The following is a 144,179-nucleotide window of genomic DNA, read 5'->3' on the forward strand; positions in this document are numbered from 1 at the left end:
GATTTTGGCCCCTCAAATGGTTTCAAATGCCATAGACATAACAAGAATCCCTCATGAACGACAACTAAACTCATGTCACTGGTTATCACAGACATCTAGAAGCTTTTTTGAAAGTGTAATTGATGATGCCCTTGTATCTAAAGACATCTGCTTGAAAAATGGTATTCAGTAAGTTTCCCTTAAAATTTTTTTTCTTTCTCATGCCGGTGACACATGAAAGACACCCATGCCGGTGACATGCTAAAGGCACCCGTGCTGTGGACATGTTGAAGGCATCCATGCAGGTGATACATAAAAGGCATCCCGTACACTCTGTGAAGTGGTTGGCATTAGGAAGGGCATCCAGCCATAAAAAACAAACAAACCAAAACAAACTATTGCCTAGTGCAGTTCTCTGGCTTACCATCTCTAGTTAATCCAGCACAGACAACAGGTGTTAGATGATGATGATGGATTTTTATAATCCCTTTTTGCTTATCTCAATGGATTATCTGTTTAACCCCTTTTTTTATCATATTTCTGTTGAAATACAATAACCGTTTTTATAAATATTGAAAATACTGAAAAAATTTGAAGATAATTATATCATACACATCCCTGCTCACTGCTATATCAGGGCAGAGATGGCTATTTGCAAGTGTGAACCCTGTGAGTCAGAGTAGCATTCCAAGCACCTCTCTGGGGCAATGCCGTTACCTTTTGGTCGACTGGGATCATGAGGAGAGTTAACAAGCCTTTTTAAATATTACTTGTCTCGGGAAGAGTCATTTTATTTATTCTTTTACACTCTTACTTGCTTCAGTCATTTGACTGTGGCCATGCTGGAGCCCTTCCTAATGCCAACCACTGCAAGTGTGTAACGATGCCTTTTACATATCACCAGCATTGGTGACTTTTACGTGTATGTGTGTCTTTGTGTTTGTCTCCCACCACTGCTTGACAACTGGTGTTGGTGTGTTTACATCCCCATAACTTATTGGTTTGGCAAAAGAGACCAATAGAATAAGTACCAGGTTTAAAAAAAAAAAAACAAATGGTGGGGCCAATTAGTTTGACCAAAATTCCTCAAGGCAGTGCCCCAGCATGGCTGCAGCCTAATGACTGAAGCAAATAAAAGATAAAACTTGATCCATTTAGGGATGGTAGGGTTCATATTGGGTTCATATGGTAGGGTTCATATTGGGCCTGTAACCAATCAGAAATCATTATCGTTAACTTCACATGTTAAGCAGACTCATTATTGGTTTCAAATGTTTATTAGCACAAGGCCAGCAATTTCAGAGAGGGAGGTAAGTTGATTACATCAACCCCAGTGCTCAGCTAGTACTTATTTTATTGTCCCCGGATGGTATGAAAGGCAAAGTTGACCTCAGCAGAATTTGAACTTATAACATTAATACCAAAAGAAATTTCACTAAGCATTTTGTCCAGTGTGCTAATGAATCTGCCATCTTGTTGCCTTACAAATCATCATCATCATCGTCATCGTTTAACGTCCGTTTTCCATGCTAGCATGGGTTGGACGGTTCGACCTGGGTCTGGGAAGCCAGGAGGCTGCACCAGGCACCAGTCTGATCTGGCAGTGTTTCTACAGCTGGATGCCCTTCCTAACGCCAACCACTCCATGAGTGTAGTGGGTGCTTTTTACATGCCACCGGCACAGGGGCCAGAGGAGGCTGGCAACCGGCCACAATCGGTTGGTGCTTTTATGTGTCACCGACACAGACGCCAGTCAGGCGGCTCTGGCATCTGCCACATTCGACAGTGCTTTTCTTTTAACGTTTTTTAATGTTTTTAATAGTAGTTCAAATTTTGATGCAAGACTGGCAAGTTCAGGGGACCAGGTAAGTCAGTTACATTGATCCCAGGGTCAACTAACCAACACTTATTTTATAGAACCTGAAGTGATGAAAGGTGAAGTCAACTTAGTGTTATTTGGGAGAAAAAGGAAAAAAATAGCATCCAGTCCACAGTTGTAAAGTGGTTGGCATTTGGAAGGGCATCCAGTTGTAAAGGACATGCCAAAAAACTGACCATACCTGTGCAGGTGCCACATAATAAAAAGCACTCAGTCCACTCTGCCGAGTGGCTGGTGTTAAAAAGAGCATCCAGCCATAAAAAGCCCTGCCAAAACAGACACTGAAGTCTAGTGCGGTCTTCTGCCTGGCCAGCTCCTGTCAAACCAACCAGCCCATGCCAGCACGGAAGGGGATGTTAAATGATGATGATGATGATGAGGAGAATGGTGATGATGATATGACGATGTGGATGATGATGATGACGATGATGATGATGATGACGATGACTATGATGATGATGGTAATGATGATGATGATGGTGATGATGATGACGACGACGATGATGACGACGATCATGATGATGATGACGACGATGATCATGACTATGATGATGATGATGAGGAGGAGGAGCGTAAAGATGGACAAAAGGCCGCTAAGTATTTTACCCATCATACTGACAATTCTGCCAGTTCACTGCCCTAATGTAAATTCATTATCATTAAAAGAAAACACCGGCTGAAATGTCGGAGTGCACATTGGGCTCACACAGCCAGTCAATTTTATGGGCAGACACCCATAAAATTATCAACCATCGCACAAACAATAACTCTGAGCACCTCTTCAAACTCCACCCATCTAACACCCGTGGACATATTTACAAAGTAAGAAAACAGCACAGCTCCCATGACTTCAGGAAACATTTTTTCACGCTGAGAGTTGCTGAAGCATGGAACAAACTGCCGGCGTCGGTTGTTAGTTGTCGGAGCACTGCATCCTTCAAGGCTTCCATGCTTCCTGAGATTCGCCAACACTACACTTGATTTTCTCCCCTCCATGCACACACGGGCATGTATCTGACTCATACATTGTTCGCTTTCCGGACATTTCTACATTACTGCATGTACTTTATATGCACTTTCTGACAAGTTGTGGTGCACCTGAGCACTGTATACAATAATTTCATTATTATTATTATTATTTTATTTTAATCCATTGATCAAACAAACGAGACAGATTCGACATATTTCTTTTTCTGGTAGGGAGTGTTTATAGTTTAGTCTATTATAGAGAAGTGTAGGAAGGAAATGGTAATATGTTACGAGAGATAAAAGCTGACATCCAGCATTTCTTGTCAATAATGGTCCATTGTTATTAGTTGACAAAGGACAGGAAAGACATGGGATCAAATCTAGATACTGGCATAAGTGCTGATATTAAAAGAAGATGCTTTAGTGTAGATTAAGTGGATGATAGGATGATGGGAGCTCATGCAAACACACACACACACGCACATATGTCTGTGGATGTGTCCATACACAGACATATGCTTATAGAATGGAAGTTAAAAATAGTTTGAAACAGACTTTAGGCGCAGGAGTGGCTGTGTGGTAAGTAGCTTGTTTACCAACCACATGGTCCCAGGTTCAGTCCCACTGCGTAACACCTTGGGCAAGTGTCTTCTACTATAGCCTCGGGCTGACCAAAGCCTTGTGAGTGGATTTGGTAGATGAAAACTGAAAGAAGCCCGTCGTATATATGTATATATATATATATATACGTGTGTGTGTTTGTCCCCCTAGCATTGCTTGACAACCGATGCTGGTGTGTTTATGTCTCCGTTACTTAGCGGTTCGGTAAAAGAGACCAATAGAATAAGTACTGGGCTTACAAAGAATAAGTCCCGGGGTCGAGTTGCTCGATTAAAGGCGGTGCTCCAGCATGGCTGCAGTCAGATGACTGAAACAAGTAAAAGAGTAAAAGAGTATGTTGTATAGAAAAACTAGGCGTGGCTGTGTGGTAAGTACTAGGCTTGCAAAAAATAAGTTCTTGGGTCAATTTGTTCGACTAAAGGTGGTGCTCCAGCGTGGCCACAGTCAAAATGACTGAAACAAATAAAAGAAGAAAAGGAAGAAAAAAAAGAATAAAGATGAGATTTAACCCTTTAGTGTTCAGATTACTCTGTTAAAATGTAATATTTTTTCACTCAAATTGTTTTGAAAAATCAGGCATTATTTTATAGCTTTGAGGTTTCAATGATGTGATTGTTTATTTTTAGAATGTCAATGTAGGTTAGGTGTGAGAGGCTAGAAATGGCCAGTTTGAATATAAAACATGTAGAATATCTGGGCCAGATATGGCCGGTTTAAACACTAAAGGGTTAAGGTATCAGAGAAGAGGATTGTTGCAGAGGAGCTACATGATAACTTACAAAACAAACTGATGAAAAATATTGTCCTTTCAATTGGAAAAAGATGACCTGTGCCACCTCAACCTTTATAACTAAGATATTTTGCTAAATATTTTGTTATATAGGTGTAGGAGTGGCTGTGTGGTAAGTAGCTTGCTTACGAATCACATGATTCCAGGTTCAGTCCCACTGCATGGCACCTTGAAACCAGCTCTGGCTCTGAGTACAAATGTCTTGTTTTCAAAAGTTTTGAATTAAAATCTTCCACCAAACCTTTGTCACAATTTATGTTCCTAACACTAGCTTAATGATAACTAAGATATTTTACTAAATACTTTGTTATATAGGTGTAGGAGTGGCTGTGTGGTAAGTAGCTTGCTTACGAACCACATGATTCCAGGTTCAGTCCCACTGCATGGCACCTTGGGCAAGTGTCTCCTACTGTAGCTTTGGGCCGACCAAAGCCTTGTGAGTGGATTTGGTAGACAGAAACTGAAAGAAGCCTATCACATATACATATATATATATATATATGTGTGTATGTGTTTGTGTGTCTATGTTTGTCCCCCCAACATTGCTTGACAACCGATGCTGGTGTGTTTACGTCCCCGTAACTTAGCTGTTCGGCAAAAGAGAACGATAGAATAAGTACTGGGCTTGCAAAGAATATGTCCTGGGGTCGATTTGCTCGACTAAAGGCGGTGCTCCAGCATGGCCACAGTCAAATGACTGAAACAAGCAAAAGAGTAAAGAGTATATTTAAAGTAACTGAAAGAAACACAGAGCATCTCGAAATGAATAAAGTAGCAAAAGGGTTAATCCAGCCCATTGTGATGACAGTCATTTCGTTTTGACATTGTAGTCATATTCCCGTGTGTTGTTAGCTGTTATGACACTTTACAGACTGGTGTCATTATCGCATGAACTATTAAACAATGCCTGAATCAACGGTTGTCACTCAGTATTCTGTTTGAACAACAGTCAGCAAATTTTGTGGCAGTATCATCATCATCATCATCATCATCATTTAGCGTCCGCTTTCCATGCCTAGCATGGGTTGGACGGTTCAACTGGGGTCTGGGAAGCCAGAAGGCTGCACCAGGCCCAGTCTGATCTGGCAATGTTTCTACGGCTGGATGCCCTTCCTAACGCCAACCACTCCGTGAGTGTAGTGAGTGCTTTTTACGTGCCACTGGCACAGGTGCCAGGGCCACGATCACAAATGGTCAGGAGGCAATTTTCAAAGATCTCAATAAGCACTTTTACAATGTGATTTTAATCCATCATTTTGGAACATCATCCAGATTTGGAATTGTTTTCAGTGGATATTCTGATAAACCTGCTAAAATATCAAAATCTGCTGAAATATAGAATAGAGACTGTCAGAATGATGTGGTCGCTTCTGATAAGAACCCAATAAAATTCGAAAATCGATTAAGGTTGTTCATCATTTTAGGTGTAGGAGTGGCTGTGTGGTAAGTAGCTTGCTTATGAACTACATGGTTCCGGGTTCAGTCCTACTGTGTGGTACTTTGGGCAAGTGTGTTCTACTATAGCCTTGGGCCAACCAAAGCCTTGTGAGTGAATTTGGTAGACAGAAACTGAAAGAAGCCCATCGTATGTATATATATATATATGTATGTGTGTGTGCATATGTTTGTGTGTCTGTGTTTGTTCCCCTAACAGTGCTTAACAACTGATGCTGGTTTGTTTAGTTCTCGTAACTTAGCGGTTCGGCAAAATGACACCAATAGAATAAGTACGAGGCTTACAAAGAATAAGTCCTGGAGTTGATGTGCTCGACTAAAGGTGGTGCTCCAGCATGGCCACAGTCAAATGACTGAAACAAGTAAAAGAGTATATAAGGCGCATGACTCAGTGGTTAAGGTGTTGCACTCACGATTGCGAGATTGTGGGTTCGATTCCTAGACCGGGTGTAGCGTTGTGTTCTTGAGCAAAGCACTTCATTTCACATTGCTCTGCAGTCATTTCGTCATCTGACATGTGGCACCCATTGCACCTGGTGGCACATAAAGACACAAAGATGCCACTAAGCATTTTCAGGAAAACTTATTTTTTCAACGAATTTCAGTTATCAGATGATTTATATTCTTAATAATTAAATATCAGTCGGGGTGGATGAGAAATATAGCCGGTGGTCAGAAGTAAGGTCCGAGAAAATAACATTCTTCCACTGCTCTAGGGACCAATTCTGTAGGCTTTTATTCCACACGAAATACTTTGTAATGTTTGTTTTTGAAAGTAGTGGTTTTCTGATTGCAGCCCTCCTGTGAAATGTGGCTTTGTGCAGCTCCCGGCGAACAGTTTTTGTGGAAGCTGGTTCTTGAGGTGGTTATTAAGCTCTGCAGTAATTTTGGGAGCTGTACTTTTGTGATCCTTTCTAACGATTCAAGTAAGAGTTTGAGAGTCCCTATCTGAAAGTTTTGGTTTTCTTCTGGAGTTTTGTTCCGACAAGGAAGTTTTTCTCTGTTTCTCAAAGGCTGTCATTACTTTTGAGACAGTACTTCTTGATACACCAAACATTTCGGCTGTTTTCGTTACGCTAGCACCTGCCATAGGAGCACCAACAATTTGACCTCTTTGAAAGTCCGATAGATCTGTCATCTTACTGAATTTTAATTACCTTTTACATGTGATATCTGAAAAGAAACAGCAATTTTAGCAAAACATATTAAGCAACACTATTAATAAATCAAAAAACATAAAAATAAACAAGCTCTTGAAGGTTTTATAGATATTTCAAAATTATGATGCTATGATTATTTTGTCCAACCCCTGTAGATCAGTTATTAATTGACATAGCATGCACGTACACACACACATATGTTGACTTTAGTGTATGTAGATCAATAATTAACTGACATTGCTTGGTGTGGCTTGTATTAGACTAATGATAAAGGTCATCAATATACAACTGTGCAGTTGCAAGCATGCTATAGCAGATGGTTAATATGCTGTTTTGAAATGTCTGCTTCCTTTGCAACAGACTTCGAACAGTATGGTCAGTCCATCACCAAAACAATAAACTTTGTTGTGTTCTCCTCCTGAGTGCCTTAAACACACATCTCTATTACTCTTTTACTCATTTCAGTCATTTGACTGTGGCCATGCTGGAGCACCGCCTTTTTAGTCGAACAAATCGACACCAGATCTTATTTTTTGTAAGCCTAGTACTTATTCTATCGGACTCTTTTTTGCCGAATTGCTAATTGATGGGGGATGTAAACACACCAACATCGGTTGTCAAGCGATAGTGGCGGGGGGGGGACAAACGCAAACACAAAATACATACATACATATATATATATATATATATATACACGACAGGCTTCTTTCAGTTTCCGTCTACCAAATCTACTCACAAGGCTTTGGTCAGCCCGAGGCTATAGTAGAAGACACTTGCCCAAGGTGCCACACAGTGGGACTGAACCTGGAACCATGTGGTTGGTAAGCAAGCTTCTTACCACACAGCCACATTATTTTATTAAATTATTCTGTCAAAATTTATACTTATTTTTTTCTCATTGTTTTGAATTAATCATGCATTATCTAGTAACATTGCGATTTTGATGATGGGATTCTCTTTTGCTCTTTTATTTGTTTCAGTCATTTAGTCAAGCAAATCGACCCCAGGACTTATTCTTTGTAAGCCTAGTACATATTCTATCAGGCTCTTTTGCCAAACCACTAAGTTACAGGGACGTAAACACACCAGCATTGGTTGTCAAGTGATGTGGGGGGATCAAAAACACAGACACACACACACAAATATATATATATATATATATATATACACATATATACGATGGGCTTCTTTCAGTTTCCATCTACCAAATCCACTCACAAGGCTTTGGTCGGCTTGAGGCTATAGTAGAAGACACTCACCCAAAGTGCCACGCAGTGGGACTGAACCCGGAACCATGTGGTTCATAAGCAAGCTACTTACCACACAGCCACACCTACACCTTATCTTGTAACTTTGAGACTGTTTATTTTTAGAATGACATTGTAAGGTAGGTGTGAGTGGCCAAATTAGGCCAGTTAAACCCTTTAGCATTCAGATTACTCTGGTCAAAAGTAATGCTTATTTATTCACATTGCTTTGAATTAATCATGCATTATCTCGTAACTTTGAGATTTTGATGAGGTAACTTAATTTTTAGAATGATATTGTCAGGTTGGTGTGAGAGGCCAGATCTGGCCAGTTTGAACATAAGACAGGAAGAATATTTTGGCTGGATATGGCTGGTTCAAATGCTAAAGGTTCAATGGGTAATCTAGCTAAATCTTGGCAGTGTTAGTAAAGTATATTCTAGTCATATCCTGGAGCCAATTCATTTGACTACATCCTTCCCCTAATAATTTTATGATGCTGTGGTTATTTAGACATTTGGTATTTATTTTCATAAAACAGTAGCTGCAACACATCATGATGTATATTTTTTTTATAGTTGTTCATCATTATTATTATTATTACTATTCTGTTTTGTCTGGGGAGAGTCATTTTCTTTTTGTGCCTTATAATTTAACGCACTCACTCGTAGAATTTCCACTTATTTCATATTTTTATTTTCCTAAAATTTTCGTAGCGTCTTGCAACCTTTTCAATAATCTTGATTCTCTTAGTGTTTGTACTGAGAGTCAAGACTATTGAAAAGGTTGCAAGACACAACGAAAATTTTAGGAAAATAAAAATGAGGAATAAGTGGAAATTTTACTGGTGTGTTTAATGAAATCTTTTTCCCACTTAAAATTTTTTTTTTTTATTTTACAGTTTTTCAGATGCATTTCTTGGTCTGAGTACCATGGGAACCAATATGAGTATCAGAAACCTCCAGGAAAGAATTTGCACGGTGTTGGCTATGTGGAAGGAAAAACAGCCAAAGAATGCTGGAAGCACCACCGTGATGCCATGGTTATGTGAGTTGATGGTACATCCTGGTTATGTCACTGGCAACATTGGAGGCTGTGGGATAGGTCCTGACGAATTTTCTCAGTCAAATGAACGACAACATGAAATGGAAATTCTAAAAGAGATGGCATTAATGAATTTTTACCAAAAACATAGCATAGAACTGACATCTTTTAAAACCCTTTTTTAATAATAATAATGATAATGATTCATTTTATTTTTTATTGCCAACAGGGTTCGTTCATCTGTACAAAAAAAATGTAGAATGTACAAAGTTTTATAAAACCAAGGGATGGGGCAAAGACATAAAATATACAAAAAGGAATTAAATTTTTATTTTTTTAACATACACGAACAGAATGGCTGTGTGGTAAAAAGTTTGCTTCCCAGTTACGTGGTTCTGGGTTCAGTCCCACTGCATGGCAGCTTAGACAGTTGGGCAAGTGTCTCCTACTATAGGACGTTGTATATATGTGTGTGTGTGTGTGTGTCTGCATGTGTGTGTGTGTCTTTGCATCCATGTTTGCCCTCCACCACTGCTTGACAAACTGGTATTGCTGTGTTTACGTTCCTGTAACTTAACAGTTTGGCAAAAGAGACCGATAGAATAAGTATCAAGCTTGGAAACACAAAATAAGTCCTGAGGTCGATTTGTTTGGCTAAAATCCATCAAAGCAGTGCCCCAGCCTGGCCACAGTCTAATGACTGAAACAAATAAAAGATAAAGATAGTATGATACATTCATCAAAACAGAATTCACTTCATGGTTTCTGTATTAATTTCAAATTTTGGCACAAGGCCAGCAATTTGGGGGAGAGTGTGAGACGATTACATCAACCCCAGTACTCTACTGGTACTTATTTTATTGACCCCAAAAGGGTGAAAGGCAAAGTTAACCTTGAAACAGTTTGAGCTCAGAACGTAATGACTGTTGAAGTGCCGCTAAGCATTTTGCCTGGCCTGCTAAAGGTTCAGCCAGCTCACCACAATAATAATAATAATAAATTTTTCTACTAAATGCACAAGGCCTGAAATTTTGGGGGATGGGACTAATCGATTACGTTGACCACAGTGTTTCACTGGTATTTAATTTATTGACCATGAAAGGATGAAAGGCAAAGTCGACCTCAGTGGAATTTGAACTCAGAACCCACAAAAGGATGAAATGCTGCTAAGCATTTTGCTTGGCATGCTAATGATTCTGCCAGATTGCTGCCTTAATAATAATAATAATAATAATAATAATAATAATAATAATATAATAATAATAATAATAATAATAATAATAATGGTAATAATTCGTTTTGGGATTTGGTTTGCAAGATTTTTTTTGTGAGTTTGTGTGTGGAAGCATATTCTGTTGTGTCTGGGGAGAGTCATTCTCTTTTTGTGCCTTATAATTTAACACACACACCAGTGAAATTTCCACTTATTCCTCATTTTTATTTTCCTAAAATTTTTGTTGTGTCTTGCAACCTTTTCAATAGTCTTGACTCTCAGTACAAACACTAAGAGAATCAAGACTCTTGAAAAGGTTGCAAGACGCAATGAAAATTTTAGGAAAATAAAAATATGAAATAAGTGGAAATTTTACGGGTGAGTGTGTTAAATTATAAGGCACAAAAAGAAAATTACTGTCCCCAGACACAACAGAATAGTAATAATAATAATAATGATAATAATAATAATGATAATAACTATAAAAAAATATACATCACGATGTGTTGCAGCTACTGTTTATAACTCACTCTAAGATTTATTATTGCTTGATTACACCTTTTCAATATCAGTGTCTTTACGATACTGGAAAAAGTATATGTGTTTGTGAAGGGAACCTACTTGTCATCGACAACTGTGATTGTCACATGCCAATGACGGGTCAATACTCAGAAACTTGAGTCCATGTGTATCATAAGTTGGAGATGGGAAGGATGGCTTCCCTTTGCAAATACTGATAGGGCACAGAAAGTGTGTCTATAGCCAGCTGGAGGAGGTGTCCTCCTGGGACTACAAACTACAGTAGCATCCACCCTTAGGGGTTAGCCATATTTAAATGGCAAATATATGTCACAATGGAAACAGGCCCTAACAGCAAATGCAGAATATGCAACCAGCAGAAAATTGGCCACATCATCTCTGGCTGTCCAGTCCTTGAGGTTTTGCTAGCAGAATTTCCTTTCGGAATTTCTTCATTTAAAACATTAACTGACCGTGACTCTTTCATCCCTCCAGTTGTAGACTGGTTACGTGCTTCTGGCCATTTGAGTCTGACAAGTCACCAATATTGCTAAGTGCTTTACAGACACGAAACCAATGGTCATACTCTGACTGGCCATAACAAACCACCTTCTAAATACATATGTGTATGTGTGTATGCATGTGTCCCCACTGCTTGACAATTTGTGTTGGTTTGTTTACGTCCCCTTAACTTAGTGGTTCGACAAGAGAACTGATCAGTTTGTTGTACAATTTTGCAGCAATTGACATTAGAGATATACCCCTGTAGTTGGTGACGGAGGGATAAATCGCCTTTTTTGGGGTATTGGGATGATTTGAGATTGGTGCCAAATCTTTGGAGTTACAAAAGTGGAAAGTGTGTGGTTGCAAAGGTTGAGCAAAAGTGTGTGAAATCTATTATCCTTCCAAATTGTGAAAGGTAGGAGAGTCCAGTTTGCTGGACATTGTTGTAGAGCTGAAAACGAGGCAATTTCTACTCTTCTCCTCTGGGAGCCATCTACTTGCAATACCAGAGGGCGCACACTCTCCTACCCTGATGTAATCTCCAGGGATACAGGCATCGAGCAACAGGACCTCTGTAATGCTATGATGGACCGTGAAGTCTGGCGTAGCATGGTAAATTCCATTGTCTCGACCGTGGTCGAACAATGATGGTGATGAGAGAACTGATAGAATAAGTGTCAGGATTAAAAATAAAAGTACTGGGGTCGATTTGTTAGACTAAACCCTTCAAAGCAGTGTCTAGGCATGGCCACGGTCCAATGACTGAAACAAGTAGCAGATAAAAAGGTTCATATAATGAAGTTCTGTATTCATATCCCATCGAAATCCTCTTTGCTTTTCATCCTCATAAAGAGGATAAAAAAATAAAGAAGCAGTAAGGTGCAGACATCGATTTAATAGCCTGTATCCCTATCCCCGGATCTTTTCGATTTGAACGGCAGTTTTTTCTAGCAGTGTCCTATGAAATTGTCACCCATAATTATGACCCTAGTATCGATCTATTGCATTTCAATCTGTTTTAGGGTTAGGGTTAAGGGTATCTTTTTTTTTCTTCACAAATGTAAATAAACCCAATCTGTTTCTTAAACGAGGGACATATTCATACGGCACAGAATGTTTTTTTTTCACCTCAATAAACGTCAGTGATTGGTTGAAATTGCAGAAATTCAAGAAATAAAGCCAAGAGAAAAAGATGTTTTATAAACACATTCTACCAGTATACGAAGTTTAAAATTTTTTAGTTACCTAGAAATTATGTTAAAAACTAACCGAAAAGATCCCTATCCCCAAATAAAAGGTTTTGTGCCTATGTTATAAAGCAGTTATGAGCAACCTGCGAGTCTTTCTGAATGGCAGGCCTAACAAAAAACTACTTTCGGATTGTCTTTTTTTTTTTAATAGTGTAGCCGCTTCTCGAAAAAGATTGCCCATACTTTAAAAGCAATATATCTAAATATATTTTAATATATTTCCTCTTAATTTAATTCTCTCGTTCGCGCGCAGACTTTGCTGTCCTCAGACGAGGTCTCCTTTCACTACTTCTCTCGCTGACCTAAATAAACCGTTAAACGAGGTGCCGAAATTGATAACACCGCTGCCTTTTGAAGAGAATAATAATAATAATAATAAAATATATAAATAAATAAAAATTATCGACTGCTTGTGAAGTGTCTCCGGATCGCGTCTAGACGTAAGAATTAAAACACGAGTACTCTCATTTAGCCGTGCGAATTGTGCAATCAATTAGGGAACCTACTTTCGCTATTCACCGCTTGCAGCATTTACTTTACTCAACGTTGTTGCAGTTGTTGTTTGTGTTGAAGAAAAATGTCTGAAGAACCGACCGGTAAGTGGTATCTACTTTTGTTATTGTTTGGTGTTTCTTCGTTGATTTTCATAAACGAGACAGAACTACTTTCGGTTCTCTCCCACCCCTATGTCTTGCATCGACAAATTCCTATAAAATTTCAAGGTGCTCAATATTAACCGACGTCTGCTTCGGGTGGATCCCTCGGTATATCTTAAATAAAACCACTGCATACGTGCATATATATATATGTATATATATATATATAATACTTGCATGTGCGTGTGTATAGTTAAGGTTATTTTATTAATTTATCAACGCACTGATATTCATAATTAATTCACAGACCGTCGAGGTGTGTTGGTGCTGGGCGTGTTACCTTATTTAATTATTTTCGTAAGCACGAAAAGAAAGAAATCCATACACGTTAATATAGAACAGTTCTTAACCTTGGCACAAGGCCAAATGTCTGCGGTAAGCGTGTGTACACGATTGAATTGACTTCAAGGCTTTAATTATTTTTATTTTATTTTATCGACCCCCAAAATGATAAAAGGCGAAGTAGATACCGGTCGAATTGGAACTCAGAATTGCTACTGAATGATAATAATAATACTTTCTCTTTTTGGCATAAGGCCTGGAATTTGATGGGAAGGGGTTAGTCGATTATATTGACTTTATAGTGCAACTGATACTTATTTTATCGACCCCGAAAGGAAGAAATGCAAAGTCAACCACGGCGGAATTTAACCTTAGAACGTGAAGACGGACGAAATGCCGCTAAGCATTTATATCGGCGTGCTTAGCAATTTTGCCAGCTCGCCGCCTTAATAATTAATGATTTCAAATTGTAGTACTGGGCCAGCAATTTCGGTGGAGGGTGCAAGTCGATTACATCGACTCAAGTACTCAACTGATACTTATTTTATCGGCTTCGAAAGGATGAGAGGCAAAGTCGACCACGGCGGAATTTAAACTCAGAATGTGAAGACGGACCAAATACCTATTTCTTTACTACCCACAAGGGGCTAAACACAGAGAGGACAAACGGATTAAGTCGATTATATCGACACCAGTACGTAACTGGTACTTACTTAATCGGCCCCGAAAGGATGAAAGGCAAAGTCGACCTCGGCAGAATTTGAACTCAGAACGTAACGGCAGACGAAGTACCGCTAAGCATTCACCCGTTTCTGCCAGCTCGCCACCTTAATAATGATGATAATAACAATAATAATAATAATAATCCCCACTGCTACAGGCACAAGACCTGAAATATTGGGAGAGGGGAGTCGACCCCGAAATTATGAAAGGTTAAGTTGACATTGCTAGGATTCTAATTCAGAGTAAAGCAGTTTTTTTTTCTGATGCCCTGTCGATACCATTGATCTCAGCACTTGGCTGGTGTTTTATGCTATTGACCCTGTAAGGATTAACGACAAAGTTAACCTCGGTTGGGATTACCGCTAAGCACTTTGTCCGCAGAACGATCGCACCAAAGTACCAACCCTTTTCTAAACGAAGACAAAATACTTTAAAGTTGGTTGCTTAATCGATCGCAGGTATTTCACTGGGGTTTGTTAAATCAACACCAGTATTTGACTGGTACTTTATTTTATCGATTTTGGAAGGGTGAATGACAAAATTGACCACGGCGCGATTTGAACTTTGAATATAAAGAACCTAGAAATACTCCTAAGCGGTTTTCCGACTCTAAACGATTTTGCGAATGCATTACCCTAAGTAATAGTCGTTTCTAATTTATAAACACTGCTAGTAATTTTTAAGGGGCTGGCGCTAATCAATTAATTAATTCGATCTCAGTTCATGGCTGGTACTGTATTTAGCGGAGTTTTGCAATAGCTTTCGGAGAACGAAAAACGTAAGGAATTGTGTGGATTTTCGTTCTTTCCATAATATTTTTTTTAGTATTTCTGTATTTCATACAACGGGAGTCACGATTCTGAAAGAATCTTTTTCTCTAAATATTTCGATTTTTTTTCTCTCTTTTCTCTCTTCTCTCTTTGCTCCTCAATACCTATTTCTTTATTACCCACAAGGGGCTAAACACAGAGGGGACAAACAAGGACAGACATAGGTATTAAGTCGATTACATCGACCCCAGTGCGTAACTGGTACTTAATTTATCGACCCCGAAAGGATGAAAGGCGGAATTTGAACTCACAACGTAACGCAGACGAAATACCTATTTCTTTATTACCCATGAGGGGCTAAACATAGAGGGGACAAACAAGGACAGACATAGGTATTAAGTCGATTACATCGACCCCAGTGCGGAACTGGTACTTAATTTATCGACCCCGAAAGGATGAAAGGCAAAGTCAACCTCGGCGGAATTTGAACTCACAACGTAACGACAGACGAAATACCGCTAAGCATTTCGCCCGGCGTGCTAACGTTTCTGTCAGCTCGCCGCCTTTTAAGGGGCTGGCGCTAATCAATTAATTAATTCGATCAGTTCATGGCTGGTACTGTATTTAGCGGAGTTTTGCAATAGCTTTCGGAGAACGAAAAGCGTAAGAATTGTGTGGATTTTCGTTGCTCCTCAATACCGCACTGTTTTCCTTCCACATGAGGTAGTGATAGCTATTCCAAAAACTCCGTAGAATTTGAATTCAAAACGTAATTGTCTGAATAAATATTGCATGAGATTTTCGTCTGATGATCCAACTTCAACCAGGGCCCAAGTCGTTGGGGGGATAATTCAAAGACGAAATATAAAGGAAAGCTGGCAATTTTTCGTCTCTAGTAGACCTTTCCGTCGATTTCCGTAAAAATTTTTTTTTTTTTTACATATGGGCTTGCGGGAACTTTTGAAGTAATGAGAGCGAAAGAGACTAAGAGAAAGCGATTGTATGACGAGGGAAGTTCTTTTGAAGTTACCGTGCATGGGAGCATTGATGGACATGTGTGTGTGTGTGTGTTTGATGGGGTGTGGGAGACAGACAGTATGTTGTGTAAGTGAAGTGCTTCTGTTAGTGTGTGTGAAGAGACAGAATAATGTGTGAAAGAAAGAGATAACTGAAATTTTTTACTCGGTGTGTGTATATGTATGTATATTACTTCAAAAGTTCCCGCAAGCCCATATGTAAAAAAAAAAAATTTTTTTACGGAAATCGACGGAAAGGTCTACTAGAGACGAAAGATCGCCGGAAAGCTAGAAACAGGGGGGCGGGGGTTAAAAGGAATAAAATCAAATATCTAAAACACGTGCATACATACATACATGCAAACAAAATGTGTCACTGAAGAGGTCACAGATGTGTGCCTACATACATACAAACGAAAAGTGTCGCTGAAGAGGTCACAGATGTGTGACGAAAGATTTCCGGACAATGGACATGAATTAAAATAATGAAATGAGAACAGTAATAAACGAGTGAAGAAAAAATATATAGTGCGTGTGTTTATTTGGCAAAAAAAAAAACAAAACAAAAACAAACCGACCGTTAATTAAAAAAAGTCGGTTGTGCGTGCGTAACAATACTTAATAAATGAAAAAAAGAATATATATATATATAGATAAGCGCGAGCGTACGCACTCTCTCTCTCTCTCTCTCTTTCTGTCTGTCTGTCTCTCACATACATACATACACATAATGTACAGTCCCGTTATTGTTAAGATGAACGAAACTGTAGCCTATCCTACTGGAGATAAATATCATTTTATAAACACAGGGTTTAAATCTGAACTACTATAAGTTTCATATACGTTCGCGCGCACGAACAGACACATGCAATTTTATTTTTCTCTGTATATTTCCTTTATATGCCTTTCTTGTCAATTCCTGTCTTGCACTTTTAGTTTTGTCTGCTGCTTACATTTGGGGCTCCCCTCACTTAGCTTTTCTCTCTCTCTCTCTTTTATTGTCTGACACTGCACTTTTGTGTGCTGCGCTGCAGACAAATATAATATTTCAGACGTTGAACTAATTATATATATAAAATAAAAAATAAAATAATCTCCCCACCCCGTAGAAAAAAAAAACTGAAGGTTTTTAAACGTTTTTAATATTGGCAGTGGTTTTTAACCAGGGTTCCTCCAGTACAGTCCAGGGGTTCCGCAAGAAGTTACGAAACTGCTAAAATCGGCAGTAATTTTTAATTCTCCTGTGCAGATATGTGTGCATAAGACTATTAAATCATTGCACAGGGGTTCCACGAGCCAGTGGAATGTTTCCTTGGGGTTCCGCTCCAGCAAAAAGTTTGAAAAGCACTGAATTATGGTATAAGACCAACAAATTTAAGGGGAAGATGAAGTCAATTTCATCGACTCCGGTACATGACTAGTATTTTATTTTTATCGACTCTAGAAAGGATGAAAGGCTAAGTTGACCTTGGCGGGATTTGAACTCGGGACGTTGAGCTGGAAAAAAATGCCGCCGATAACGATTCTATCAGTTCCGAAGCATTTGTGGTTATTGTACCTGTGTTTAGTACAACTTTTGGGGATTCTTAGGTGAACATTTATATAATTAAGTTGGTGGGTGCTTGTTAGAATTTTAAATGACCGTTTTAGGTATTCTATTTCGCTCTGTTTACTGTTATTATTATCGTGGAGGGATTTAGAAATGAAAATAGTTTATATCTCTAGGCGCAGGACTGGCTGTGTGGTAAGTAGTTTGCTTAACAACCACATGGTTCCATGTTCAGTCCCACGGCGTGGCATCTTGGGCAAGCGTCTTCTAGTATAGCCTCGGGACCCCACCAAAGCCCTGTGAGTGGATTTGGTAGACGGAAACTAAAAGAAGCCTGTCATATATATATATATATATATATATATTATATATATATATATATGTGTGTGTGTGTACGTTTGTGTGTCTTGACAACCGATGCTGGTGTGTTAACGTCCCCGTAATTAACGGTTCGGCAAAAGAGAACGATAGAATAAGTACAAGGCTTACAGAGAATAAGTCCTGGGGTCGATTTACTCGACTAAAGTCGGTGCTCCAGCATGGCCACAGTCAAATGACTGAAACAAGTAAAAGAATCATAGCATGAGACATATTTTCCGATTTTTGTTAAATTTCTTCTGACCACTGAAGTTTTTCAAATTTTCTCCAGATTATTTTTTTAAATGTACTTCTGATGTGCTTTTGCATTGTCCTACAAATTAATAATTAAGAAGTTACAAGTATTTAAAGTTATGTAATTTTAGCCAATCGTAAACGTCCGTTGTCAGGACAACCAGAAGACGAAACCTTTACGTGGTCTCTCGACCTGCTAGAAATAGTAGCTAAATCTTCCTGAAACTACACCAGAACGTCTAAAAAGAAAAAAAAAGGGTGACACCTTATATAACGTAGTTAGTGGTACTGGTGTTTCTCACTCATAATTAGGGCCCCAATGCAAATTAATGACACTCCTTGTCATTTGTAATCCTACACAGTGCTGAGTACGTATTTGTTATTAATACATACATGTTTATAATTACGTGTAAGGAAGATTTGGCTGCTATTTCTAGCAGGTCGAGAGTCCACGTAGAGGTTTTGTCTTAGCTGATTGCCATGACAACAGACAGTTGCAACTCTGATATGCTGGCAATGGACGTTTACGATTGGCTAAAATTACATAACTTTAAATGCTTGTAACTTCTTAATTACTAATTTCTAGAAAAAGAAAAAAAAAGAGTTCAATTTGCGTCTTCGGCATACAAAACTACATTTGTAAAAAAAAAATAATAATCTGGGGAAAATTAGAAAAACTGGTAGATGAAAGAAATTTAGCCAGATTCTGTTTTTTCTCTCTACTCTCTCTTTTAAAGACAAGAAATTTTAGACATTACCGTAAATCCTCGAGTATAGTCCGCCCTTGAGTATAATACGCAGGGGATTTTTAGGGGGCTGTACTTCTGAAAAACCTAAACCTTGTGTATAATACGCATCCATTCTCTAACTTGAGTCAAGGAGGTCTATATAACGTCCTTGGTTTGTATATATAACATAATGCAAACGTGTAGCTTTTTTGTGCATTTTGTTTGCAGAAAATAAAGAAATAACAGTAATAACGTTTAATAAATGTTGCTTACTGCAATTTATGGATGATTCTTTTATAACTTCATTGCTTTCAGGCTTAGCTTAAAGTATTTTCGCACCCGACATCACAAAATGCGTCTGAATAAACATTGCCGGACAGCAAATATAGACTCGGACATTGCTTAGAAAATATTTTTCATTTTTAACCTCGTATATAGTACGCACTAGGGATTTTGACCTTTAAATTTTTTTGGGAAAATGCGGATTATACTCTATGATTTACGGTTGTATATACAGTGATTTTATAGTGCTAAATGTATATACACATATATGAAGGAGAGTCACCCCACCCTGAGGTTTCTTCTATCTTGTTTAAACTTTTAGCATTTAAGCTGGTTGTATCCCGCCCAAATATTCTATCGTTTTATGTTCAAACTGTCAAGATCTGGCCTCTCACACTTACCCTACAATGTCATTCTAAAAATATACCATCACATCATCAGAATGTCACTGCTGTAAGATAATGCATTATTAATTCAGAACATTTTGAATAAGAAACCATTATATTTGACAAAATAATTTGAACGCTGATGTGTTAACCTTTTAGCATTTAAACTGACCATATCTGACCTAAATATTCTTCTTGCTTTACGTATAAACTAACCACATTCAGCCTTTTACAACAACCCTGTGCAATGTTATTCTGACCGTAACAATTACATCATTCAATTCTCAAAGCTACAAGATAATGCATGATTAATTCAAAACAATGTGAGTCAATAAGCGTGACATTTGCCGGAGTAATCTTAATGCGAAAGGGTTGAAAAAATTATCAGGCTGCAGCCCTCTTGGGATACTGCCCTCAAAGGTTTAGTTGAGTAAATTGATCCTAGTTCTTTTTTTTTTTCCTAGCCCTGGTACTTGTTCTCTCAGGTTCTTTTTGCCAATGTAAACAAGCCAATAGTCACCCAGACAACCGATGGTGGTGTGTTTACGTCCCCGTAACTTAGCGGTTCGGCAAAAGAGACCGGTAGAATAAGTACTAGGGTCGATTTCTTTGACTAGTGGTGGTGCTCCAGCATGGCCACAGTCAAATGACTGAAACAAGTAAAAGAGTAATATATATATATATATATATATGTATCAAATGAAATAAAATGAAAAGCAGGACACAAAGGATGTCGTGGTACATATGTTTCGAGCTTTATAGAACAACTTATTCTTACATCAATGCATAATCGACATAACAGATAGTTCAAAAGCCCTCTTCAGACGCATGCAATTGCTACACCAAAGACTTGTATCACATTATGAAAGGTTTGAGAAAAAACATTTGGTAGTGTTTATAATGGTAGGTAAACCGAGTATCACTGGGAAAGTATGTTTGTAAATCCTCACATTTATCAAGTATTCACCCTGAATTTATATATATATATATGGGATGGAAGCACTCCGTCGATTACGACGACGAGGGTTCCGGTTGATCTGATCAACGGAACAGCCTGCTCATGAAATTAACGTGTAAGTGGCTGAGCATTCCACAGACACGTGTACCCTTAACATAGTTCTTGGGGATATTCAGCGTGACACAGAGAGTGACAAGGCCGGCCCTTTGAAATACAGGTACAACAGAAACAGGAAGTAAGAGTGAGAGAAAGTTGTGGTGAAAGAGTACAGCAGGGATCACCACCATCCCCTGCCGGAGCCTTGTGGAGCTTTAGGTGTTTTCGCTCAATAAACACTCACAACGCCCGGTCTGGGAATTGAAACCGCGATCCTACGACCGCGAGTCCGCTGCCCTAACCACTGGGCCATTGCGCCTCCTATATATATATATATATATAATGTAGGTAGGTAGGGTAAGATAGCAGATGTTTCCTGTTGAAGCTCATCAGCTTATTCTATTATTACAGTCTAGTGTATAGTTCCTGTTGTAGTATCGATGCAAAGTACTTATTAATGTTGAAAATTGTGGAAATATTGCTTGTGTTTCATCTTTAAGACCAAAGCCTCATCAGCAGGGTCAGCACAACTCAGCAGTTTCCAGACAAGATTGCCACTGGTATACATGTCAACTCCTTGAAAATCTATGGATGATTTAGCGAATTGCAAATGTGTCTACAAATAATTCAATCTGGCAGCTGTTTAGCAGTGTATCATCAAAAAGCTCTTATTTCTAGCATTGTAAGGTGTTCTAACACCCTCTGTCATCATCATCGTTTAACGTCCGCTTTCCATGCTAGCATGGATTGGACGATTTGACTGAGGACTGGCGAAGCGGATGGCTGCACCAGGCACCAATCTTGATCTGGCAGAGTTTCTAGAGTTGGATGGCCTTCCTAATGCCAACCACTCTGAGAGTGTAGTGGGTGCTTTTACGTGCCACTGGCATGAGGGCCAGTCAGTCGGTACTGGCAATGGCTATGCTCAAATGGTGTTTTTTATGTGCCACCTGCACAGGAGCCAGTCCAGCGGCACTGGCAATGACCTTGCTCGAATGTTTTTTCACGAGCCACCGGCATAAATGCCAGTAAGGCCATGCTGGTATCAATCACGCTCGAATGGTGCTTTTTACATGCCACCGGCATGGAAGCCAGTTGGCTGCTCTGGCAATGATCATGCTCAGATGGTGCTCTTAGCGCTCCTCTAGCACGGATGCCAGTCATTGAATTTGATTTTTATATATGTGTGTATGTATATATGTATATATCTAATATATATATATATATATATATATATATATGGCGCAGGAGTGGCTGTGTGGCAAGTAGCTTGCTAACCAACCACATGGTTCCAGGTTCAGTCCCACTGCGTGGCATCTTGGGCAAGTGTCTTATGCTATAGCCCCGGGCCGACCAATGCCTTGTGAGTGGATTTGGTAGATGGAAACTGAAAGAAGCCTGTCGTATATATGTATGTGTGTGTGTCTGTGTTTGTCCCCCTAGCATTGCTTGACAACTGATGCTGGTGTGTTTACGTCCTCGTCACTTAGCAGTTTGGCAAAAAGAGACTGATAGAATAAGTACTGGGCTTACAAAGAATAAGTCCTGGGGTCGATTTGCTCGACTAAAGGCGGTGCTCCAGCATGGCCGCAGTCAAATGACTGAAACAAGTAAAAGAGTAAATATATATATGTGTGTGTGTGTGTATATATAATGTGTGTGTTTGTGTATAGACACATATAATTATATGTATGCATATTTAGACAAAAACTTATATATGCATGCACAATTGATATATAAGCTGCACTACTTCTCATAGTAAGGCTGTAAGGAGTGAAAAGCAGTTTTGGAGGGAAGACAAACTGCTGTGTTTAATAAAAATTAAGATAGCTTCCCATTGCATTAAACTTGTTAACTGCACAGCAGGGAAAGAAAGAATTATATGAACAAAATTATATTTTGTTTCTTTATAAATAAAGCAAGAGGGAAGGGGTACCAAACTATTTTGCTTGTATTTTTGGGTGGGGCCTGATATTTGTCTGTTTGGGAAGTGCTGGATTGCTACTTTTTTTTAAATTATTTATTTCAGTCATTAGACTGTAACCACACTGGAAAATTATTTTGGCAGGTTTTAATCAATCATATTGTGAGCGCGCGCGTGGGTGTGTGTGTATATAATGTCCATATATATTACATTAGCACCCTTTTGAATATGTTTCAGCAGTGTATGTGATGTGATTTTACATTCGGAAGGAGGACACACAATTTCCTGCAATTCTGACCACCTCGTAGTTCTGGCAGACAAAATGGAAAAGGCATTGCCCCAGACGATATTGAGGGCAATGTGCTCGAGCAGCCATTCTGATTCTCAGGGCCTGCATTGCAGATAACCAGTTATTAGTAGGTGTAGTACAATATTACTAGAGAATTCATTGGCGTTACCAAAAAAGTAACAAGTACTGGGATTGATTCATGTTCAAATAAAATTCTTCAAGGCAGTGCCCCAGCATGGCCCTAGGTCTCATGACTTAAACAGGTAAAAAAGAACATTTTTTTTTAAATGAACATACATAGGTGTGGCTGTGTGGTAAGAAGCTTGCTTCCCAACCACATGGTTCCGGGTTCAGTCTTCTGCTATGGCCTTGGGCCCACCAATGCCTTGTCAGTGGATTTGGTAGGCGGAAACTGAAAGAAACCCATCGTGTATGTGTGTATGCGTGTGTGTATGTATATATATATATATATATTTGTGTGTGTGTCTGTGTTTGTATCCCTCCACCCCCATCATCACTTGACAAGTGGTGTTGGTGTGTTTGTGTCCCTGTAACTTGCTTTTTTGGCTTGGAAATGGGAGTACTGGGGTCGAATTGTTTGACAAAAACACTTGGAGGTGGTGCTCCAGCATGGCCGTAGTCAGATGACTGAAACATGTAAAAGAATAAAAGAGTATGACAGGCTTCTGAACAGTTTCTATTTCCACCCGTACATTTCACCTTCAAGGCATTTGTCGGCTTGAGGCTGTAACAGAAGACACTTACCTGAGAAGCCATGCAATGGAACCAGACAAACCCTGAGACCACCTGGTTGTGAAGTGACCCCGACTGCATAGCAATGCCTGCATCATCATCATCCTTTAATGTCCATTTTCCATGCCAGCATGGGTTGGACAGTTTGACCAGAGCTGCACCATGTTCCAGTCTGATTTGGCTTGGTGTCTATGGCTGGATGCCCTTCCTAAGACCAACCACTTTATACTGTCTTCTTCTTTATGCCTCCAACGCAGAGTATAGGCCACTTATAGTTGAATTCCATCTTGCATAATTTTTCGCTTCTGTACTAATACTCTGTCACGAATGTCTCCCTTTCTCTAGTTCCTTTTGTGTTGATCTACACCACAAATTCTAAGGCCTACCTCTCATTCTATATCCATCTGGTTTCCACTGTAAAGCACTTTTCACTACATTTGGTGTGTCTTTTCTAATTGTGCTACCAATCCACTTTCACATTTTCTTAAATATTTGCTCCCTAATCGAATCTTGATTTGTTCTTTGCCATAGCTCCACATTGCTTATGTGTTCGGGCCATCTAATTTTAAGTATACTACGCAAGCATCTGTTGATGAATGATTGTATTTGCTTATTTGACTTAACTGTTGTTTGCCATGTCTCAGCCCCATACAATAACCCCTTATACTGTACTGGGTGCTTTTTACATGGCACTGTGTAAGTGCTTTTAAGTAGCCCCAGTACAGGACTCTTGCAGGCCAACCCCCTTCGCCAGCAGGAGTGGCCCTAACACTTCTGCTGTGGAGGACAGATCTTCTCAAGTACAGCTAGGCACCACATATCTTGGTCCTTTGTCATCTCATCAGAAAGGTTCAGTGTCTTGAGGCTGTCTTGCAGTACTTCATCCCATGTTAAGTTAAGTTAAGTTAAGTTAATTTTTTGGCTCAAAAAGCAAAAAGCAAGGCCATGTAGGGGGACATGGAGTTATGTACAGGGTGGCATTCATGCAAAGAGTTCAGGCCATTTGTGGTCAAGGGAGACTTTGAACTGAGCGGTCGTCGGCATCTTCACTATCTCATCCGGCAGCTTATTCCATGGATCCGCAACCCGGACTGAGAAAGCCCCTCTCCTTCGATTGAGATGAAATCGTCGCAGATAGAGCTTTTCGGAGTGACCCCGCAGCCGACGTTCTGGAGCAGGAGTGAAGAACAGCTCTTTCGAGAGGTTACACTTTCCGCTTATGATGTTGTGAGCAAGAATGAGATCACCACGGCGTCGGATCTCCCCTTTCCACCACGTGTTCCATCCACTTTGAGAGATTGGCACTTCTTTACGGAGCTGTCTGCATCCATCTGCATCACACGACCAAACCAGCAGTCTTCTAAATCGGTGGATATTGAGGTTGTGGTGTACTTGTTGAATAACCTTTTCTTATAGACACCTTGTCACACATTCATGTGCAGATAACCTACTTTCGTTTCCTATTATGTCTAGCATACTGTGTGCGGTGAGCCACGCAGAAAGTCTAAGATATTTAGACATGCCTCACTTATGGTTTTCTCACTTGCACACATACACACACACGCCCACACAGATACATACATGTACACACACAAACACGTAGACAAACACACACATGCATGCACACACACAAAGACAAAGACACACATACACACATGCAGACACACACACACAGTTACATGTGTGTGCATGTATGTATGTCTATAAATATGTATGAGTATCATCATCATCACCATGATATATATATTATATATAATATATATATATGCATACGTTTATAGATATATATGTATGTGTGTGTGTATATATATATATATAATGTAAATATATATACACACACACACACAACCGCACATACGTGTATACATAGAAATGAATTTGCTTATATATATACACGCATAAGCACACATTTACTGACATTTTTACTCTCTCACACTATGCACACACACACACACACACTCTCTCTCTCTCTCCCATACTCTTACACAAACGTGCACTGTTTGTTTTTTGCTTTTCTTATGCACACACACACTGACATTGATATGATTAATACTGTACAAACACACGTGCACACGCAGTCTCTCTCTCACACACACATATACACACATGCATGTACTGTTTTTTTCTTGACTTGCATTGTGTATGCAGGACCAACTTGTTGGGTTAATCTAACCAACAGCTAAGGGAAGACACAGCTACTGTTACACAGCTAGCGAGGACTTCTCTTATATGTGAGAGTGACACATATTAGACATGTGTGTGTGTGTGTGTGCGTGGTGCTGGTAACATATTGAATGTCTGCATCTGTTTAAGATATTTACGTTGATTTAGAACGTTCTGGCATCGGTACATATGGTAATACAATATATGCATGGTTTCAATAAAATGGGGGGGGGGAATAAATTAAAGATGATAATTATAATTTTTTTCTACTCTAGGCAAAATTACATTGACCCCCAGCGCATAACTAGTACTCATTTCACTGACCCCCCACCCAGAAGAATGAAAGGCAAAGACCTCAGTGGAATTTGAACACAGAATGTAGCAGCAGATGAAATACGACTAATCATTTTGCCCAGTGTGCTAACGATTCTGTCAGCTCGCCGCCTTAATAATAATAATAATAATGGTTTTAAATTTTGCCACAAGGGCTGCAATTTTGGGGGAGAGGATAAGTCAATTACATCGACCCCAATGTTCAACTGGTACTTATTTTATCGACCCCAGGAGGATGAAAGGTTAAGTCGACTGCAGCAGAATTTGAACTCAGAATGTAAAGACAGATGAAAGACCACCAAGCATTTTCCCTGGCATGCTAATAATAATAATAATGATAATAATAATAATAATGATAATGGTTTTAAATTTTGCCACAAGGGCTGCAATTTGGGGGGAGGGGATAAATCAATTACATCGACCCCAGGAGGATGAAAGATAAAGTCGACTGCAGCAGAATTTGAACTCAGAATGTAAAGACAGATGAAAGTCCGCCAAGCATTTTCCCTGGCTTGCTAATAATAATAATAATGATAATGGTTTTAAATTTTGCCACAAGGGCTACAATTTTAGGGGAGGGGATAAGTCAATTACATCGACCCCAGGAGGATGAAAGATAAAGTCGACTGAAGCAGAATTTGAACTCAGAATGTAAAGACAGATGAAAGACCCAAGCATTTTCTCTGGCATGCTAATAATAATGATAATGGTTTTAAATTTTGCCACACGGGCTGCAATTTTGGGGGAGGGGATAAATCAATTACATCGACCCCAATGTTCAACTGGTACTTATTTTATCAACCCCAGGAGGATGAAAGGTTAAGTCGACTGCAGCAGAATTTGAACTCAGAATGTAAAGACAGATGAAAGACCCAAGCATTTTCCCTGGCATGCTAATAATAATAATAATGATAATGGTCTTAAATTTTGCCACAAGGACTACAATTTTGGGGGAGGGGATAAGTCAATTACATCGACCCCAGGAGGATGAAAGATAAAGTCGACTGCAGCAGAATTTGAACTCAGAATGTAAAGACAAATGAAAGACCACCAAGTATTTTCCCTGGCATGCTAATAATAATAATAATAATAGTTTTAAATTTTGCCACACGGGCGGCAATTTTGGGGGAGGGGATAAGTTAATTACATCGACCCCAATGTTCAACTGGTACTTATTTTATTGTCAATTCGATGAAATAAAGTAGCTTGCTTGCCAACCACATGGTTCTGGGTTCAGTCCCACTGCGTGGCACCTTGGGCAAGTATCTTCTATTATAGCCTGGGGCCGACGAAAGCCTTGTGAGTGGATTTGGTAGATGGAAACTGAAAGAAGCCCATCATATATATCTTATATAAAATCCCTTCTGTCTGTGTGTATGTGTGTGTATGGCTTCTAGGATCTCGAGAATGCGATCGATAAAGCCGTAGGAAATTGTTTTTCTTTGGAATAGAAAAATAGTCTATCTTTATTCCTTCTTTTGCCGGTGACTCAAATTTAGGTTAAATCAGTGTTTCTCAAAGGGGATGCCTATAGGAAGGTCGGACAAGTTGTCTTGAGAAAATTCCATGCTGCAATTGTGTGTGTGTCTATTTGTCAGAGATACCAAACTTGAATGTCATAGAATTTTTGACCCCGAAGGAAAAGGCAAGCCTTTGGGATACAGTCCTTGCACATGTGCCTAATCAAAGGTTTTGCTGACATCTAGCACTGCAACATCGCTTCCATTAGACTTCTCTGAAGCGTGACACAAGAGAGATGGTCATCAGTGAATCCAGCTCTGCAAGAAGCGATACTGGTGGTCTCAGAGTGTGGGCAGAAAATTAGAGTTTTGTGATGTTGGAGAAAGACATTGTTAACGATTGTCTCCGTTACCTTGGGATGCTAGAAATTAGAGCAACAGGATGCTCGTCGCATGGGTCAGAAGGATTACCTTTCTTTGGAATGGGGTTCAGAAGTATGCTTCGAAATATCAGAGCATCAAACTGTAGGGAGTGACAGATGGGGTGAAATAACATCTGTTAAACATCCAGACATACATACAATCATCATACACTGCTTAACATGCGCATACATACACATACAGACACACATATGTACATGCAACAAAACTGTTAAATGTATGCATACATGGGCTAGACATAAGCGTTCCCATACACACTAACCATAGACTGTCAAATGCGCACATGTAGAACAGGATGTTAAACACATGCATGCACATATATGTGCACATGCAGCATGGACTGTTGGATGCATTAGAATTAATCACACACACCCACAGACATCCTAACCACATGGTTCCAGATTGATAAGGTGGTGAGCTGGCAGAACCGTTAGCACGCCGGGCGAAATGCGTAGCCGTATTTCGTCTACCGCTACGTTCTGAGTTCAAATATCGCCGAGTCGACTTTGCCTTTCATCCTTTCGGGGTCGATAAATTAAGTACCAGTTACCCACTGGGGTCGATATAATCGACTTAATCCGTTTGTATGTCCTTGTTTGTCCCCTCTGTGTTTAGCCCCTTGTGGGTAGTAAAGAAATAGGTTCCAGATTCATTTCCACTGCATGTCACCTTGGGCAAGTTTCTTCTGCTATAGCTTCGTGCTGTCCAAAGCCTTGTTAGTTGATTGGGTAGGCGGAAACTGAGAGAAGCCTGTTGTGTATATATGTGTGTGTGTGTGTGTGTGCGTGTGTCTTGGTGTATGCGTTTATCCCGCCACCACTGCTTAACCCTCCACACACACACACACACATGCAGCATTGATACGCACCACAGACTGTTAAATACACACGCATACACACATGCTCCATATCGTTCTGGATAAATTGACTAATTTAGATAAACTGTTATGGACTAAATTGTATTGAACAAAATGGAATGCACACAAATTGTGACCGACAAACCAACCTAGATTCGTGTGTGTGGGTATGTGTGTGTGTGTGCATGTGTATATGTATGTGTGTGCACGTGTATATGTATGTATGTGTGTGTGTGTATATGTGCTTGTGTAAGGCGTAGTATGGTTGAATGGTTAAGAAGCACAGCTGTTTTGCATATTAGTCACACTGTGTTCTGCTTGGTTTTTGTTGAGCGTAACTGTGTCTGTTGAATGTAGATGGAAACTGAAAGAAGCCCGTTGTGTGTCTGTGTTTGCCCCTCCCCCATCACCACTTGACAACCAATGTTGCTGTATTTACCTCTGTGTAACTTAGCAGTTTGGCAAAAGAAACCAAGAGAACAAGTCCTGGGTTAAAAAAAAAAAATATAGGTTCTAGATCACCCCAGGACTTATTTTTTTAAGCCTGATACTTATTCTGTCGGTTCCTTTCGCCGAATTGCTAAGTTATGAGGTGCATAAGTGCACCAAAATTAGTTGGCAAGTGGTGGTGGTGGTGGGGCAAACATAAGTGTGCGCACACACACACACACACAATGGGCTCCTGTTGGTTTCCATCTACCAAATCCACCCACAAGACTTTGGTCAGCCCAAGGTGCCATGCAGTGGGACTGAACCCAGAACCTTGTGGTTGGAAAGCAAGTTTCTTACCGCACAGCCGCGCCTGCTCCTTCAAAAACCTATCTCTAAAATTTCATTAAAAAAAGATGTTATTATGAAAGTTAACGAGAAACAAAGGGGTGGCTCTAAATTTTAAATTATACTAAATATTTCACATATATTTATATATTTCAAAAACATAATTATAATATATTAATTATTATTATTATTTTGTTTTTACAGAAACTGCTAACATGTCTGAAGAAGTAAGTAAATTCTTAATCTTCTCCTTCACCTCATAACTGTACATTTTATATAAAATTCTATTTTAACCCCTTTGATACCAAAGAGCTCCCTTCTATTTTAACCCTTTCGTTACCATATTTTTGCTGAAATATATTCCCTTTGTTTCAATTAATTTTAAAAATAATTAGGATCTAGTAAAATAACTTTGTGGTTATTAAGCTGGTGCTTGGAACTTCAATTAACGAGAAATTTTGATGGGAGATTTTTATTTAGATCACTTTATAACAGGATGTCTGTGTCCTAGGTCTAGGGATGGTCTCAAACGGGTTGGTAACAACAGGGTTCTCTTCTTTCTCTTTTTACTTGTTTCAGTCATTTGACTGCGGCCATGCTGGAGCACCGCCTTTAGTCGAGCAAATCGACCCCGGGACTTATTCTTGTAAGCCCAGTACTTATTCTATCGCTCTCTTTTGCCGAACCGCTAAGTGATGGGGACGTAAACACACCAGCATCGGTTATCAAGCAATGCTAAGGAGACAAACACAGACACACAAACACATACATATATATATATATATATACATATATACGGCAGGCTTCTTTCAGTTTCCGTCTACCAAATCCACTCACAAGGCATTGGTCGGCCCGGGGCTATAGCAGAAGACACTTGCCCAAGATGCCATGCAGTGGGACTGAACCCGGAACCATGTGGTTGGTTAGCAAGCTACTTACCACACAGCCACTCCTGCGCCTATGTGATTTAAATGATTTAAATTGAAACCTTCCACCAAAGCTTCATATTAACTCATGTTTCAAACACCAGCTTGATAACGAGTTATTTTATTGATTTCTTCTTTAATTTTCCAAATTAGTTGAGAAAAGGGTAGTAGCTTTCAACAGAAATTTGATAACAAAAGGTTTCGTCCTTTCAATAGCAACCAGTAATTTCTCCTCGTTCTACGATTCAAAATTGTTTCCTTTATGGCTGTGGTTCCTAAAGTGGGCAGTACTGCCCCCACCCCTAAAAATGTTTGGGGATCACTGCTTTACAGTGTTTATATTTAAATTAAAACTTTCCATCGTAATTTTATACAAGAACCACTTTTTTTCTTACATTCCAAAAGACTAGCTTAATAACAGAGTATTCTATCTTATTTAATCCATCTTCTCATCCAACCAAATTCTTCATTATTTAAAAAAATGGAAAAAAAAAAAATGAATTAAAACACTTGGAAAGTATCTTTCGTTAATAAAACCACATCAGAAGGGTTAAATGGAATTATTTTTGTAGGAAATGTTTCTGTTCTTTTGTGCAAAATATTTGTCATTTTTTATTTTAATGGTGTGTGTGTGTAAAATGACCCTGATGCAGTTACTGTTTATAAGTAGCACCCCCTGCAATCTCCCTTCTATTTACCTTACGTTAGCTGTAATATTTTTAAACAAAATGAGTCACTGGGTTGTGCACTAGCTCTTGGTCTGTGGGTGTTGTGCCTCGCCATCTGTTGATGTTTCACTTGCTAACATCATACCTCAGTTTCACATATCTTGGAAATTTGTCTGAACTATACTTGGAAAACACCACATCATCGTTTAACGTCCGCTTTCCATGCTAGCATGGGTTGGACGGTTCAACTGGGGTCTGGGAAGCCCGAAGGCTGCACTAGGCCAGTCAGATCTGGCAGTGTTTCTACAGCTGGATGCCCTTCCTAACGCCAACCACTCCAAGAGTGTAGTGGGTGATTTTATGTGCCACCGACACAGGTGCCAGACGAGGCTGGCGAACGGCCACGCTCGGATGGTGTTTTTTACGTGCCACCGGCACGGAGGCCAGTCAATACGGTACTGGCTACGGCCACATTCGGATGGTTGAGGAAAGAAAAACATTCTCATGAAAATAACTTTGAAACCTGGTTTGGTTTCAATGTTGGCATGGAGTTTCCCGTCACTACATTCCATACTCTGGTCCACAAATGTGCTCTCTTCTCATTGTCTCCACCAAGACAACAATGATGGCCACCACCATCACTACTATAGCGCCCCCTCTTCAGAGTTGGCTGGTCTCATGGCCATTCTGCTCAGGCTCACTTGTCCTTCTTCCCTTTCCAACTGTATTGTGTCTAACCCCACCCCACCCCCTGCTGTAACCATTCCACCCATACCTTCCACCCTCTGAAAATTCCTCCCTATCCATATTTCTGTTTTTGTCCTGCATGTTGTTTAAAAGTAGCATAGCATTAACTTATTAACCTCAGAAGTCAGTAAGTTGGGGGTCTGTGATGACCATGGGCACACAGCCCCTTTCTTCAGACAAAAAACAGAATCATCATCATCATCATCGTTTCGAGACCTTGATGTCCAGGTCAGAAAAGCAAAGTTTAAAGGAAATAGTAGTGATTTCCTTTGATTTCTAGACAGAAGCAAATAGGAAATAACATTTACAGACCAAAGACAAAAAACAATTTTTTTAATGTTACTAGTGTAATCTGCATTAATTTATAAATAGGAACTTCAAATTTTTGTGGCTACCAGACTAGTTTACTGGGCAGCCCTGTTTCACAGTACTTTGCACAGTATCATTTATACTTATGTACAGGAAGCTGTATTTTATTTAATTATTCAAGTAAATTTAATATTTATTTAGTGCTGAGAAGAGATGACCCTCAGTTTTGGAAAAATTGATAATCTAGAAATGCCTTGGTACCAAAGGTTTTGAAAATCAGTGTTGTACCTGTATAATATAAGTGGCTGAGTATTCCACAGATATGTGGAAGTGTGTGGCTAAGTGGTTAGGGTTTTGGCTCACAATCGTAAGGTCGTGAGTTTGATCCCTGGTGGCCCATTGTATCCTTGAGCAAAACACTTGTTTCACATTGCTCCAGTCCAGGCCAGTCCAGTAAGCTGGTAGAAGTGAGTTGTACATACAATTCAAAGGGCCAGCCTTGTTACATTCTGTGTTGTGCTGAATCCACCCAGAGAACTGAGTTAGGGTACATGTGTCTGTGGGGTGCTCAGCCACTTGCACATTAATTTCACGAGCAGGCTGTTCCTTTGATCAGCTTAAATGAAGCCCTCATTGTGCCAGGAAGCCAGATTGGTTTAACACATTGAGACAAGGCTGGTCCTTAAAATTAGGGGTACGATACATCCAATAAGCTTTGATACATTTTCCATCTACCCAGTGCCATTCACAAGACCTCGATTGGGCCAAAGTTAGAGTAAAGACACTTGGTCAAGATATCACACATTGGGATCAAACCCAAGACTGCCCCATTATCTTTATATATAAAAGAGAGGTTGTGTGCTGTGTGTCTCCTACGATTTAGATTCCTAACTACTCCCACATTTTGCGGTGCAGTTTAACCAAAACCGGGTATCTTATAGTCGTGATTCATATTGAGCCCTTCTGGGTATTAGCGTGCGTCTACGATGAGTCTACGATTTAAAAAAAAATTTACCATCAATTTTTCCCATTTTTAATGCATTTTTGGCATATATAAGGGAAGTAACTCTCTAAAAATTTATTATTAAATCTCAGAACGTATAAAGCTACAGTAACACTCCCCCCCCTTTGTGGTTAGCCATATTGAGATGGCTATTATACTTTACATCTCTAAAAATGCTTATATTGTTATTTCCCTTACAAACCCGGGCAACGCCGGGCGATACTGCTAGTCATTTATAAATTCAAGATACGTGTGCTGTGTGTGCTTGTCTGGGAAGTGTTCATTCAATATCCGTCATGTTTGTTGAGTTTTTTTTTTGTTCTTTCTTTTATTTATTTATTATTATTATTATTATTATTGTTTGCGGGGGGAACTTTCTTATTAACTCTTGAACTGTTATGATTAGACTGCAGTGGAGAAAATGGATTCTGGTAAGCATCCTTCCGAAGAGAGCACCATGCCATTAGAAGCTAAACGCCCCCGCAACTCTGAGACTGTGGAGCCAACATCACCAACTTCTGAAAAGAAAGCAGAGGTAAAATTTAATCAAGTCTGGGACCATTAACACTTACTTCTTAACGATCTCTTTCAACCACTTGCTTAATTTTTTCCTTGTTTATTCCCTCCAACCTTTTTTACCCTTGTAAAATTTTTTTTTTCAGTATATATTTTTCCCTTTTTTTTTGTATATTCATTTTTACTCCCTTCCTGTACTGCGACTATATATATATATATATACAGATCGCCATGTTGATTCGCTAGCCTCTGCACGCATTTTTTTTCTCTCCCTGTTTCTCTCCGTGTTTCTTTTCTGTGTATCTTTCTGTTGAAGAGCATAGGCTCGAAACGTAAAAGACTTGTTTTATTTATATTCCTGAGCGCCATACTAATACAATTGTTTGTTTGTATTCCACCTGCCTTCGTCTTTTGTTTATTTTCATAAAGCTTCCCGTTATATATATATATATATATATATATATGCAAAGGATCAAACAAACAGCAATGTGCAGGTGTGGATGTATGATTAAGAAGGTTAATTGCAACTACATGGTTTCAGGTTCAGCCCCAATGTGTGGCACCTTGAGCTTCTACTACGGCTCTGGGCCAAACAATGTCTTGTGAGTGAATTTTCTGACAGAAACTGTATGGACACCAATTGTATGAGTGTGTGTATGTGCATGCATGTATGTGTGTGTGTGTGTGTGTATGTATATGTGTGTGTGTGTGTACACACATATACCTTTTTACAGGTTTCAAACTGTGGCCATGCTGGGGCACCACCTTGAAGAATTTTAGCCAAATGACTCAACTCCAGTACTTTTTTTTCCCTTTAAGCCTGGTACTTATTCTATTGGTCTCTTTTGCCAGTCTGCTAAGTTACAAGGATATAAACATACCAACACTGATTGCCAACCAGTGGTGGTGGTGGTGGTGGGATGGTGCAAACACAGACACAAAGACACCCACACACATATATATATACAACAGGCTTTCAGCTTCAATCTACTCAGTACACTAACAAAGCTTTGGTCAGCCCAAGGCTATAGCAGAAGATACTTGCTCAAGGTGCCACGCAGTGGGATTGAACCCGGAACCATGTGGTTGGTAAGCAAGCTACTTACCACACAGCCACATATAAAGTGTGTCTGTGTCTGTGTTAATGTTCTTGTAACTTATTGATTGATTTGGCAAAAGAGACTGATAGAATAAATATCAGACTTGAAAATAAGTACTAGGTTTGGTTTCTTTTGACTAAAACCCTCATGGTGGTGCCCCAGCATGGCCACAGTCCAATGATTGAAATGAGTGAAAGGTAACACAAAAGAAACAAGTGTGTTGAGTAAAGATTATTTGCCAACATAACATGGCAGTCCTGGTTTAGGACAAACGCTACTGTGATTTAGCCCCAGGAGACATCGTCTCCACCTAGCTATAAGACACGATCTGTGTCTTTATATTTTCGAACAAGGGCTTTTAGCACCCCCACTCAGATCAAAACAATATCTGTGTATCGCGATTTCCAGGTTATTTCCCTTTATCAGCACAGAATAACTGTTGGGTGTGCTAACTGCCCTTGTTTGAAAATATATAAGGACACAGATCATGTTGTACAGCCAGCTGGAGATGATGTCTCCTGGGGCTAAATTACAGCAACATTTGTCCTGCTGAATATCTCTCATTGAGAGATTTACAATTAGTCACAAGTGTGTTATCTTGAAATCTTTTTACTATTTCAAATCGCATTTTGTGATCAATAGCTTCATTGGATATAAGTTTCCAGCAGATCTGTCCCTAGCCCTCTGTATTTATGATGGAAAAAGGGTCAAGAAAATAACTGCACAAGTGACAAAAGATCCTTACAGGATATTTTTGTTTGGAAGCACTAGTTTATTGGGTCTAGTTGATGTTAATATCATAAGCTGGTGTACATCATGGAAAGGTACATACATACTCTAGACCAGTGGTTTTCAACCAGGGTTCCGCGGAACCTTAGGGTTCTGCCAGTACAGTCTAGGGGTTCCGCAAGAAGTTACAAAACTGCTAAAATCGGCAGTAATTTTTAATTCTCCTGTGCAGATATGTGTGCATAAGACTATTAAATTATTGCACAGGGGTTCCTCGAGCCAGTGGAATGTTTCCTTGGGGTTCCGCTCCAGCAAAAAGATTGAAAAGCACTGCTCTAGACTATGTTAGAAAACAAAAAAAAAACCACAGAAACTCTTCTAAGATACCATACAGTGGGATTGAATCAGAACTGTGTGATTGCAAAGCAAACTTTTTTAACCATGCAGCTACATCTTTTGGCCAATATTTGCTCTAGCCCTGATCTCTTGTTTTCCAGATCAGTTATATATCCAGCTTGTATTGATATTGGTTAACAATTTTTTTTAATCAAACAATGCTTAGTGGACCTTGTCAACATTTTAACCGTTTAGTGTCCATATTACTCAATCAAATGTAATGTTTATTTATTTACATTGTCTTCAATTAACCATGCATTGTTTCATAGCTTAGAGATTTCAATGATGTGATTGTATATTTTTAGAATGATATCATATGATAGGTTTCAGAAATCAGATCTAGCTAGTTTGGGTGTAAAGCAGAATAATTGAGCCAGATATGGCTGGTTTAAAGGCTAAAGGTTTAGGCAAGTTTAACAGCTGTATCAATGTTTCTTAACCTCAAGCCAGCCATGATTGCAGAGTATGTTTGAGAGGTCAGATCTAACCAGTTTGTTCTATGATGATGATGATCATCATCATCGTTTAACGTCCGCTTTCCATGTTAGCATGGGTAGGATGATTTGACTGAGGCCTGGTGAACCAGACTACTATCTGATCTGGCAGAGTTTCTACAGCTGGATGCCCTTCCTAACGCCAGCCACTCCAAGAGTGTAGTGGGTGCTTTTATGTACCACCGGCATGAGGGCCAGTTAGGTGATACTGGCAACGGCCATGCTCAAATGGTGCTTTTTATGTGCCACCTGCACAGTAGCCAGCCCAGCGGCACTGGCAACGATCTCGCTCGAATGTTTTTTTCACGAGCCACCAGCACAAGTGCTGGTAAGGCGATGCAGGTAATGATCGTGCTCGAATGGTGTTTTTAACATGCCATCGGCACAAAGGCCAGGTTGTTGCTCTGGTAACGATCTCACTCGTATGGTACTCTTAGCACTCCACTAGCAACAGATGCCAGTCACCGAGTTTGATTTCGATTTTGCTTGCCTCAACAGGTCTTCGCAATCCAGTATGATTTTGATTTCACTTGCCTCAAAGTGATCTAAATTAAAACTTTCCATAAAAATTTCATGGCAATTTATGTTCTGAACACTTGCTTAATAATGACAAAAGTTATTTTACTATATAGGTGCTGGAGTGGCTGTGTGGTAAGTAGCTTGCTTACCAACCACAGGGTTCAGGGTTCAGTCCCACTGCATTTCACCTTGGGCAAGTGTCTTCTACTATAGCCTCGGGCCGACCAAAGCCTTGTGAATGGATTTAGCAGACGGAAACTGAAAGAAGCCCGTCATATATATATATATATATATATATATAATATATATATATATATATATATATATACTTGTGTGTGTGTGTTTCTGTGTTTGACTCCCAACATCGCTTGACAACCGATGCTGGTGTGTTTACGTCCACGTAACTTAGCGGTTCGTCATAAATAGACCGATAGAATAAGTACTAGGCTTACAAAGAATAAGTCCTGGGGTCGATTCGCTCGACTAAAAGGCGGTGCTCCAGCAAGGCCGCAGTCAAACGATTGAAACAAGTAAAAGAGTAAATTCATCATTTGAAAAAACAAAAAATATTTGAAACAAAGGCGGCGTTTTTCAGTAAAATTTATTGTGGAGCAAAAAAAAAAAATGGTTTAAACTAACCTAATTTCACTCTTTCGTGTCTTGGAAGAGTGTTTGTTAATTCTAGGTTCTTAATCCCTTTCTGATCACCATGGTAATTCTAAATCCGCTTCGTTGAACCTGAATAATCTTGTGAAACCACTAGATTAGTAGGATCTGTATTTTCTGGTCTTGTCACAGTAATAAGCTTGGACATTTACAACGTATTTCAAACATATGTCGAGGTGGGGGGTGGAAACGATTTTGATCGTTGATGATGATATCCATAAGACCATTGATCTTTTAATGTCTCATGCCTTTTTAGACACGCTAAAACTTATTGATTGCTTTTTTTGTGAATAGTCATCATCATCATCAGTATTTAAATGTCCATTTTTCCATGCTTACATAGGACAGATGGAATTGGTTGAGGTAGATTTTCTATAGCTGGATGCCCTTCCTCTGGCCAGTTCTCACTTCATGTCAAAACAAGAAGACACACACACACACACACACATGCTTCTTTCAGGTTCTGTCTACCAAATCCACTCACAAGACTTTTGTTGGCCTGGGGCTATAGTTGAAGACACTTTCCCCAAAGTGCCATATAGTAGGACTGAACCCAAAACCATGTGGTTGGCATGCGACCTTCTTAACCACACAACCATGGATGCACTTGTAGTATTTTTGAATTCTCTAAAAAATATTGTTTCCCTTTCCATTAAATGTAGTCTTGTACATTTTCCTTCCTATTCATTTAACACTCCATTACCAAAAATACTGAAGACCATGCTACACTGATGAGGTCAGAATAACACCAAAACATGTCCCAAAAAGATAAAAGCATGATATTAACCATTGACTTATATCAATTTTTTTTTTTTGCACCATATGATTATTTATAGTTAGTATTTTTAATGCTTAATGCAGTAAATATTTTAAGAACAAACTTATTGATTTTTCACGTTAATGGTGTCCCTGAATTATTCAAAATTAACTGACCCACTCTCATCAGCTTTTGTAATTATTGTCTATTGTGTCTATTATTGTTCTTTTTATAACCTTGCCATCAACTGTTTTTTTTGTTTTTTTTTTAATTATTAATTAATTCTAATGACAGAATTACTGAGTTGATTAAAATGCATTTAGTTTCAACAAACACTTCCAGGATTCAGTTGTTTTTGCCACAGATTTGACTCCTTCATCTGATTGAATTGTTCAAAACAATGCTTGTCTGATTTATAGGTGCAGGCATGGTTGTGTGGTTAAGAAGCTAGTTTCCAAACCATGTGGTTTCGGGTTCAGTCCCATTGCATTGCACCTTGGGCAAGTGACATCTACAACAGCCCTGGGCTAATCAAAGTCTTGAGTGGATTTGGTTGACAGAGGCCAAAAGAAATTCATTATTATATATATATATTTGAGTAGTTGAATGAATTATCTCCATTCTTTCATATAGATATATATATATATATATATATACACACATACATACATACATACACATATGTGTTAAAAGCACCATCTGATCGTGGTCGATACCAGCGCCTCTGGCCCCTGTGCCAGTGACACATAAAAAGCACCCACTACACTCTTGGAGTGGTTGGTGTTAGGAAGGGCATCCAGCTGTAGAAACACTGCCAGATCAGATTGGGGCCTGGTGCAGCTTCCTAGCTTCCCAGACCCCAGTTGAACCATCTAACCCATGCTAGCATGGAAAACAGACGTTAAACAATGATGATGATGATGATATATATATATATATATAGACACACACACCAAGTTAGGGGTTGTGGATCCAACCCTCTAAGAGATAATACTTATCCAATATACTGTTGGTATAATACCCAAATTATTAATACACAAGTGTCTTTAATTGCAATGCAATAAAAACTCATTTATTGTATTAAATGGGTGAAAGTAAAGAAATGGTTTACCATTAATTTATATTACAAATAAGAAAATGGAGAAACACATATATATACATATATATAAAATAATATACAAAATGGGACAAGAACGCAAAACATCCGGACAACTAGGTGATACAAAAGGGACAACAAACATCCAGATAGCCAATACAAAAAAACAAGGACGGGTCATTCGAAGCCTTTTATCCTCAGTCAAGAACCGGATCATCCTCGCAATTTTGGCCGATATATATATATATATATATATATAAATATATATATTTGTGTGTGTTTGTGTCTCCTTGTCTTGACATTGCATAATGTTGTTAACGAATGTCATTCATTTCCAATATTCTGTAAAAATATGTTGGACCATGGGGGGAAATATTACCTTGCTTCGAAAAGTGCGCATCGTAATTATTAAGATAAATCTTACTTGGAAAAGGATGTGTGGCGTGTGATCATATAATCTCTATATATAAAGCTGAAGTTGTCTGTGTGTGGCAGGTTTGGTAGCCTTCAACTAACACTATCTCCTCCGAGACCCTGCAGCGCAAGTTGACCAAAATTGAGAGTATGATAGAAGGCTTGCTCTTCATTCCGTAGAAGATAAAATTCAAATCGGACCATGTTAACACCAAAAATTATTTACATCAAAAAGGTGTTTATTTTCTATGAAAACCCCTATTCTTTACGTTTTTTTTACTGCAGTGTCGCCATTTTTCGGTGTATTTCAACCAGAAAAATGTTCACTTAAAGAGAACAACAAGCTATATAATGCAAAATTTTTACTTTTCAATGATTGAAACTATCTCAAAACTTTGTTAACGCGACATCAAAGTGTGCCGTTTTAAGCGCAACTTAAAAACAAATTCGCGCATCGCCGGGCTATACTGCTAGTTAAATGATAAACAAGCTTTTTTTGACTAAGGAATTCTCCTGCCATCATCGTTTCAGTGTCCACTTTTCTTTGCATGTATAAGACAGACGGAATTTGTCGAGGCAAACTTTATACAGCTTGATGCCATTCGTGTTGCCAACCCTTACCTATTTCCAATCAAGTGATATTTCCACAAGGCATGACATGTTTTTTACGGATCATTGGAAATAAATGATATAACTTGCTTAGTGTCGTTTGTTTATAAACATCACACTATGTCAAGACAAAGGAACACAAAAGTATGTATTAAGTTGAAGTGAGATAACACACACACACATATATATATCTATATATTTTGCCATTCTAAGATTTTTGTGTCTGTATTTCAGGCTGGAAAACTCTGGGGTGGTAGATTTTCTGGGAAAATTGATCCTATCATGGAAAAGTTCAATGCCTCTATTAGTTATGATAAACGAATGTGGGAAGAGGACCTTCAGGTAAGTTACTTAATTTTTTACTTTTAATCTTCGCCTTTCTTGTCTCCTCCCTCGCACTTTCTCTTGTCTCCTCCCTCCTCCTTCTCCTGTCTCCTCCCTCACACCTTCTCTTGTCTCCTCCCTCGCACCTTCTCTTGTCTCCTCCCTTGCACCTTCTCCTGTCTCCTCCCTTGTACTTTCTCCTGTCTCCTCCCTCTCACCTTCTTCTGTCTCCTCCCTCCTCCCTCACACCTTCTTGTCTCCTCCTTCGCACCTTGTTGTCTCCTCCCTCGCACCTTCTGTCTCCTTCCTCGCACCTTCTCTTGTCTCCTCCCTTGCACCTTCTGTCTCCTCCCTCACCTTCTTTATGTTTCCTTCCCTTCTCTCTCTAAGATCCTATCTTTATTATAAATTAATGTATTTATTACTTGTTTCATGTAAATCAAATTGATGTATTGTGGTGGTCACCTATAAAGATGCAGTTATGCTTATTTCAGTAGTACAGAACAACCATTTAATATTGATTTCAAACTTTGGCATAAAGCCAGCAATTTGACCCCAGTTTCAACTGGTCCTTATTTTAACAACCCTAAAAGGATAAGTCGACCGTAGCAGACCTTGAACTCAGAATGTAAAGACAGATGAAATGCTGCTAAGGATTTCAACCAGTGTGGTAACACTTCTACCAGCTCACTGCCTTCAATGACCATTTAATATCAAATGATATTTAGGGCCAAAGTGGGGTGAGCTGGCAGAATTGTTAGCATGCCGGACGAAATGCTTAGCGACATTCTGTCCATCTTTATGCTCTCAGTTCATCAAGGTCAGCTTCGCCTTCTTTCATCCTTTTGGGGTCGATAAAATAAGTACCACTTGAGCACTGGGGTCACTGTAATTGACTGACGTCAACCACTGAACTTATTGTGCCAAAATTTAAAAACAGTATTAACCCTTTCGTTACCAACCCGGCCAAAACCGGCTCTGACACTGTAGTACAAATGTCTTGTTTTCATAAGTTTTTCATTAAAATCTTCCACCAAACCTTAGTTGCAATTTATGTTCTTAACACTAGCTTAATGATAATTGAATTATTTTACTAAATTCTTTGTTATATTTAAAATAATTGAAAGAATCACAGAGCATCTCAAAATAAATACAGTAACGAAAGGGTTAAATTCTATTTTGGGCTTAAGCAAAATTAATTTAAATGTGGAATGGCTTTGGAACGAAAATTGAAATCTTCAAATGGTTCCATGAAGATTTCATCTAAGAATCTAAAAATGCAAGTGTGAATCAGATTCTGAAGTTTAAATTTTTCTTACATATGACTAACCTTTCTGTTGGCAGGGCAGTGTGGCTTATGCGAAGGCCATCCAGAAAATTGGACTGCTTTCTGAAAAAGAATGCGATCTCATCGTTGAGGGACTTCACAAGGTTAGTAAACTGCATAGTCACTCTCTACCTAATTTGAGGAGTCTTTTGGGGGTTTTTTCTAATCTCTGATCATCATCATCATTGTTCGACCGTGGTCGAGACAATGGAATTTACTATGTTACGCCAGACTTCACGGTCCATCATAGCATTACGGAGGTCCTGTTGCTGGATGCCTGTATCCCTGGAGATTACATCAGGGTAGGAGAGTGTGCGCCCTCTGGTATTGCGAGTAGATGGCTTCCAGAGGAGAAGAGTAGAAATTACTTCTTTTTCAGCTCTACAACAATGTCCAGCAAACTGGACTCTCCTACCTTTCACAAGAGATGGCACAGGTGGTAATTTCCCATATATTTGCATTTTGGTTGGATGGCGCTTCCACGAGAGATTTTGAGCTCTCATAAGGAGGCGAGTGTAGGTTCCATCCAACCGCCTCTCAAGCTTCTTTGATAACGTCCAGGTTTCTGAGCCATATAGTAGAATTGGTTCGACTGTGGCTTTGAATATTTCAAGTTTGAAGTCTCTACTTAGATTTGATGACCAGATCTTATGCATGTCATTACTATCTCTGATAGCTTAGTCAGAGGAAGAACAGTAGTGCTTATAACTCCTTTTGGGGCCCTCTGAAACTGGTGGTAGAAAGAGTGGTAGTTATCTCCTCAAACTAGAGACCTGACTTGAAAGCATGCACCAAAAGGACCAGGTGGGGGTTGTGAAACTGGACAATAGATGCAGTCTGCCACCCCAAAACAGGATCGGTTCCTTTGGTGGGCTTCTACATAGTTTCCTCTTGGACCCTTTGTCATTCAGATTACTCTGTCAAATGTGATGTTTGTTTATTTACATGTCAGCATGGAAGGTGTTTATAAACCATTTAAAAACACACAAAAACCGTTAGATTATCTTCAACATTTAAATTTAAATTAAAAAATTTAAATGTTGAAGTGAATTTAACGGTTTTTGTGTGTTTTTAAATGGCTTATAAACACCTTCTATGCTGCAATTGTTTTTGTTTGAGCACACAATCTCAGATCAAGTCACTTGCTATGCAAGTACATCTTCTTAATATATTTACATTGTTTTTAATTAATCATGTGTTATTTATCTCATAGTTTTGAGATTTCAGTGTTGTGATTGTTTGTTTTTTTAATGATATTGTAGGGTAGGTGTGAGAGGCCAGATCTGGCCAGTGTTAACATAAAACAGGTAGAATATTTTGAACTAGATTAGGCCAGTTTAAACACTAAAGGTTTAATGAAAGTAGTTAAATTGCTAAGTCATGCAAAGGGAAAAGGTGAAATGTAAAGGTGGTGAGGAGCCAAGAGACTTGTAAAATAATTCAACATTTTAGTTCTTTTTAGATATTGCTTACAGAATGAAATGTTGAACATGTTGGCTTGACAGAGTTATTCAGTGAAGTTTGAAACCCTTTTTCAAAGAGTTGTGTGCATGTATGTGTGTGTGTTTGTTGTGTGACAGGCACATGGCTAAGATGAGGGCAGCATAGAAATAATTGTTTCTTTATTGCCCACAGCGGGCTAAACATAGAGGGGACAAACAAGGACAGACAAAGGGATTAAGTCGGTTAGATCAACCCCAGTGCATACCTGGTATTTATTTAATAGACCCCAAAAGGATGAAAGGCAGAGTCAACCTCGATGGAATTTGAACTCAGAACGTAACGGCAGACAAAATACCTATTTCTTTACTACCCACAAGGGGCTAAACACAGAGGGGACAAACAAGGACAGACGAATGGATTAAGTCGATTACATCGACACCAGTGCGTAACTGGTGCTTAATTTATTGACCTCGAAAGGATGAAAGGTAAAATCGACCTCGGCGGAATTTGAACTCAGAATGTAACAGCAGACGAAATACTGCAAAGCATTTCGCCCAGTGTGCTAACATTTCTGCCAGCTCGCCACCCTAAAATGATGGCAGCATAGAAATAATGCAATCTCTGTCTTGAGAGAGAGAGAGAGAGATTATTAAAATTTGTCAAGTGAACTCAACAGAAATTAAGGGATGTATGTGATGTGTCTATTAGAGAAAGGCTTCTACCTTTGCATCCCTTAGATGGTGTGTCTGGAAAAGCCCAACATCTCCCTAAGGACCAAGATCTGTCTTTTTTGCACTCTGGTTCTGCCTGTCCTCCTCCACAGCTCTGAGACCCGGACCATCCTCAAACAGGACCTGAACAAGCTCAAGGTGTTCCAAATGCGGTGTCTTTGTCAAATCCTTTCTGTCTCATTACATGCCATGGATTGGAAAGCGTGGAATAACATCATCGCCAGAGATTGTCATCCCACAGCAGTGTATTGGCTGAGAGGACAGCCTCCCCCTCTGGTTGCCAGCTAGGGATTTGACTTTACTAGAGAGAGGGATAATGTGAAAGGTGAAAGAGAGGGACAGTGTGAAAGGTGAGAAATCATCTTGTACCTCATAGTCTTTCAAACATAGTGACCAGTACAGTGGTTAGACATGTGTTCATTGAAGGTTGTAAACAAATAAACGGCACCATTTGTGTGACATTTTTACAGTTAGCATGTGATATCAAGATAAGAAGACATGGACACAAAGACACACACACGTGTATGTGTAGGTACCTGTATGCATCTGTATGTATAGGTGCAGGAGTGGCTGTGTGGTAAGTAGCTTGCTTACCAACCACATGGTTCTGGATTCATTCCCACTGCGTGGCACCTTGGGCAAGTGTCTTCTACTATAGCCTCGGGCCGACCAAAACCTTGTGAGTGGATTTGGTAGACGGAAACTGAAAGAAGCCTGTCATATATATGTATATATATATATGTGTATGTGTGTGTATATGCTTGTGTGTCTGTGTTTGTCCTCCCAACATCGCTTGACAACCGATGGTGGTGTGTTAACATCACCGTAACTTAGCGGTTTTGCAAAAGAGACCAAAAGAATAAGTACTAGGCTTACAAAGAATAAGTCCCGGGGTTGATTTGCTCGACTAAAGGCGGTGCTCCAACATGACCGCAGTCAAATGACTGAAACAAAAAAGAGTATGTCCTGGTTATGACTTTAAATTGCACCTGGTGATAGGGCTCTGGTTTGGGAGTTAGAGGATTCTGAGCAGTGGAAACACCTTTAAGCCACTATTTGTTACCAAGTCTATTCTGATCCGGAGTTGTAGCACCTGTCAAGGTTACAGCTATGGGTTAACTAGCATATTGACAACCGGGAATGAAGGACCCCTTGTTCTTGTTAGAACTTTGTTCCAGGAGAAGGTAAACTCATATAAAAAAAAAATTTTTTTTTAAACCTGAAGCCAAGTCAGTTTTTGATTGTCTCAGTTTCCCTCATGCCTCTCATGTTATAACTGTTTGCGCTAAAAAGTGGGTTCAGTGCTGTAAAACACTTTATTCACTTGAAATAAATTCATGCACAGGAACTTCTTGGACCCTTGATTAAGAAGAAGTGGCTTTACGTAGTCACAAATTGACTTCTGTGCCTCATCTCCACCCCCACCCCAACACACTATACAATGGGTTTGGGCATCTTTCATTTTCTCTCTGTCAAATTCTCTCACAAGGCTTCGGTTGACTCAAGGCTATAGTAGAAGACACTTGCTTAAGGAGCCACACACTGTGGGACTGAACCCGGAACTTCCTGATTATAAAGTGAACTTTGGAACCATACAACCACACCTGTGTCGTGAAACAAAAACACTTAGAAATTTAAATAATAGGTGCAGGTGAGGCAAGAAACTTACTTCCCAACCACATGGTTCCAGGTTCAGTCCCACTGCATGATATCCTGGGCAAGTGCTTTCTATAGCCTCAGACTGACCAAAGCCTTGTGAATGGTTGTGGTAAATGGAAACTGAAAGAAGCCCATTGTATATACGTTTTTGTGTGTGTTTTCTTGTCTGTTTTTGTCCCCCACCTCTTGGTAACTGGTGTTGGTGTGTTTACATCCCTGTAACTTGGTGGTTCAGAAGAGATTGATAGAATAAGTACCAAGTTTTAAAAAAAATGTACTGTGGTTGATACATACGACTAAAAGTCTTCAAGGCGGTGCCCCAACATGGCCGCAGTCTAATGACTGAAACAAGGAAAAGATATAAAAAAAAATCTATTGTGTTTTGTTTTCCAGATTCTTATTGAATGGAGAGAAAAGAAATTTGAGCTGCATCGCTCTGATGAAGACATACATACGGCAAACGAGCGTCGCTTGAAGGTGCGTTGATTAATCATCAGATCTGCTGTTCACTGATTGTTTTGTCATTAAAAAGCTTGATTAAATGTCTAAATTTTTCTTTTTCTCGTGCTGTCTTCTCAGGAGCTTATCGGTGAAGTTGGTGGGAAGTTACATACAGGTCGAAGCCGAAACGACCAAGTTGCCACTGATATTAGACTCTGGATGAAAAAGGCCATCAAACAACAAAGAAAATACTTAAAACAACTCATTACAATCTTCCTTGATCGTGCTGAAAGGTAATAACCAGAGATCATTATCATCATTTAATGTCCATGGTCCTGGCTGGCATGGGTTGGACATAGGTCTCTCCTCTCTGATGGTGACCTGTCTTCAAAACCATAATATTGGTGTTGAAACCACAATGATTTCCAGTACAGCAGCTGATGATGGGCTGTCTGTCTATTTAGATTAAATTGTTACTGTGATGTTTTTGTAGTTGTTCATATTCTTTTTTAGTGCATTCTTTTGTGTATTGTTTTCCCCAATAGTAGCCCTAACTAGGAGACCAGCCAACACCAAACAAACAAAACTCATCGTATGCATTCTTTCTTTACTTCTGTCTAGGGAAATTGATGTCCTTATGCCTGGCTACACTCATATGCAGAGAGCCCAACCTATTCGATGGAGCCAGTGGTTACTAAGGTTGGTTGGTTTTCAGCCCTTTATTTATTCTTTGATATATGCATGACATATATGTATATAAATGCACGTATGTGTGTGTGTGTAGGTTGTTATTTAAAAAGTCTTGCAACTTCTGTGATATCTTAAAAATTTTTCAGATTCTAAAAACATGAATTATTCTCAAGCTTGAGCCCTATTAATCATCATCATCGTTTAACGTCTGTTTTCCATGCTAGCATGGGTTGGACGGTTTGGCCGGGGTCTGGGAAGCCAGGAGGCTGCACCGGGCTCCAGTCTGATCTGGCAGTGTTTCTACAGCTGGATGCCCTTTATAACGCCAACCACTCCGTGAGTGTAGTGGGTGCTTTTTATGTGCCACTGGCACAGGGGCCAGAGGAGGCTGGCAATGGCCATGATCAGTTGGTGCTTTTTACGTGCAACTGATGGATAAATAGCATTAGTAACAAGATTCTTTCTGCTTGTGAGGCCATCATCATCATCATCATCTTTTAACATTCATTCTTCATGCAAGCATAGGTTGGACGGTTTAACTGGAGTCGGCCAGCTGTAGAACTGCCCAGGTTCCAGTTGTCTGCTTTGGCATTCTTACGGCTTGATGCTTTTTCTAACCGCTTTACAGAGTGCACTTGGTGCTTTTATGTGTCACTGGCACAGACACTTTTCCATGACACCAGCACCCATGAGCCTGCAAGACTAGCATCTCTTGACTGAGAGAGGGATATAGAGGATATGCCTATATGCATGGACAGCCGTGATTTTATTTAGCTTCATGTGTCTTGTCAAACACAACAGAAGACACGTCAGTTGCCCTCTCTTTAACTTGTTTCAGTCATTTGACTGTGGCCATGCTGGAGCTCCGCCTTTAGTTGAGCAAATCGACCCCAGGACTTATTCCTTGTAAGCTTAGTACTTATTCCATCGGTCTCTTTTGCCGAACTGCTAAGTTATTGGGACGTAAACAAACCAGCATCGGTTGTCAAGCGATGTTGGGGACACAAACACAAACATACATATATATATATATATAATATATATATATATATATATATACATACGACGGGCTTCTTTCAGTTTCTGTCTACCAAATCCACTCACAAGGCTTTGGTCGGCCCGAGGCTATAGTAGGGGGGGGGGGCAGTTGATTATATCGACCCCAGTATGCAACTGGTACTTAATTTATCGACCCTGAAAGGATGAAAGGCAAAGTCGACCTCGGCGGAATTTGAACTCAGGACATAAGACAGATGAAATACTGCTAAGCATTTCGCCAGGCATGCTAACGTTTCTACCAGCTAGCTACCTTAACAGCAACAACAATATTGCATCGCTAATCCATAAATTATTGTTCTCTATTGCAGTTTTACCTGGATGTTGCAACGAGATGTTGATCGTTTTCTACAACTGTATAAACGAGTCGACAAGCTACCTTTGGGCAGGTGAGAACCCCTAGTCTGTTTGTCACTCTCTAATCACTTTGTATTTGTACTTTCTTTTTGCTGTTACATTTAATTGTTGTTTTCTTCTCTCTACACTTCAGCTTTTTGACTAAAGTTTGATGTGATGGATAGATAGGTCTGTATCAATCAAATATTAAGGTTCGAAACGAACATGAGTAGTGATTGGCTCCAAATTGTAACAGTGTCACATAGAAATTGTTGGGACAATGTTTTTCTGACTGGAAAATCATTCCTAAGGCTAACCCATTTGACTCTAAATGGAAGCCAAAGAGGGAGCCTCTTATTGGTCACTCAGCATGCTAGAAATAGCACCTAATTCTTCTTACCAATTTAACACTTTAGCATTTAAACCAGCCATCATCATCGTTTAGCGTCCGCTTTCCATGCTAGCATGGGTTGGACGGTTCAACTGGAGTCTGGGAAACCAGAAGGCTGCACCAGGCCCAGTCTGATCTGGCAATGTTTCTACGGCTGGATGCCCTTCCTAACGCCAACCACTCCGTGAGTGTAGTGGGTGCTTTTTACGTGCCACCGGCACATGTGCCAGATGAGGCTGGCAAACGGCCACAATCGGACGGGGGCCAGGCGAGGCTGGCAACGGCCACAATCGGATGATGCTTTTTACGTGCCACTGGCACAGAGGCCAGTTGGGGTGGCGCTGGCAACGGCCACGTTCGGATGGTTCTCTTAGGTACCACCAGCACTAGTATCACAGTTGCAATTTCCATTGATGTTGATCGACAAGTTTTATGTTCAAAATAGCCAGATCTGGCATCTCACACTTATCTGACAATATCATTGAAATCTTGAAACTATGATATAATGCTTGATTAATTGAAAACAATACGAATAAATAAGCATTACATTTGACTGTGTGTTCAAAGGCCGTGCTTCACCACCTCATCCCAGGTCCTCCTGGGTCTACCTCTTCCACAGGTTCCCTCAACCGCTAGGGTGTGGCACTTTTTCATACAGCTATCAAATACCAGTACATGACTGGTATTTGATTTATCAATATCCCCCACCCACCCAAGGGCAAAAGGTGAAGCTGACCTCTGCAGCATTTGAACCCAATATGCAAAGAACCTGAATGAATACCCCAAGACTATCTGTCGGATGCTCTACTGACTCTGAAAAGTGACTGCTTTATATATATTTCAGGAGTGTCCTTATTTAACCCTTTTGATACCAATTCCCTGTGATTTTAATTAAAACCTTCCCCTCGAATTTTGTGTTAATTTATGTTCCTAACACCAGCTTAATAACGACAAAGTTATTTTACTAAATTCTTCAATATTTATTCTATGTTGTTCCTCCTTCCGTTGTTTGATGTCATTACATTGTGTCTGATGAGAAAATAATTTGCTTTTTCCAATAACCCCACACATTTCTAACTGTTTTCAGTGGTGCCATTGCTGGACATCCATTTGGTGTTGACCGAGACTTTTTGGCTAAAGGTTAGTTTCCCCCCTTTCTGTTATTTTTAGGCATTTATTTCATTTGTTTATATCAGTAGTTTGTTATGTTGTCTGTCATTTCAGGAATTTCATTCATTCCTCAAATCACTATTATATCACTCTTCCAGATACCCTTGCATAATATGGGGAAGCCATGCATCTCCTCTATAGCAAGACACCTGTGCTGTCCCCCTATCACACTTTAGCCTTCAACACTTTGCTTAAAACAACCTTTTCTCTCAAATACATTCCCATTCAGTCAAGAGAGCTTTTTTTCATTTCTTTTCTTAATTTTGTCGTGCAATAGGCGCAGGAGTGGCTGTGTGGTAAGTAGCTTGTTTACCAACTGCATGGTTCCGGGTTCAGTCCCACTGCGTAGCACCTTGGGCAAGTGTCTTCTACTATAGCCTCGAGCCGACCAAAGCCTTGTGAGTGGATTTGGTAGACGGAAACTGAAAGGAAGCCCGTCGTATATATGTATATATATGCGCGTGTGTGTTTGTCCCCCTAGCATTGCTTGACAACCGATGCTGGTGTGTTTATGTCCCCGTTACTTAGCGGTTCGGCAAAAGAGACCGATAGAATAAGTACTGGGCTTACAAAAAGAATGTCCCGTGGTCGAGTTGCTCAATTAAAGGCGGTGCTCCAGCATGGCCGCAGTCAAAGGACTGAAACAAGTAAAAGAGTAAGTTACTTAGCTGTCTCACTAGTATTGGTGCCATGACAGAAGCGCAATACACACTGTAAAGTGGTTGGCACAAGGAAGGGCATCCAGCCATAGAAACCGTGCCAAACCCCATATTGGAGTTTGGTGCGCCCTTGCATCTAGTCAGACCCTCTGAAGCTGTCCATCTTGTACAAGTATGGAAAACAGACATTAAATGATGATGAGTGTTGAGTAATTCTATAATGGCCACGACATTGAACAGGCTTGGGTCTTTCTATGTAAATGAGCTGAAATAATAATATATATATATTAATATATATACATATGTGCTTATGTATATACATATGTACCTAAGTATGTGTGTATATATTTGTGTGTGTGTGTGTGTATACACACACAAGTTTGTGTGTATGTATTTGTGTACACCATTGACTTGACCTCGCGTAATTGTAGCAAAGGTATTACCATCATTCATACAAGCAAGATCATTTGTTCCTGGTCTTTGATAACAAAAAAAAAAAAAAAACATACCTGTCTATGGGAAAACTATTACCTTGCTTGGGAACAGGTGAAATTTGACAACATTATTTGGCTGTTGAAAAATCTGCCTCAACAAATTCCATCTGATCCATGCAAGCAAGGAAAATCTGAGGATTCTTGAAATTAAAAAAAATTTCAGTTATAGAATGTATTTTACTTCTAAATAAAACCCAACTTTTACTTTGCAGAATTGGGCTTCTCCGACATTACTGGGAACAGCTGTGATGCTGTGAGCGATCGGGATTTTGTAAGTACGTATCAAGCTGAACATGCAGATCTTTAATCTTTTAGCATTCACATCATTCTGTCAAGAGGAATACTCATTTCTTCATTTTGTTTTGAATTAATCATGCATTGACTTATAGTTTTGAGATTTTGATGAGCTAATTGTTAACTTTTAGGATGATATTATTGGGTAGGTGTGAGGGGCCACATCTGGCCAGTTTAACCCTTCAATATTCAGATTACTCTGTCAAATGTAATGCTTATTTATTCACATTGTTTTGAATTAATTATGCATTATCTTGTAGCTTTGAGATTTTGGCGAGCTAACTTTTGATTTTTAGGATAATATTGTGGTGTAGGTGTGAGAGGCCAGATCTGGACAGTTTGGACATAAAACAGGTACCTAGAGTGGAAAAGATTATTATTGCTGGTGGCACATCAAAAGCACCATCTGATCGTGGCCGTTGCCAGCCCTGTCTGGCATGTAAAAAGCACCCACTACACTCACGGAGTGGTTGGCGTTAGGAAGGGCATCCAGCCATAGAAACATTGCCAGATCAGACTGGGCCTGGTGCAGCCTTCTGGCTTCCCAGACTCCAGTTGAACCGTCCAACCAGCATGAAAAGCGGATGATGAAGGTGGCAAGCTGGCAGAATCATTAGCAGGCAAGGCAAAATGCTTACAGGTATTTTGTCTGCCACTGCATTCTGAGTTCAAATTCCGCCGAAGTCAACTTTGCCTTTCATTCTTTCGGGGGTCGAGTAAATAAGTACCAGTTACGCACTGGGGTCAATGTAATCGACTTAATCCTTTCCCTCAAATTTAAGGCCTTGTGCTTCCACTAGAAAGAACTATCATTATTATTATGGTGGCAAACTGGTAGAATTGTTAGCGTAACTGGATGCTCACTTGGTATAATTAATAGGAGTGTCAGTCACATGTGCAAGTGGCTGTGTGGTAAAATGGTAAAATGTTTGCTTCCCAGCTACGTTTCAGGAATCAGTCCCATCGCGTGACACCTTGGGTAACCTAGTGGTCTAGCAAAAAGAGACTGATAGAATTACTCCCAGGCTTCTTGTAAAATACCTACTGGGATTAATTCATTCATCTAAAAATCCTTGAAGGTGGTGCCCCAGCATGGCCGCAACCTAACAACTGGAACAAAAAACAGATAAAACATACATTGAATGTATACACATTTAATATATGGAGAAATTAGTATTTCTAGCAAAACAAACACACACACACACAAATGAAGAAAAAGAAATAATTTGCTTGAATAGGCAATTAGCTACGTTGCTGTGGAAGAATGTTTTCATGAGGTTAATTAAGCAAACTAAATCCACTTGTATACGCATTTTGATAATTTGTCTGTAATTTCATCTGGTTTACTTCAGTTGAGTTCATGTTCACATCCTCCCTCATATCAACTCACCTCAGCCGCTGGGCCGAAGATCTGATAATCTACTGCACTAAAGAGTTCAATTTCATCTCCTTGTCCGATGCTTACAGGTAATCCTTTGATATTTTGTAAACCTTATTACACACACACACACACACTCGTATTTACTGTTTCATTATTGGTAGGATTAACAAAAATAGTAGGTGGAATTCTAGTTTAAGTACCCCATATGTCATCCCTCATAATGCTTTTATTTTTCAGAATTTTCAAAATAAACAGGAATTTATATGGTTATGAAAAAAAATTTCTTTAATTTCTAACCCCCACCCACCTCATAATTCCTAAAAGTTCCACTCTTTTGAAAATATGGACAGTCCGAAATTTTTGCTGAAATCCCAGCAATGGGATTTTTCACGACCCCCACTTCATAAATCCTATAAGTTCCACTCCTTTTCAAAAACACAGACAGTTCGAATTTCTTGCTTAAATCTCAGTAATGGACGCCCCTTGGGTGCATCATCATTCCATCAAATGCCTTTATGAAGAGAACAGTATTTAAAAACATCAATACATGTCATAGTGACGATGAAACGAGAAGGGTATCAGGTGGTTGTGAGATGTGCTAAAAATAATAGCTAAATAGCCCTTAAATCACACACACAAAAAAAAATTATTTTGCATAATCACTAGTAGTAATTGAGGTCTCATATAATATTGATCTTCATTTATTTCAAACAATGTATATAACTATTATTACGGAGATATACTTGCATAGCAAGTGACCTGATCTGAGATCGTGTGCTGGAATGAAAACAATTACAGCGTGGAAGGTGTTCATAAGCCATTTAAGAAACACACAAAATCCGTTAGATTCACTTCAACATTTAAATTTAATTTGTCAAATTTGAGACCGCAACCTGTTCACTGACAAAATTCCGTGCTGTGAATGTATTTAAATTAAAAAAAAAAAATTGCTATTACTAGCAAACTCTCAGCTTCTGATGAGTGGCTAAGTAGATAGGTGAAGGCATGTAGCTTAGTGGTTAGGGTTCTTCGGCTCATGATCGTAAAGTTGTGAGTTTGATTCCTGGCAGTGCTTCCTTGAGCAAGACCCATTGCTTCAGCCCACTCAACTGGAAAAAATGAGTTGTACTTGTAATTCGAAAGGGCCACACTTGACATATTCAGTGTCATGCTGAATCTCCTTGTGAACTATGTTAAATGTATGTGTGTCTGTGGAATACTCAGCCACTTGTATTTTAATTTCACAAGCAGTTTGGTTGATTGGATCTACTGGAACCCTTATAAGTTCAAGTAAATGAGAAGTTTGTTTTGCAACCATGAGGCCCTGGGTTCAATCCACTGTTTGGCATCTTGAGCAAATGCTTTTAGCGAAAAGCTTGGGTTGATCTGGGGGTAGTTTGGGTAGACAGAAACTAATATAATGAAAAAAAAAAGGGCATTGGAGGGGAGATGCATAACTTGCATGTGCACAAGGATAAAATAAAATTTAATATATTCTCAGACGAATTCATATTTCAACAAAATGACATCAAGAGTTATTTCCCCTGCTTATCAGTTATGCATACGTAACAAAGAAGAAAAAAAATCATTTTGATTCACCTGTCTGCCAGTTTTGAAGGTAATCAAATCAAAGTTTAATGAGTTTGAGCCACTCACCCAATGAGTATTTCTGCTGAATTTGGTGAAAATCCATTCAGCCATTTTCCAGTAATTTTGCAAACACACAGACAGACAAAAACGAGTGATTACAATAACACTGCTTTGGTTTATGCACACACGGTTAATAAAGAAGTAACATAGCAACTAAAAGTTTGTTTTATTGTTTTTATTTATTTCATGTCTTAGTACCGGAAGCAGTTTGATGCCACAGAAGAAGAATGCTGACAGTTTGGAATTGATACGTGGCAAATCTGGCAGAATCTTTGGCTATGTAAGCATTTGAATTTTTTCTTTTATTTGTTTTAGTCATTAGACTGTGGCCATGCTGGGGCATCGCCTTGAAGAATTTTTAGTTGAATGTATTAACTCCAGTACTTAATTTTTACAAACCTGGTACTTACTCTTTTGTCAAACCAGTAAATTATGGGGGCATAAACACACCAGCACAATGACACTTAAGTTAACGTAGTCCTATGTATACTATGTCTCATAAAAGACAGGAGAGTCATGGCTGGACACTTTTGATCATACTTCTGCTTAAAAGGGGCTGGTTTTGGTACTACTTAAATATAGAGGTCCCGACACATCTATGTAACGATATAAAGGGGAGGTAGTCTAGTTTTACCAAAACTACTGCGACTTCACATAAGCGGCCCTTGTGTAAGTTGAAACTAAAAACTAACCCTAACTGGCGGAGGTAAAGAATACATACACCACCCGTTTTCTGTGTAACCCTAACGAGGTGCACTATAATATCAGATTAAAAACCGATGATATTGTGGAGAAAAAGAACAGAGTAAAAACAGACGATATTGTGGGGCACCTTACATCATTAACAATAGTTTTAGTAAAACTAGATTACCTCCCCTTCATATCGTTACATAGATGCACCGAGACCTCTGTATTAAGTAGTGTCCTGGTTTCATTTAGAGGAGAACCAGAACTACTATAACACTTATGGTTGTGCAATTAATATATGTATGTTTGGCTGACAACATTATCATGCAATTCTTAAGTGCAGGAGATTGAATGATGGTCAGTGAAATCTTTAGGGATTTCTTAATAATAATAATAATAAAATTATTGTATACAGTGCTCAGGTGCACCACAACTTGTCAGAAAGTGCGTATAAAGTATATGCAGTAATGTACAAATGTCTGGAAAGTGAATAATGTATGAGTCAGATACATGCTTGTGTGTGTATGGAGGGGAGAAAATCAGGTGTAGTGTTGGAGAATGTCAGGAAGCATGGAAGTTTTGAAGGATGCAGTGCTCCGACAACTAACAACTGATGCCGGCAGTTTGTTCCATGCTTCAGCAACTCTCAGCATGAAAAAATGTTTCCCAAAGTCATGGGAGCTGTGCTGTTTTCTGACTTTGTAAATATGTCCACGGGTGTTAGACGGGTGGAGATTGAAAAGGTGCTCAGAGCTATTGTTTGTAAGATGGTTGGTAATCTCAAGGGGATTTATTATAAGTTTGCAGTTCTGTTTTGTTTAAAGAGTAAATGTTTTGTAAGAGGAAGAAAATATAATATTGTTAATGTCATCTCTCTCTCATCTTTTACATCAGTATGCCGGTTTCATGATGACCATGAAAGGAACACCAAGTACCTACAACAAAGATTTCCAGGTGAGAGTTACACCTTTAAATAACCTATTGATTTTTGTTGTTTCTGTTTAGCCCCCCACCTCCCAATTTAAGACTAGGGTGACCATATTTTTTTTAATAAGCAACCGGAACAGAAAAGGTCCTCAGTTTACACACTCAAAAACGTTTCATACATACATACACACACACACACACACACATGCTCTTTTACTTGTTATAGTCATTTGACCGTGGCTGCCTTTAGTCGAGCAAATCAACCCCCAGGACTCATTCTTTGTAAGCCTAGTACTTATTCTATTGGCCTCTTTTGCCGAACCGCTAAGTTACAGGGATGTAAACACACCACCATCGGTTGTCGAGCGATGTTGGGGGGACAAACACAGATACACACACACACACACACATATATATATATAACAAGCATCTTTCAGTTTCTGTCTACCAAAGTTTGGTCGGCCCAAGGCTATAGTAGAAGACACTTGCCCAAGGTGCCACGCAGTGGGACTGAACCCGGAACCATGTGGTTGGTAAGCAAGCTACTTACCACACAGCCACTCCTACGCCTATACACACACATATATTATTAGATAATAAATCGTATGGTATACACTTGGTAGCAGGTTCACTTTTACACTGTTCATTGGGTTTGAACAGTCATTAATGAGATACATCTTGTAATCACCTGAAGAAACACAGCTACACCAATGGATACCCCTAAACCAGTTGATCAGTGTCCCACCCGTGTGGGATTGATGCTAGATGGGTCGAAACAATTGTAGTGATCAATAAAGGTTCTCGTATCTTCTATCTCTCTCAATCAAATTATATATATTTCATCATTTAATGTCTGTTTTCAATGCTGGCATGGGTTGAATCAGAGCTGGCAAGCTGGGGGGATTGTAACAGCTTCCAGTCTGATTTGGCTTGGTTTCTATGGCTGGATGCCCTTCCTAATGCCAACCACTTTACATAATGTATTGGGTGCTTTTACAAGAATAATATTGACAGCAATTGTACAACATTACAGTTAGATAATGACTTAGCTGGCCGAAACTTCAAAGTCACTGTCAGACAGCCCAGTTTAACCCTTTAGTGTTCACATTATTCTACCAAAATTAATGCTTTTTCATCCACATTGCCTTGAACTAATCAGGCATTATCTTGTAGCTTTGAGATTTTGATGAGGTAGCTGTTAATTTTTAAAACGATATTGTAGGGTTGGTGTGAGAGACCAGATCTGACCATTTTGAACATAAAACAGGCAGAATACTTTTGGCCCGATATGGCCGGTTTAAATGTTAAATGGTTAAGTTTGCAGCTTTTGTGTGTTGTGGAACGGTCAATGTGTTTTTTTTTGTAATTGTTTGTTTCAGATCAAATCGCTTGCTCGGCAGGTTTATCTTTTTCCCTAACATACTTTTGTTTTCTCCACATTTTCCAGGAAGACAAAGAAGCCGTGTTTGAAGTTCATGACACCATGAGTGGGTTACTTCAAGTGGCTGCTGGGGTACTGCAAACCCTCACCGTAAGTTATTAAGTATATTTCGTTCTTATTGGTGATGTTCCTTCATTTTTAAGAACCTTTCTAAGGTTTCCGAAATTAGGGTCGGGACACTGTTGGATACCGAGTTTGATTAGTATGGAGAGACAATCGTGAGCTTGGTTCCTTATCACTGCCTCATAAAAAACAGACGTTCAAATGATGATGATGAAGCTTATAAAGTGAGATATGGAGCCTGATCCACTTTAGAGGGCAATAACTCATCTAACCCATGCTAGCATAGAAAATGGATGATGACGATATCTCTTTCTCTTTATTTCTTAATTAGATCAATGCTGAAAAGATGGAAGCAGCTCTGAGTCCAGACATGTTGGCTACAGACCTTGCCTACTACTTAGTTAGGAAAGGGGTAAGTATATTTAAATATTTTACTGGTCTCTTTCTCTTTTATGTTCTTTTCCAATGCTTCCTCAGTATCCTGATATATTCTCCCATTTTTACACCTAATTCCATTTCCAAGGACACCCTCCGTTAACAATATGTGGTACATTTTTTTCACTTGGCACATAGCAGGTTATTTATTCACATCACATCTTTTATTTCCTTCCCTGCACATGTTTTTCCTACAATTGTTCAGGATGTGTATTAACAGCATTTTTCTCAGTGATCTTGGAGGGCCAGCAAAAGGCCAGGGGTGGGCACAACCCCTTCCTCCAGATCAAACCAGTCACAAAAAAAAAAAAAAAAAAAAAAAAAAGTGAAAGGTTTTCCTCTCCATTACTCTCTCAGCTTTCCTGGCTCCCTTTTTTTTTAATATTTTCCTACAATCACATCCAAAACTAATTGTTGTGTAACCCTAGGTGTGTGTATGTGTTTGCCACCCACCACCACATGACAACTGGTATTGATGTGTTTACATACCTGTAACTTAGCAGACTGGCAAAAAGAGACTGATAGAATAAGTACCAGGTTTAAAAAAATAAATACTGGGGTGATTCATTCAACTAAAAATACTTCAAGGTGGTGCCCCACCATGGCCACAGCTGAATTACTAAAACAAGTAAGAAATTAAAAAAATGGATAGACACACAAGTGAAGATATTTTGTTATTGATATTAGCCGGTGGCTTCTTTCAGTTTCTACCTATCAAATCTACTCATAAGGTCAGCCTGTAAATATAGTAGAAGGCACTTACCTATGAAGCCATGCAGTGGGACTGAACCTGGAACCATGTGGTTGGGAAGCAAACTTCTTACCACACAGCCTTGCCTGCACCCATCGATGAATTAGAATATTTTGCATCTTGTCGAAATAGTTTAATCTTTATTGGTGTAGCAGTATTATTAAGCCAAATCTCTCTAAATCCGTTTCCTGAATCCTTCTTTCTGAGCTACAGTAATTTCTTTCACCTTCTCTCTACTAGTCATTCAGTCGAGGGGGAATCCCCCCCCCTTTGCAAGTTACTTGGTGACCTTACTAGTGCCAGTGCCATACACACAAAAAAAGCCCCCTGTGCAGTGCAAAGTGGTTGGCACTGGGAAGCTATAAAAATCCTGCCAAAGCAGAGATTGGAGCTTGACGCATTCCTCCAGCTTGTTGCATCCTGTTAAACTGTCCAACCCATGCAAACATAAGAACCAGATATTAAATGATGATGACGATGACTCCCAAAGTCTTGGTTGTCTGTCAACCTGTCTGATATTCCACAATTCATTTGTGTATCAATTACATGCTCTAAGTTCAGTATTGAGTTCCTAACGTACACACTCTTTCTACAAGCTGATCAAACCACTTTCTACATTGTCCAGTATTTGACTCATTAAAATCTGTATTTTCAATTTTTTTTTTCTCTCCCCTTTATTACAGATCCCATTCCGTGAGGCTCATTCCCTCTCCGGGAAGTGTGTGTCTTTGGCTGAAGAGAAGCAGCTTCCGCTTTCCTCTCTAACTCTCAAAGATCTGAAAACCGTAAAGTAAGTGTTGCATCACATTATCAACAGTTCCATATTTTAGACATACTGAAGCCCTTCCTTTCCTAAGGAGCATAAACCATAGATTCCCTTTTCTCCCCTTGGTTTTGACTCTGGGATGTTTTTTACCCCTACTTCTCTCCAGTTGGATTTCTGCTTTTTCAACTCTGCTTATGTCTCCCTGAGAGAAAGCCCTTCTTCTCACAGGTTTTGTTGGTATTAAATCATCATCAATGCTTCTGTAATTTTACTCTTCTCAAGATAGGGGTGTTGACCTTTTTGGACTATTTCTTTTCTGCTCTTCTCCAGCTTGATCTCTGCCTATTGTTTCCTTGAGTGAAAGCCCTTCTTCCCATAGGTTTCATTGGTACTAAATTGTCATTGACACTTCTGTAACTTTGCTCTTCTTTAGATAGGGGTGTTGGCCCAACACAGATCCATTTTTACATTTGAACAGAGGTGGTCCATAGTAGTCTGGTTTCTATCCTTTGACCACAGGTCCAGTATGGGATGTCCTGGCACTCCACTGGTATAATATCCCTCTGGATCACTGAGGCATGCAAGCCTCTACACCACAACAAAGCCTGGACCTTGTGGTGGTTACTTAACATACTGACCCATATATAGTAGATAAAGCAAAATAACCTCGAGTCCTGCCAACTCACAAGGGCCAGTCTCCCACTTTCACGGCGTATATATTCCCCACCTGGATGGGATGCTGGTCCTTAAAAGGAATACTCATTTTTGCCAGCTGAGTGGACTGGAGCAATGGTCCAGGAAGCAAAACCACAATCTTAACCACTAAGCCACGCACACCTCCACATAGTGGTGTAGGAGTAAAACAAGCATTCTCTGCCAACTTATAATTAACATGCAAGTGGCTGAGTACACCTCAGACACACATACCCTTAACATAGTTCAGCATGACACTGAATATGACAAGACTGGCCCTTTTTGAATTACAAGTACAAGTGTCTTGCTCAAGGAAGCACAACCGGGAATCGAACTCACAACCTTATGATCATGAGCCAAACCCTAACCACCAAGCTACATGCCTTCACCTATCTACTTAGTCAGCAGTTTTTTCAACCCTTTAGCATTCAGATTGCTCTATCAAAATATAGCACTTATAAAAATAATTCAAAGATGTGATTGTTTATTTTTAGAAATGACATTGTAGGGTAGGTGTGAGAGGTTGGATCTTGCCAGTTTGAACATAAAACAGGTAGAATATTTAGGGTGGATATGACTGGTTTAAAGTGCTAAAAAGGCTGATACCGGTTTCTGTTGGCAATGTTGTGTAAATTCAGATCAATCCAGGATATGTTAGAACACAAGTTTCTTAGAATATTGCCATACTAAATCTATCCAAATTCTTGGTTATTTTAACTCTTTAGCATTCAAACAGGCCAGCCATATCATCATCATCATCGTTTAACATTTGCTTTCCATGCTAGCATGGATTGGACGATTTGACAGGACTGGCGAACCAGATGGTTGCACCAGGCTCCAATCTGATCTGGCAGAGTTTCTACAGCTTGATGCCCTTCCTAACGCCAACCACTCCAAGAGTGTAGTGGGTGCTTTTACGTGCCACTAGAACGAGGTCCAGTCTGGCGGTACTGGCTACGCTCAAATGGTGTTTTTTATGTCCCACGTGCACAGGAGCCAGTCCAGCGGCACTGGCAACGACCTCGTTCGAATGTTTTGTTCACGAGCCACAGGCACAAGTGCCAGTAAAGCAACACTGGTAAGGATCACGCTCAAATGGTGCTTTTTACGTGCCACCGGCATGAAAGCCAGACAGCTGCTCTGGCAGTGATCCTGTTTGGATAGAGCAGTTAGCGCTCCACTGGCACAGATGCCAGTCATCAAATTTGGTTCAATTTCGATTTCACTTGCCCCAACAGGTCTTTGCAAGCAGAGTTTAGTGTCCAATGAAGGAAGGTTGGCATGGGTGCCAGTCGTCGAATTTGGTTCGATTTCCAGCCTAAATATTTAATCTGTTTTAGGTTCAAACTGGCCAGATCTGTTCTATCACACCCACCCTACAATGGGATTCTAAAAATAAAACAATCACATCTTTGAAATCTGAAAGCTATGAGATATTACAGGATCAATTTGAAACAATATGGGTAAATAAGCGTTACAGATGATGGATTAATCTAAAAGCTAAAGCGTTAAAAAAGAAATTAATACATGAAGTAACAAATATGATTAATGGCTTATTGAAGTGTCCTAAACCAGTCCAAAGAAGGCTTTTATTCAAACTTTATTCCTGCTTGCTGTCTAATCTGTTAATCACTGCCATCCAACGACTAAGACGTTGTTTTAGATCAGGTAAAGACAGTATCCATCTAACAACGTCATTTGACACTATGCTGCATTTTCGTACTCAATACAAAATAAGATATCTATATTTTATCTATTACGGGTTTGTAAGGGAAATAACTATATAAGCATTTTTAGAGAGTTACTTCCCTTATATAAACCGAGCTAAAAATGCATTAAAAATGTAGAAAAATGATGGTAAATTTTTTTTTTAAATCGTAGACTCACTGTAGATGCGCGCTAATAGCCAGAAGGGCTCAATATGAATCACGACTATAAGATACCCACTTTTGGTTAAACTGCACCGCAAAATGTGGGAGTAGTTAGGAATCTAAATCGGAGTAGACAGACACACACACAACTTCAGTTTTATATATAAAGATTTACTACTGTAGAAAGTAATTAATGATAGGATATAATTCATAACAGGAAGTTAAATAAATTTTATTATAATCTTTGTTATTTCAGTTCTTCCTTCGACTCGGATGTGCAGAACGTGTGGGACTACAAACACAGCGTGGAACAGTACAAGAGTCACGGAGGAACAAGCTGGGAAAGTGTTTCATGGCAGATTAAACAACTCCGCCTTTGGCTGATGAAAGTTTAAAGTTATTGAACTCACCCTGTGCGCTCCACCCCACCCTCGCCTCCTTCTCCATTTTAAATTCGTCCATGGAAGTTTTGTCAAAATTCATTATGAAAAACGATTAGAAATTTTTTTTTTTTTTAAATTACAATTAAGAGTAAATTTTTAAATTCATTATACTGTCCTTGCAAAAAAAAAAATCTTCCATAAATATTTTTTTTTTTTTTCTTTGAAAATATTCGAGAGAAATAAAGTATTTTGTAGCTCTATTATGTGTTTGTCATCATCATCATTTAACATCTGTTTTCTATGCAAGAATGAGTTGGGCAGCTTGACAGAAAATGGCAAGGCCAGGAGCTGCACCAGGTCTCAATAGTCTGTTTTGGTTTGGTATCTGGGGCTGGATGCCCTTTCTAACACCAACCACTTTGCAGAGTGTTCTGGGTGCTTTTAACATGGCACCAGCACCAGTACAGTTTCTGTGGCACCAGCACCCACACCAATGCTTTTTATGTGGCACCTTGGTCTTAAGCTCTCTATTCTGTACAGGTGGGTGGGTCTTCTTCGGTACAGCAATGTGCCACGTCTCAGTCCTCTGTCATCCCCTTCATAAGGTTCAGCGTTTTGGGGAATGAGCCTGTCAGATTCTTTTATCCAAGAATGTTTAAATTTATGCTGTTTGAGACGACACAGAAACCGTTAAAGGCTGTGAGCTGGCAGAAACGTTAGCACGCCGGGCGAAATGCTTAGCGATATTTCATCAGTCTTTACATTCTGAGTTCAAATTCCGCTGAGGTCAACTTTGCCTTTCATCCTTTCGGGGTCAATAAATTAAGTACCAGTTGCACACTGGGGTCAATGTAATCGACTTAATCCCTTTGTCTATCCTTGTTTGTCCCCTTTATGTTTAGCCCCTTGTGAGCAATAAAGAAATAAAAAACTGGTTAAGACATACTTTCAGAACTTTACATATACTGGTGACCACTCAGAAATCAAAATATCAAAGCTACAAATCCTCAACTCGTGGCTGTGTGGTAAGTAGCTTGCTTACCAACCACATGGTTCCAGGTTCAGTCCCACTGCATAGCACCTTGGGCATATGTCTTCTACTATAGCCTTGGGCCGACCAAAGCCTTGTGAGTGGATTTGGTAGACAGAAACTGAAAGTAGCCCGTCGTGTATATATATCATCGTCGTTTAACGTCCGTTCTCCATGCTAGCATGGGTTGGACGGTTCGACCGGGGTTCTGGGAAGCCAGAAGGCTGCACCAGGCTCCAGTCTAATTTGGCAATGTTTCTACAGCTGGATGCCCTTCCTAACGCCAACCACTCCGTGAGTGTAGTGGGTGCTTTTTACGTGCCACCTGCACAGGTGCCAGGCGGGGCTGGCAGGGCGGTGCTGGCATCGGCCACGAGTTGGATAGTGCTTTTTACGTACCACCAGACCAGGGATCCTGGCTGGTTCAATTCGATTTCGATTTCGCTTGCCCCAACATGTCTTCACAAGCAAAGGGGGTTGGCAATGGTGCCTGTCGTACGGTCGCATTGGAGTATTTTACGTGCCACGGCCACGAGTCGGATAGTGCTTTTTATGTACCACCAGACCAGGGATCCTGGCTGGTTCAATTCGATTTCGATTTCGCTTGCCCCAACATGTCTTCACAAGCAAAGGAGGTTGGCATGGGTGCCTGTCGTACGGTCGCATTGGAGTATTTTACGTGCCACGGCCATGAGTCGGATAGTGCTTTTTACGTACCACCAGGCCAGGGATCCTGGCTGGTTCAATTCGGTTTCGATTTCGATTTCGCTTGCCCCAACATGTCTTCGCAAGCATGGGGGGTTGGCATGGGTGTCTGTCGTCGGATGAGGTTCTATATCGACTTCGCTTGCCTCAGCCGGTCTTTGTGTCCAAGGGAGGGAGTCTATGTAACTTAGCAGTTCGGCAAAAGCGACCAATAGAATAAGTACTAGGCTTACAAAGAATAAGTCCTGATGTCGATTTGCTTGACTAAATGCGGTGCTCCAGCATGGCTACAGTCAAATGACTGAAACGAGTAAAAGAGAAATAAGATGTTATAATTGCCATTGTTAGTTAGTTAGTCTCAGATTATCCTAGTTTGAGAAAACCTTTGAAGTTAGTTCGTTAGCTAAAAACTAGTTAGTTAATATATTTACCTGATGAATCATACAACATCTGTTCTCCACTAATCACCATGTTCAATCATTCATCTCCAGAACATCAACTTTAAGGTGTTCTCTCCTCAAACATTGTTTTTGTTGCAGACATCGACTCGAGTATATTCAGCCACATTTAGTTTGCACATCTCTCCTGTCATAGGGCCTTCCACATGATATAACCATTTAAAATTAAAATAAATTGTGTGAAATTTTAGCACAAAGTCAGCAAAATTAGCAGGAAGGGGATAATCGATTACACTGACCACTGTACTTGACCGCTACTTTGTTTTATTATAGAAATTTTGTAAGATGGAAAAGCAAAGTTGACCATACCAGGATTTGAACTCAGAATGCAAAGAACTGAAAGAAATGTAAGATTTTTGTCTGGCACACTAATGGTTCTGCTTGCTTACTACCCTAATAGTAATAATAATAATAATCCTTTCTACTCTAGGTACAAGCAGGGCTGTGGAGTCAAAACAAAAAACTTCAACTCCGACTCCTTCTACTATTGACACCTCCGACTCCCCTTTATGTAATTGAGTGATTGTGGTCTACACATCTCATAAAGCATAGGCGTAGGAGTGGCTGTGTGGTAAGTAGCTGGCTTATGAACCACATAGTTCCGGGTTCAGTCCTACTGCATGGCACCTTGGGCAAGTGTCTTCTACTATAGCCTCGGGCTGACCAAAGCCTTGTGAGTGGATTTGGAAGACGGAAACTGAGAAGCCCGTCGTATATATATATATATATGTTTGTGTGTCTGTCCCCCCAACATCACTTGACAACCAATGCTGGTGTGTTTATGTCCCTGTAACTTAGCAGTTCGGCAAAAGAGACCGATAGAATAAGTACTAGGCTTACAAAGAATAAGTCCTGGGGTCGATTTGCTCGACTAAAGGCCACAGTCAAATGACTGAAACAAGTAATAGAGTAACCCCTTACCTGACAAAGACAAGTTAACTTGTCTTAACCCAGTTCTATATTTAAGAGATGAGGAATTATGTACATTATTTACATTTAACGGATATTTGTCCTCATCTTGTTTGTTGTTAACACAATGTTTTGGCTGATATACCCTCCAGCCACTGATTTACAACTGGTGTTGGTGTGTTTACATCCCTGTAACTTAGCAGTTCGGCAAGAGATTGACGGAATAGGTACCAGGCTTTAAAATAAAATAAAAAAAAAAGGTACTGGGATTGATTCATTGAACTAAAAATCCTGCAGTCTAATAACAGAAACAAAAATAAAAGATAGGTATATGTGTGTGCATATACACACATATCTACACACCAGTTGGCCAGCATTCAGATTGTTTGACACAACAAAAATATAAGTCTCCCAACTATGTTCTACACCAGTGCTTTTCAACATTTTTGCTGGAGTGGAACCCCAAGGAAACATTCCACTGGCTCGAGGAACCCCTGTGCAATAATTTAATAGTCTTATGCACACATATCTGCACAGGAGAATTAAAAATTACTGCCGATTTTAGCAGTTTTGTAACTTCTTGTGGAACCCCTGGACTGTACTGGCGGAACCCTGGTTGAAAACCACTGTTCTACACACTATACAGTGGTGAATGTGTGTCCCTAAAATATTCAATGCAGCCCTTAGTCATTAGCCCATAAAGCACAGGGGTTTGCACTTACATAGCATGGGCTGCTGAGCACATTTTATAAAAATGAGACTACCATGCACACACAAAAAAACAAAAAAATGGTTAAAATATCTTCTTAGTATATAATGGTGGCAAGTTTGACAGCATCTGAAAAGTCATTAGTTGAACTATGAAAAAAGCCCTGGTCGGTCGCCATTTTGCCAGTGACAATGACTTCATAGACGCTGTAGGAAGTGTCTTGGAGTCTCAAACAAATGAGTTCCTCTACACCGGGATAATGGCCCTTCAGCAACGTTGAAGAAAGTGTTCAGCCATCGAGGGGGACTATGTTGAAAAATATATCATCAGAAGTCTTGTACTATGTTTTGTTTTTCTGAGGCTCAAAACTCTTCATACACCCCTCATATTAATCCTCTTGCATTCCGGGGTTGGGGGTGGGGGTGTCGGAGCATTTGAGTGGCATTAGACCCCAACAAACGCCCATAGATTAAATGCATCTATCTGGGCCATGATCATGGCCCATTGCACTTTGTGGTAGCTCTAGAGTTGTGCCCTCCCATATAATTTTGAACAACAGGTACTAAAAGGGAACCTGTGGAAGAGGTAGACCCACGAAGACACTGGACAAGGTGGTGAAAATACGATCTTCAGATGTTGAGTTTCATGGAAGCAATGACAAGTAAATGGTAATTTGCTGTGATTGAGAAGATATGTCAAGCTAAGGGAAATTGTAGTCATGTGTGGAGTGGTTGGTTTTAGGAAGGGCATCAAGCCATAGAAACCAAGCCAAAACAGATGGCTGAAGCCTGATGCATCTCTCCAACTTACCAGCCTCAGTCAAACCATCTAACCCATGCCAGCATGGAAAACAGACGTTAAGCGAGGAGGTAATGGTAACTGAGCAGTAATTTATACTAAACACCAGAGATTCAGTTTGATTATATATAATGCAGCTGTATATAATAACCATTTAATACTTGAATTACTAGCTGCCTTGTTGCTCCGGTTGTTGAAGGCTGGAGACATGCCAAGGAGTTCCAAGCCGCTGCCAGAAACCAAACTCTTTTGGCTGGGAACAATAATTAAATTGAATACGTACGTTTATATTGGTGTAAATATAACCAGACTTGCTGTTGCACCGTTTTTTTTTTTCATTGATGTATATATTTCAGAAATATATTTTCTATTTCCCATTTCTCAGCTAAAGTTACTACCCTAATATTACGTCTTTTTATGTACGAAATATAATGTCTATTGCTGTAGTATAGTTCGGTGCTCCGTAACCTTTTTTCACCTGCAGTACACTTATATTCTTTTCAAAATTTGGCTGCACACCTGAACTAAGAATATAGCTAAAAGTTTACTCTTTTACTTGTTTCAGTCATGTAACTGTGGCCATGCTGGAGCACCACCTTTAGTTGAGCAAATCGATATCAGGACTTATTCTATGTAAGCCTAGTACTTATTTTATCGGTCTCTTTTGCCAAACTGCTAAGTTACGGGGATGTAAACACACCAGCATCGGTTGTCAAGCGATGTTGGGAGACAAACACAGAACCATAAACACACACACACATATATATATATAAGACTGGAGCCTGGTGCAGCCTTCTGGCTTCCCAGATCCCCGGTTGAACCGTCCAACCCATGCTAGCATGGAGAACGGACGTTAAACGATGATGATGATGATGATATATACATACTTATATACGACAGGCTTCTTTCAGTTTCCGTCTACCAAATCCACTCACAAGGCTTTGTGAGTGGATATAGTAGAAGACACTTGCCCAACGTGCCACACAGTGAGACTGAACCCAGAACCATGTGGCTGGTAAGCAAGCTACTTACCACACAGCCACTATTCGGGTTACACTGGTTGCAGAGCACTGGTATAGTTTGGCAAGTGCAAAGTGGAAAATTCTTGTCCACTGAATCACTTTTGTAACTTTGTGCGAATTACAAATATTTCTACTGTGTGCGTATCCCCCCACTGGTAGTTTGTCATAAGACTGTACCACAGTTGGAAGTCACCTTAAATGATGTTTTGTCAGTCATATCAACCCCAGAAATTAGCATGATCGCTGCCAGAGCAGCTGACTGGTTTCCATGCCAGTGGCACGTAAAAGGCACCATTAAAATGTAATCGTTACCAGCGTCACCTTACTGGCACGTGAAAAACATTTGAGTGACGTCATTGCCACTGCTGCTGGACTGGCTCCTGTACAGGTGGCACGTAAAATACACCACTTGAGTGTGGCCGTTGCCAGTACCACCTGACTGGCCCTCGTACCGGTGGCATGTAAAAGCACCCACTACACTCTCGGAGTGGTTGGCATTAGGAAGGGCATCTAGCTGTAGAAACCCTGCCAGATCAGATTGGAGCCTGGTGCAGCCATCTGGTTCGCCAGTCCTCAGTCAAATCGTCCAACCCATGCTAGCATGGAAAGCGGACGTTAAACGATGATGATAATGATGACTTCAGCTAAGTACTTTGTACTTTATTAATCTCAATTAAACAGTGAAATTGCAGTTTGAGGTGAAGGGACACAACTCTATGCATATATGTGTAGTGGACCAAACGTTATGCACAACATTCAACATTATTGGTGCATATAGACACACACATTCACAATAAGACCCAGCAGATTTCTCCAACCAGATTCAAATCCTTCTCACAAAGAACTGGCCAAGCTGACATTTGCCAAAAATACTGTGCAGTGACATCAAAGCTAAAGCCACAGGGATTCAAAGCCAAGCTAACCACACAGCGATGCCTACATCTGTACAAAATATTTATTTCTTTATTGCCCACAGGGGGCTAAACATAGAGGGGACAAACAAGGACAGACAAAGGGATTAAGTCAATTACATCAACTCCTGTGCATAACCGATACTTATTTAATCAACCCTGAAAGGATGAAAGGCAAAGTCGACCTCGGTGGAATTTGAACTCAGAACACAACAATATCAACATCCTCACAATAAACATTGTTTTAACAAGTTTCTCTTATTATTCAAAAGATTAAACAACAAAAACATACATTCAAGTCTCTTGATACATACCTGTCCGAGATGGACCTTGATTATCTGATGCAAATGTCCTGTTCACTTAAGCTCTTCACTCTCCATGGTGCACAGGCCACTCTGGCTTTTCTCCAATGTTATCAACTCTGGGCCATCTTTTCTGCTTCCCTCTAGTTGGATTGCTGCTCTTTCTGCTCTACTTCAGTATTTCCAGGTCTTCTTTCCTGCCTCCCCTTGTCGTAGGCGTAGGAGTGGCTGTGTGGCAAGTAGCTTGCTTACGGACCACATGGCTCCGGGTTCAGTCCCACTGCGTGGCACCTTGGGCAAGTGTCTTCTACTATAGCCTCGGGCCAACCAAAGCCTTGAGAGTGGATTTGGTAGAGGGAAACTGAAAGAAGCCTGTCATATATATGTATGTGTGTGTATATGTTTGTGTCTGTGTTCGTCCCCCCAACATTGCTTGACAACTGATGCTGGTGGGTTTACGTCCCCATAACTTAGTGGTTCGGCAAAAGAGACCAATAGAATAAGTGCTAGGCTTAGAAAGAATAAATCCTAGGGTCGATTTGCTTGACTAAAGGTAGTGCTCCAGCATGGCCAGAGTCAAATGACTGAAACAAGCGAAAGAGTATGTTTCCTTGAGGGAGGGCCTTCCTGTCACAGATCTTGTTAGCTTTGAATTGTCATCGATGCTTATGCAACACTGCCTTTTTCTAGGTAAGGGTGTTGGCACTACACAAACCCATTTTTACTTCGTGGAACAGACAGTCCAGTCCCACATGGGAGGCCCCACCAGCAGCATATAATCCATCGGTCTAGATCTCAGGGTCACTGAGATACACAAGCCAACACAATGCAATGAGGACTGGAACTTGCAGTGGAAAAATTTTTGCTCATCAGCGTTAATGAAGAAACAGAAATTTCCTGGGTAAAATGGTAGAAGTATGGAGGCATGTGCAGGAACAGCAGGTCGCTGTAACCATCAGTTATTGACGATTCCCTACTCTCAATGGATGACACCTTTGTACCACACAAGCAACACCCCTCCAACCCGTGGATCTGTTTCTGTTTTGGGTGGTCATTGCTGGTGGAGGTTTTACAAGGTCAGAGTGCAAATTCTACCTCAACCTCTTTTAGTCAGCTTTTATGACATGCAGAAGAAATGCTGAGTCTATTCTTTGACAAGCCAGTCCCCACACAGCACTAGAGCAATGTGAAACAGAGTGTTTTGCTCAAGAACACAACAAGCTATCCAGTCTGGGAACTGAACCCACAATTACTAGATCATGAGTGCAACACCCCAACCACAAGGCCATGCATAAAGTGATTGAAATTAAAAAAAACATTCCATTAAAATTTCATGTTAATTTATGATTCAAACACCATTTTAATAATGGCAAAGATATTTTATTAAACTCATTATTTTCAAAATTAACTGAAACAAAGGCAGTGTTTTTCAACAAATAGGTTAACAAAAGGATTATGTACAAAAGCTATTTGAATCAAACACAACATATGTGTGTGTGTGTGTGTGTGTGTTATAATAGTTTAGTAGCAATAACTGGAAGCTGTTATGTACAACAAAGAGCCGTCGTGAGGTACTGAGGTGACAGATACATTCAGAGGAATTTAAATAGCTTTGACTTTAAGCAGCGAGAGGCAAATGACTTACCACACGCTACACATCTTCCTTCCAAGCACTGCTGTAAACAGCAGAAGTGAGCTAGAATGTTAAAACTTTGTGCTCATGCACAGGATAGTTCAAGGTCATTGTCCTTGTCAAGGAAACAATGTAGCACCACACTACCATCTGCCTCGCACTCCTCTTCTGACTGCTGACCCAAAGGAATCTTTGGCCTCCTGAACCTTTACAGGACTCCTTAGACTGGTGGGAAGAAGTTATCCTCAGACAAGAAACCTGGCTCGAATTGGAGTGTGCATCAAGGCATGGGCACTCAGGAGTTGGGTGGTGATGTGAAACCAAGCAACAGATTAACTCTTACACTCACAAACAACAATCTTCTCAATCACAGCGTATCTCCAAAGGTCTCGGTATTTTGCCTTTGCCTCTGTGAGGCCCAACGTTCGAGGGTTGTGCTTCACCACCTCATCCCATTGTAAAGATTCCCTTTGGTCTTGAATGACCATGGGATTGCACCTAGAAAATTACCCTCCAAGGCACAAGTCCAGACAAGGTTGTTTATAGAAGACCAGCAGTAGCCCATGCATACCGGCCTCCTCTCTCCACACCACTGATGTTATCCAAGGGAAAAGCAAAGGTTGATACAACTTAGCACCAGTGACATTGCAACTCATTTCTACAGATGAGTGAACTGGAGTAACATGAAATAAAGTGTCTTGCTCAAGAAGACAACACACAGTCCAGTCAGCGAATCAAACTCACAACCTCAGGATTGTGAGCCCGACACTAACCACGAAGCAATATATCATTGTTTTTGTCTGTTTTTATATGCTGGCATGAGTTACAGGAGACTTACCATAGCAGATTCTCTACAGCAAGATGATCATGTTTTGCAAGTAAGCTTCTTTTCATTCTGTTCTACATTAACTGCTGAACTGTGGGTTATATTTACTAGAGAACACAAATCACACGGTGTTCATAATTTATCTTTACAACTTTCACAATTTATCATATCTACTAACGCTGAGATCCATCAATCAAATTTTTTACGTGTTAAATAATATTCAACTTTTAATATTTAAATAATTTTTGTTTGTCTTTAAAAAGGTGCCTATTATTATTATCATTATTATTATTCCTGGCCTTTAATGAAAATGACACCACAAGAGAAAACACAATGTTTCTGGAAACAGGAAGCAACCTGCAGAAAACAGGGGCTGGGTAACCAAGAACCTCTGTGGAAGATGTTGAGCAAATCCAAGCAGGATTTCACTGTGGTGCTACTAAGGCCATTCATACTGCATGTAGACAGGTTAAGTTTACTAAGATCAACAATTCACAAAGTTTTACGTAAGAAGCTAGGCTTATAAAGTGTGACTTTTGCAAGAACTTTAGCCAGATGACAAAACCCCAAAGGAGACGATTTGCAGTGGATATGTTAGCTCAAGTAGGTGAAGACAAAATCTTCCTTTGAAATATTCGTTCCAGTGATAAAGCAACATTTCATGTGTCAGGAAGGATAAATAAACACAACAACAGGATCTGTGGTTTGGAAAACCCACATGAAACAAGAGAACTGGAGAAAAACAGCCCAAAGATCAATGTTTGGTATGTTAAATGATGATGATATACATACATACACACACACATATGGGCTTCTACCAGTTTCTTATTCCTTTATTGCCCACAAGGGGCTAAACATAGAGAGGACAAACAAGGACAGACAAAGGGATTAAGTCGATTACATCGACCCCAGTGTGTAACTGGTACTTAATTTATCAACCGCGAAAGGATGAAAGGCAAAGTCGACCTCAGAATGTAAAGACAGACGAAATACTGCTAAGCATTTCGCCTGGTGTGCTAACATTTCTGCCAGCTTGCCACAGAGACAACTTAGCTCCAGTGCCCTTGCAACTTCAGTTTCTGTCAACTAAATCCACGCATAAGAATTTAGTTGGGTCAGGGGCTACAGCAGAACACAATTGTCTAAGGTGTCATGAAGTGGGATTGAACTTGATACCACATGGTTAAGAAGTGAATTTCTTAATCACACAACCATGTCTGCACGTGTACAGATACTTCTTCCCCATATCACATATCTCTATTGTGCAACCATTATCCTCATTGCCACTGTCAATAAGGAATTTCATGCATACATGTAAAAATTAGATGACCACAGATCAGCTCTGCAATACAAGAAAGAGTATTCATAGACTGATACACAGAGGAGTATACAATCGACAGGTTATTTTTTCCCTAAAAACTCCATAATACTAACCAACAGGTAGTTTTTTTCTTTAGCTTATTAAACTAGTTTTAGGAACATAAATTGTGACTAAGGTTTGGTTGAAGATTTTAATTCCAAACTTATGAAAACAAGACATTTGTACTCAAAGCCAGACCGGTTTCAGCCGGGTTGGTAATGAAAGGGTTAATGTAGCTGAATATCTATATAAATATATATATGTTTTTGTTCATTGTCTCAAAATGTATCACATTAGTCTTTTCTTCACAATAAATCTCTTGGAAACCAAATAGTCCTGTAAATCCGAACATTTGTATGAATTAGGTTTCTTTTTCTGTTTTATGTATCTGTCTTTTTTAATGTTTAACTTCCTACTTCATTTAGTTATTTGTTTGAAGCTGGATCCTCTTAATCTTAATTACCGTAATCCTCAAGTATAGTCCGCCCTTGATTATAATACGCAGGGGATTTTTAGGGGGCGGTACCTCTGAAAAATCTAAACCTTGTGTATAATACGCACCCCTTCTCTAACTTGAGTCAAGGAGGTCTATATAACGTCCTTGGTCTGTAAAAATGTATACAGTAACGTCCTCTACTATTATTGTATATATAACATAATGCAAATGTGTAGCTTTTTTGTGCATTTTGTTTGCAGAAAATAAAGAAATAACAGTAATAAGGTTTAATAAATGTTGCTTACTGCAAGTTATGGATGATTCTTTTATGACTTCATTGCTTTCAGGCTTAGCTTAAGGTATTTTCGTGCTCGACATCACAAAATACATCTGAATAAACATTGCCGGACAGCAAATAGAGACTCGGACATTGCTTAGAAAATAATTTTCATTTTTAACCTTGTATATAGTACGCACTAGGGATTTTGACCTTTAAATTTTGGGGGAAAAAATGCGGATTATACTTGAGGATTTATGGTATTCATCTTCAAAAAGCATAACTGGACAAGAGTAATTAGTTCTGAATGAAAGCTCGTCAGGTAGTCTATGATAACTGTTCTTATACGATGTGAGTCAATCTATGGGTGTTCAAACTGTATGTGTAGGAGTAAGCTTTACCACAAATTTCACAGCAGTATGGCTTCTCTCCTGTGTGTGTACGTACATGTTTGTGTAAGTCTGTCTTAAAAGTGAATGCTCTGCCACAAATCTCACACTGGAATGGTCTCTCCCCTGTATGGACAAAATTATGTCGTTTTAAATTGTTCTGAGAGAAAGACTTACCGCAAATATCACAGTGGTACGGTTTTTCTCCCGTGTGAATCTGAACGTGTCGTGTCAGATTGCTGTTTGCTGCAAATGACTTACCGCAAATCTCGCAGTGGTATGGCTTCTCCCCGGTATGAATTCGCAGGTGCACAGTTAAATTTCGTTTGTTAGAAAACTTCCGCCCGCAAACTGCGCAAGATGGTTTCGCTTCTGGGTGAGCAAGCTTGTGTCGGTGCAAAAGGCTCCTCTGACAGAAAGTCTCCTCGCAGTAATTGCAGCTGTACAGTTTGTCACCCACGTGCGACGATTCGTGATTGGTCAAATGGTTTTTACAATAAAACGATTTGCTGCAGATGTCGCAGTGATGCGACTTTTCCAAATGAGTCACCGAGTGGTAGGTCAGGTTCTTCTTGAAGGAAAAGGTTTTGCCGCAGATTTCACAGATGAACGGTTTCGTCTCGATGTGCGTCATTATGTGTTGGGATAAATAGCTATTTTGCGAAAAAGACCTACCACAGATTTCACAGCAAAATGGGTTCTCGCCCGTATGGGACCATTTATGGACAGACAGTAAACTATTACGAGAAAACGCTTCACCACAGATGTCACACTGAAATGGCTTCTCCCCCGTATGAATCCTAACATGTAAATTCAATCTGCTCTTTTTAGAAAACGTTTTATCACAAAACTGACATTGGTGTGGCTTGTTCTTGATATGTATCCATTTATGATCAGTCAAATACCGGGCTACGGAAAACGCTTTATCACACACCTCACATTTGTATGGTTTCTCACCTGTATGGGTACGTTTATGTATCGTCAATTCACTGTTTCCAGAGAATGCTTGTCCACAAATTTCACAAACACATGTTTTTTTCCGATTTCTTCTTTGATCACCAAACCTACTTCGAGATTTTCTTTTCATTTTGTAAGGTTGCCTAAATTTCTTTTAAATTTGCAATTTCAATAAGAATCCGTCAACGCCATTAATTTATGGAGAAAGAAATCCAACATGAATCTCCAACACAAATTTTACCACAATGGGGTCTGTTTTCTTCTGATGCAATTTCTTCTCCTTTGATACGTCAAGATTTTCTTTTCATTTTGTAAGGTTGTTAAAATTTAGTTTTTCTTTAAATTTTAATTTGCAATTTCAATAAGAATCCTTTAATTTAACACCAATAAATTAAGGATGAAGAAACCCAACATGAAACTTGAACAAACATTTCCCATGATGGGGTTTGATTGTTGTTGGTTTTTTTGTTTTGCATTGGTTTCTTTTTTTATTTGTTACAATGTCCCCAAAGAGTTTTGTTACCATACTTGCATCCATTAATAATTAAAGAATTCACCTAATTTTATCGACTGGAGTTAACGAAATATGAAAATATTCCATCAGTTTTCTTAAAAGAGTTATACATGGAGTAAAATTTTCAGTCTCAGAAGAAAAGCATTTCACTTCTGATTGGAAGTGAAGAAATCCAGAGAGAAGGCTGGAGGAAGCTATAGCACAAATTCATAGAATTTCCAGACTCATTGTTTAAACTACTGCATTCCAAATGGCAAATGTATTCTTACAGTTTAATGTGTAGAAAGAGAATTTCAGGCATTTCTCCTCATTTGTGGATACCTAAAATAGAAAATTTACGTTAGGATAGTTAAAGATATGGTGGAAAGTAAAACAAGTTAAAGTTAGTGTGAGGGATCTGTGTTATGAATATGGTGTAGGTAAGGATTAGGTCTGGGCTCAAATGATTATACATAGTGTGTGTGAGCGAGTGAGCATGTGGGTGATTGAGCGAGCGCGCGGGCAAATGAGTGAGTGCGTGGGCGGATGAACGAGCACACGGGTGAGTGAGCAAGCACAGGGGCGAGTGAGTGAGCGAGCACGTGGGCAAATGAACAAGCACATGGGCGAATGAACGAGCACGTGGGCGAATGAACGAGCACGTGGGCGAATGAACGAGCACGTGGGCGAATGAGCGAGCACGTGGGCGAATGAGCGAGCACGTTGGTGAGTGGGCGAATGAGCGAGCGCGTTGGTGAATGAGCGAATGAACGAGCGCGTGGGCAAATGAGTGAGCACGTGGGTGAATGAACGAGCACGTGGGCGAATGAGCGAGCACGTGGGCGAATGAGCGAGCACGTGGGCGAATGAGCGAGCACGTGGGCGAATGAACAAGCACGTGGGCGAATGAACGAGCACATGGGTGAATGAACGAGCGCGTGGGCGAATGAACGAGCGCGTGGGCGAATGAACGAGCAAGCACGTGGGCGAATGAACTAGCACGTGGGCGAATGAACGAGCACGTGGGCGAATGAATGAGCACGTGGGCGAATGAACGAGCACGTGGGCGAATGAATGAGCACATGGGTGAGTGAGTGAGCATATGAGCAAGTGTGTGAAGACACAGAGTAAAGTGAAAGATGTTTGTGAATGTGTGTGCAGAAATGTGCCCTGGTTTAGAGAGCCCTAATTGAAAAGGCTTTGATCAAATGTATTCTAATTGTGATTGTCACATCTTATTTTTTTAGGTGGGGATTGGGTGGGAATAGGAAGGATCTTCTCTCTGGAACTTCCTAATATGCCCTTCCCCTTTTCAGAGAGTAGGTTGTGATTTCAGTGACACTTGATAGCTATTTCTAACAGGTCTAGCAAGCCTGCGGAGGCTCTTTTGTAGACTAACACAGAAATAGGTCATAGCATTATTTCACATCTGGTTTACCAATAAAAAAAGTGGGAGGAAAAAAAGGACAAAGTTATGATTGGAACAGAAAAGTAACAAATGAAAATGGCTTGGAATTTTGGCCAGTCATATTGCCCTAGCATGGCTACAGCTGGAACAGGTAAAAGTGTAAAGGGTTGACCCCTTAACAAGTAAATTTAGTTTGCGATTATGAACCAGCAATATGTAAGAAAAGGAAAATATATCAACCATGCATTAGTTGCATTAATTTATGTTTATATTTCAGCTTCAGTCTTTAACCCTTTAAAGAGTATAGACCCCTTTCAGTCATGAATGACCATGGGATTGCATCTAGAAAGTTCCCCTCTGAGGCACAAGTCTGGGCAAGGTTGTTTGTGGAAGACCAGCAGTTACCCATGCATACCAGCCACCGATGTTATTCTGTCGGTTTCTTTTGCCGAACTGCTAAGTTATGGGGATGCAAACACACCGGCCTGATAACAAAAATGGCAGTCAAATCCTCAAATTTGTTTATTTGAAGTGTTAAATTTGAAAGGTTGACACGGATACAAAGAAATAGGAGAAAAGAGGAAAAGAAAAAGGGGTAGTTGGAGGGGGCAAGGCAGAGGAAGAGAATGCGATGGGCCACATACCACAGAACAAGTGGGGTGTTAAGTCGCATCTCGCGATAATGACGGCGATGGCCCGCAACACTCGTGCAGTAGCCATTCCATCATGCGGGGTTCGTTTCTCCGACGGGCCAACGTTATCAGTTTTGCGGAGATCTGTTAAGTGCACAAACTATCGTCTGATTTGGAGTTTTCAAAAATAAAAAAAATAATGAAATGCAATTAAGCGGAACAGGTCGCGTCTACTTCCATTAGTGGAGAACATTTTTTTTCATCAACTACGGGAGGTAACTCTGAATACTTTTTGTCATTTCTTAGGTTTCTCAGTATTAAATAGCTTCGGGGGGAAACGGACAAATATTACATCTGGAGTTGTCTCCCTTGTTTATCATTAAAAAGAAAAGGTGAATGGATCATTAATTAGCGTCTAATGTTTTTTCTTCTTGGTAACCCACCCTAAGACAAGATCTTTGAGAAAACATGTTCCGGCTATGATCAACACCTTTTTTGAAGGCAATGTATCTAGAACCACATTATCGAACGTTAAACATTTTTTTTATTACGTAGATAGGGTTTGATTAAATTGGACCTTTTTAACAAGTCCTAAGTAAACAAGGGCCTAGCAGTTGCGTGCTTGGGGTGCACCTGATGGAAGCACTCCGTCGGTTTCAACGACGAGGGTTCCGGTTGATCCGAATCAACGGAACAGCCTGCTCGTGAAATTAACGTGTAAGTGGCTGAACACTCCACAGACACGTGTACCCTTAACGTAGTTCTCGGGGATATTCAGCGTGACACAGAGAGTGACAAGGCCGGCCCTTTGAAATACAGGTACAACAGAAACAGGAAGTAAGAGTGAGAGAAAGTTGTGGTGAAAGAGTACAGCAGAGATCACCACCATCCCCTGCCGGAGCCTCGTGGAGCTTTAGGTGTTTTCGCTCAATAAACACTCACAACGCCCGGTCTGGGAATCGAAACCGCGAGTCCGCTGCCCTAACCACTGGGCCATTGCGCCTCCACTAGGGGGTACACATATCCCCCCCACAAAACAACGAATATTTAATTTTACAAATCAGATAGTGCGACTTAAAATTTACTACTTTAGTTTTATCGCTTAAAGGACTTTTCAAGTTGGGAGTTTAAAGAATTTGTTTGGTGGTAGCTTCAAATTTTAATGCGGGCCAAGACTACCACCACCACCACCACACACACACACACACACACTATACCAAAACTTAGAGGGAGATTTGTCTGCTACTTCTAACAGGTCGATCGGCCGTGCTGAAGCTCCCCTCGTTGGCTCGTACATAATAATAGTCGACTTGTGGATGACGTTCAAGACAGATTTCGTCTGAGTATGCATATACTTAGGGACAAGACTATCATCCATTCTCTTTTGCAGTCTTTCAAGAGAAAGTATTCAGTCTCAAACATGACAACTCTCTTCACCCTGCGGTACAGGAAAAGTTTGCCAACGCAAACCACCGAAAGTTTCGCTGAACGCTGTGTACGTACATACAATAAGTCAATGATTCCGACAGTTCAAAAGTGACAAATGGCGTTCGGATATAGCCGGCCGTTATTCGCGTCAACGCTTTCGCTATCTTGTCCGCAGGTCGAAGATCAACAAGTCCTACTCTATGATCGATCCAAATAAGTTACGAGGAAACCGCGTAAAAAGTGGGGAACCAATTTAGTTTCAAGAGACTGAAAGTGCAGAAGAACACAGAAACCGGAGATTAATCTGTGCCCATTCCGTATATGCCACTTATGTAGATATTGAAAATTGCCGATTTGGTTGTATTTATTATGATATAAAGGGATTTGGGCAGAGTTATAGGAAAGATGCACCCCACCGCTTGCTGGGGGAGCGGGGTATAGTGTAGGGCTTCTTTATTCTATTTTACTCTTATACTTGTTTCAGTCATTTGACTGCGGCCATGCTGGAGCACCGCCTTTAGTCGAGCAATTCGACCCCTGGACTTATTCTTTTGTAAGCCCAGTACTTATTCTATCGGTCTCTTTTGCCGAACCGCTAAGTAACGGAGACATAAACACACCAGCATCGGTTGTCAAGCAATGCTAGGGGGACAAACACAGACACACAAACACACACACGCATATATATATATACATATATACGACGGGCTTCTTTTAGTTTCCGTCTACCAAATCCACTCACAAGGCTTTGGTCGGCCCGAGGCTATAGTAGAAGACACTTGCCCAAGGTGCCACGCAGTGGGACTGAACCCGGAACCATGTGGTTAGTAGACAGGCTACTTACCACACAGCCACTCTTTATTTTATTTTATATATTTATTTATTTTAATGTTTGTGGATTTCACAAAACGGTAATTACGATTTCTGAAAATAAAATTTTTTATCAAGAATTTCTTTTTCTGTTTTTAATGTTTTTCACCATTTCGACCTCCTTTCTCACAAGGGGAACCTGTTCTTTTCCCATAGGACGGATATCCCGAAACTTTGCCGGGTTTTGCCACGGTGAAGGCAAGTGATGGATTTCCAACCTCACCAGAGGGTGGTTTGGGTGTAATTTCTAGCAGGTCAAGCGAGGTTCCTTCGCTAGTATGGTTATGCATTGAATAAATTTGATAAACACACACACACACACTGGAAGGCTAAGCAGGTCTAAATTTCGAAGTAATTTTCAACACTAGATTTTTTAAAGAATAATATGTACTTTACAAAAAAGTATTGCCTAATCCTTCAGCTTAATGTTAAACTGTTTTTATTATAATTCGACATCTCTTGTCAAGAGTACAGGCGACAGTCAGATCGCTGATGTTTGTTGTGTACTCCGCTGTCGTTATTTGATTGCTGTTATTCTGAGTATCTGTATGTAGAGATCAGTTGTGTTTTGCAGGGTTGCTTTATTTTTACCTTTAACTTAGAAATTGCTGTTGTGTCTGGGGAGAGTCATTTTCTTTTTGTGCCTTATAATTTATCACACTCACCGGTAAAATTTCCACTTATTCCTTATTTTTATTTTCCTAAAATTTTCGTTGCGTCTTGCAACCCTGTGGAAATATTACCGGTGTGTGTGTGTTAAATTATAAGGCACAAAAAGAAAATGACTCTCCCTAGACACAGCAGAATATGCTTCAATACACGAACTCACATAAAGAATCTTGCAAACCAAATATTAGAAATTGCTAGATATAAAAAGGGGTAAGCCATTTGAGGCTAGAAATATTGCGGGAAAACGTGAAATTCTTCGAACAGGCATGTCTTATGCGAAATCCATGATGAGCCAGAGTGACGCTGATCACCTGGAGTCGCCTCTGATTATATATATATATATTATATATATATATATTAGGCATAATAAATGTCAAAAATGGAGACATATACAACGTGACACGCAGCAGAGAGCATGCTCTAAGACTAAAAAAAACATAAGATGTGGTTTGAATTACACCTCAGATCACAAATTAAACGCCAAAAACCTTTACCAGTTCAGCTACTTCGCCTTTATCCAACTCGAACCATAACATGTCACCTTTTAAAACGAAGGATGCACAGCACTATGTGATATCAGATTTATAAAAAAAATTGTATGGTCATAGCTGGAACGCCTTCGAGCAAAACTACTACCTCTGTTAGCAAGAAATGGTGGAATTCTGGTTTAAGCCCCTGCCCCATATATTAATAACTCTCCATAACTGTTTCTAGTTTGAGGAATTTTCAAAAAACTTCTTCGAGTTTTGTGTTCTACACAGAAAGTTTTTTTAAAACGCACCCCAATCCTAAAATTTCCGCTCTTTTTTCGAATTTTGAAAAACATTAATACATGTCAGAGTGACAAATAAACGGGAAAGGTGCTAGGTGGTCATAACAGTAAAACTTAGAAGTTTAATAATTCCGTTGGACTAACAAACAACAACAAAGCTAAGCTGATTGGATTATTTATCATTTAGATCATTTATTTTTATCAAGGGTGTGTGGAATCAGGCACGAAATAAGCGCAGGGATAGCAGTATGGAAAGAAGTTTGTTTCCCGTCCAAATGATTCAGGGTTCGGTCCTACTGCGTGGCCCCTTAGGCCGGTCGAAGTCTTGAGTCGATTTGGTAGACGGAAACAGAAACACGTATGTGTGCGCGCGTGTCCTTGTGTTTGACTCTCTGCCGTCCTCATAACTGTGCAGTACTCTGACCGATTTGTTCAGCTAAAACCCTCCGAGGCGGTTCTCTAGCATCGCCGCGTTCCATTGACAAACAGAAGATAGAAAAATCTCCGAACGGAACTAAAAGTTGCGGCCTCCCCGCCAGACTGTTCCCTCATAAATACCGCAAAAATGAAAGTTGTCAAATGAAATTTTCTACAAATATCCTTCAGATGGTGTAGATTCCAATTATATTATTTTATTCATTAATTCGTTTCAGCCATGCAGTTGCGGTCATGCTGGAGCACCACCATGTAATCGGAATTTGTTGTAAGAATTTCCATAGATGGCGAGAGGAATTTCGGAAAATTCACAATAGTCGACTTTGTTTATTCTTTCATTTGTTTCAGTTATTTGACTGCCACCATGCTGGAGCACACTCTTGAAGGGTTTTCGTCGAACAAATCGCCCCCAGGACTAATTTTTTTTTAAAGCCTAGTATTTATTCTATCAGTTTGTTTTGCCGAACCGCTAATGTTAAGGGGACGTAAACGCATAAACAGCGGTTGTCAAGTGGTGATGTGAGGACAAACACAGACACAAACGCACACATAGATATATACATAAATATATATACGACGGGCTTCTTTCAGTTTCCGTCAACCAAATCCCCTCACAAGGCTTTGGTCAGCCAGAGACAATAGTAGAAGACACTTGCCCAAAGTGCCATGCAGTGAGACTGAACGCAGAACCATGTAGCTGGAAAGCAAGCTTCTTACCACACAGCCACGCCCGTTTCCTCAATTAAAAAAAAAAAAAAAAAAGGTAATCTTTTAATGAAATTTTTCTACCAGTAACCTTTCAGAGAGTGTAGATTATAATTACATCGAACACATCACATATCTACAAAACTTGAAATTTTGAGAAGAGTTCAAATTCTGCCGGTTCCACTTTTGCTTCAGTTCCTTTGGGGGCGATAAAAATGAAATACCAGTCAAATAGTTCCAACGTTCTATGCTCTTTACTCTTTTACTTGTTTCAGTCATTTGACTGCGGCCATGCTGGAGCACCGCCTTTAATCGAGCAACTCGACCTCAGGACTTATTCTTTTGTAAGCCCAGTACTTATTCTATCGGTCTCTTTTGCCGAACCGCTAAGCAACGGGGACATAAACACACCAGAATCGGTTGTCAAGCAATGCTAGGGGGGCAAACACAGACACACAAACATATACACACACACACATATATATACATACATATATACGACAGGCTTCTTTCAGTTTCCGTCAACCAAATCCACTCACAAGGCATTGGTCGGCCTGGGGCTATAGCAGAAGACACTTGTCCAAGGTGTCACGCAGTGGGACTGAACCCGGAACCATGTGGTTGGTTACTTACCACACAGCCACTCCTTTGGGGACGATAAAAATGAAATACCAGTCAAATAGTTCCAACGTTCTATGCTATCGACCTTTTTTATTAAACTAGTACTTTATTTTTCTCGTCCTCGGAGGAAACGGCAAGCAAAGTTGACCTCGGCGGGGAATTTGAACGCAGAACGTTAAGAACCGGAAAAGGCATTTCTTCCCCCAACGTTCTAACGATTAACAGCCTGCCGCCCAAAGCATAAAGCCAACAATTTTGTGGAGAGAGGATATTAGTGCGATAAGGTCAGCCCAACTATTTGACTGGTTTTTCATTTTTATCGTCCCCGTAGGAACTGAAGCAAAAGTGGAACCGGCAGAATTTGAACTCGTAATGTAAAACAATGAACAAATACTAAAGAATATTTCTTCTCGACACTCTAATATGTCAGTCAACACATCACACTAATGTCAATGTTTAATAATAACAACAACAACAATAATTTTTTCTACTATAGGCACAAGGCCTGAAATTTTGAAAGAACATGGTTCGCCCATTAGATCGACTCCAGTGCTGGTAGTTATCGACCCCGGCAGGATTTGAACTCATTACACGTAAAGACAAATAATAATAATAATGCATTTAAATTTTGGCACAAGGCTAGCTATTTTGAGACAGGGGTAAGTCAATTATATCGACCCCCCCCCCAATACTCATCTGGTACTGTTTTTTTTTTTTTATCTCGAAAGGATAAAAGGCAGATATTTGACATTTATGTGACAAATATCGAAGGGTTGCCTAATAATAAAAATTTCAAATTTTGGTACAAGGCCAGCAATTTCAGGGAGGGGTAAATTGACTGCATGAACCCTAGTGAATCACTGGTACTTATTTTATCGACCCCGGAAGGACGAAAGGCAAAGTCGACCACGGCGGCATTTGAACTCAGAACGTAAAGACAAATAACAATAATAACAGCAATTATATATTTCTTTACTACCCACAAGGGGCTAAACACAGAGGGGACAAACAAGGACAAACAAAACGGATTAAGTCGATTATATCGACCCCAGTGCGTAACTGGTACTTAATTTATCGACCCCGGAAGGACGAAAGGCAAAGTCGACCTCGGCGGCATTTGAACTCAGAACATAACGACAAATAATAATGATAACAGCAATTATAATAACAGTCTTGATTCGTTGTATTGTCAATATGTCGAATGTGTGAGAGAAAGAGGGAGGAAAAAAAAAAAACTTACGCTGCATGTTTTGGTTTTCATTGAGTTGACATTAGGTTCATGAAATGTACAACTTTTAGCAAAATCCTGTCTAGCGTGTTATTACGAGGAGAAAATTATTACTGTTAACCCCTTGTGGTAAATATAGAGAGAGAACATTATTGTTGCAATTATTATTTTAAGAGGACGGAGCATTTCTATGAAGACTTGGCGGTTGGGGAAAATAATGAAACATTTTCTTTTTCACATAAAAAACACGTGTTATGGCCGACCGGAAGTACAGACTTGACTAATCGCTTGCGGAATATTGATTGGTTCGTTCATATTTAAATGTCTCTAATGTTCTATTTGCCACAAGGGCAATCAACGAAGAAATAATACAATAACATGAATAACAGGTGTGTCACGGTTTCTTATATAGACACAACGCCACAATTTTTTTTTCTATCAGGGGTTAAAAAAATCGAACTGATTAATCGATCAAAACTGGTCACAGTGCTTGACTTGTATCGATCTGTCTTAGTACTTGATCGATATCTGATCTAATCAACTCCAGAAGGATGAAAGACAAATTTGACATCGATGAGATTTGAACCCGGAACTAAGGGTCGCAAAGAAATACCGCAAGACGTTATTTCCCGATATTATGGCAACTTTGCCAGTATACCACCTGTGACATTTTAAGGCGTGGACGCAGTTGGCAGTTGCCCGGGGCTTCAAGGGCTTAGGGGCCCAATTCTAATATATGTATGTCGTGAGTTGCTGTCAATAAACAAATTTTATAGGGTTCAGTACGGCGAATTGCTCGGGAGCATATAATATGGTTAAGACGGCCCTAGCTACCACACCGATAGGGGTGGGGCAAAATGAGTAATTTTACTGTATTTTTTACTAGGGAAGTATTTGATTTTAATAAATATTCACTACCTTACAAAAACTTTATCAGCTGAGCAAATGACCTTCTCTACATGCCTTAAAATCGCTATAACATATTCAGAACACTATTTCTGAAAATTATCCCAGTTCTCTTTGAGCAAATAATTTAGCTGGGGCAAAATGAGTAAGACGAAATAAAGTAATTTACTTCTTCAAGTCTCCAGAATTACATTTGAAAAAGGACTCATACACACCAATGTCTACCATTAGTTATCAGAAATGCAACAAAAATTTAAAATAGGAGTGGCTGTGCAGTAAATAGCTTGCTTACCAACCACATGGTTCCAGGTTCAGTCCCACTGCGTGGCACCTAGGCCAACCAAAGCCTTGTGAGTGGATTTGGTAGACGGAAACTGAAAAAAGCCTGGGGGAGGGGGACAGTCGATTAGATTGACCCCAGTATGCAACTGGTACTTAATTTATCAACCCCGAAAGGATGAAAGGCAAAATCGACCTCGGTAGAATTTGAACTCAGAACATAGTGACAGATGAACCACTAAGCATTTCACCTGGCATGCTAACAATTGTTTTCTCCTTTAGGAACAAGGCCTGAAATTTTGGGGGAGGGAAACAGTCGATTAGATTGACTCCAGTACGCAACTGGTACTTAATTTATCAACCCCGAAAAGCTGAAAGGCAAAGTCAACCTCGGTGGAATTTGAACTTAGGACGTAAAGACAGACGAAATACCACTAAGTATTTTTCCCAGCGTGCTAACATTTCTGCCACCTTTCCCAAGTTTATATAATTTATGTTAATAAATTCTTTATCATCTTTAAAATAAACTGAATCAAAGGTAACACACTTCAAACAGAAATATAGCAGCAAACATCATGGAAAACCAGAATAATTTCCAACCTAATAAATCTGAAAGCTCAAAGATTTTCACTTACCATATTTGATGGTGTGGAGGCGCAATGGCCCAGTGGTTAGGGCAGCGAACTTGCAGTTTCGATTCCCAGACCGGATGTTGTGTGTGTTTATTGAGCAAAAACACCTAAAAAAATCCACAAGGCTCTGGCAGGGGGTGGTTGCGACCCCTGGTGTACTCTTTCGCTCTGACTTCCTCTCACTCTTTCTTCCTGTTTCTTGAGTAACACTGCGATGGAATGGCATCCCGTCCAGCTGGGGAGAACACATACGCCATAGAAACCCGGAAACCAGGCCCATGAGCCTGGCTAGGCTTGATAGGGGCGCATAAATAAAATAAATATTTGATGGCCTATAAAATGCACAAGTGCATAGGACACACCCTAGCCTAGGCTATACTTTTGTAAAATAAATTACCACTAAAATGATTCAATTCCTCCACTTAACTGTATGACTTTATGTTATTATTGGTAATTATAAGCAATTTATTGCATTCACATTTGTTATAAACATACCATAGGCGATTGTTCACCAATAGATAGCAGCACACGTTTTGTAAACATACATACTGTTTTGAGCAAGTTTTGAGCCTACATTGAGTGCATTGGACACAGGGGGATTTTTAAAGCCATTTTGAGATAAAAAAGGTGTGTCTTACAGGCCATCAAATATGGTTTTTCTAGAGGAAATTCAATTGTGTCAATTATCCACCTCTTAGATAACATGTGAAGACTGTTCTTAACCTCTCTTTCCAGACTATTTGACTCATTAAAAAAAGATAATTGGTGCAATTGTTTTCTGTTTTCCTGCTAAATCTCTTACAATTGTTAGGCACAGGAGTGGCTGTGCAGCAAGAAGCTTGCTTCCCAACCACATGATTCCGGGTTCAGTCCCACTGCATGGCATATATATATATATGTGTGTGTGTGTGTGTCTACGTTTGTCCCCACCTTTCACCATTTGACAACTGGTGTTAGTGTATTTACATCCCTGTAACTTAACAGTTCAACAACAGAGACTGATAGAATAAGAACCAAGTTTTAAAAAGTAAGTACTGAGGTTGATTCATTTGACTAAAAATTCAGGGCAGTGCCCCAGCATGGTTAACCCTTTTGATACCAATGCACCCAAGCCCCACCTGCATCTATGATACAAACTTTCTATATAAAGTGATCTAAATTAAAATTTCCCTTAAAATTCCTTTTTAATATTTTCCAATTATCAGCTTAGTAATCATCATCATCGTTTAACATCCGCTTTCCATGCTAGCATGGGTTGGACGATTTGACTGAGGTCTGGCGAACCAGATGGCTGCACCAAACTCCAATCTGATCTGGTAGAGTTTCTACATCTGGATGCCCTTCCTAACGCCAACCACTCCGAGAGTGTAGTGGGTGCTTTTACATGCCACCAGTACGAGGGCCTGTCAGGCGGTGCAGGCAGTGACCACGCTCAAATGGTGCTTTTTATGTGCCACCTGCACAGGAGCCAGTCCAGTGGCACTGGCAACGACTTCGCTCGAATGAATTTTTCACGTGCCACCAGTACAAGAGCCAGTAAGGTGACGCAGATAACAATCATGTTCAAATGGTGCTTGATTGTTACCTAGATATTTTACCAAATATTTTACCAAATTCTTCAAAATTAATTGGAACAAAGGCTGTGAAGTTTGATAAAAATATGGTAACGAAAGGGTTAATTAAACCATTTGTTGTTTCATTTTGCTTCTTTTCCTCAACACATGTTTTCTAAGACTATCTTTCCAATGTGATTCTGATTACAGCGGTACATATTCTAAAATTGGAACGATACAGAGAAGATTAGCATGGCCCCCTGCGCAAGGATGACGCGCAAATTTGTCAAGTGTTCTATATTTTTATCGTTACCAGCATCGCCTGACTGGCCCCCATGCCAGCGGCACATAAAAGCACCCACTACACTCTTGAAGTGGTTGGCATTAGGAGGGCATCCAGCTGTAGAAACTCTGCCAGATCGAGATTGGAGCCTGGTGCAGCCATCTGGCTCACAAGTCCCCAGTCAAACCGTCCAATCCATACCAGCATGGAAAGCAGACATTAAACAATGATGATGATGATGATGATGAAAACATTTGCAATGTCTGTGACTATATCTATAACCAAATTCAGTCTCTGAGTTTCTATTCATTTTATGATTAATAATCAAGAATTTGATTGCATTTAGTAAAATAACTAACTTTTGTACAAGATGGTGTTTAGAACATCATCATCATCATCATCATCGTTTAACGTCCGCTTTCCATGCTAGCATGGGTTGGACGAATGACTGAGGGATGGTAAACCAGATGGCTGCACCAGGCTTCAATCTTGATCTGGCAGAGTTTCTACAGCTGGATGCTCTTCCTAACGCCAACCACGCTGAGAGTGTAGTGGTTGCTTTTACGTGCCACCGGCACAGAGCCAGTCAGGCAGTTACTGGCAATGACCTCACTCGAATCTTTTACACATGCTATCGGCACAGGTGCCAGTAAGGTAATGCTGGTAACGATCATGCTCGGATGGTGCTCTTAATACCCTACTAGCACGGGGCTCGAGTACCAATAAGGCAACGCTGGTAATGATCCCGCTTGAATGGTGCCTTTTAAGTGCCACTGGCACTGAAGCCGGTTAGCCGTTCTGTCAATGATCACACTTGTATGGTGCTCTTCGGACCCTGCTAGCACGGACGCCAGTCATCGAATTTGATTTTGATTTCACTTGCCTCAACAGGTCTTCGCAAGCAGAGTTTTAGTGTCCAAAGAAGGAAAACATAACTTGACAAGAATAAAAGGTCTTGTATAAAAATTTTATTGGTCTTTTAAATATGATTGCTTTAAAGAAATATTGTCAAAAGAGTTAAGTCAGTTTTACATCATCTCAAACACGAGCCACCCTAACCATAGGCTGTTGTCCAATGTAATGCATTGCCAGTAAATAAATGTTGCAGGCTCAACTAGATGTGCATGTAGAAACTCACAAACAGTTCCTGTTTGCTCCTCTTTTCTCTCTCTCTCTCACCTATCTTAATTATCCAGGTAATGTAGTTTTTTGTCTTACCATTTCATTTTGTTCTTCTTCATGTACAAGTACATGTGTATTCATCATTATTTTATTTGATTTTAGAAAAAGTGAAGCATGTCTTTGATAATTCCGGAGTATATTGAATTTATATTTTGTGCATGACTTTTGGCCCATCCTATATATATATATATATATATATATATATATATATATATATATTCTTCTTGGAGTGATGGACTTTTTTAGGCAGAATCCTCATTCTGCTTCTTATTAGCAAATGATCTGCGTCACAATCTGCACTGTGGTAACAACTGGTCAGTTGAACAGAATTCAGAAAGGATCTTCATGTAATGATGAGATCCAACTGATGTCAGTGGTGAGATCTTGGATGTCTCCAAGATGCCTTGTGGGATGGCTTGTTGGCAAAGAATGTGTTGGTGATGCACAGGTTATGGTATGTGCAAAATTCAAGTAGTCTCTGACCATTGTCATTCATATTGCCAGTACCAAAGTGTCCAACACAAATGGGCCATGAATCATGGTCAGATTCCACGCGAGTGTTAAAATCTCCTAGAAGGTAGATGTTTTCATTGGTTGGTATATTTCTAATGACACAGTTGAGATCTTTGTAGAACTGGTCCTTGGTCTCCTCTGAGCTGTAGACAGTGGGAGCATAGATGCTCAGTAGATGTATTGAGCCAGAAGAGGTCGAGAAGCGCAGTGAGAGGATACTATGACATTACAACCAGCCAGGCAAAGTCTTCGCTACATTTGCAGCACCTGCCAGAGGGAGTGTTTGTTCAGGATAGGACTCCACAGCCACAGCAGGAGATGTATTAGGACATGAAATGTAAAAGCCAGACTAGATTATTTTATGCGCAACTCCATTGTCTCCCGAGACAAAAAGGATGCCAACAAAATATATATATATATATATACATATAAATATATTTTGGGTGGATGCATAATTAATGATGGTTTTTTTAATTCTAAATTTATTCAAAAATAAAACAGTTGTCAATTATGCATCAACCCAATGTGTATGTCTGTGTGTGTGCGCGCGTGTGTATGTTTTCTGAGTTCAAAATACATATATGGTGTCAACTATGCTTTTAATCCTTCTGTGGGGGTTGATTTCATTAATTATGTAGTTTCCACCAAAATTTTGTCACCTTGTGTCAGTAATCCTTGCTGTTTTTAGTTTTGTCCTCAATTGTAGACGAACAAAATATTGAAGTACCATGTCTTTGGTAAGATTCAAAACACATTACTCACAGCCAACACAAATGTCTATTAGTAAATTTCAAAAATGGTTTACCTCGGATCTTCCAATTGTAAATCTCCAAGCTTGGGATTTTAACCAGTATGAATTCGTTTATGTCTAGATAAATTATTATTTCTGGCAAACATTTTGCCACAAATTTCACAGCGAAATGGTTTCTCTCCAGTATGGATAAACATGTGACTGGACAAATGGCATTTGACAGAGAAATTTTTGCCACAAATTTCACATTGATATGGTTTCTCTCCCGTGTGAATTCGTATATGGTTGAGCAAATGGCTATTCACTGAGAAGTTTTTACCACAAATTTCACAGTGGTATGGTTTTTCCCCGGTGTGAATACGAATGTGACTCTCCAAGTGATTACGGACAGAAAATGTCTTACCGCAAATCTGGCATTTATACGGTTTTTCTCCCGTGTGGGTGCGTCTATGTTGAAACAGGGTGGTGTTCCGCGAGAAGGATTTACCACAAATTTCGCAACGATATGGTCTCTTCCCTGTGTGGATCCATTTATGTCGATACAAATGACTATTCACCGAGAAGGCTTTACCGCAAACTTCGCAGCTGTATGGCTTTTCCCCTGTGTGAACTCGCTTGTGGTCAGCCAATGTACTATTGCGAGAGAAAGTTTTATCGCAAATATCGCAAGCATACGGCCTCTCCCCAGTATGCACGCGTCGATGAGTCAATAAATGACTGTTCTGAGAGAAACGTCTGTCACATATTTCACAATGGTAAGGCCTCACTCCTGTATGAGTCCGTTCGTGACTTGCCAAATGACTGCTCAATGCGAAAGATTCCCCACAATATTCACATTGGTGTGGTTTTTCACCCGTATGTATTCGCTTGTGACGATACAAGCCACTGCTTACCGAGTAAGTTTTCCCACACAAGTCACAGTGATATGGTTTTTCATCAGAGTGGATTTCTCTGTGGTGTTCCAAGTTGGTGTTTTGAGAGAAAGTTTCACCACAAATGTCACACTGATGTTGTGTGTTAACTTTGGCAGATGTCTTCTCTTTAACTGATGCACTATTTTGAGAAAATGACTCGTTGCAAATCTCACAATCTGAGTTTTTCTCGTCTGTATGTACACACTGTGGGATAGATGACTTAAAACACTCCATAGCGTTTACAAAACAGTCACTTGTAGAATATTTAGGAAAAAAGTAAAATGTTTACTGACATGTCACTAGATATGAAGCCTTGTATGCATGTATGTATGTGTGTGTATATATATACTGCGTGTGTATCGTTGGCGATTTTCTTTCTCCGTCTTCCCTTCCTTGGATCTTTCCTTTTTCTATGTTTCTGATGAAGAGCTCTGCTCGAAACGTTAGATCCTCCTTCTTTCTTTCCTCTAGTCCATTCAGCTGGTAAAAATGAGTATTCCTGCAACAAACTGGTGTCCCATTCAGTGGGGGAATATAAGAACCAAAGAAATAAAGAAACTGGCCCTAGGAATCTATATAACTCAGAAAAGAGCTTTATCTTTGTTTTACAAGAGATAATGTTTCCAAAAGTGACAAATCAATACTATATAATTTACTAAGGAATTCTCACCATGCAACTAAGACGAAAGTCTTAAAAAAAGTGTTCTTTTATTGTTTGCCAAATGCATTCCAATATGTCTTCATTAGAATTACATTTTCTTTTTCACTGCTGGTTTTCAACACAGTCATAGAATTTTTCATCTTGAGGAAAAGGTTTCCTGTAAAGAAAAAAAATGTCAATTTGTAGTTTTAACTCTTTAGCATTCGGATTAATTTATCATACGCAATGCTTATTCATCCACATTTTTTTAAAAACTGATCATGTATTACCTCAGATTTTGAAGATGTGATCATTTATTTTTAGAATGACATTGTAGGGGAAGTGAGAGAGGCTGGATCTAGCCAGTTTGAACATAAAACATAAAACAGGTAGAACATTTGGGCCCAGATATAGCTGATTTAAAAGCTAAAGGGTTAAATTGTGGTCAAGGTAACATACATATATATATATATATATATATATATATATATATATATGATATAAAACTGAGGATGTGTGTAAACTCACAGAACTCCTGAAGTTCACAACTGATTTTCTCCAAACTGGGAACATAATTTACTTATGTTCCAGAGATGGTTTTAGACTCTTGAAATATTTCACATAAGTAAGGAGGCTCTTGGGGGCAGAAAACTCCCTTTCCTGGGGTACATACAGCTGTCCGTATGGTCCACACATTGCTTTTGTTCAAACTGGAAAAACAGCTACTGAAATTCTACAAGTAGGTTGTATTAAATGGATGAACCAATGGAGACTTCAAACTGCATTGTCTAAGTGGTAGCAATAATAGCCTGTTGCCATAGTAACATAGGTAGCAATTTGTTTGAATAAAACCCATTTGGAACGCACTATGTTTATTATGAAAAATATGCTAAGATATGTTGAATCCTGTGCAACTATTTTCTTTTAGCTTCAGTATCAAAGTCTTCCTTCTAAGCATAGACAAAACCCATACAAATATTCTCCAGCTATTGATTATAAAACCGAAATATCGCATGAACATTAACCCTTTTGATACCAACCCGGCTGAAACTGCTTCTGGCTCTGAGTACAAATGTCTTGTTTTCATAAGTTTTGAATTAAAATCTTCCACCATACCTTAGTCACACTTTATGTTCCTAACACCAGCTTAATGATAAAGTTATTTTACAAAATTCTTTGTTATATCTAAAATAATTGAGAGAAACACAGAGCATCCCAAAATAAATACAGTATCGAAAGGGTTAACCTACTAATTTATGGTGTCTAAGACCCAATCACATTAGTTAGAGACCATGTCCTTAATGTGGCCTTGCATGCAAAGTTGTTTCTGTTCGGGAGCTGAGTTGTTTTCACTGGTCGCACGCTGTTTACACGAAGGAGTGCATATTTGAGCCACGACTATTGATTCCCAACCGAAATACGTATTTCTTTATTACCCACAAGGGCCAAACACAGAGGGAACAAACAAGGACAGAAAAACGGATTAAGTCGATTACATCGGCCCCAGTGCGTAACTGGTACTTAATTTAACAACCCTCAAAGGATGAAAGACAAAGTCGACCTCGGTGGAATTTGAACTCAGAATGTAGCGGCAGACGAAATACCGCTAAGCATTTCACCCGGCGTGCTAACGATTCTGCCAGCTTCGCATGACAGTGTTGTTTTCAAGTGCTTCCTTGCCAATCCATCCTACTTACCACGTCATTCCTTTCATGCAGATTTCTCTCATGCCCACAGGCTTAATTCATAACATAGATGTAGCTCCTATGTCTGCTGATTGTTCAGTATGGTAGCGGCAGTGCCAACAGCTACAAAGGAGAGTATATCCACTGAGAGCTTTTTGGTGCGTTCAAAAATCACATACCCCCCCACCACCCCACCTTTCCATGGTAAGGTAGGGCCTGGAATATTTCAAACAGATGCATGACATGTCCCTTAGTTGAATTAGCCCTTTATTTACTCCACAAATGTTTTGTCGTCAATGCTGCACTTCTCTGCATCATGTTTCAAGTTAACCGTACGGTATATACAAACTATAATAGGCACAGGAGTGGCTGTGTGGTAAGTAGCTCGTTTATCAACCACATGGTTCCGGGTTCAGTCTCACTGCGTGGCACCTTGGGCAAGTGTCTTCTACTATAGCCTCGGGCCAACCAAAGCCTTGTGAGTGGATTTGGTAGACAGAAACTGAAAGAAGCCCGTCGTATATATGTATATATATGTGTGTGTGTGTTTGTGTGTCTGTGTTTGTCCCCCTAGCATTGCTTGACAACCGATGCTGATGTGTTTATGTCCCCGTTACTTAGCGGTTCGGCAAAAGAGACCAATAGAATAAGTACTGGGCTTACAAAAGAATAAGTCCCGGGGTCGAGTTGCTCGATTAAAGGCGGTGCTCCAGCATGGCCGCAGTCAAATGACTGAAACAAGTAAAAAAAGAGAGAGAGATACCATTTAAATCCCGTGTGTGTGTAAAAGAAGTTTTTCATGCACAGTTTGTGTTAGACCATGCCTTTCTTTTGCTGGGCTCAAATCTCATTTGTAAACACATGATTGGTTATATAAAGGCTGGCTGCCACTCCTTTTTCTACTCAACAAATTAAATAAATTGTTTTGCGTTTTTCTTACTCCTATTATTGTGGAGTTGGAAGCCCACTCTTAATTTATTGAGTAGAAAACAGGTGTGGTAGCCAGCCATTTTAAAAAGCAATCTAAATTCCAATAAGGGGAATAGTAGTATGACCTAGTTCCTCATACTACAACTTGTCATTGTCCACTGTGGTCACAGCTATTTTTAGAAAAGAATCCAAAAAAACACACATGGTCACATACACAAACACACAAACGAATGCTGCTATTTCAGTTGGTAAGCAACTCTCCATCCATTAGGATGCAGATGAATATTTGTCAATTTTTTACCCTGAAGAGATTTTTACCTTTTAAATGCATCATGCAGTATTAATTGCAAAATATGAAATAATTACAGAGGTATCAAGCTGTTGGATCAGGTAATGAAAGTCATGGAGAGGGTCATAGCCCAACTAATTAGGGAGAGAGTCAGTTTGGATGGGACGCAGTTAGGTTTTGTGTCAGGGAAAAGCACCACTGATGCTATATTTCTGGTAAGACAGCTGCAGGAGAAATACTTAGCCAAAGATAAGCCCTGTACCTCGCTTTCGTTGACATGGAGAAAGCCTTTGACAAAGTCCCCCGATCCCTTATCTGGTGGTCAATGAGGAAACTAGGGATAGATGAATGGTCAGTGAGAGCTGTGCAAGCCATGTACAGGGATGCTGTCAGTAAGGTGAGGGTTGGCAATGAGTACACTGAAGAATTCAGGGTAGAGGTAGAGGTCCACCAAGGTTCAGTCCTCAGCCTCCTCCTATTTATCATAGTCGTCCAGGCAATAATGGAGGAATTCAAGACAAGATGCTCCTCTATGCTGGTGACCTTGCTCCAATTGCTGAGTCACTATCAGAACTAGAGGAGAAGTTTCAAGTGTGGAAACAAGGATTAGAATCGAAGGGCCTTAGAGTCAACGTAGCTAAAACCAAAGTCCTAATAAGTAGTAAGGCAAGCAAACCACAAATCCTTTCAGGTAGATGGCCCTGCTCGATCTGTAGTAGAAACTCTATAAGATGTACCCAGTGTAAGCTATGGACACATAAGAGGTGCGGTAATATTAAAGGAAGGCTAACTGGGAAGATAATTTTTGCATGTGGCAGATGCTCAGGAGCAATAAACACTGAAAATGTGCAGAGAACAGCTTCTGTCACATTCCAAGAAGAAAAACTAGAAGTAGTTGATAGCTTCCGTTACCTAGGTGACCAAGTCAGTAGTGAGGGTGGGTGCTCTGAAAGTGTAGCTGCTAGAATAGGAATAGCCTGGCCAAAGTTCAGAGGGCTCCTACCTCTGCTGGTGACAAAGGGCCTCTCCCTCAGAGTAAAAGGTAGACTGTATGATACATGTGTGAAAACTGCCATGCTACATGGTAGTGAAACTTGGGCTGTGACTGCTGAGGGCATGCATAAGCTTGCAAGAAATGAAGCCAGTACGCTCCGTTGGATGTGTAATGTCAGTGTGCATACTCAACAGAGTGTAAGCGCCCTGAGAGAAAAGTTAGATTTAAGAAGCATCAGATGTGGGGTGCAAGAGAGACGACTGCGCTGGTATGGCTATGTGTTGTAAATGAATGAGGACAGCTGTGTGAAAAAGTGTCACACCCTAGCGGTTGAGGGAACCTGTGGAAGAGGTAGACCCAGAAAATCTGAGATGAGGTGGTGAAGCACAACCTTCAAACATTGGGCCTTACCGAGGCAATGACTAGTGACCAGGACCTTTGGAGATATGCTGTGCTTGAGATGACCCGACAAGCCAAGTGAGACCATAGTCTATGGCCTATGCCAGTGGGTGTAACCAGCCCATTTATTAATACCCCTCATTCATTGGACAATAAACCTTGTTTGTGAAGACCTATTGAGGCACGTCAAATCAAAATTGCTGACGACAGTACTTCTGATTGGCACTCATGCCAGTGGAACGTTAAAAGCACATCCAAACGTGGGGTGTAACTGGGCCACTTATGAGTACCACTCATTCATTGGACAATGAACTTTACTTGCGATGACCCATTTAGGTAAGTGTAAGCAAACCAAAATCACTGACGTGGCTGATGACAGTACTGCCTGATTTGCACTCATGCCAGTGGAACGTTAAAAGCACATCTGAGCATGACCGTTGCCAAGATCATGGATTGGCTCATGTGCCTGTGACACCTGAAAAGCACCATTCAAGCATGATTGTAGCCAGCGTCGCTTTACCAGCACGAGCCAGTGGCATGTAAAAAGCACCCACTACACTCTCGGAGTGGTTGGCATTAGGAAGGGCATCCAGCTGTAGAAACTTTGACAGACCAGATTCAGCCTAGTGCAGCCTCTGGCTTGCCAGTCCCCAATCAAAACGTCCAACCCATGCCAGCATGGAAAGCGGACGTTAAACAATGATGATGATGATATCAGATATCTATATAATAGAAACTGTGGGAACTAGTAGATGTACAAGTGGTACTGTTATGTTTGTTAGAAATACATGTAGATTATCATAATACAGACTGCTTCCTGCATAATTATCAGGTTGAGGAAAAAGTTTGTGCATCATGTTAAAATCATGCTTTTGTATATATTTTTGTGATGTGTGTGTTCATTCAGTTCATGTCATGTTCAGTGGTGACTTACTGTGGGTTTGTGTGTATCCAATACTTGCTCGTTAAAAATGTGCTTTGTTTCAACTAGACAATGGAAAGCCACATATTGCCAGAGAGACCAGTAACAAGATTAGAGACTTGGACAGTGTTGAAGTTCTGCCACATCCAGACTTTAGTCCAGGCGTTGCTCCATCTGGCTACGGTCTCTTCCGATCAATGCAGCACTTTATGGAAGGTCACCGATTTGAGTCATTCAATGAAGTTGAAGAAGCCTGTAAAGAATTTTTCAATTCAAAGCCAAAGGATTGATACTTTGACCAAAATCAGAAGGCTTGTAGGTCATTGGCAGAAGGTTGTAGAAAACGATGGTCTTTATTTTGAAGAATAGTTGTTGTTGTTTTTGAATAAATTCTTGCATAAAATAAAAATCATTATTTTAACATGGCACACAAACTTTTCCCTCAACCTAGTATTAAGTAAGTTCTATAATAAGTAGTATTATTAGTTACAAACTACAGAGTAAATGTAGGAGAAATAAGGATAAACTCAGAGTTATATGTAACTTGTGGAGGCGCAATGGCCCAGTGGTTAGGGCAGCGGACTCACAGTTTCAATTCCCAGAGCGGGCGTTGCATGTGTTTATTGAGTGAAAACACCTAGAGCTCCACGAGGCTCCGGCAGGGGGTTGTGGCGACCCCTGTTGTACTCTTTCGTCCCAACTTTCTCTCACTCTTTCTTCCTGTTTCTTGAGTAACGCTGGAAGGGGATGGGAGAGTTTCTGAAAAACAGAGTTTCGGATCAGACGACCCACATAAGTTGAAATTTTTCCGTTTTGATGGGAGATATTTTCCAATTTTTTTCAAGAATTCTTCAGAATGATGGGAAGCATCTTTTCACAAAAAAAAAAGAAGAAAATTTTGAAAATTTTTTTTAACCTCGTCACCCCCTACCACCCTGATCCGGACTGATTTTGACCCTTTTTTTTCACTACGCACTTACAACCCATGAGAAAAATATTTTGTTTTAAAAGAGAAATTGTTAATAATTTCAATAGAAAATGTGTAATTTGAGAGAGATCTGGCTATTGTTTCTAGCATACCCAAAGACCTTCTTCCTAGTTTCTTTTTCACTCTCACAGCTATTGAGGTTTTTCAATATTTTACTCCCCATAAACACATTTTATGGAATGATGATGCCAAAGTAATACATGGGATATAAACAAAGAAAAACAAATGGTAATTTAAATTTTTACACACACCCCAACCGAGCGAGGTCGTGTATGGGTGTGTGTGTGTAAGAAAAAAACATTTTCTAACAGAAAATTATGCTATCAAAATAAATCATCTTTTACATACCTCTTATTAAAATCAAAACCACTCTGGATAAATCCCAGCAATAATCTTCTCAGGCTCTCCAATATTTTAGAATTATATAATCAGAAACAATAGCGGACAGGGAGTGGGGCTAAGAAAAAATCATAAGTTTTCAAAGTTTTCTTTTTTTATATAGCATAAATGTGTTTTTTGGGGAAAATATTGTAAAACATCAATACATATTTGGGTGAGAGTAAAAAGAGGGTGTTATTGCGATGTGCTACAAACAATAGCTAAATCTCCCTTAAATCACACACGTTTTTTCTTCTGAAAAGATATTTTTTTAATCGAAAAGGTTTCTCCCATGTTTTGTTTTTTTAAGTGCGTAGAGGAAAAAAAAAGTTTTAATGGTTCAAATCGGTCCGGACTGGGGTGGGAGTGAAAAAAAAAAAAAATCATAAATTTTCAAAATGTCTTTCTTTTTTTTTTTTCGTGGAAAGATGCCTCCCATCATGCCGAAGACTGTGCTGATAAGTTCGAAAAAATCTCCATCAAAACAGAAATTCCAACTTATGTGGACCGTCTGATCCGAAACTTCGTTTTCCAGAAACTATCCCAACCCCGCCCCTCCCAAAAACTTTTTGCCTACAAATTTTTTTGTAATCGTAATTTACACCGTTTCAAAGGTATCTGTATAAAATTTAATTAAAAAATACCTATTTTCCTGAAAGTTAATTGGGGGGTGGGTGGAAATGTCGGGTCGTGTGAATTTTGCGAAACTCCTCTCCCGAAATCCTCGGAAATTTTTTTTTTTTTCCAACAAATCTTTACAAACACTCGATCTACAGGATCTAAGCGATAATTTGTTGAAAAGTTTTGTAAAAAAAAAAAAAAGTATCGATTTTTCTGGAAGTTATGAGACAACAAAACCCATGGGGTATACATCTGTAGTTATGTCCTTAAAAGCGGGCACGATATTCGAACTTACGAACGTAATTTAAGTTGCTTGATCTTTCCGAAATAACAACCAAATCTCCCTCAAACCGATTTCTTCTTCTTTTCTTTTCTTTTTTTTTTTTTTAGTATACATTAAATAATATAATTGGTGTTATATTATGTGTCTAGAAAAATAAACCCGGATACGCTTTGATCCAATACACCTGCATGATCATATCTCAAATAAAAATCTCGGTAAATCAAACAAATTCAACAATCTCCATTTACAAGATCAGCATCGTTACCGATGTAATTCAATATTAGCAAGAGACTTTTTTTTTGTGACCAGATGCAAAATAATACTTACGGTCGATGTAGACATTACTTTAGTCGTTACCAAACACGAGGATCACAAGTTGAACTTTGAAAGCAAGGCGTGTACGAGTCAAATAAATAAAAAAAAGAAACGGTGTAGAAAGGAATGTTGTTCCCACTGCTAATAAAAATCAACCCTAAGAAATACTTTAAAGATCAGCAAATAGTCAATGAAAGGCATACAATTACGACACTGGCTCGATCTTTGTTGGATTCAGCGACTTGTATTGCTTGGTGCGCCCGTCTCAGATTGTTGAAGAATTCTCACATACGCCCAGGGCGTAACTTTATTTAAAACTAGCAGTATCGCCCGGCGTTGCTCGGGTTTGTTTCGACCCTTTAGAATTGGAATTTTTGAAAAGTAAAAATTTTGCATTATGTAGCTTGTTATTCTCTTTGAGTGAACATTTTTCTGGTTGAAATACACCGAAAAATGACAACACTGCAGTCAAAAAATCGTAAAAAATAGGGATTTTCATAGAAAAAAAAACACCTTTTTGATGTAAATAATTTTTGGGGATCTTTTCGGTTTGAACGGCAGTCTTTTAAAAATAATCTCCACGTAACTAAACACTTTTAAACTTCGTATACTGGTAGAATGGGTTTATAAAACATCTTTTTCTCTTGGCTTTATTGAGAAAATTCTATAGTTTGTAAGATATTTGTTGTTGTTTTTTCTTCGATTTCTGCAATTTCAACCAATGAATGACGTCTATTGGGGTGAAAACATTTTGTGCCGTATGATTATGTCCCTCGTTTAAGAAACAGATTGGGTTTATTTACATTTCTAAAGAAAAAAGATACCCTTCCCCCATCCCTAACCCTAAAACTGATTGGAATGCAATAGATCGATACTAGGGTCATAATTATGGGTGACAATTTCATATGACACCGCTAGAAAAAACTGCCGTTCAAACCGAAAAGATCCATTTTTGGTCTTAACATGGTCCGATTTGAATTTTTTTCTTCTACGGAATGAAGAGCAAGCCTTCTTCTATCATACTCTCAAGTTTGGTCAACTTGCGCTGCAGGGTCTCGGAGGAGTTAGTGTTAGTTGAAGGCTACCAAACCTGTCACACACAGACAACTTCAGCTTTATATATATACTAGCAGTATCGCCCGGCGTTGCTCGGGTTTGTAAGGGAAATAACTATATAAGCATTTTTAGAGAGTTATAGCCAAAAAATAGCAAAAAATGCATTAAAAATGGAAAAAATATGATGGTAAATTTTTTTTTAAATCGTTGACTCATCGTAGACATTTTTAGAGAGTTACTTCCCTTATATAATAGCGAAAAAATGCATTAAAATGGAAAAAAAACGATGGTAATTTTTTTTTAAATCGTAGACTCATGTAGACGCTTTCTTAGCCATTTCTGTTTTGGTGTCTTCAAGCCATGAAGTCGTTGTTCTAAAAGAACACTGGTCTCCTTGACAACGCATTACGACGTTGATTTCCTTACACTCCCTTCCCCACAGGTGCAGGTGTGAGCGTGGACGCCAACTCCGCCGCCATCGACACACGAAAAATTATGCATTAAAATGGAATAAAAAATGATGTTAAATTATTTTTAAAAATCGTAGACTCATCGTAGACGCGCGCTAATATTCAGACGGGCTCGATATGAATCACGACTATAAGCTACCCGAATTTGGTTAAACTGTACCGCAAAATGTGGGAGTAGTTAGGAATCTAAATCGAAGGGGACAGACACTCACACAACTACAGTTTTATATATATAGATATACATAGCGCAGTAGTGGTGAGATATGACAGCAAAGAAAAGCATACATTCACTCTCTGCATGCAATTAGACTCGGAAAGTTCGTGAGGAACCCATTGACCCAATTTGCTGACTTTTCCGATAGCACACAGGTGTCAATGAATGGTTGAATGACCAAATCCAAGCTTCTCTGCTAGTTCCTCAACAGTTACGATGATATTTTGTTCCTGCAGGGTTTTCAGGATGTCCTTGTCGAGTTCTACAGATCTTTCAGGATGAGGCTCGTCTTCTAGGCTGTAGTTTATGGCTCGGGATTTCTGGAACCACCATTGACACTGCCTTATGCTTATTGTCCAATCCCCATATACTGCATTAATATTTCTTGTACTTTGCACACATTTATATTCTGTTATTCTTTTATATGTTTCAGCCTTGAGGTTGTGGCCATGCTGGATCATGTGTGTGTGTGTGTGTGTGTGTGTGTCTATCTGTCTGTCTGTCTGTATGTATATATGTATATGTATGTGTGTGAACAATAATATTTTCAACAGATGTGTTGCAAATGTATCTGATTGTTCTCAAGCTTCAATACTGTGTGTGTGTGTATGTGTGTGTGTATGTATGTATGTATGTATATGTATGTATGTGTGTATGTATGTATGTGTGTGTGTATGTATGTGTGTGTGTGTGTGTGTGTGTATGTATGTATGTATGTATGAGTGTATGTTTACTTTATTACTAATTACTCTCTTCCAAGAACATTTTCACTCACTCTTAGCTTCCCATACATTTTACTCATGTATCTGTCAGCGTCATAGACAGAATACTTTCACTTTAGTCTTCCTCAAATCACTCTGTCGCTATTTACTTTCATTTTATTCGTTGCCCACTGTGTGTGTGCGTTTGCGTGTGGTGTAAACCAGACTAAGAAAAGCATTTGACACACACACCAGAATGTGAGTTTTCTGTAAATTTTGCTTAATTGGAGTTTAAATTTTAAAAACTGGACCTGGCATGACGCGATGCATTGTACTCTTAAAACTGCTAGGTAAATTGTAATTGAAGAAATCCTATATTGTAGATTTGTATAACTCCCAAAGGGAGGCAGATAAAATCTGCCTTTTATAATAAGAGATATATATATAGATAAGATTAACATTTTCCCCGTTTTTTTTTTTTTACTCGCTGTTCGTAGCGTGTATCATTTATAATTATGAAATATCTAACTGAAATAAACTTTTTGAATCACATGATTTTACGAACGTCAAATTAAGGACTTTCCGAGATTGGTTATTTGGCAGACCTGTAATAGAATGTTGGACGGATTGCCAAGTGGTAACAACTCCGGTCATTTACATTCTGATGGATACTCTTACTCTTTTACTTGTTTCAGTCTCGTACATAAAAAGTTCATGTACTTTAGTTACATAATCCACATTAAAATACAAATCCCAAACCGAAGTCAGCGCAAACGTGAAGGAAAGAAGAGAAAAATGTTCTTTAATAGCATACTTGTAGGTAAGCCTAGATTCGAAACCGAATCCAGGAATTCCAAAGCCTTGTGAGTGGATTTGGTCGATGGAGACTGAAAGAAGCCCCTCGTACATATATGTGTGTGTATCTTTGCGTCTGTGTTTGTCCACCCCCCACCGCCTGACAGTCCCCCCCAAAACTTAGCGGTTCGGCAAAAGAAACCGATAGAGTAAGTACCAGGCTTTAAAAAATACGAGTACTGGAGTTGATTCATTCGACAAGAAATCCTCAAAGCAGTGCTCCAGCATGGCCGCAGCCTAATGACTGAAACAAGTAGAAGATAAAAGATAGGCATGGCTGTGTGATAAGAAGCTTGCTTCCCAACCAAATGGTCTTGGGTTCAGTCCCACTGCGTGGCACTTTGGACAAGTGTCTTCTACTATAGCCTCGGGCTGACCGAAGCCCCTTGTGAGTTGATTTGGTAGACGGAAACTGAAAGAAGCCTGTTGTATATGTATATGTTCGTATGTCTGTTTGTCCACTCCCCTCCCCCATTGCTTGACAACCGATGTTGGTATGGTTACATTCCTGTAACTTGGCGGCTCGGCAAAAGGGTACGATAGAATAAGTACTCGGCTTACAAAGAATAAGTCGTGGGGTCGATTTGTTCGACTAAAGGCGGTGCTCCAGCATGGCCGCAGTCAAATGACTGAAACAAATAAAAGAATATTGCGCAGAAAAGAAAAAGAAAGTCCTTTGGACATCATGATTTGAACCTGAAATCTTTTTTTCACTTATTCGTTGTATAGGGTAAAGAAATGTGGAAGTGTAAAGTTTGTTTTTAACAATAGACTCAACCCCATAACCCATTATTTGAAGAATTCTTTGGCTATAATGGTTTCGCCAGGCCAACACCCAAAATAGAAATAAAAATTTGCGAACTTAAAAGGAATTGTGAAAATAAATCTAGAAGGTACGACAAAGATAAGAAATGTATCTTGACACGTCTTTTTATGTACCCCACGTTTTGTGTTGACTGTCCTTGCGATGTCCCCCTCAATTTTGATGAGATAAGCACAACGGGGATTAAGAACTGTGGAAGGTTGACTTGGACAAGGAAAGGCTCCCACGGAATATGGATTTCATAGAACTGAAAAAGAAATATAACATAGACATCAGCATGGCCGCAGCTCTAAGCTGAAACAAGAAGAAAAAAATAATAATGGAGAGCAGGAGAAAGGAAGCAAGTGATGTCAGTTGATGGGGCAGGTAACACCATTTTCATTTTAACATTCTTTTTCATCTTTCATTGTATCATACGTTTCATTGTGTTTATGAAAAAACCAAAAAAAAAGAGTAAAGCTATAGATGCAAAGAGACTAAAACCCCGGATTATAAAACGGACAGTAAGAACGTTTAAATGGTACCGCATGTGAGTGGGGCGCATGCAGCCATTTCATTTCCATCAATTTTATTGTACGTATTACCATTTTTCGTTTTGCATTCGTTTTATGTTTTTGTCTGCACTGTGCAGACGTCTAATTTTCTGACGCTGCAACATAGTAACCACTGTTACCATATTTTTTTTTAATCTTTTCTATAACAATGACTGTATAGGTAGATGACTTCATGTATACCATTTCTTTAAGTTTTGGCTATTATGGCAACATTTTAAAGCGTAGTTCTTTAAAATTGGGCTATACTTTTCTTTTGTAGGTGAAAATAAACCGGTGTCTCTGAACTATTCCTGCTACCTAACGCGTAGACGTTATCAAGAATTTTTTCCCTGTAACATTACAGTTGCTACAAGCTTGCTCTAATTTCTTCACCTACACTTTACTCTGGCTATGAATGCATAAACTGATTTCAAACGAGATGAATTTTCTCGTATCAATATCGACTCAACACTTTGATCTAAAAACACATCATTTACTTCACCAAGTCCATTAATGTGAACAACCCGACTAAACAGGTCTTGGTTTCTTGTCTGTAACTTAACTGAACAGTAGAAATGAAATTGGTCGTTTGAAAACCAAAACCTTGGAATTTCCAAATATATACTGCTTACGTTTTGTCCAGATTTTTTTTTTTATCAAAAGCAACGAAACTCAAGTTACATCTTCAGCTGGGATTATATCGATACTTTTTTTCCCTTGCATATCGGTATTTTTGTCTGCCGTTCACTTGGAGAAACTTCGCAACCAAATAATTGACATCACTTCATTTTTGTTGATTGGACGTGAAGCCTTCCTTTTTAAGGTAGTTTGCTGACAACTATAAAAGGCTTCGACGTAAAGCTTTCATCCAACAGGTTATAATCACGAGATACAGTAATAAAACGACTTAGCATTGGCCACCAATGTGCGTTCATAACTTTTGTGTCGGTCAGTGATAGAGGATTTCCTTTTATTATATAAGGACTGGCCATTGTACCTGAATGCTTTGCGAGTGATATCTTAGCGATATCGTCCTTCATCTCATCTATTTTTTTTAATTCAACAGTTGTTCATGGAACAGGTAGCCAGCCATCAAAATGGCCGAGTGTTCGACATTTGCTGACACCATCAGATCTTCTCGTCTTTTCAAAATAAGTTAACTTTTTGAAATTCAAATGAATCACTGGATCATATTTTGCGAAGAAAAATTCGAATAAACGCCTGACAACCCATCTTCATATCTTCCATTTATCTTCTGGAAGAGGATTTAAATGCTCGGCTTTGCAATGAAATCATGGGTCTATGTTTCTTGCGATTTGTAATTAAGACTTGCATCACACTTGAGCGCGACTCTCAATGCTAGAACTGTTCTCAACGCAAATTCTCGACCACGTACGTAAAAAAAACAACCTATTTGTCAGATAAGTTGCCCAGTCTTACTGGCTCATTTTACAACAAATTGTGCTCCTTTTACTGTTACTAACACTGCATTTATTTCTCTACCACTAACAGTCTCTCGGCCCTTTTCGATCTTTAACTGACACATACCACCCTTGTCTAACCTCAGTGATAAGTTTTTTCTGTCTCTCAAATTACAAGGTTTTGTTTTTTTTTTTTTTGGTGGGGTCGATTTTTAAAAATCAATGGCAGAATTGCCAAGACCTCAGGCCAAATGCCTTGCTGTGTTCGTCTCATCTTTTTACGTTTTGCGATCAAACTCCTCCTTCTCCGCTATTGCACACTTAGGCGGTGGAACTCGTTACAGGTTTTAACATTATAACCCGTCATCTTTGAAAGGGATCCACACTGCTGCAAGCATTCTAGCTAGGTTTTTGGCTTGAGGATATCTTCCTCTGTCCCTCCTACCAATCTTGGAGGCCTTGGAACTGGTCATGTGCGCTACTTGCACTCCTGTCGAAAAGAGGAAAAAAAAGATAAAAGCCATGTAATATTTGTAATTTATACAGCTTTTATTTCCAGTTCGAAAAGCCTCGCACTGTCAGTATTTTACTATTTTTATTTTACTTTTTTTTTTTTTTTTTTTTTTTTTTTGTTGCTAGCCATTCAAAAATAAGTTTGGTCATGATCTTATTAGATTTTGAAAAACTTTTCTTTGAGTCCCTGGTCGAACAAATTTATGATGAAATGTGTTCCAGCCATGTTTGTTTCTCTTTGCTGTCAAAGCAGTAATTTGGTTGTTTTTTTTTGTTTTTTTTTAGCTTTTTTAAAACCCTAGGCTTCAAATTCTAGCTGGTCGACCATTCAAAATTTCCCAAAAGATTGGTCGATTTGTATAAAATATCAAAAGATCGGGGTGGGTGGGGATATCAAGCAAATTACCAACGCTGATTCCGACTCTACTTTCGATATTTGAAAGATTTCTAGTCTTACAAACATTAAAAAAGACCCCTTCAACCATAATCAACATCACTAAATTTTGTCATTGAATAGAACATGGTTTGCTGACGTGGTCGAAAAAAAACTCAGCAAACTGTCTATTGGCATTTGTGATGGAAATCCGTGTCCGGAAAAAGAAAACGCTCGTTGAGTTTCGAGACAAGATCTACTCCAATCTAAATTGTCCAATATTTTCCAGAAATCTCAACTGATTTGACTGGAATTATCTCCGTTGCTTGATCTTGATCTTTAAATACTCTAAGAACAGACTTCTTTTTGCATAATCTCAGTTAATCAGATTTGTCTTAAATTACATAAAACGCTACATTTCCAAAAATGTTTCCTCTTCATGCTAAGAGCAATTTTTTTTTCCATAATCATAGGTATTTTGATATCTAAATTAATTACAGAATAAATTCAGGACTGCTGGCATTGGTAATTTTGATTTCTATTCAAGATTAGACTTAATATCCTTTGACCGTAAGGATTCTCGTCAGGAATATCTTGGTCTGCTATTTTTCTAGGAAAAATACTTAGCAACATTCTGTCCGTCTTCACTTTCGGAGTTGAAATTCCGTGGAGGTCGACACTGCCTTTCATCCTTCCGGGATAGATAAAATAAATACCAGTCGAACTCTGGGATGATTAAATCGACTTTTCTCTTGCCCCGAAATTGCTAGCCTTGCACCAAAATTTGAAACCAATATTCTTTAATAAATTGGTTTATTTTATTTTTTATTAGCTCAACATAAATTTTAATACATTTACTGGATACTAGATGGTTTCCGTGTTGAAGCTCCTATGAGCTTGTTTCACAGGGCCTTTTCCACTAGTACAATTTGTCATGTGTAGTACAACACTTCGACAGTTGTTTTAATCTTGGAAATATTTTCCTTATTCTAAGCATCTTTTAGTAACTTAGTAGCAATATGCAATGTTCATTGGTAACAGATGTGAAAATGCTTTTCGTGTCTTTACTCAAGACAAGTTCATTCAGAGAAGCAAACACTTACGTTGTAACAATTTCATTTTGGTTTCTAATTACCTTAATACCAATTGCAAGCTTCTGTGTTATTTCTTAGATATGTTGACGTATTCTTAGACATGCAGTTCGAAGTGTTAGTTTGTATTCTTTAGATGAGAGTTGTCTCTGGCCCTCAACTTTCTTTTGAATCATGGGTATGTCCTCTTAACTGTACTGTATACTAGTTTTTCTTCGACTGTCTTGGCTACGTGTCACAGCTTCTGTCTTCTAACGATTTGCCTGTCTGAATTTTGCTGTTGTTAGTCCATTCGTTGTTTTTCTGACCTTTTTTTTTTATACCTCCTGAATGTTTTCCGTCCTACGTTTCATGTGGTCGTTTGGGAGTATTCATTTACATCGTAATCAGATTTCGTCATTTCTCTTGGTCTTCTGTTTGAGACTGCAAAATTGAAGTCTGTGAACTCTCTCAATCCGGACGACGATCGTTCCGGCATGGAGTCTTATCTGGTTGTCGTCATGAATGTGTGTACACGTTAGCTGTATCATGAGCAAATTATCAATGTTTCGCCCATTCCTCTTCAAGCTGTTGGCCATAGCCGTATTCTTCTACTTGAGCCACGTCTTCGCCCCGAGCGCTAAACTGTTTGTAGTGTGGAGGAAAAGGACAACAGAAAAAAAGAAGCAAACGGGATAAAGATATACAAAAGGCCTTACCTGTTGACCTCGGCGGAATGAGCGATCACACTGAAGAAATAAACACGTCTTTCCTCGCTGCCTGTTTCTTTATTACCCATAAAGGGCTACACAGAATGGACAGTACAAACATTGGGGACACAAAACATCACAATATGGATAAATGAATTATGAAAATGATAGGTGAAAGCGATGCCAACGGCCCCATCCGCTAGTATCACTTACCTGTCCTTCAGTCGTCAGTCCCAAACAAATACCCCTTGCTCAGTCCCAATATAATATACCTCCATCTCTATCCTTCTCTCGAACCTCTCTTCCAATTCCTTCACCGTCTCTTCATCCATTTTCACTTTAAATATTTCCCAGTCCTCCCTTTCACACCTTTCCATAAACTCATCTACTTGTTCCTTTGCAATTACTGCGTATCTACTCCATCCCTTATCACACCATTGGTAGTATACCATTGTCTTTTTTATCTCCTCCTTCCCTGCAATACATAAAATGTTGGGCCTAGGTTCTTTTTTTGGTGTCTTGGCTGTGTGTATCTTTTGACCATAACGATTCCTGTGAGGAATATCTCGGTCTGATAAAATTTTCTTCATGCGTTGACTCAATGTGGATGTACAGATATAAATCTGAGAATTTTATTGAACGTTATTTTTATGTTGGTCAAAAGTTGAGGCAATGGCTGTGACATTTTAGTTGCACTAAAATAAGATGTCGTCCCGAGTGAATCAGAATGTTCTAATTCAGAATTGATGGCCTTGAGATAGTTGTTGAAGAGTTTTTGTGGGGCCCTCAGGTTAATTCGTAAGCAGCTTTTTAGAGGTATTCCAGCTGTGATCATTGTTTTAAATGGACCACATTCTCCAAAGAGTGCTTTCATTATTTAAACACAACGAAAGTAAAATTTGAATGGAATTTGGCTGCTATTCCAAGCATATCAGCTAATCTTCACGAGTGGTTGTGAGTTAGTGGTTGTAGCGTGTTGGTGAGTGAATTGTTACCGCAAGCTGCTGCAATGATCTTATTTTTGATCCATTCAAATGTTCTATGTATAATATGTATAGTAGCAACACTATTGTCTTTGCATATATGGGTAGTAGCTGTTTGACTAGGCCTTTCTATATATGTCATCAAGCAGTGTATTACTTGTTCGTCGGAAAGATTGTCTATTTTCGTGCTTACTGTAGCATTCAGGCAATAACTGATGACTTTTCAGACATTTCTTTTTAAGAGTATCCTGGTGTAGAGTTGGTTAGGTGAGATATGTGCATGATTTGGTAGAATATCCTGTTATCTTTCAACGGCTTTAAATGCTAGGGTGAAATATTGGAACTTGAACGAAAATTTTCTGTAGTCTAGTGTCATGATGGCACTCACTGGCAATTCCAAGCACATTCTCTGTTGGAGAACTGCATAGATCGAAAAACTAAACCTGGAAATTGTTTCTGCTAATTTCCATGCTCATGTAAGTGAAACATATGAGATACTAGTAGTATTGCCCGGCTCAACGGGGATTTCAGGGGAGAGTTTCAGGGAGTCGCTGACGATGTATCGTGATGATCAAAAATCCGGCCTGCTAAAATTTGGTTAAAGTGATTCAAACTGCAGACTCAACGCTAAATGGTCACATTTAATTCAAAGTGTTAAAAATGTTATGAAAACAATTGGTATGCGTTCACAAAGTCCAAACGATTAATACGAAAAAACCCTCCAGGCTACATCCCGAAACTTCATTTCTTCGCCGAATTTCTATTTCTTTATTACCCACTAGGGGCGACACAGAACGTACAGAACAAGACATTGGGGACATAGAACATTACAATTAAAAGTATGGAGAATGAATTTTTTTAATGAAAATGATATGGAAGTGATGCTGACGGCCCCATCCGCCAGCACCACTTACCTGTCCTTCATAACCCATCGTCATTTATCATCTATCAAAAGCCCATCTTTTCTTATCATTTTCTCACTTAACCGCAGGAGTGGCTGTGTGGTAAGTAGCTTGCTAACCAACTACATGGTTCCGGGTTCAGTCCCACTGCGTGGCACCTTGGGCAAGTGTCTTCTGCTATAGCCCCGGGCCGACCAATGCCTTGTGAGTGGATTTGGTAGACGGAAATTGAAGGAAGCCTGTCGTGTATGTGTATATATATATATATATTATATATTATATTATATATATTATATATTATATATTATATTATATTATATTATATTATATATTATATTATATATTATATATTATATATTATATATATATATTATATTATATTATATATATATGTGTTTGTTTGTCCCCCTACCATTGCTTGACAGCCGATGCTAGTGTGTTTGCGTTCCCGTCACTTAGCGGTTCGGCAAAAGAGACCGATAGAATAAGTACTGGGCTTACAAAGAATAAGTCCCGGGGTCGATTTGCTCGACTAAAGGCGGTGCTCCAGCATGGCCGCAGTCAAATGACTGAAACAAGTAAAAGAGTAACCTTTCATACTCTTTTATCCTCTCATCCGAAAATGTCACCTTAATCACTTTTATACCCTCATTTACACACATCATCATTGTGTCCATTACTTCACCTGCCATCACCATGTAACTCCCATCTTCTCTCTCATACCATGCATCTTTACCAAAGATTCTTTACGAATTCTCATTGTCTTCCTTTTTTACAAAACATAAAATATGGGACTTGGGATTTTGTTTACTTTGTGTGTCATTATTTTTTGGTTTTCTTGTAGGCGGGGAGTGGGTGGGATCTTTGTTTGCAGGGGAAGGATGGGGCTCAGAGGGTGCGGGTGGTGTTGGGGTTCCACATAGTTCGATTTTTCTTTTTCTTTTTTTCCTTACATTCTCCCATTTCGTCTGGCCTTCCTTCTCCTCCTCCGTTTCTTCCTCCTCAGCTTTTTCCTGCTCCACCTCCTCCTTTTCCTGGTTTACAGTTTCTTGTGGGGGGAGGGCAGTAGGCTCTTATGTGGGCCCCTCAGGCCACACTTATAGCACCTTGGTGCTCTGCCCTCCACCCACACACTCTCATTACTATATTCCCCAAGATTATGTTCTCCGCCATCTTTTCTAGTGCACCCTCCTCTGCTTGAACGCTCATCTCTAGCGTTTTGCCACGTAAACCTTCATTTTTTTTTTTACGGTCGCTTGCAAAATGTCCGTCTCTTCTTCCACATCTTTTATAATCGCCGTGACGATTGGTTAAAGTGATTGGTTAAAGTGATTGATTGGGTTAAAGTGATTGGGTTAAAGTGATTGGGTTAAAGTGATTGGGTTAAAGTGAATCGCCCATTCACCCTCTGTGTGTGTGGGGGGGAATCCCTTCAACTCTTATTCTATTTATTCTTTGGTTCATGTAGGATGGTAATAATATTACTTTTTCAGTTTTTATTGTCTTCGTTGCCATTTTCTTTGCTATATTTTTGTTTCCAAACTGCACTATTATAGTTCCGAACTTGTTTCCTCTTGTCATGAATGTGATTTCTTCCTCCTCCTCTCTCCTTAGCGCCTCCTCAATATCTTTCATTTTTATCATTTCTACTTTCTTATTTTCTTTTCCATATGTCCGGTATTTTATAATTCTCTTCATAAACCATTCTTCGCGTTTCTCTGGAAGTAGTTTTACCTCGCCACCTTCTTTGGTTATGTAAGCTTGAAAACCTGGCAATTTTTCTAGGTTTATCTCTTTTTTTCCTCTGCTGCTCCAGCGTACGTTTTCCCGGCTTTAATATCCATATTATTCACAGCGCCGATCAGCTCGTCCTCAGAGGTCGATGCTTCTGACAAGGTCTCGAATAACCATTCCTCCTCCGACTCTTCCATTAGGGAGGGGTCGTCCATATCCTTTTGTCTGTCTCACCACAGACAGACAACGGCCGCCAGAGCAGAAACAGTACAACAAGAAACCGTATCAACAAACGTACAATAACAATAACAATTTTTGCAACTTACAATTCCAGGAGCGTTCAAAAACAACCGACGTTCTCAAAAATTCTTTGCCGAATTTCTAATTCTTTATTATCCACTAGGGGCGACACAGAAATGAACATTACAATCACGAATGATGATACATTAAAATGCTATTTTGGGGGTCAATTAACATTTTTTTTTCTTTTGTGATACATAAAATTCCAATGAAATACAAAGACAGTTTTACAAAATTGACGAATGCAGTGGGGCGGGTCCGCGGACCCCACGCTCCCCGCCACGACACTTAGCCTTGTTTTTCTTTTACGGGTCTATCTCGTATTTGTGAGGGACCTTTTACTCGCCACATTTTTCCACCTTTCATCAAACACTTTCTTACTCAGGTTCCTCCTCTCCAGTTCTATTTGTCTTTTCAGGTGGAATTTGAAGTATTCCACCAGACTAGAACCGGAGATGAAGTCGCCTGTTAGCATTCCTTTCACCCTTGTCTTCCATACTGCCTGTTTCGCAGTTGAAACCACAGAGAAAACAATTCTTACCTTCTTTCGTTAAGTCAGGTGGGCTGATTTTTACAATGGATTCGGCTGATAGCTGTACTCTTTCTCCACTTGACATCAGTTGTTCGGCGTAAACCCACATGTCTGTCACCTCCGGGCACTGCACGATCGCGTGCGAGACGGTTTCCCTGTCTCGCCCACATCTCGCGCAGGTCGGGCTGACTGGGGCACCATGCCTTGCAAGTTTGTCTCGAACAGGTAAGGCTCCTCGGTAACACTGCCAAACCAGACTTCTGGATATTATCCAGTGCCTTCGGCCCGAATGTACGTTGGAACAGACTGGCCAGCTGATTATCGTCGAAACCTAGGGTTTCCCCTAGCGTATCATCGTTACCGGCCTCTACCAACCCTCTATAAAACACAGCGGTAGAACCACTGCCGCAGGCATTGCCCGAGCGACGGAATAGTCGGAGTGCCTTACGACACTCCGTGTACCATGTACCCAACTTCGATCTACGATTATACCAGTCTTCCCGTCCACCGAAACTGGCGAACCTGGGGAACATCTGCTTCGCCAGCGGAGACCACACCCGTTCACCATCCAGATGGATCCACAGGTGCCTTAGCCTCAGCGCATTTCTGCGCATCATTAGCCACGGCATCCCTAGTCCACCCTTTAACGGTTTTTGACAACAAATAGAGCGTCTCACAAGTGGTTTCGAGCCCTTCCACAAAAAGTGAAAGAGCTGTCTCTCCAACTTGTTCAACCACGAATCCGGGCAAGGCAAGGCGGTAGGTGATCACCGATGCGATAAACACATTGGCTACCTCCGCCCTACCTTTCAGGGATAACCACCGCCAAGACCAGGTCTTGACTACTGCGGCCACCCTGCTCGATACCTCGCTCCAGTTCTCCTCTATTTGGAGGCCTGGTCCAAACCAGACCCCGAGCAACTTAATCGGACCCTCCGTCCAACGTCCCACGACGTTGTCTGGAGGCATCGACTTGCCTCTCCAGGTGCCGAGTTGCAAGCCGACCGACTTTTCACGATTAACTTTTGCTCCTGTCACCGTCTCGTAAACCTCTATGGCCTTGCCTACTTTACGTATGTGGTCCACTTCAGTCACGATGATAGTGATGTCATCCGCGTACGCCGAAACCGACATATCACGTCCTAGTTGCCTCGGGATGCCGCTCAGTTTTCGCAGCAGCGGCTCAAGAGCCACTACATACAAAAGCGAGGAGAGCGGACATCCCTGGCGGACCGAGCGTTTGACTTTGAACGGCTTAGAAAGAAAGCCGTTCACCCGAACTACCGAGTCGACGTTGTCATACATTTCTAAGATCCACCTGAGGAAGCCAAGACCCAGGCCGAACTGAGCCTGAACGGACACCAGGTAGTGATGGTCGACCCTATCGAAAGCTTTTGACTGGTCTAAATGGACCACTGCCCCTCCCTTGCCGGGATCATTATTTATTCCCTCTAGCGTGTATCTAATAAGATGGAGATTATCCTGAATGGCTCTGCCTGGTACGGCGCACGTTTGCGCTTTCTCAATCAGTCCATTCGCGACACGCGCCAATCTGTTCGATAACACTTTGGCCAAAATCTTCAGCTCTGAGTTAAGCAGTGATGGGCCTGAAATTATATATTACATCCCCCTTGCTCTGGTCCTTCTTGATTAGCGTCACCACTCCCCGGCGCACAGATCTGGGAATAAACCCATTCTGCTGCCAGTTTGCGTAGACGTTCGTCAGTAAGTCCCCGAACAAGGCCGGCATACTTTTATAAAGCTCGTAGGGCAGACCATCCAGTCCCGGCGCCTTACCCGCACTGCAGTCTGCCATGGCCTCTATTACCTCCTCAGGTGTGATCGGCTTCTCACTACACTCCGTGCCCTGCCCCGAGAGGCGCGGCAGCCCGTCGAGGAGGTCCGTAAGGTCCCTCCTCTCATCCGCCCCCCCCCAAAAGAGCTGGGCGAAGTGGTCCTGAAAAGCTTGACACATCTCCTCGGGTTCGTCTGTCAACTTACCTTGTTGGTTCGTCAGAGATCGAATTGTGGCATCGTTGCCACGTTGGGCTTCCACCACTCGGGCCCATCCCGCGGCATTAATTCCTTCGCTCCCCATTGTACGTTGTCTAGCCCTGACAATGCAACCCATGTGTTTGGCTTCGAGGTGCTGGTTTAAAACCAGTCTCTTGGCCTTCACCTGAGCCGCGTTGCCAGTTCGCATTGCTTCCTCTAGGTCCTTAACTAGAGTAGTTTCTTTTCTAGCCTCTCTAGCTACGAGATCTGCACTATACCTAATACTCATATTTTATGGTTCGCTTGAGGGCATACCACCATTTGTTGTTAATAATGGAACCGGTCAATGCCCTCTGGATCATTAACCTAATCCTGTCACTGTACTCCTTAATCGCCAAAAGGGACGTATTAAGTTTCCAGTAACCAGGACCTTTATTTATCTTATCTACGTCTAGCTTACAGGTGACCATCTTGTGGTCACTGTAGCTGACTGTGGAGCTGTGGACTCTTAACTAGGTTTCTATCTACCTTCCTAATTAAAATCCTATCTATGTAAGACCTTGACGATCCGTCGCTGTTTGATCATGTCCACAATGGAGCGTCCGGATATTCCAGTCTATATGGATCTACCAGCTCAAAACGTCTTAGTAGATCCAGGAAGCCAGCGTTTCCTTTCCTATTCGTTTGCGAGCCTACACAGTCTACCTGCACATCGCAGATTGTGTTGAAGTCCCCAAACATTACTACAGGGTACGATGTACTCAGAAACTTCTCCAGATTCCGAAAATAATCACTTTTCCCGTTACCGGAGGGTGCGTAAACCGCAACCAGCCTGATTGTCTTACGACTGCTGAACGTCAACTCAACGACGACCAGCCTACCTTCTGGATCTGCAAAAATCAACTTTTTCCCAGAAACCCGGTTCTTTTTAACCAGGACCAACACCCCGCTTCCGCTGCCCGCCGGGTTCGGAGAGATAATTCCCTCGTAGCCGTCGAACAACGGGAGCAGATCTCTTGGCCCCTTTAACCGGGTTTCTGTGGCAACATCTAAATCCCGTGACCTGATGTCATTTAGGAGGCGCCCTTGCTTCCAGCTCGTCATCAGGCCACGCACATTTAAACACCCTACACAAATGCGAGACATTATTTACCTTATCAGTTTTTTCCTGCTCTGGTGGTCGTGAGGGGGAAGTTCGCTTTAAATAATGACTCGTGAGGGTCGAGTCGCGGACCCTTAATGTCCCCCCCCGGGTACTCCTCTCTTATATTATAGTTCATTCTGTCAATCTTGAAAACCTCGACATTCTTGGGGAGTACCCTATGTTGTTTTATTATTACCCACAAGGGGCGAACATAGATGGGACAATACAATCTGATGATGGGGTCAGATACACGAATGGGTTTTACAACAAAGCGAATTTTAAAAATTTACAAAAAATTACAAAATATAAAAAATCGAATGGAGAACAGACCGGAAGACATTACGGATGGAGTGGGAGCGGGTTTAGCTCGGACCCCACGAGCCCCGCCTCCCCACTGATACTTTGGTTTCGTCCGGTTTTACATTTATGTGGTAACATCCATTCGCAACTTTCGTGCTACATTTTTCCATCGTTCTTCCTGCTCTGGTGGTCGTGAGGGGGAAGTCCGCTTTAAATAATGACTCGTGAGGGTCGAGTCGCGGACCCTTAATGTCCTCCGGGTACTCCTCTCTTATTATATTATAGTTCATTCTATCAATCTTGAAACCCTCGACATTCTTGGGAGTACCCTATGTGTGTTGATCTTGTGTGCCGTTGGGACATTGTCCAGATATTTAGTTAGTCTGTCGTTTGCATTGTTTATAGAAATGTATACTGTCTCGAACTCTATTATTTTTTCCCCTTTTTGTGGGAAACCAAGTTTGGGAGGGGTGGGTTTCCCCCCCTGGGTGTTAGTCTTTTTTATGTCAGGGTTTGGTGTGTTCGTGTCTGCGTTTTTCCTTTTCTTCACTTTCCTTGGTGTTATAAATTCGTCTTGTGTTTTCTCTGCTGTTACGGTCTTATTTTTCCTCCTCTCCTCTTCTGTTTTTCTCTTCTCTTCTTCCTCCTTCTTGCGGGCGGGGCATTCTGCTCGGATGTAGCCCTTTTCGCCACACCCGTAGCATCTGGGCTTACGCCCTTCTACCACCACCCGCAAATTTATATCGTCCTCGAAGTCGATACTTTCAGGGACCTCTTCTAATGTTTCCGGTGTTGCCTGCACTATTACCTGCAGCGCCTGTCCCCTTCCAGTTCTCCTTCTGAATCTTCGTTATGTTAATAATTTTTATTCCTTCCGGCCCCATAAATAGGGCTGGAATGAGGCACTTTACCTCAATTTCAATCGGGATCTCTTCTGTTTTGATTTTCGATGTACGCCTCCCCATATAGGTGGGGAGGAGAATTATTTCATTCGTTTTAATGGGGTTGATTGAGTGGATCTTTGCTTTTTCTTCCTCTTTGAAGTATACCACAATTGTGGCATACTTCCTTCCCCGTGTCACGAATTCTATGTCTGACCAAATTGGTTTTAAACATTTTTCCGCTTGTTCTTTACTGATTTTTTTTTTTTCCTATTTTTTTTTCCTTGATTAAAAATGATTTTAAAATCAGTTTTTTTTTTTTTCATTGTTTATCTTAATTTCTTCTTGGAGGGTAGCCTTTATGCTGCTCCCCTCCCTCTTAAACGTTTCCTTGTATTTTTCAAAGTCTATATCTTCTGGTTTGATGTCTTCTGTCTTTGTCTTTCTGCCTGCTGCGGCTGCAAAGTTGAATTTCTTTTTTCTTTTTAATTGGTGAACTTGTTTCAGCCTCTTCTGTTTTGTTTCCTTTTGTAGGTGAACCTACATTCTTTTCCTTCAAAGGTGAACCTTCATTGGTAACGACTTCGTTTTTTTGTTATCCATTTTTCACAAATGGATGCAGGAGTGGCTGTGTGGTAAGTAGCTTGCTAACCAACCACATGGTTCCGGGTTCAGTCCCACTGCGTGGCATCTTGGGCGAGTGTCTTCTGCTATAGCCTCGGGCCGACCAATACCTTGTGAGTGGATTTGGTAGACGGAAACTGAAAGAAGCCTGTCGTATGTATGTATGTATGTGTTTGGGTGTATGTGTTTGTTCCTCTAGCATTGCTTGACAACCGATGCTGATGTGTTTGCGTCCCCGTCACTTAGCGGTTCGGCAAAAGAGACCGATGTAATAAGTCCCGGGGTCGAGTTGCTCGACTGAAGGCGGTGCTCCAGCATGGCTGCAGTCAAATGACTGAAACAAGTAAAAGGGTAAAGATATATATATATATATATATATTTTTTTTTTTTTTAAATTGTGTTGACACACAAAATATATTTCACAATATTTCCCCTCCTTAAAGGAGGGGAATAACAAAGTTATCTGGTTCACAAAACCAGACAAAGTTCAACACAATAAATCAACTGACAATTTTCAAACACGGAAATTAAACACAATTTTAACAATTCACTAGCTCACCTTCAAAAACACAACCGACGCCTTCAAAAATTCTTTGCCGAATTTCTATTTCTTTATTACCCACTAGGGGCGACACAAAAATTACAAAACAATCACGAATGATGAAATACATTAATATGCTTTTTGAGGGCAATTAAATATCTGAATGATAAATAAAATCGAATGAATACACAATTACATAGACAGTTCTACAAAATTGACGAATGCAGTGGGGCGGGTCCACGGACCCTACGCTCCCCGCCACGACACTTAGCCTTGTGTTTTTCTTTTACGGGTCTATCTCGTATTTGTGAGGGACCTTTTACTCGCCACATTTTTCCACCTTTCATCAAACACTTTCTTACTCAGGTTCCTCCTCTCCAGTTCTATTTGTCTTTTCAGGTGGAATTTGAAGTATTCCACCAGACTAGAACCGGAGATGAAGTCGCCTGTTAGCATTCCTTTCACCTTGTCTTCCATACTGCCTGTTTCGCAGTTGAAACCACAGAGAAAACAATTCTTACCTTCTTTCGTTAAGTCAGGTGGGCTGATTTTTACAATGGATTCGGCTGATAGCTGTACTCTTTCTCCACTTGACATCAGTTGTTCGGCGTAAACCCACATGTCTGTCACCTCCGGGCACTGCACGATCGCGTGCGAGACGGTTTCCCTGTCTCGCCCACATCTCGCGCAGGTCGGGCTGACTGGGGCACCATGCCTTGCAAGTTTGTCTCGAACAGGTAAGGCTCCTCGGTAACACTGCCAAACCAGACTTCTGGATATTATCCAGTGCCTTCGGCCCGAATGTACGTTGGAACAGACTGGCCAGCTGATTATCGTCGAAACCTAGGGTTTCCCCTAGCGTATCATCGTTACCGGCCTCTACCAACCCTCTATAAAACACAGCGGTAGAACCACTGCCGCAGGCATTGCCCGAGCGACGGAATAGTCGGAGTGCCTTACGACACTCCGTGTACCATGTACCCAACTTCGATCTACGATTATACCAGTCTTCCCGTCCACCGAAACTGGCGAACCTGGGGAACATCTGCTTCGCCAGCGGAGACCACACCCGTTCACCATCCAGATGGATCCACAGGTGCCTTAGCCTCAGCGCATTTCTGCGCATCATTAGCCACGGCATCCCTAGTCCACCCTTTAACGGTTTTTGACAACAAATAGAGCGTCTCACAAGTGGTTTCGAGCCCTTCCACAAAAAGTGAAAGAGCTGTCTCTCCAACTGTTCAACCACGAATCCGGGCAAGGCAAGGCGGTAGGTGATCACCGATGCGATAAACACATTGGCTACCTCCGCCCTACCTTTCAGGGATAACCACCGCCAAGACCAGGTCTTGACTACTGCGGCCACCCTGCTCGATACTCGCTCCAGTTCTCCTCTATTTGGAGGCCTGGTCCAAACCAGACCCCGAGCAACTTAATCGGACCCTCCGTCCAACGTCCCACGACGTTGTCTGGAGGCATCGACTTGCCTCTCCAGGTGCCGAGTTGCAAGCCGACCGACTTTTCACGATTAACTTTTGCTCCTGTCACCGTCTCGTAACCTCTATGGCCTTGCCTACTTTACGTATGTGGTCCACTTCAGTCACGATGATAGTGATGTCATCCGCGTACGCCGAAACCGACATATCACGTCCTAGTTGCCTCGGGATGCCGCTCAGTTTTCGCAGCAGCGGCTCAAGAGCCACTACATACAAAAGCGAGGAGAGCGGACATCCCTGGCGGACCGAGCGTTTGACTTTGAACGGCTTAAAGAAAGCCGTTCACCCGAACTACCGAGTCGACGTTGTCATACATTCTAAGATCCACCTGAGGAAGCCAAGACCCAGCCGAACTGAGCCTGAACGGACACCAGGTAGTGATGGTCGACCCTATCGAAAGCTTTTGACTGGTCTAAATGGACCACTGCCCCTCCCTTGCCGGGATCATTATTTATTCCCTCTAGCGTGTATCTAATAAGATGGAGATTATCCTGAATGGCTTGCCTGGTACGGCGCACGTTTGCGCTTTCTCAATCAGTCCATTCGCGACACGCGCCAATCTGTTCGATAACACTTTGGCCAAATCTTCAGCTCTGAGTTAGCAGTGATGGGCCTGAAATTATATATTACATCCCCCTTGCTCTGGTCCTTCTTGATTAGCGTCACCACTCCCCGGCGCACAGATCTGGAATAAACCCATTCTGCTGCCAGTTTGCGTAGACGTTCGTCAGTAAGTCCCCGAACAAGGCCGGCATACTTTTATAAAGCTCGTAGGGCAGACCATCCAGTCCCGGCGCCTTACCCGCACTGCAGTCTGCCATGGCCTCTATTACCTCCTCAGGTGTGATCGGCTTCTCACTACACTCCGTGCCCTGCCCCGAGAGGCGCGGCAGCCCGTCGAGGAGGTCCGTAAGGTCCCTCCTCTCATCCGCCCCCCCCCCCAAAAGAGCTGGGCGAAGTGGTCCTGAAAAGCTTGACACATCTCCTCGGGTTCGTCTGTCAACTTACCTTGTTGGTTCGTCAGAGATCGAATTGTGGCATCGTTGCCACGTTGGGCTTCCACCACTCGGGCCCATCCCGCGGCATTAATTCCTTCGCTCCCCATTGTACGTTTCTAGCCCTGACAATGCAACCCATGTGTTTGGCTTCGAGGTGCTGGTTTAAAACCAGTCTCTTGGCCTTCACCTGAGCCGCGTTGCCAGTTCGCATTGCTTCCTCTAGGTCCTTAACTAGAGTAGTTTCTTTTCTAGCCTCTCTAGCTACGAGATCTGCACTATACCTAATACTCATATTTATGGTTCGCTTGAGGGCATACCACCATTTGTTGTTAATAATGGAACCGGTCAATGCCCTCTGGATCATTAACCTAATCCTGTCACTGTACTCCTTAATCGCCAAAAGGGACGTATTAAGTTTCCAGTAACCAGGACCTTTATTTATCTTATCTACGTCTAGCTTACAGGTGACCATCTTGTGGTCACTGTAGCTGACTGTGGAGCTGTGGACTCTTAACTAGGTTTCTATCTACCTTCCTAATTAAAATCCTATCTATGTAAGACCTTGACGATCCGTCGCTGTTTGATCATGTCCACAATGGAGCGTCCGGATATTCCAGTCTATATGGATCTACCAGCTCAAAACGTCTTAGTAGATCCAGGAAGCCAGCGTTTCCTTTCCTATTCGTTTGCGAGCCTACACAGTCTACCTGCACATCGCATTGTGTTGAAGTCCCCAAACATTACTACAGGGTACGATGTACTCAGAAACTTCTCCAGATTCCGAAAATAATCACTTTTCCCGTTACCGGAGGGTGCGTAAACCGCAACCAGCCTGATTGTCTTACGACTGCTGAACGTCAACTCAACGACGACCAGCCTCCTTCTGGATCTGCAAAATCAACTTTTTCCCAGAAACCCGGTTCTTTTTAACCAGGACCAACACCCCGCTTCCGCTGCCCGCCGGGTTCGGAGAGATAATTCCCTCGTAGCCGTCGAACAACGGGAGCAGATCTCTTGGCCCCTTTAACCGGGTTTCTGTGGCAACATCTAAATCCCGTGACCTGATGTCATTTAGGAGGCGCCCTTGCTTCCAGCTCGTCATCAGGCCACGCACATTTAAACACCCTACACAAATGCGAGACATTATTTACCTTATCAGTTTTTTCCTGCTCTGGTGGTCGTGAGGGGGAAGTCCGCTTTAAATAATGACTCGTGAGGGTCGAGTCGCGGACCCTTAATGTCCCCCGGGTACTCCTCTCTTATTATATTATAGTTCATTGTCAATCTTGAAAACCTCGACATTCTTGGGGAGCACCCTATGTTGTTTTATTATTACCCACAAGGGGCGAACATAGATGGGACAATACAATCTGATGATGGGGTCAGATACACGAATGGGTTTTACAACAAAGCGAATTTAAAATTTACAAAAATTACAAAATATAAAAATCGAATGAGAACAGACCGAAGACATACGGATGGAGTGGGAGCGGGTTTAGCTCGGACCCCACGAGCCCCGCCTCCCCACTGATACTTTGGTTTCGTCGGTTTTACATTTATGTGGTAACATCCATTCGCAACTTCGTGCTACATTTTTCCATCGTTCTTCCTGCTCTGGTGGTCGTGAGGGGGAAGTCGCTTTAAATAATGACTCGTGGGGTCGAGTCGCGGACCCTTAATGTCCCCCCCGGGTACTCCTCTCTTATTATAGTTCATTCTGTCAATCTTGAAAACCTCGACATTCTTGGGAGTACCCTATGTTGTTTTATTATTACCCACAGGGGCGAACATAGATGGGACAATACATCTGATGGTGGGGTCAGATACACGAATGGGTTTTACAACAAAGCGAATTTTAAAAATTTACAAAAATTTACAAATATAAAAAATCGAATGGAGAACAGACCGGAGACATTACGGATGGAGTGGGAGCGGGTTTAGCTCGGACCCCACGAGCCCCGCCTCCCCACTGATACTTTGGTTTCGTCCGTTTTACATTATGTGGTAACATCCATTCGCAACTTTCGTGCTACATTTTTCCATCGTTCTTCCTGCTCTGGTGGTCGTGAGGGGGAAGTCCGCTTTAAATAATGACTCGTGAGGGTCGAGTCGCGGACCCTTAATGTCCTCCGGGTACTCCTCTCTTTATATATAGTTCATTCTATCAATCTTGAAACCCTCGACATTCTTGGGAGTACCCTATGTGTGTTGATCTTGTGTGCCGTTGGGACATTGTCCAGATATTTAGTTAGTCTGTCGTTTGCATTGTTTATAGAAATGTATACTGTCTCGAACTCTATTATTTTTTCCCCTTTTTGTGGGAAACCAAGTTTGGGAGGGGTGGGTTCCCCCCCCTGGGTGTTAGTCTTTTTTATGTCAGGGTTTGGTGTGTTCGTGTCTGCGTTTTTCCTTTTCTTCACTTTCCTTGGTGTTTAAATTCGTCTTGTGTTTTCTCTGCTGTTACGGTCTTATTTTTCCTCCTCTCCTCTTCTGTTTTTCTCTTCTCTTCTTCCTCCTTCTTGCGGGCGGGGCATTCTGCTCGGATGTAGCCCTTTTCGCCACACCCGTAGCATCTGGGCTTACGCCCTTCTACCACCACCCGCAAATTTATATCGTCCTCGAAGTCGATACTTTCAGGGACCTCTTCTAATGTTTCCGGTGTTGCCTGCACTATTACCTGCAGCGCCTGTCCCCTTCCAGTTCTCCTTCTGAATCTTCGTTATGTTAATAATTTTTATTCCTTCCGGCCCCATAAATAGGGCTGGAATGAGGCACTTTACCTCAATTTCAATCGGGATCTCTTCTGTTTTGATTTTCGATGTACGCCTCCCATATAGGTGGGGAGGAGAATTATTTCATTCGTTTTAATGGGGTTGATTGAGTGGATCTTTGCTTTTTCTTCCTCTTTGAAGTATACCACAATTGTGGCATACTTCCTTCCCCGTGTCACGAATTCTATGTCTGACCAAATTGGTTTTAAACATTTTTCCGCTTGTTCTTTACTGATTTTTTTTTTTTTTCCTATTTTTTTTTCCTTGATTAAAAATGATTTAAATCAGTTTTTTTTTTTTTTCATTGTTTATCTAATTTCTTCTTGAGGGTAGCCTTTATGCTGCTCCCCTCCCTCTTAAACGTTTCCTTGTATTTTTCAAAGTCTATATCTTCTGGTTTGATGTCTTCTGTCTTTGTCTTTCTGCCTGCTGCGGCTGCAAAGTTGAATTTCTTTTTTCTTTTTAATTGGTGAACTTGTTTCAGCCTCTTCTGTTTTGTTTCCTTTTGTAGGTGAACCTACATTCTTTTCCTTCAAAGGTGAACCTTCATTGGTAACGACTTCGTTTTTTTGTTATCCATTTTTCACAAATGGATGCAGGAGTGGCTGTGTGGTAAGTAGCTTGCTAACCAACCACATGGTTCCGGGTTCAGTCCCACTGCGTGGCATCTTGGGCGAGTGTCTTCTGCTATAGCCTCGGGCCGACCAATACCTTGTGAGTGGATTTGGTAGACGGAAACTGAAAGAAGCCTGTCGTATGTATGTATGTATGTGTTTGGTGTATGTGTTTGTTCCTCTAGCATTGCTTGACAACCGATGCTGATGTGTTTGCGTCCCCGTCACTTAGCGGTTCGGCAAAAGAGACCGATGTAATAATCCCCCGGGTCGAGTTGCTCGACTGAAGGCGGTGCTCCAGCATGGCTGCAGTCAAATGACTGAAACAAGTAAAAGGGTAAAGAGTAATATATATATTATATATATATATATATATATATATATATATATATATATATATATATTTTTTTTTTGTTAAATTGTGTTGACACACAAAATATATTTCACAATATTTCCCCTCCTTAAAGGAGGGGAATAACAAAGTTATCTGGTTCACAAAACCAGACAAAGTTCAACACAATAAATCACTGACAATTTTCAAACACGGAAATTAAACACAATTTTAACATTCACTAGCTCACCTTCAAAAACACAACCGACGCCTTCAAAAATTCTTTGCCGAATTTCTATTTCTTTATTACCCACTAGGGGCGACACAAAAATACAAACAATCACGAATGATGAAATACATTAATATGCTTTTTGAGGGCAATTAAATATCTGAATGATAAATAAATCGAATGAATACACAATTACATAGACAGTTCTACAAAATTGACGAATGCAGTGGGGCGGGTCCACGGACCCTACGCTCCCCGCCACGACACTTAGCCTTGTGTTTTTCTTTTACGGGTCTATCTCGTATTTGTGAGGGACCTTTTACTCGCCACATTTTTCCACCTTTCATCAAACACTTTCTTACTCAGGTTCCTCCTCTCCAGTTCTATTTGTCTTTTCAGGTGGAATTTGAAGTATTCCACCAGACTAGAACCGGAGATGAAGTCGCCTGTTAGCATTCCTTTCACCCTTGTCTTCCATACTGCCTGTTTCGCAGTTGAAACCACAGAGAAAACAATTCTTACCTTCTTTCGTTAAAAAATCAGGTGGGCTGATTTTTACAATGGATTCGGCTGATAGCTGTACTCTTTCTCCACTTGACATCAGTTGTTCGGCGTAAACCCACATGTCTGTCACCTCCGGGCACTGCACGATCGCGTGCGAGACGGTTTCCCTGTCTCGCCCACATCTCGCGCAGGTCGGGCTGACTGGGGCACCATGCCTTGCAAGTTTGTCTCGAACAGGTAAGGCTCCTCGGTAACACTGCCAAGCCAAATACTTCTGGATATTATCCAGTGCCTTCGGCCCGAATGTACGTTGGAACAGACTGGCCAGCTGATTATCATCGAAACTGGGGTTTCCCCTAGCGTATCATCGTTACCGGCCTCTACCAACCCTCTATAAAACACAGCGGTAGAACCACTGCCGCAGGCATTGCCCGAGCGACGGAATAGTCGGAGTGCCTTACGACACTCCGTGTACCATGTACCCAACTTCGATCTACGATTATACCAGTCTTCCCGTCCACCGAAACAGGTGAACCTGGGGAACATCTGCTTCGCCAGCGGAGACCACACCCGTTCACCATCCAGATGGATCCACAGGTGCCTTAGCCTCAGCGCATTTCTGCGCATCATTAGCCACGGCATCCCTAGTCCACCCTTTAACGGTTTTTGACAACAAATAGAGCGTCTCATAAGTGGTTTCGAGCCCTTCCACAAAAAGTGAGCTGTCTCTCCAACTTGTTCAACCACGAATCCGGGCAAGGCACGACGGCAAGGCGTTAGGTGATCACCGATGCGATAAACACATTGGCTACCTCCGCCCTACCTTTCAGGGATAACCACCGCCAAGACCAGGTCTTGACTACTGAGTAAAGTTCACTATTCAATGCATGGGATAAGGCCTAAACAAGCACATTATCGATTTTTGCACTTGCGAGATGGATTTCGGAACAGAAATAGCGCGGTTCAATTTTCATTCGCCTAAACTTTAAGTGACCCATTTTTGGTGGTTCTATGATTTGTTGGCTAGGAGATGTGCCGGGAAGTTAAACACACACACAAGTTGAGTTTTATATATATATATATATATATATAGATAATTCCACAGTCACGAATAGACTTATATTCTCTTTGTGTATATGTATAAGCTCAAAGCTGGAGAAACAGCTATAGATTTAAAAAGAAAACTGCTGGCCTATTGTAATGCATCCTGCAAAAGAAATGGAGCCTGTAAATGATCAGTTAGTTGTCCACAAGTCAGGAAGAAAAACTCCCCTCCCCCCACATGCAGTAATAGAGCAGTTGTATTTTTATATATCGTTTAGCAGAGTATGTTCTGAACTAGTGAGGAGGGGACACTTTCCATACATACCCTGCAGTATTTAATACTACAAGGCTTCGTTATATATGACGGCGAGGCGCACACTTGTGAAGATATAATTTAATGTTTGAGGTTTCTTTCGTTAGTATGCCATTTGTCAATGTAATGTTCATTTTACAGTGAATTATACCCTTTTTGCTTCTACTAACATGGCGTTTGTTTCTCCATCATTAAGTCTCTCAGCCCTTTTCGATCCTGGTTTGACACATTCCCACTCTCATCTAGCCTTAGGTCTCTTTGTTCTCGTCCTTTCTGAAGTTGTTTAAAAAAAAAAAATCTATCCAAACCAGTGGAATGGCGGAACTGCAGGGACGTTAGACCAAGTGGAATGGCGGAACTGCAGGGACGTTAGACCAGAGCCTTGTGGTCTTCATTTCATTTTTGCATTTTGAGTTCAAACCCACCGCTATTGCCCACTTGGGTGGTAGACTTAACCTGCTACCAAGTTTAACAACCTGGTCTCTTTGAAAGAAATCCACACTGCTACAAGCATTCAAGTACTGTTTCTTTGATATGTTGACGTATTAAGAATATACAATTCAAAGTGTTAGTTTGTATTCTTCAGATGGGAATTCTCTGATTCTCAACTTTCGATGGAAATATGGTATTCTCGTGACTTTACCGTAGACCAGTTTTTTCCCATTGTCTTGGCTGTGTATCACAGCTCCGCTCTTCTTTTAACGATTTGCTTCTCTAATTTTGATGTTGTTTGTCCATATTTTTCATTCTGATTCTCTTTTTCCCTCTCTCAACGACTTCTTGAGTGGTTTTCCAAAGGTCACTGGATCTTGATCAAGATCTATGCAATTGTAGCTTTTCTTTGAGGTTCAGTTGGATGTTGCTTTCCAATAAGGTAGTAACCTTTTTCCGTTCACACTTCTGTTGCATGATTTATAGGTATCTTATAATTCCTAAATTTACAGGATTTTAGCAGTATACACCAAACTCAGTGGTGACGAGGTATCTCCTGCATCGTAACAATTTTATCTTGGATGGGAATTGTCTTTATCCCTCAGATTGCACTGGAAACATGAGTATCATTTTGACTTTACACTAGTTTTCTTTCACTGTCTTGGCTGTGAAACAGCTCGGTCTTCTAACGATCTGCTAGTTTTGTCTGATTGTACATCTGTCAGACTTGCCTTTTTCCCTCTTAGAACAGCTTCTTGAACAGTCTCTCCAAGGTCACTGGATCTTGTACAAGATCTATATATATATCATAGCTTCACCGTTCTGAAACCTTCATGAGGTCCAGTGGGATGTTCCTTTCTTCTTTCCTACCTTTTGACCGTGAGATTATTGACATTATAATCAGATTTCATCACTTTTGGTATTCTACTGCTCTCTGTCGGTGAAATTGAGGTCTGTCCACTCTGTTAACCTGGGCCACGATCATTCTGATGGATTCTCGTCAGATTTTCATCATGAGTATCTCGCGAAAGTTAACTGTCACGTGATCAAATTAGCTTGATGGCACCCATTCCTATCCGAGCGGTACAAGTATAATCACATTTGTACTTGCTTAAATATATTTGTTCGTTGTGAGTGTATAAATTTAAGAACATTTAATTGACGTGAGTGAAATTGCGTTTACTCGACGTGGATGTACAAATATAAATTTGATAACTTTATTGCATGTTTGACTTGATCAAGAGTTGCAGATGTGCTTATTAAGTTTTAGTTACTCAGAAATGACAGTTGCATACTCCCGTTCACTTAGGATTTATCGAATTCAAGAGTTGATGGCATTAAAGTTTAACCACCGAACAAGCAGACCTTCCCAAACGTATTCCAGCTGTGACCATCCATCATTTTAGATGGACCACATTCTCCGAGTTCTTAATAAAAACAGCGGAAGTAAAACTTTAGGGAGATTTGGCTGCAATTTCCAGTATGTCAGTTGACGTGATCTCGGTGGTTGTAGCATGTCGGTGAGTGAATCGTTGCCACAAGTTGCTGTAATGATCTTATTTCAGATCCTCTCAAATGTTAAGTTAATTTTTTGGCTCAAAAAGCAAGGCCATGTAGGGGGACATGGAGTTATATACAGAGAGGGTGTTCATGCAAAGAGTTCAGGCCATTTCTGGTCAAGAGAGACTTTGAACCGAGCGGTCGTCGGCATCTTCACTATCTCGTCCGGCAGCTTATTCCACGGATCCACAACCCGGACGGAGAAAGCCCCTCTCCTTCGATTGAGATGAAATCATCGCAGATAGAGCTTTCCGGAGTGACCCCGCAGCCGACGCTCTAGAGCTCTTTCAAGAGGTTACACTTTCCGCTTATGATGTTGTGAGTGAGAATGAGATTACCACTGCGTCGTCGTTTATTCTAGAGAATAAAGGTCAAGCGTCTTCAGCCTTTCTTCATAAGACAAATGCTTGAGGCCAAGAAACATGCGAGTGGCCAGCTTCTGAACATATGTACTATGCATATGCGGGTAGTGCTCTTTTATCTGTTTCGCTTGACCTTTTTATGTATATCATCAGGCAGTATATTACTGGTTACAGCATGGAACTAGTCAGAACGATCGTCTGTTTTCACGCCTACCATTCGAGCAATAACTGCTGACTCTTCAGACGTCTTTTTCAGATGCATCCTGATGTAGAGTTGGTTAGGCGGCGTCTGTTTGATATGGTAGAACATCCTGTTATATCCTTAGGTGGCTTTCAATGCATTTTTTCCTTCAGTCCAGCTTCATGATGCCCTTACCCCACCCACAGTCAGTCCCAAGCACTTTTTTTTTTTTTGTTGTTTTTTTAATACATTCTTTGTCAGAGAGCTGCATAGATAACCAAGCAACTAACTCGAAAGTTGTTTCCACTGACGTTCTCTTGTTCGGAACACCTCTGAGGTTATAAAACTTTTATACACAAAGAATATAATAAAAGTCCTTTTGTGACAATGTGCAAGTGCATAGGTGAAGAAATGATCATAGAATACTAACCACGTGCTGGCCTATTGTAATCATCTGAAACAAAAGAGCCTGTAACTTATCAGTTAGTCGTCCAAAGTCAGAAAAACAAAAAAACACAACCTCCCCCCCCCCACCCACACACACACACACTGTACGAGTGAGAGCACATATTCTTATATATTGTTCAGTTGTGTATATTCTGAACTCGCAAGGAGGGGACAACTTTACATAACCTGTGGTATTTAATGCTACAAGGCTTCACGTTATATATATATATATATATATATATATATATATATATATATATATAACTCTTCTTCTGTTATTTGTTTCTCCTCTTCTTCAGTGTCTTTCTCTTGAGGTTCCATCATGATTTCCCTTTCCTTTCCTTTGGTGGGGGTGGGCAGTTGGCTCTTATGTGGCCTCTCTGGCCACGCTTATAACATCGTGGGGCCCTGCCCTCCACCCACACTCTCATAATAGCGTTCCCCATCCTTATGTTTTCTGTCAGTCTTTCTATTGTTTCCGCTTGTCTGTACATTCATGTCTAAGGTGGCACCCCTCAAGCCTTCATATTTCATGGTGGTGTGGAGGATGTCCACCTTTTCCTCGTACCCCTTGATTACTGCTGCCGTTATGTATTCTCCCTCTAGGTGTGGGGGTATCCCCTCCACCCTAATTCTTGTCATTTTCCTATTTAGATACGATGGAAGTAAGTGTATCTTTGTTTTTACCACCTTGGTTGCCATTTTTCTGGCGACATTCTCACTTCTGTATTGAACCGTCACAGTTCCATACTCCATCCCTCTTGTCAAAAAAATTATTTCTTCTCCAGTCCGCTTTAATGCCTCTTCAATGGCTTCCATATTCACTATTTCAATCCTTCTTCCTCCATTAACGTACACTCCATATTTGATGGTTCTACGGTTGAACCACTCGCCACGCTTTGCTGGATGTGACAGCTCGACTTCGCCGTTCTCCTCCTCTTTCATAAAATCCTGGAAGCCTGGCAATTTAGCCAGGTCCACCTCTCTTTCTTTCGACCTCCTCATCACTCCTGCGTACGTACTTTCAAGCCTCCTGTCCATCTTTTCCACTGCTCTTTCCAACTCCTCCTCAGATGTCGATAATTCCGACAAACTTTCAAACAAATTCTTCCCGGCCATCTCACCCATTAGGGAGAGGCGGTTCATAATCCTTTGTCTGTCTCACCTCAGACAGACAACGGCTGCCAGAACAGACGCCGTGTGACGCGAAACCGTATCAACAATTATTCAAATAACAAATATTCAAAAAACAAATATGGCAACTTAGAATAGAAATACTCCAGCTCCTCAAAACACGTGCGACCTGAACAAAAGGCTCTCAGAGTGAAAGAGTCTGGAAGTGAACGCTTAAATTTATATCTAATGTAGGATAAAAATTTTTCCGAAAAAAATATTCTTTTCCAAAAAAAATTTTATCAATGGCCAGCATATCAAAAAATACCTTTTAAAGGTTAAATCTATAAACAGTTCATAATTAAGGGCAAACGAAAAATTTCTAATGCCAGATATGCCGAAAAATTGGACATATTGTCCATTAACCATATAATTTTTTCACAATATGCACGCTACTCGAAAAAAGGTCGACAGAAATTTCTAAAACATTCCATTATTGCCATATCGGACCGATTTCAGGGTTAGCTTATAACAGCCCTCCCTTCGTCAGTGATAAATGTGGCAAAAAGAAATGAGATACTTACTCACACCCATGGAAGAAGCGAACACTAAGTCATGAGCACAATTAAGTACCTCAAATACATCCAAAATAGAAATACTCCAGCCCATTCAAGACACGTGCGATTTGAACTAATGCTCTCACAGAATATTTTTTCGGAAAAAATTTTATCCTACATTAGATATATATATATATATTTTCATATAGAGATAGTAGGACCCTTCATCCCACCATATAAAAGAATTTTAATTTAAATACTTACTATTTATATCTCGGCTACACGTGTTTCTTGAGGTTCATTTCCCGGTTCCTTAACCACGCCGTGTTTTGCTGGAGCCTTTCTTAAAATATAGCCCCAATCATCAGGCCTCTACATCACTTTATCATAGTTTGATACTAAAAATTGTTTTAATTTTTTAAACAAATATGTGTAAATAGGTTTGCCGGACCCTACTGTACAAGGTTGGCATATGAAGGTGCGAATTTTGTACCCATAGCCGTGCCCTTTATCTGTCAGTATGTCTTAAATGAGAATGTGTTTTCTTCAAGTATTAATTGGGTGGCTTTGGTGATAGTCGGTTTTGAAACGTTTATCTATGAGTTCCCTGTATTTTTCTATGTGTGGTATGTTCGTGTATAAGTTTGTGACATCGAAGCTTGCAAATATGGTGTTTTCCAGAACTGAATTTGGAATGTGTTTGAGGAAGTCTGTCATCCCTTATGTAGCTTGGTATCAGTGGGCATAAAGATTTAAGGAGTACATCTATGAAGTGGCTTAGTTGTTGTTGGCGCCTGGGACCCTGCCACTATTGGTTTCATTGTGAGGTCTGCGGGCCTTTGAATTCTTATAGTGGTTCCTCTCTTCTTTTATGCTTATAAATATCTGTAAATATAAGACCATCCAGATTTCTGAGTACCTCATTATATATATATATATATATATATATATATATATATATATATATATATATAATATATATATATATATATATATATATATATATATATTCTTTTTCTTTTCCCCCGTCTGTCTTGATAGACAATGGGTCGCGCCAAGGGTGGGGCCTACTTTGATGATGAGCAGCGTCTGCTGTGACTGAACAGTCCAATTCTAGAGTGGCAGTCCCTGGTACAGTTGCTGCCCACGAACATCGATGGGTGCGTGTGGGGTGTTGCTGCAGTTGTCCTCCTCCTGTCCCGCCTGTCCGACCACAGCTGTGCTCTCCTTTCCTCAGCCATGGAAACGCCTTTCCTCACTGTCCGACGCCAGGTAGAGCGGTCAGCAGCTGTTACCTCCCACGTGTCCACACAGATGTTGGCAGTCCTCAGGTCGCGCTTGCACACATCCCTGTATCGTAGCTGTGGACGTCCCTTGGGTCGGGATCCCGTGGTGAGTTCGCTGTACAGGATGTCTTTAGGCATGCGACCGTCCTGCATGCGGCAGACGTGTCCGAGCCAGCGCAGTTTATATCTCGAGGTCGCTAGTGATGGCAACCCTCAAAATATATAAGACTGGAATAGTAGTGCTCAAATGAGCTGTATTCAGTTATTAATCCGAGAGGGGGCAATGTGAGCCGCAACTAAAGGAACATTACAAAATCCACAGAAAGATCAAACACATACATATATTCAATTATATCTACAGAACAGATATAAGGTCCGACGTTTAAAAATATAGTCATATATAAACATCATATAAAAATATATAAGAATCAATGTTGTATATATATACGCTTAAAATCATAAAACATTTGGTATAAATTTGTCAAATTAAAAATTTGGAATTTTAATACGTCATTTTAATGTCATTGTATATTTTATTACCCCAGAGAAAACTACAGAGAAGGTAAATATAGAAATTTACAAAAATACATATATGTTCATCTACGGTTTCGGAGACGCGCCAATTAATATGAAACATCATATATTTGAAATTGACACTCCCCTCGTCAGGATGTTTTTTTTTTTTTTTATACACAACACATAGTACATGGAAACAAATGCACAATTACATACCAGCTATATGCGAAAGACCAGACATTACGTACTACCCCCAACCCAAAAAAAAAAAAATGGTGGAATGAAGGGGCCTACTATCTCTAAATGAATATATATGTATGTGTGTATATGTGTATATGGAGGCGCAATGGCCCAGTGGTTAGGGCAGCGGACTCGCGGTTTCGATTCCAAGACCGGGCGTTGTGAGTGTTTATTGAGCAAAAACACCTAAAGCTCCACGAGGCTTCGGCAGGGGATGGTGGTGATCCCTGCTGTACTCTTTCACAACTTTCTCTCACTCTTACTTCCTGTTTCTGTTGTACCTGTATTTCAAAGGGCCGGCCTTGTCACTCTGTGTCACGCTGAATATCCCCGAGAACTACGTTAAGAGTACACGTGTCTGTGGAGTGCTCAGCCACTTACACGTTAATTTCACGAGCAGGCTGTTCCGTTGATTCGGATCAACCGGAACCCTCGTCGTCGTAACCGACGGAGTGCTTCCATCCATATGTGTATAAGTATATATGTGTGTGTGTGTGTGTGCGTATGGCAAGGTATACTTGTGAAGGTACGATTTAATGTTTGGGATTTGGGATTCATCGGAACTGCATTTGTCAATGTAAAGGGTTTTTACTTTCGTAAAAGTAAAGCACTATATTTGTTGGCAGTGAGCTGGCAGAAACGTTAGCACGCCGGGCAAAATGCTTAGCGGTATTTCATCTGTCGTTACGTTCTGAGTTCAAATTCCGCCGAGATCGACTTTGCCTTTCATCCTTTCGGGGTCGATAAATTAAGTAACAGTTTCGCACTGGGGTTGATGTAATCGACTTAATCCCTTTGTCTGTCCTTGTTTGTCCCCTCCGTTTAGCCCCTTGTGGGTAGTAAAGAAATGTTTGTTGGCATTAGTAAGCACATCAACTGTAAAAAAAAAAAAAAAAATAAATAAATAAATAAATAAAACAGGCGTCGGAACTTGATGGGATCCTGGTTTTGCCAGCTCCTGTCAAGCCGTCCAACCTATTCCAGCATGGAAAACGAGTATGTTGTTTTGCTGTGAATTTACCTGACTGTAGATAAGCTTTGTCTATTTAGAATTAACCCATGGACCTTGCTAATACACCTATACCCCAACCTTTTCTCATAACTCTGAGGAAACGGGATGGGTCTTTTTTTTTTTTTTTTTTTTTTTTTCTTCTCTCTCTAATGAAACTTTCAGGCATAGTTTACAATTATATTAGAATTTAACGTGGGAAAGATTGGTGCGCACGCATTCGTACATCACATAATTTTTCTCAAAATGTGATTTAGTGGCTCCCATTGACTCAATTTTGTCATTTGCGAGGTCTTTTTCTTTGACTTTTAGGTAACCTGACATTTTAAGGATCGTAAGATACCTCGGAGAAAAATCAGGTTACCTCTATAAATCGGTATATAACCAAGTGGTTTTCCTATGGCAAAATATTTTTCGGTACAAAACCAACACGTCTCCAATTCTTCGACATGATTCAGTATTTGTTCTTAAATTACAAATTCCTCCCATTTTCTGAATTTTTTGTGTCTACGTTAACTGATCGTTAATTTCTCTCTCTTTATCTTCACTTCGACATTCCGTCTCGAGTGTCTACCTTACGTTTCCTTTTCAAGGGAGGTAACTTCAACATTAGCTTTTAACTCCCTTGTGATGTATTCTATCATTTAACATTTTCCAAGCGGGCATAGGTTGGACGATTTGACGAAAGGCGACGAGCTGGCAGAAACGTTAGCACACCGGGCGAAATGCGTCTGTCGTTACGTTGAGTTCAAATTCTGCCGAGGTCGACTTTGGTTTTCATCCTTTCGGGGTCGATAAATTACCAGTTACGCACTGGGGTCGATGTAATCGTCTTAATACCTATGTCTGTCCTTGTTTGTTCCCTCTGTTTTTAGCCCCTTGTGGGTAATAAATAGGTTTGACAAAAGCTAGCAAAATTAGGAGCCACGCCAGGTTTCATAGTCCGTTTTAGCATGGTTTTCCCTGCTCGATGCCCTTTCTAATGCCAACCACTTTACACATCTTGCTTTTAGATCAACTACAGTTAAAACCCTTTACGTTGACTAGTAGTGTCAATGAATCACAAAATCCTAACATTAAATGGTGTTAATACAAATTAGATGCCGTGAATATTAAACGAGCAAATCGCATCAGAAGCATTAAATTTCACATATGGCAGCAGTCTGCTCTCAAGTATAGCTAGACCACTTCAAGCACAAATATAGCTTTAGTTCCTTAAGTGAGAACTGGTATGACTTTTGAGGCGGCGAGCTGGCAGAAATGTTAGCACGCCGGGCGAAATGCGCAGCCATATTTCGTCTGCCGTTATGTTCTGAGTTCAATTTCTGCTGAGGTCGACTTTACCTTTCCTTTCGGGGATCGATAAATTAAGTACCAGTTACGCACTGGAGTCGATATAATCGACTTAATCCTTTTGTCTGTCCTTGTTTGTCCCCTCTGTTTAGCCCCTTGTGGGTAGTAAAGAAATGGGTATGACTTTTGAGCCCAGATACTCTTTAAAAAATATCTAAGATATTGCAAATGCATCTCTTCAGAATCTGTTTCAGCTTTTTTTTTTTTTTTTTGTATCATTTGAGTGTTTTGATCTCTCTTTTGACCTCCGGAGGATTTGCACATTTTTTGCCAAAAATGATACTAAAAAGCATTTTGTATAAAACGATGGTATCAAGAGTTAATGCTATTTGATTGTAAACGAGAATTTTCCCTGGGTACCCTTACAGGAATTTTCTCCCGACTAGCTCTTTTATCAAGCACATAGCATAACATGTTGAATAGTTTACTTGTGGCCGTCTTTGCTTCTTTTTCCACATTTTGTCTTGTCAATCGCTTGGAAGCTGGTAGTCTGCTTTGTATCTTGCGAGCCCGTTTTATCTTGCGAGCCCGTTTTATCTTGCGAGCCCGTTTTATCTTGCGAGCCCGTTTTATCTGGCGAGCCCGTTTTATCTGGCGAGCCCGTTTTATCTGGCGAGCCCGTTTTCTCTCGCAATCATTAGCAAAAATTACGTTGGAATTTACTAATCTGCCATGGACTGACCAATTCTACTATATACATAGATACATATGGACATTTGAATTTTCCACTTGAATTGGTTGGAAACTGGTAGTCTGTTTCGTATCCTTTCAATTTCCTGCAGATAAAGCCGTTTTTCATGTTGGGCAAAGCTATTGGAATCGATATCATTGTTTGTCTGGCAAAGCACCTGATCAACAAAAGGAATGCAATTTAGAAATGAAAAAAAAAAAACCCAGTGAACTTACTCAAAAGTTCAATGCCAACTTGCCTCTTTATCTGACAATCTATTGGCAAAAATGACATTGAGAATTATTAATCTGTCATGGCCTGACCCATTATACCATGTCAATGGACAGTGCTGTTTTCTGTCTCAAATTAAATGTACAAGTGAAAGTTGCTTTGGTACGCATTTGCCGGATTTAGGATAAACTTGTGATTCATTCAGCATTAATCCATGAACCATGGATTAATACAGGCTATGTTATCTTCCAATCTTCAACACTCATAAATTTAAACTACAGTGATACCACACAGCATGAATTTAATTCATTCCATGACTGAGCTCATCTTATTTACTCGTTTTACAAATCAATTTTACTTGTTGAAATCAACTAAAACGTAATCTGTTCTAGCCCTCAAAAATAATTTTTAAGGGTTTTAAAACAAAAGCTGTTTCAAGTAAAATGACGATTACAAAAAATGTAAAAATATGTAAACTGGTTTTATTAAATGAATTACCCTTAAAGCTGGGATGGTTTGTAAACTAGTTTTATTAACTGAATTACCTTAAAGCTGGGACAATTTATAAACTGGTTTTATTAACTGAAGTACCTTAAAGCTGGGACAATTTATAAACTGGTTTTATTAACTGAAGTACCTTAAAGCTGGGACAATTTGTAAACTGGTTTTATTAAATGAATTACCCTTAAAGCTGGGACAATTTGTAAACTGGTTTTATTAAATGAATTACCCTTAAAGCTGGGACAGTTTGTAAACTGGTTTTATTAAATGAATTACCCTTAAAGCTGGGACAGTTTGTAAACTGGTTTTATTAACTGAATTACCTTAAAGCTGGGACGGTTTGTAAACTGGTTTTATTAACTGAATTACCTTAAAGCTGGGACGGTTTGTAAACTGGTTTTATTAAATGAATTACCTTAAACCTGGGACGGTTTGTAAACTGGTTTTATTAACTGAATTACCTTAAAGCTGGGACGGTTTGTAAACTGGTTTTATTAAATGAATTACCTTAAAGCTGGGGCAATTTGTAAATTGGTTTTATTAACTGAATATCCTTAAAGCTGGGGCAATTTGTGTTCATACTGTGGATTTCTGCTCATAAGGCATAAATTCGCAAGTCTCTGCTCGTAGAGCAAATTACCCTGCAATGTGGCACTCACATGGTGAGGTTGCATTTAGTACTCAGGAAAGAAAGCCTCCTGGGGTAAGGAGCACAGGCGTGGCTGTGTGCTAAGAAGTTCGCTTCTCAACTACATGATTCTGGGTTCAGTTCTACTGCGTTGCACTTTGATCAAGTGTTCTATAACCTTGGGCCAACCAAAGCCTTGTGAGTGGATTTGGTAGACAAAAACTATATGCGTTTGTTCCCTCTCCACTGCTTGACAACCAGTGTTGGTATGTTTATGTCCCCCTAACTTAGTTTGGTAAAAGGCACTAATAGATTAAGTGTACCAGGCTTAGTCCTGGGGCTGATTTGTTCAACTAAAACCCTTCAGATGACAGATTATATAGTTGGTTGAAGTGGTTCTTGAGTATTACTGGTATTTGTTTTTGATTAAATTAAAAGAACCTTTCATATTACATGAATTATGGTGCATACGGATCATGTCGCAAACTGATCTAGTTCTTTTTGTATCAAAAGCATGAATATCATATCCATAAAGTCTACAATCCACTCAAAATATGAAATATCTGATAGTATTTCTTGCGTTTTTAAATTACTATTAATAACATTGACAGATTTCAAATAAAAATTAAAATCCAATTTAAATAAATTAATAGAAATATATTTATTGATGTTAATATAAATTAGAGGCAGTAAGGTAGCGAGCTGGCAGAAACGTTAGCATGCCGGGCGAAATGCTTAGCAGTATTTCGGCTGGCTTTACGTTCTGAGTTCAAATTCCGCCGAGGTCGACTTTGCCTTTCATCCTTTCGGAGTCAATAAATTAAGTATCAGTTACACACTGGGGGTCGATCTAATCGACTTAATCTCTTTCTGTCCTTGTTTGTCCCCCCCCTATGTTTAGCCCCTTGTGGGCAGTAAAGAAATAATAAATTAGAAGCAGTGAATGTAAGATGAACAGATTACTTCTTGTAGTGTGAGGGAGGAAAAAGGATAACAGAAAAAGAAGCAAACAGGAGAAAGAAATACAAAGGGCCTTACCTGTGGGCCTCGGCTGAATGAGTGATTACTCAAGAAATAAGTCTTTACTCAAACTGACCACACATGCTTCCTGCCCATGCATGCCCCTGTGGGTCTTCCGCTGGCCCCTGCAGTTTTCACTTCCCTTTTACCTCATTTGCCATCCTCTCCACCAACACCATATAGCTCATCTCCAGGTCCAAATTCTTGAATGGCAGTGGCATGGCAGGATTGTTAGCATCACTTCCCTTTTAACTCATCTGCCATCCTCTCCACCAACACCACATAGCTCATCACAGCCCGCCAACACCACACTTCTGAAGCATTAAATCACACACACACACACACACACACACACACACACACACACACAGCTACCTTCTGGATATCTTAAGAGATTTTCTCTAGACTAGCTCTTCTGTTAAGCCAATGCTCAGCCGTTTTCTTCTGGCTGCCTTTGCTTCTTTTTTCTCCCCCATTTTGTCTTGGGTATTGTCAATTGGTTGAAATCCTGCAATTTCTGTCTCTTATCTTCTGTAGATAAAGCTGTTTTTCATTTAATGGAAAAGCCATCAGAATCAATTCCATTATCTTTGGCTGGGAACAGAACCCAATATGATGTTTTGATTTGCTTAATCTACAAAGAATTACAAGTTCTTGGCGAGCACTTTCCAAGCTGGCATTTCATTGGATGATGGACCAGTTAAATAATCAACCACAGGAGATGATGTCTAGGCTTAATTAGTTTCTTTCAATTTCTTTATAGTCCTTCCATAGTTTTCAGCATCATCGACAGTTGATAGAGGAAATATTGTCGTGTGACTTTATCATAACCTTTGTCTGAAAATGTAGTTGCTGTCTCTATTTTGGGCAAGACAAAGGTATATTATTCTCCCTGAAGCCTATTCTTAGACATATATTCAGGCATGGGATTGCTACATATTGAAAGTGAAGTGTTGCAATGAATAGTAACCTTTCTTCGTTTGGCTGGCAAAAGTAAATTTGGGATGTTCCTGGTCCACTGTAAGGTATAAAACTTATTTTAATGAACTTTAATGAGACAGTGGCATGGCTGTTGTTAAGCAACAAGATGGGGAAGGGCAATTAGGTTATGGTCTAGGGCTTAGGGGCAGGAGACCCCAGACCTTGGAAAGAAAAAAAAAAAAACTTCGGTCGTCTTGTAGTCGAGGGCTCTTCGTCGACGCCCAACACTACTGGGAGGTGGCCCTCGAAGTCGCTGGAAATGGAGATCTCCAGGTCCAAATTCTTGAATGGCAGTGGCATGGCAGGATTGTTAGCATGCTGGGTAAAATGCTTACTGGCATTTCATCCCTCTTCACGTTCTGAATTCAAATGCTGTGAGGGTTGACTTTGCATTTCCTCCTTTTGGTGGGTGAGGGTGATAAAATAAGTACCAGTTAAATACTGGGGTCGAGATAATCGATTTAGCTCCTCCCCCAGAATTGTTGGCCTTGTACCAAAATTTGAAACGACGATCACCAATATTGGAGATATCTTGGTATGATCTAGATGAGCGTTTTTGTAAAGAGACTGCATCTACAGATTTCTTATCTTTAGAGAACCCCAATGATACATGTTGAATCCTACAGCTATTCATTGATGCTTCAGAACATTGTTTTATTGATAGATGCTGACATTTGAATTTTTGTGGTGTGTTGATAAAAGGTCCTGAACCAAAATTTTCCATTGAAAATTTGTCTTTGATAAAAATAGTCTGGAGCAATATAAAAAATTTAACCAATGGATCTTGGAGAACCTGAATGACTAGTCGGCTGTAAATTACTTTCACCCGAAAGGCTGGCAATTTTCAATTTGGGTGTGCTCCATGCAGTTTTCAGCCAGGATTTGACTTTGAATCTGATCATGTCTGCACTGGAACCTCTTGGAGTCAAAGTAGATGCAGACTATTTGACTCAAACACTGGGGCAATTTGTAAACTGGTTTTATTAACTGAATTACCTTAAAGCTGGGACGGTTTGTAAACTGGTTTTATTAATTGAATTACCTTAAAGCTGGGACAATTTGTAAACTGGTTTTATTAACTGAATTACCTTAAAGCTGGGACAATTTGTAAACTGGTTTTATTAACTGAATTACCTTAAAGCTGGGACAATTTGTAAACATCAGCTCTTCTGAAATTTGAACTCCCTTAATATTTTCATAATTTCTGTGGATGGGTTCTGTGCTGAGACCAGTACTGTGGGTTTCTGGTAATCTTTCCACAGGAAAATTTACAGGATTGACTCTTTTGACCTTATCTTTAACAATACTAGCTTTTAGAAATGGTATTAGAGATGTTTCCCTACCACTTCTATAATGAGGTGTGGGCCTATCAACTACCTTGGCACCATAAGCTTTTGCTTGCTTAACTTGAAATGCCATGATTAGCCTGGTCATAGAAATGTCGCCTTTTTTTTACCTTTGTAACCATGGCAATTTTAATCATCTCCTTCACTACTGCAGTCCAAATTAATGTCAATTATTGCTCATAATTTCAAGCGTTTCAAGTTCACTAGTAATATGTTAGTAACTCTTTCTCAGTTCCCTTACAATAATTTCTATGTATCGGAGGAACTCTCTCATTGGAGTTCTTTATTAAAATTTTTGAACAAAGCTTTGCATCATCACAAAATGAAGATTTACAACGACTGGGCTAATCTAAAAAGCTCCTACTGCTAGAGCAAAGTGTATTGTATTTTTTTAAAATTGTAATTTGTATTAGAAGAAACATCTGATTCAGACACATCAATGCTTTGTGATATGCTCAGATTCGTTGCTAGCTTCCAGAGCAGCCATGGCAGTTTCTAAATTTTTTAACTCTATCAATGTTTGTCAACTTTACTTCTTGTAGTTCTATCACCACCATTGCTCTGATTTGAACTTAGATGATTTTTGTTTCTAGCTAACATCGGGCAAGACCCATTTCTCCTCTCTTGAATTGTAGCTTTCTTTTTGAGGCTTGCTGCCTGGAGGCACTCCAGATTCAGGGAGAAATGAAAGCAGTTTTCTTGTACTAGCTGTTTTTAATTTTTTTTTTTGACATCTCAAAGGTGGTTTGGCTACCAAAGGAGATGATCCACTTCAGTCCGATTGTGATTATAAGTTCAGATTCTGCCACTGTGCTCTCGGAATTTTGTGAAATAATATCATGTATTTGATTCTGGTGAAATATCTTTTAATATTTCTATCTTCCATTTGATGTGCCTTTGGCAATGATTACTATTATTTAAATAAAACCTTGGATCTTCTAAAAATATTCCAACATTATTCATTTCGCTAGATTCTTTTCCTAATGTTAGTCCTGTTCAAAATGAAATTCAACTATTACAGGTCATTTGGCTAACATCAAACAGAATTTTTTTTCTTGGTCAATTCTCCTTTAGCTTCTTGGTCACTTTCAATAGTGTATGCTTCACTGAGTTTCTATTGCTTCAAGATTTTTAGATTCAGGAGAACTATCTGTAAAGGTTTTATGTCATTTCACAATATTTGTTTCATTCAAATTTTTCTAACCATAATGACAATCTTGTTCTGTAGATGGGTCAATTATAGTTAAAACTATAATTTGAAAGGAACTACGTGTTTCTGTATTGGAAGATCAGAATGTATGTAATCTTCAGATTTATAATTCTACCAAGACATCTTCAGGTTCAGTTTTCAAAGCATGAAATTAAAAATTATAAATATAAATTAGCATACATATAATAGTGTGGAGGCGCGTGGCTTAGTGGTTAGGGTGTCAGCATCATGGTTGTAAGATTGTGGTTTCGATTCCTGGACCAGGCAATGCATTGTGTTCTTAAGCAAAACACTTCATTTCCTGTTGCTCCAGTCCACTCAGCTGGCAAAAAATGAGTAATGCTGCGATGGACTGGCGTCCCGTCCAGCTGGGGAACACGTACGCCATTGAAATCGGGAAACCGGGCCCATGAGCCTGGTTAGGCTTTAAAAAGGGTGCATTTATTTTTATTCATATAATAATATAGTTCTTTTGGGGTTTGTGATGCAGTATGTCTTTTAACAGACAACACAGTTTAAACAAAACTTTTGCTGTAATGACAGATTGTTGTTGACAGAAATTCAGTGCGAGAGAAAGAATTAAAATTTGTTTCAAGAAAATGTGTGTTTACTGTTGTTACTATAGTAACATACGATTTTCACTAAATGCCTACAATTAAAGTAAGGTAAATGTATGAGTAACAAATATTTTTACTGGTAGCATAGCAATGGATAAAGACCTAGTTCCAATCAATTTTCTGACTCGGTCGTGCATAGTTTTTGAGATAGTTTTGGCAATGTGAAATTGTTTCCCCACAGGATCACACTGCAATGTAACATTTGTAGCAACTCGGATTTAGTTGATGAAATTTTAGGCTTTTTCTTTTTTTCTTTTTTTCTTCAGAATTATAATCAGTTTTTCTTCGTATTTCACAAAAAGAAATTTCTAAAAGTGAAAAATGGTGAGATTAAAATTTTGAAATGCCATTTTAAAAAAAAAAATATCTATTTTTTGCAGATTCAGAATCTCTGCGGTCGAAAAAGTGGGTTTCTGTAGAAAAAAAAAAAAAAAAAAAACGTAAGTGGGTGTGGTCCATGTCCTTTACCTCCACCCAGAAGTTGTCTAAAAAATTAAAGAAACAATACCAGGCTTAATGTGGCGTGCCATATCAGATTGATATGATGTTGCCCACTACTGAATGTAGATGTAACGCTTGAAGGTTCTCATGTTGGAGTAACTAGTAAACATCGAAGAATCAACACCAATAAGGAAGACATATTTACATTTATTCATTTGTCCAATAGGCAGCTAGACAGAAGTAATAGTAGTGATAGTGTAGAAAAAAGGTTGGTTTGCTGATTGGTAGTTGATAGCATGTAGAAATTATCTGTCAGTGAAATAGTAAAGAATGCACAGTGCTGACTAGTAAGGATAAAAGGTGACAT

The 144,179-nt window shown here is 40.1% G+C and overlaps 4 protein-coding genes, 1 long non-coding RNA gene and 1 other non-coding gene across 7 annotated transcripts in view; 3 read left to right on the forward strand and 3 right to left on the reverse strand.

Moving 5' to 3' along the window:
- The window catches only part of LOC115224400 (carbohydrate deacetylase), a 19,836-nt gene extending 10,376 nt beyond the window's left edge, over window positions 1–9,460 (forward strand). Inside the window, exons 4-5 of the mRNA XM_029795294.2 lie at window positions 1–168; window positions 9,002–9,460. The exon at window positions 1–168 is cut by the window's left edge and continues 10 nt beyond it. Coding sequence (XP_029651154.1) covers window positions 1–168; window positions 9,002–9,329 — 496 coding nt within the window. The 3' untranslated portion in view covers window positions 9,330–9,460. The remainder of the gene's footprint in view (window positions 169–9,001) is intronic.
- Window positions 9,461–12,793: 3,333 nt separating this feature from the next.
- On the forward strand, window positions 12,794–62,894 carry LOC115224245 (argininosuccinate lyase). The gene is made up of 18 exons (XM_029795049.2): window positions 12,794–13,226; window positions 29,889–29,911; window positions 33,744–33,872; window positions 40,868–40,975; window positions 42,302–42,388; window positions 46,511–46,594; window positions 46,697–46,851; window positions 47,180–47,257; window positions 48,616–48,693; window positions 50,119–50,171; window positions 51,567–51,629; window positions 53,001–53,115; window positions 54,875–54,959; window positions 56,261–56,320; window positions 57,741–57,824; window positions 58,129–58,209; window positions 59,667–59,773; window positions 62,570–62,894. Exons 1-18 carry the CDS (start codon window positions 13,208–13,210, stop codon window positions 62,706–62,708), a joined length of 1,548 nt encoding a protein of 515 aa, XP_029650909.1. The 5' UTR covers window positions 12,794–13,207; the 3' UTR covers window positions 62,709–62,894.
- Window positions 55,577–71,785, reverse strand: LOC118767935. Its single transcript, XR_005003851.1, has 3 exons — window positions 71,380–71,785; window positions 59,564–59,572; window positions 55,577–55,587 (listed from the first exon to the last, which is right to left on the reverse strand). It is a non-coding gene; the product is annotated as an uncharacterized LOC118767935 (long non-coding RNA).
- Window positions 71,786–73,735: 1,950 nt separating this feature from the next.
- LOC115224423 (zinc finger protein 98-like) lies at window positions 73,736–84,958 on the reverse strand. 2 transcript variants are annotated; one of them, XM_029795322.2, is made up of 3 exons: window positions 84,692–84,958; window positions 74,336–76,253; window positions 73,736–73,821 (listed from the first exon to the last, which is right to left on the reverse strand). In XM_029795322.2, exon 2 carries the CDS (start codon window positions 75,546–75,548, stop codon window positions 74,415–74,417), a length of 1,134 nt encoding a protein of 377 aa, XP_029651182.1. In that variant the 5' UTR covers window positions 75,549–76,253; window positions 84,692–84,958; the 3' UTR covers window positions 73,736–73,821; window positions 74,336–74,414. The 2 variants fall into 2 exon arrangements, with proteins under 2 accessions (XP_029651182.1, XP_036369284.1); XM_036513391.1 differs by lacking the exon at window positions 84,692–84,958 and adding an exon at window positions 81,413–81,569.
- Window positions 84,959–88,243: 3,285 nt separating this feature from the next.
- LOC115224615 lies at window positions 88,244–88,354 on the forward strand. Its single transcript, XR_003882891.1, has one exon. It is a non-coding gene; the product is annotated as a U6 spliceosomal RNA (small nuclear RNA).
- Window positions 88,355–90,500: 2,146 nt separating this feature from the next.
- LOC115224565 (zinc finger protein 189-like) lies at window positions 90,501–100,246 on the reverse strand. Its single transcript, XM_029795488.2, has 2 exons — window positions 100,149–100,246; window positions 90,501–92,510 (listed from the first exon to the last, which is right to left on the reverse strand). Exon 2 carries the CDS (start codon window positions 91,924–91,926, stop codon window positions 90,871–90,873), a length of 1,056 nt encoding a protein of 351 aa, XP_029651348.1. The 5' UTR covers window positions 91,927–92,510; window positions 100,149–100,246; the 3' UTR covers window positions 90,501–90,870.
- Window positions 100,247–144,179: the final 43,933 nt, after the last annotated feature.

Source organism: Octopus sinensis, linkage group LG25 (assembly GCF_006345805.1).
Source record: "Octopus sinensis linkage group LG25, ASM634580v1, whole genome shotgun sequence".
Taxonomy (NCBI): domain Eukaryota; kingdom Metazoa; phylum Mollusca; class Cephalopoda; order Octopoda; family Octopodidae; genus Octopus; species Octopus sinensis.

What these genes read in the sequence shown, in the direction of transcription:
- LOC115224565 (XM_029795488.2), bottom strand. Translation starts at nt 91,926, where the DNA reads ATGGAGTGTTTTAAGTCATCTATCCCACAGTGTGTACATACAGACGAG.
- LOC115224423 (XM_029795322.2), bottom strand. Translation starts at nt 75,548, where the DNA reads ATGAAAAGAAAATCTCGAAGTAGGTTTGGTGATCAAAGAAGAAATCGG.
- LOC115224245 (XM_029795049.2), top strand. An exon ending in TCCTTGTCCGATGCTTACAG is followed by an intron (nt 53,116 to 54,874) that starts GTAATCCTTTGA and finishes TTCATGTCTTAG; the next exon opens with TACCGGAAGCAGTTTGATGC. An exon ending in ACTACTTAGTTAGGAAAGGG is followed by an intron (nt 58,210 to 59,666) that starts GTAAGTATATTT and finishes CCTTTATTACAG; the next exon opens with ATCCCATTCCGTGAGGCTCA.